Source organism: Protomyctophum parallelum (genome assembly GCF_964188405.1).
Source record: "Protomyctophum parallelum genome assembly, chromosome: 18".
In the NCBI taxonomy this organism is placed as follows: Eukaryota; Metazoa; Chordata; class Actinopteri; order Myctophiformes; family Myctophidae; genus Protomyctophum; species Protomyctophum parallelum.
This window is the reverse complement of record NC_139716.1, coordinates 30,024,010-30,149,350: the sequence shown is the minus strand read 5'-3', so window position 1 is coordinate 30,149,350 and position 125,341 is coordinate 30,024,010. Positions and strand designations below refer to the sequence as shown.

The 125,341-nt window shown below is 43.8% G+C and overlaps 6 protein-coding genes across 7 annotated transcripts in view; 2 read left to right on the top strand and 4 right to left on the bottom strand.

Moving 5' to 3' along the window:
- svep1 (sushi, von Willebrand factor type A, EGF and pentraxin domain containing 1) overlaps positions 1-32,575 on the bottom strand; it is a 182,161-nt gene extending 149,586 nt beyond the window's left edge. Inside the window, exon 1 of the mRNA XM_083789323.1 lies at positions 31,217-32,575. Within this exon, the coding sequence (XP_083645449.1) occupies positions 31,217-31,807 (591 nt within the window). The 5' untranslated portion in view covers positions 31,808-32,575. The remainder of the gene's footprint in view (positions 1-31,216) is intronic.
- Positions 32,576-46,620: 14,045 nt separating this feature from the next.
- LOC310876081 (ubiquitin carboxyl-terminal hydrolase 9X-like) lies at positions 46,621-53,790 on the bottom strand (the record flags this gene model as incomplete). The annotated part of the gene is made up of 1 exon (XM_083789528.1): positions 46,621-53,790. One exon carries the CDS (start codon positions 53,788-53,790, stop codon positions 46,621-46,623), a length of 7,170 nt encoding a protein of 2,389 aa, XP_083645654.1.
- An 8,812-nt stretch (positions 53,791-62,602) lies between these two features.
- LOC310875505 (dihydrolipoyllysine-residue acetyltransferase component of pyruvate dehydrogenase complex, mitochondrial-like) lies at positions 62,603-65,892 on the bottom strand. The gene has a single exon (XM_083788766.1). It carries the CDS (start codon positions 64,639-64,641, stop codon positions 62,737-62,739), a length of 1,905 nt encoding a protein of 634 aa, XP_083644892.1. The 5' UTR covers positions 64,642-65,892; the 3' UTR covers positions 62,603-62,736.
- Positions 65,893-75,204: 9,312 nt separating this feature from the next.
- slc7a8a (solute carrier family 7 member 8a) lies at positions 75,205-113,236 on the top strand. The gene is made up of 11 exons (XM_083788598.1): positions 75,205-76,119; positions 86,845-87,049; positions 91,421-91,572; positions 100,136-100,261; positions 103,402-103,555; positions 104,713-104,836; positions 105,771-105,874; positions 107,325-107,421; positions 107,988-108,137; positions 108,781-108,958; positions 110,424-113,236. Exons 1-11 carry the CDS (start codon positions 75,975-75,977, stop codon positions 110,576-110,578), a joined length of 1,590 nt encoding a protein of 529 aa, XP_083644724.1. The 5' UTR covers positions 75,205-75,974; the 3' UTR covers positions 110,579-113,236.
- A 412-nt stretch (positions 113,237-113,648) lies between these two features.
- Positions 113,649-116,778, bottom strand: nedd8 (NEDD8 ubiquitin like modifier). Its single transcript, XM_083788574.1, has 4 exons — positions 116,588-116,778; positions 116,031-116,078; positions 115,858-115,940; positions 113,649-114,664 (listed from the first exon to the last, which is right to left on the bottom strand). The coding sequence occupies exons 1-4, from the start codon at positions 116,603-116,605 to the stop codon at positions 114,535-114,537; spliced, it is 279 nt and encodes a 92-aa protein (XP_083644700.1). The 5' UTR covers positions 116,606-116,778; the 3' UTR covers positions 113,649-114,534.
- A 405-nt stretch (positions 116,779-117,183) lies between these two features.
- gmpr2 (guanosine monophosphate reductase 2) lies at positions 117,184-122,899 on the top strand. 2 transcript variants are annotated; one of them, XM_083788441.1, is made up of 10 exons: positions 117,184-117,211; positions 117,982-118,103; positions 118,358-118,477; positions 118,968-119,051; positions 119,204-119,377; positions 119,603-119,684; positions 119,792-119,898; positions 121,465-121,507; positions 121,648-121,807; positions 122,407-122,899. In XM_083788441.1, exons 2-10 carry the CDS (start codon positions 118,017-118,019, stop codon positions 122,594-122,596), a joined length of 1,047 nt encoding a protein of 348 aa, XP_083644567.1. In that variant the 5' UTR covers positions 117,184-117,211; positions 117,982-118,016; the 3' UTR covers positions 122,597-122,899. The 2 variants fall into 2 exon arrangements, with proteins under 2 accessions (XP_083644567.1, XP_083644568.1); XM_083788442.1 differs by having other exon boundaries at positions 117,185-117,218; positions 118,013-118,103.
- Positions 122,900-125,341: the final 2,442 nt, after the last annotated feature.

Genomic DNA, 125,341 nt, shown 5'->3' with positions numbered 1-125,341 from the left:
TTTGATCCACGTGTGGTATAGAGAAAATCACTTTTGCCCCACGACAGATGCTGGCATGATTCAAACTTCAAACGCGATGTTGCCTCGTTTTATTGGGGCAAAGTGTGCCAAGGAGCATTTCCTCATACCTTGAGGGGCTCTCGTCTGAGGTGCAAAGGTACCCCAGCTGTTAATCAAAGGCCTCTATGCGCCTGCCAGTGATCCTGAATACTAAATTAGAACCCCACTGGCTTCTCCGACAGCTCAACGAGCTTTGATTCAAGTCCGAGCGCACCTGGCAAAGTGTGTGTGGTATATATAGGAGTGAGTCGGAGACATGCATCGATGAACCATAACTTGAATAAAACCAGTTTAAAACCCGTTTAGACGCGAGGACGATTCTACAAATGTCTTCTAAATCCTGACAGTTTTCTGAAATACCTATATTTCTATATCAGTGGTGCTCAATATTTCACGACAAGGACCTCCATAGACTATATGTAATTGGACACCGACCCCCAGAAGCAAAGATTTGAGACAATATATTCAAAGATTTGCGCCCACATTTTCACGATTTTTCAAAAATAGCAAAAGTATAACAGTGCTTCAAACATGAGATATGTCCCAAAGCAAACTGTAAATGTTGCAAAAAATTATAATTGTTATAAAACCGTAATGTTTGTGTCATTATACGGCTTTATACGCTATTCAGTTATCGGAGCAGACGTTTACCTCGTTCATTTGATTGACACGTTTTTGTATCTTTCTTTTACATGTCGGTCGACATTCTGTCTTTCAGTGGGGGGATGAAAACAAACAACACTGTGGAATATTATGGAAAGGGTCCGTGTCGTGTCATGTTCGGCACCCCCACAGGGTCTTGCTGGTGCCATCTTGTTCATTCACCAACTACTGTTTAGTAAAGACAAATTAGTTTAGACAGTTTTTGGTTTAGACTAGTCATTTGGTTAGACCAGTCATTAGTCCTACAACTACAACCTATCTCAAACCCTCACCCTAACCCTAACCTCCCACGGGGCAGCACACCTAAACCTAACCTTAACCCATGTCTAACCAATGACTAGTCTAAACTAAGTATGCACCCCCATTCAGCAACTACTGTTTAGTAAAGACAAAATGCTGCTATGGGTCACTCAGGGAGTATAGAGGAACCAAATCGGTGAATGAGAAAGACAAGGAAGTCTTCCCAATCATACTCTCGCTGATGTTTTGTTTTCCTTCTTTTTTTCTCTTTTTTTTTTCTTCTTGGCTTCCTGCAAAATCTATCCCAAAAGGAAGAATCTCATTTGCAGGCATTCCAACGGCGGATAAAAAATGCAAGTGGACTGCATCCGCTCGGAAAGCTTCTCTCCCCCATGGTCGGAAGTGTGAGCGCTTGTTTTGACATGCTATCTGTTCCTTGGCTCGAGTGGTAAGAATAACAACAACAACTCTGCAGGACCCAACGGAACAGAACTCTCCCTCTCTCTCTCTCTCTCTCTCCCTCACACACACACACACACACGCACACATGCACGCACACGCACGCACACACACAAAAATTATCTGGAGGACACCAGACTCAACTTTGCCACCATTGTGCAACATCCTCAACCATCAACACTGCATGTTTTGTTATATTTTAGAGACACCGTACCTGTACGCCTACTGTACTGTATGTTAGAAATTAGAATTCAAGACCACACTGTTTATATTGTCTATGTCATCTTTGACTTTTTCATGCGCCTTATATTTGGGTGGTCTCCTTTAGAGAGGCTCCCCAAGGTATTTAGACCTCAAATTCAACTGTAGCTGCAGATCCCATTCAAAAGGCAAAACAAATCTGGAAAGCCCAGACTGCGTAATATTGAAAGGTTTTGAACCCTGCGTAAACATAGCAGAGCACATGCACAGAAATGCACTGAGGCATGGCCGATCTTATTAGGGTCTTTCTACTCTCACAAAGCACTGGGCCAATCTCACGTCTTGTGCACACTGTCACTATAGGCTACCGTAGAACCCCACACATTCTATCATTCTTTGGAAATATTTAATATTTATTTACTCATTCATTCACTTTATGGACTTGGATTGTCCAAATTTGGGCAGATGATATCATGAGCTATATAGACTCTTTCGGAGCCAAACCGTCTGTCTATAAGTGGCTATAACTACAATGGCGGTCGTATCGGGTCGATAGCTCCCAAACATGGATTCATACATTATAGACATTATAGATCCACGTGCAGCCATGCCGTTACTGGGCCCAGTTGTTGGTCGCAACAAAGGAAATCGTGCATTTCCTGTCAGTTGTGTTGTGCAGTCGACGCGCTGTGATTGACAGCCTAAACCTAACCCTATAACCCTAACCTTAACCTCAGTAAAACTATACCTAAACCTAAACCTAACCATAACCTCAGTAAACTTAACTTGCCCGGGGGGCGTGGTTATAAGCACAACCCGAGTAGGAATTAGTATGTAGCGGTCACGCCCAGTTAACTATGATATGAAATCGTGCATGTGCCGTCAGTTTCCAAATTCCATATATGGTCATGCCTTGTGACGTCACGTGATGATGTCGTCAATATTAAGCCCATATATGGAGATCCCTGATGTCATCATTATTGGCCAGCAACTCTACATCTCACCTCAAACCCTTAAATCTCCATAATATGGAGCAGACCTGTTCTGAAATTCCATATGTCGATCCTTCCCCATCCATCCTTCCTCTTCGATGTCTCCCTTTTGACTGATACCGGTCCATTTAAACTCTAGACGGGCCCGCCCCAAAGTTATTAGTGCAGCCGCGCCCGGCAGCCGGCGAAAACTACAGTTCTCAACAGGCCCGGAAATTAAGGGACGGCCCTATACCTGGGCCCTCATCAAACCCTGCACACTCAAGACACTGCCCCCGCTGCACACCCTTAGATCTCCATATATGGAGCTGACCTGTTTTGACATTCCATTATGTTGATCTGACCTCGTCAAACCCGCTACACTCAAGACACGCTCCATAAATGGCCAGTACAGAATCCATACACCAGGGTTTGTCTGCATGTCACCTCAGACGTGGACCCAATGACATACCGTTATACATGTGTGATGTCATGCAATGGAACCGCCTCTGGCCTTGAAAGTCTGCATTGTGAAGAAATGTTTGTTGTTGGTGACATATTCATAGTGGTTATGACATGTCCAAATTAACACGTTGAGTGCCACCTGGTGGACGAAAGTGGTGGTGCTTTTGGGTGCCACCGGATCAGTTGATCGTCAATTTGTTCAAAATCAAAACCATAGTTTCCGACAAAAGAGCGTGTGCAAAGGCCACGGCTAACACAGAAGCTATGACATTTTGGCAAAGCTTTACGTTGTCCTGTAGATAAAGTGTGACAATGAACAGCCAATGGAGGCACCTCAGAATGTACAGTAGCCTACTGTACATGCACCTCTATGTCTTAAAGGAGAATTCCATACTAGAAGGCTTTCTTACCTTTATTTGTAGTTGTTACGTCCCCACCAAAGAGGTCCAGGTGTTATTTTGTGCAAAACCTCCTTATTGGCCATTTCCCCTACCATAAGCTCTAAATGAATTGAATGGGAATTGAACGGGGCTATGGGGTGTTGTGCTAATTCGCTTATTTCCATCACTCATATATATATATATATATCCTCTCTTCATAATGTAAATAATATCCCAAGCGGAAATAAGCGAATTAGCACAACACCCCATTCAATAGCCCCATTCAATTCAATGCAATTCATTGAGGGCTTATGGTAGGGGAAATAGCCAATAAGGAGTTTTTGCACAAAAAAAACACCTGGACCTCTTTGGTGAGCACGTATAACAACTACAACGAAAGGTAAGAAAGGTAAGAAAGCCTTCTAGCATGGAATTCTCCTTTAAGGCACTTTGACTTAAAGGGTCCTCCAAACCATACTTTCCACAGCTGAATTACTTTTCTAAACCGCATCAGTATAAAGTCACAAAAACATGTTTTCTACTCCCAAAAATGACCCGCTTGTTTTCCCCCGTCGCAGTATATGGTCGTACTCGCTCGTTCCGTCTCGTGTTTTAACGACAGACGCGGCCAATAAAGCCACGTCCGTCTCACTAAATGGACCGTGTCACTGTGACACTCTGCAGAGACAAACAAACCCTCTGTTAGTCTATATGGTACTGGGCTCTGTCTGCAATGCCCCCCCGTCTGTCAGGAGCTGAACTGGAACCGTATAACAACGCATTACGTCTCATCACAGCAAGAGACACAGCAAAGTATGTTAAGAGTCTACAACAGACTCTACAACCCTGCCTCAGGTGAATTAAATTAACAACTACTGTGTGTGGGGGTTATTATGATAGCGTTATGAGCTGCAGTGGCCCAGCTGGTATAGACTCAGGGTTCCCCAATTAATTTTCCTCAAGGGCCATATTTTGACTATAGCGTTTTTGAATTCTTCCAGGGGGGGCGCTCCGCGGGCCGCAAATGGCCCGCAGGCCACCTATTGGGGAACCCTGTGGTAGAGAGTGTCTCATTTCCATCCCCCGCTCCTCCATGGCTGCATGTCAAAGTGTCCTCGAGATAAAAACACTGAACCCCTCCCCAACTGTTCCTCCTGGTGAGTTTAAAACACTGAACCCCTCCCTAACTGTTCCTCCTGGTGAGTTTAAAACACTGAACCCCTCCCCAACTGTTCCTCCTGGTGAGTTTAAAACACTGAACCCCTCCTCAACTGTTCCTCCTGGTGAGTTTAAAACACCGAACCCCTCCCTAACTGTTCCTCCTGGTGAGTTTAAAACACTGAACCCCTCCTCAACTGTTCCTCCTGGTGAGTTTAAAACACTGAACCCCTCCCCAACGGTTCCTCCTGGTGAGTTTAAAACACTGAACCCCTCCTCAACTGTTCCTCCTGGTGAGTTTAAAACACTGAACCCCTCCTCAACTGTTCCTCCTGGTGAGTTTAAAACACTGAACCCCTCCCCAACGGTTCCTCCTGGTGAGTTTAAAACACTGAACCCCTCCCTAACTGTTCCTCCTGGTGAGTTTAAAACACTGAACCCCTCCCTAACTGTTCCTCCTGGTGAGTTTAAAACACTGAACCCCTCCCTAACTGTTCCTCCTGGTGAGTTTAAAACACTGAACCCCTCCCTAACTGTTCCTCCTGGTGAGTTTAAAACACTGAACCCCTCCCTAACTGTTCCTCCTGGTGAGTTTAAAACACTGAACCCCTCCCCAACGGTTCCTCCTGGTGAGTTTAAAACACTGAACCCCTCCCTAACTGTTCCTCCTGGTGAGTTTAAAACACTGAACCCCTCCCTAACTGTTCCTCCTGGTGAGTTTAAAACACTGAACCCCTCCTTAACTGTTCCTCCTGGTGAGTTTGCGGCAGGCCGGGAATCAAACCGCGGGGACTCGCTGTGAGGCATTAGAGCTCTAACAACCTCTTTTTGATCTGCCAGGTGATCAGATCGGGCTATTGAGGTGATAACATTTTACAAATGTGCCCAAAATAACGACTCCGGGGTCAATGTGGTTATAACTTAGCATATCCAGTATATTGTGATCTCATAGCCTATACATATCAGACAATCTAAATTTCCCAAATCATGTATTTAATTTTAATTCAGTCGCACCAGAAGCAGGGATATAAAACCCACTCGTAATACAGTATGACACCATTGTATCTCTCCCATTAAGTCATACCCTGCATGTGGCAGAATAGCCACAACTTTGTTTATTTTATTTTATATGGCCAATCCTTCATGACGTTAAATAAAATAACATAAAATATGTACACTGTAAGCACACTGTTTAAATAGTAGACACTGTAACTATACTGCATGCAACTTTGTTTGCACTATACTCAAAAGACATTGCACGATATTCATAGATGTTTCCACTGGTTTCATTTCTAATGTGGAATCAAACGAGCCCAGCCCAACTCAGTTCAGTAGAGACCCAGTTCAGTTCAATTTGGCCGAGCAAAGAAGTGTAATTACAACCATAAAGTTTTGGAGAAGAGAGAGCGGACAGCTACTTAATTGCCAGACACAGTGGGCTGAAGGGCTTTCTGTGTAAGCTCTCCGGCTCCTGTCACAACACCATTCATCACAACGCAACCAATAGAGACAAACAGAGACAAGAGAACACCAGAGAGACTGCAGAGAGAGAGGGCAAGGAAAGAGAGGAAGGGTGAAACGGCTCATTCTACAATGGAGCACCACCAGGGAAGAGGGCTATCTTGGCTGGCAAATGAGAAAGTCCTCCACTGATTTCCCCCCTGGCCTCAGCTGCAAACACTTGGAGCCGTTATACCCGCGCTCCAATCTATATGTGCCACTCACTGTAATTGGACAAGGAAGGCTGGCTTGATTGGGAGGGGAGGGTGAATAATGAGCTGCAGAAACGCGGGCACGATGCCAACAGACAAACACCAGCTTGGCACTTTATACCTACATGAGGCCAGATGAGGTCACATTGCCACAATACTGTCTGTCCAAAAGGACATCTAGTTGTTATTGTTGAACCACTTAAAACGTACTTCAGTTGACCGGAGCCCCACAGGGGTCTATTACTTCATGGTCCCGTCCTTATTCCCTCTACACCAAATGTCTTAACCGGAAAATAGAAGAAAGTATTTATTTAAAGACCTTTAAGCCTCGGACAAAGCCAACTCTGCAAATCATGACAATAAACAAAGATGTGGGGAGCCGAACAAATAATTACAAAGAAGAAAACAAGAATTGATTACATCGTGTGTGAATGAATCAATGTAAAGTCCACTGTATGCGGTTCTGTGGCAAACATTTGGCTAAACGTGCCAATACGCAAGCTCACAATTAACTTGTTGCAACGTGGCGCGTTGTGAGATTGTGGATCGGCTTGTGGATTGACAAAGACATTTTGGTATCGTCAGAAAAGTCAGCGGACCAATAGGAACCCTAGGGGACCGTATGGGTTCATGTGGTTAAAAGACGGCGGTCAGGCTAGCGTGATTTTCCGAACATTCACAAGGGGTCAATAACTCGCTGGCTGTTCCCATAGCGCACAAACAATACGATTATCCCTCGAAGGGACACAATCACAAACAAAAGACAAACAATGTGGTCAAGCAACTTGAAGCGAGCCACTGTCGTTATTGGCTCCAGATTGAGGGTGTTAATTGGCTTGAAGCCAGAGAGAGTTGTTCTGGCTATAGCAAAGCTATATAGCTCTCAGCGGATCAATGACACTTTGATTTATAGCATCCGGCCATGACTCGAGACCACAGCACAGAGCTAGACAAAGTACTTTCTTTTGTTATGCTGATTGTGGTAGTTGTACAATTCTCTCTGTCTCTCTCTCTCTCTCGCTTGCATATACTGTACTGTACTGTACTGTAGCTTCTGTAGGTCATTCATTATATTCATACTTCTCTCTCTCTCACTTCACTTTCTTGAGAACTTTATTTCTCTTGGCGTCAGTTGCAATCTCCTCTCTCTTCCCCGCACGGAATTGAAAGAGGAATCAGCGATTTACGGTACAGATAAATGAATTATCCCACAACGGTTTGATTCCTGCGATTTCTTTCTGGTTTCAGTTGTCGACGACGTGACGAAAGATTTTATTGGTCATAAGATAACATCAGAAAGGAGATCCGGAGCCTTTTCCACACGGCGACCAGACGGACCGTGTGAAGTCGGACAGAGTTTTTTGGATGTAGCCTGGAAATGTTCCATCTACAGCGGTGTGAAAAACGTTGGCCTGCCGTTGCATGGACTTGGCCTTCAGAGCCTGTGGGCGGGCTAGTTGCACTAGACCTCATCATGAATCAATACGAAACCTGGAACACAGACACAAGTTTCCCTAACGTTACTGATCCATGCGTGCGTTCTCGCCTCCAAATAAAAAGTGAAATAACAATACAAAAATTATGTTGCCCCGGTAACAGCCGCATTTCATGTTTTGTTACCTTGGATCCAAATTGATTATAATTTTGCGTTTTTTTTTGTTTTCCCTCAAAAGTCGTCGAGTGCTTGGGGGTATCATTCCCCAAGGGAGCTGTCCCGTTGCCAACACACTTCATTACTTCATTACAAAGACCTGTTGCGATTACTGTGAAAAGAGTGTGCATTGGACTCTATATATGGGTGCTGCTTGGAACAGTCTGTTTGGGGCTGAGAGCACAACTGATTGCCCCCCCGAGACTGAAATATTACACAATCAGACCTGGATGGAGGATGCTGAGGAGAGATCCTCCTACAGCAACAAAAACACAGAAACAAACGGACCATGTCACGTACGCAACTATGCACACGTTGTGGTTTTGCATGTACACACTAGCCATATAAATATACAGTATATGATCCACATCATGTGTGCAATTGTGTAATGTTGTGTCTTCCTCTGTAATGTATTTTTGTTGTCATTGATGTTTTATGTGTGGCTGTAACTGGGGTGAAAGCCCAAGACAAATTTCCCTTGTGGACAATAAAGTTTACCTTGACCGTGACCTTGATATACTGTATATGTATATATATATATATATATATATATAGAGAGAGAGAGAGAGAGAGAGAGAGAGAGAGAGACAGAGACAGAGAGACAGACAGACAGACAGACCACACGCCACCTACTGTATACACACACACACACACACACACACACACAGAGGTTCACAGACACGCATACACAAATACACACAGATGTGCGCACACATCTAGGGGGTGGCGGGGGGGGGGGGGGGGGGGGAGACAAGCCAATGGAATCTGGCATTCTGAAAGCCCCCCCGACCTCAACATAGCAAGTGGTTTACTAATAGAGCTACACATGCCTCTCTTCATAAAAAAAACATGTTATTCAAGCTTGCCACCGCTGGGCTCTTTGAAATACTTTTGGTTTCTTCAGGTGCCAAATGTAAAACACTTTTGGTAAACCCCTCGTCTGACGGCGCCAAAATAAACCCCCCCCGCTCTTTTAATCTTTGTTTTATTTATTATGCCTCTAAATGTTGCGCTGATCCGAACACCGTTACACAGTGTGTCGACACAGCAGCCCTAATGTTTAGTAAGTCATTAATCCATTTTGTGCGGGAACCCATTTTGGTGTTAGCATCATGTCGTGCTTTAGCTATTGAAAAATAGCAGATCTACAAGCTCATAGCGCGCCACCGAGTGGCGCGCTACGAGCTTGTAGGTCTGCTATTTTTGAAAAATCGAAGAACGACTGACATGTAGAAGACAAGATTTTTAGGATCTGATCTCAGGTCAGAATGGAAAACTGTCAGGATGTAGAAAACATTTTTAGAATCTGATCTCAGGTCAGAACAGGTTAATGGCAGACCTCAGGCTGCTCAAAAGCACAACGTTTACATACTGTATATACTGTAGCGTTACAAGAAAGCTACACAATCTTCTACTCTACATGCAAAACATGTATCATTTTACCTGAAGTTTTCAAGCCGTCAACCAGAAAGAAAAAACGACCACACCCTCCGATAATCTTTTACTGTAATTGTTTTAACGTGGACTAAAACCTCTCAACCACATGAATGAACCCTAGTGTCAATTTTCTGGGTATACGTATGTCAGAACAGCTGATCATTCGGCAGGAATAGGTGAATATCTGACGGAAATAGCAGATGTACAAGCTCAGAATGTGCCGCAATGTGATGTGTTGTATACGCTTGTGGTAGATTGGTATAGAGGGATAAAAGTTAGGGGGCCAAAAATATATAGAGCCCTGGAGGAAACCAGGTCAAACTGAAGAATAGAGCTTAAGTGATTTCTGAAATGGATTGCACTGCCCTATGCATTGCACACAGTAAAGTACATCACCTTCTATCAACACAAAATGTGTTTATTGAACATGTACCCAGAGTGTATGAACATACAGTACCCTTAAACACTCACTGATATCACTGTGATAGAGAGTGCAGAAACCACCCCTCCAAAGACCAATAATGCTGCTGACAGATGGTTCCTTTCCTCAGTGGACACCTCCCTGACCTTTGACACTGCATCAGTCTTAACAAAATCCGTCCGTCCCCGTCCCCCCAACGCCCAGGAGTGTAAGTGCCCTCCAAACCTCATCTCATTTATCTCACACGCACGGTCGCACGCACACACAATCACGTTGCCCCTCTGTCTGCACAGCACACATAAGGCTGTTGTCAGCAGCACCTCTGAAGTGGAAGTTGCTCTGTGGTGTTTTAAGTAAGACCGAGCAGGCGCGTCAACTCCGGGGGTGCGTGGTAGCTTGTGCACCCACTGGCAAAATAATAAGCCAATATGCACCCACTGAAATGAAGACTGAATATCGCCTCCACCTAGTCACGTAGTCACACACCTTTAGGGGGGTGGGGGGCACTTGAGCCAAGAGGTGTTGGGCGAACACGTATTCATTCAAATGCTAATAAGGTGGCTTTTGTTCTGCTGCCAGGTAGAGAGTATAAATGTTGCATACAGTACAGTACAGGGCACTGCCCTGTACTGTACTGTACAGACAAGAGTGGCATTTAATGGAAGTAAAGCCTGCCCTGAGGGCAGGCTTTACTTCCATTTGACTACTATGATGAAGCCACCTCAAGCCAAGAAGAGATTTGTCCAGTCAATGCTACAATTCGCTGCCGCCGGCTAAAACACACCCTAGTAACTAGTCCTTAATATCTACAGAAAACCCACCAATAAGCCCTTATCCAACACAAATTAACACATTTTTCTCAAGCCGCACAATTTCACTGGAGCGCAGCGCTTATATGCACGCAGACAGCACATGATACAGGCCTACATGTCCCGTCCCAAACACTGAGGACAGTGTGGAGGTAAAGTAAACTTGTTTATAATGTGGCAAGAAAAATAGATTCCAATTACTTTTCGGTGCACTCACCATGAATCCAAGCAGAGGTCCTCACAAGTATAGGTAAAACACCGCCGCCACAGTCCCAATGGCCCTTCGCGCAAAAAGTTGATATCTAACTTGTGCTATAATCAGCCAAATCTCAACCGATTGGTATAATTCCAAATGGTATACACTCAATGAAATTTATATTTTCCATTTTTCATGGGCGTATAAGTATAAGTATAAATAATGAGCCAGAGAAAGGAGAGATATGGTAGGGGAAGCACTAAGCCCTGTTAGCCATGCAGCCTATATGTTTCATGAGCTGTGGTGGCTTGCACTCTCTCAATTAGGGATTTTCCCAGTGGTTAATTTCACTGATGTGTAGTACAACCTTTATTCAAATAGTTGCAAATGTATTAATTGAAAAAACTGAGCATGTATGTTTGATATAAGGCCAAACCTCATTTTAAAGAATATATTCAGAGTATACTCTTCATCGTTTTTTCCCCGCTGGGGGGGGGGGGGGTGGGGGCGTGGGGGGGCACTCACTGACGTTATAAGAAGATAACGCCCCTGAGACCGAGTCTGTGTGTGAGAGCTATAGTCTCTGTGGATTTTTTTTTTAGTCTATGAGTGTGTGTTGTGTGTGTGTGTGTGTGTGTGGGTTGAACCTTTATTTAACCAGGAGAGCCTCTTTAAAGATTAAAAAATCCTGGTCCTGGTTTGTGTCCGAGTTAGTTGGTGTGATTAATGTCAATTAATAATATCAATGTTGAAATATCCACAATTACTGTACATGTATATTATATTTTTTGGAAGTTGAGCTGCTGGAGACTCTCTCCCCATCTTTCTCTCTGAATCTGCCAAAAAAAAGCAATTAAAACCTTAACCCGTTTTGGGGCGGGAACCCCTTTTGGTGTTTTAAACATTATGTTATAATTTAGCTATTGTAGATCCGCTATTTTTTGAAAAACCGTGAAAATATTTTATTTCAGAAAACTGGAGGATTTAGAAGATTTTTTTTAAATGTTGAGCTCAGGCCTAAAAAACGCATCTCAGGGCCATCAGTGAACCATAATAATAAGAGAAACAAACGTTGCAAAAGTCCTACGGCGCTGACAACGGGCCAACTGAAATGACATTGGTGCCTCCTGACGAGGGAGGGGGCGTTTTCAAAGTTCTGCGTCGCCGCTTGTGTTTCATTGGCCCCCGGGTTAAGTTAAAGATCGCCCACCCGGTCTCTCTCCTACGCTATGCTGAGCTCATTTCGACTGCCCAGTTCTTAAAGAGGCAAAAGAAAAAAAAGGAAAAAAAAAGATTGTGGAGAGGATAATTGCAACTTTGGGGAGTTTAAAGTAGCAAGTGAATAATTGCTTTTGGGCCCAGTTTGAAGGCTAAGCAGAGTGCAGTAATTTCCCCCCTCGGGCAAAAAAAAGTATAATGTTTTTGGGGGCATGCTTTTTTTTTTAACGTTTCTTTAAAGTATACTACGTATATAGGGCACATGCAACGACTTGAGACGAGAATAACCGTCCCAAATGGCTTGAAGACAGACAGAAATATTGATGAAATGACACACAGGTTATCACTTTCTATCCCCTGTTCTTCTCCTCTCTCGCTAGTCTTCACTCACACTCACGCACGCGCACACACACACACACACACACACACACACACACACACACACACACACACACACACACACACACACACACACACACACACACACACACACACACACACACACACACACACACACACACACACACACACACACACACACACACACACACACACACACACACCTCATCAAGCTTCCATTTATAGGGGGGGACACAACACCGAAAGACGTCAGAGATTGGTAATGATAAGCATCTGTGGCCGACCGGAGCACCACAGTTGATACCACAGATAAGCGTTTTGGGCTGAGACCGGACTGGACCCGCCGCCTTGGCTGTGGGTTCTGGGTGTGTTTTTCAACGTCCCGGCCGAGACAAAAATAACACTGTTGTTTCCACTCACCACTCCACTCGCAAAAACTCGCATGCCTTCTTCTGACACGCAGTGAGTCACGTACGCAATGCGAGGACACACGTGTCGTGCACACACACTCAGTGTGTACCAGTTGTTGTTTTTGACAGCACATTTAGATTTTAGTCATAGTCTCTTGAATAGCTTTAACCCGTTTTGACCTGAGATCAGATTCTAAAAATGTCTTCTACGTGACAGTTTTCTGAAAAAGCTATGTTTCTGTGTCGGTGGTTCTTCGATTTTTCAAAAATAGCAGACCTACAAGCTCGTAGGTCTGCTATTTTTCAATAGCTAAAGCATAGCATAATGCTAACACCAAAAGGGGTTAATTTAGTTTTAATCACATTTTAGTGACCCCTGAATGTTTAGTCTAGTTTTAGTCGACTAAATATCATAAGGTTTTAGTCGACTAAATATACAGTTTATTTAGTCTACTAAAATGTATTTTGGCAATGCCTTGTTGCCGTCGAAATGACAGATTTTACACAAATAGCCGATCTACAAGCTCACAACGCATCGCACTGTAGATCAGTGTCTTTTACTTATACTGGATCACTTGTCCACTAGTCCCTTCCTAACATTTTAGTCTATAGTTTTTATTTGTTGATGAAATTGTCAATAATATTTACCCACACCATCAGGTACATCAGGTACACAAACATGTACATGTGCACACGCTGCCACACACACACACACACAAACACTCTGCCGTTTCCATCGGCCTGTCTGTATTTTCTTTTTCTTATTCTCTGTAAATGGAGCGAGCCATTGGTAATGGCAGGAGGAGAGCGGAGCTTCCCCCCCCCCCCCCCCCCGACCACAGCGGCCCTTAGCCAGGGCCCAAACGGGACGGCATCGACAGCTCCCAAGTTAAGTCTGTTTTACACTTTGTCAAACAACGGCGTCACATGGTGGAAATAGCCGATCTTACAAGCTCACATTTCACAGTAAATTAAGCTTACGGGACTGTGTTATTTTTGAGAATTTTCACCTATTGTAAAACCCCACGCATGTAAGCGTGGGGTGCGTGGGGTGCCTTCACAAACGCAAGTTCAGCAGTGTTGTTGCTGATGCCGACGACACAACTTTACTTCGCATCCTTTTGTTCTGACTTTCCCGTGTCGGAACGGGTTGTGAAGCACAAGCTGTTGGCGCCGTTAAATGGGGGTGATGGGAGGATATATACGGATACTGTTGACAGACAAAGAAAGCAAAGTCCTTAAAAGTTCCATAAAAATATGACATGGCTTCCATGTGATGCCATATTATGCGCTCTCCGCTCTGTAGTCCCATTATTATTGCCAGTCTAGACGACTTTGCTGAAAAGGCTTCAATTTAGTTATTGCCAATAACTTATTGGGCGTGCCTTAGTGGTGCGCAATGGGCTGGGCTTGGTAATAACTGTATTCTACACATCTAACTCGTCTCTCCCCCCGAATCTGACTCACTCTTTCTAAAGAGTCTGCTCTGGCATTCCGTTGCATTCCACTGTCTCTTCTCTTTACTAGAATACCTGAGGCTCTGCCAGTTTGTCTCCGTCTCGTCCTGAATGTCTGCTTTTGTCTTTTGGTTTTGTTTCCTTAGTATTCATTTATCTGTCTTTTCGCTTTGATATGTACAGTAATGTCTACCCATGTCAGACGCTCCAGGGTGACTCGTTTTCCAGCACAACAAAACAAAAAAAAAAGTGTTATTTACCACAGAGAATCAAGATAAAATGTCTGTTTTTGTACATGAACACTGAGGGTGTCAGTATAATACTACGCGGTATACGTGTGTTAAGTAGTTCATACCGACCCCTTGGGACACGGAACGAGTGGATATAGGCAACATGAAACAGCAATCAACGCGCAAAGCATTAACCGCAAACCGGATGGCGTCGACATCCAAGTCAAAGAGAGGCTCAAAGATGAGCTGTGTGTGTGTTTGTGTGTTTTTTTGTCTTGGCATGCGGCGATGGATATGCAGTCTGTGAGGCTTGTGAGTTCTGCTGCGTCAGTTATAGTGCTGGGACTCGCGTCTTCATGTTCCATTCCTCGTATTATAAAACCTGAAGGGAGGGAGGAGGTTGGGAAGAGAGGGTTAAAAGGAAAGGTGATGAAAGTTGCGGGCTGAAGAAGACGAGCTGCGGTCTCGACGCTGTAAATCCCATCGCTGCTGAGTGGTGTGTGTGTGTGTGTGTAGGGGGGGGGGGGGTGACGCCTGTCTCACAACAAGCCTCTCTGTCTGTATATAGCCGGGTTGGGAGTTCCCATGTGCGACAAATAAGGACTGCGTCAGACCCGGAGAGATGAGACGACACAGCACAGAGATGGCAGAGTATGCGGTGAGACACACACACTCCCATAAGCACCGCCACAGCCACCACCACCACCACCACCACCACCACCACCACCGCCCTTTGGGACTACTATATTTCCAAAAGGAATCTTTGTGTGAACCTCCAGGGTCTGTACTAGTCTGACATGTTACGGGGGTGTTTTAAGGACTCTCTCCGGGGCGCTCTCCTGTATACCGCAGCCAGAAGCTCCAACCGCTGGCCGTGACCGCTGGCGCTGACCTTAATTAAACCATTCTGACCTGAGATCAGATTCATACGAGGTTTCCACTGGACACACACTGGTCTGATTAACCCATTCTGACCCGAGATCAGATTCTAAAAATGTCAGTCGTTCTTCGATTTTTCAAAAATAGCAGACCTACAAGCTCGTAGCGCGCCACTCGGTGGCGCGCTATGAGCTTGTAAATCTGCTATTTTTCAATAGCTAAAGCATAACATGATGCCAACACCAAAATGGGTTCTCGTTCAGAATGGGTTAATTAGGTTATCAATTCATCACAGACCATCGGTGACTATAGAGAAATGTCATTAATCGGTGTGTCCTCGCGGGATATACGACCTAACTCTGTGAACATTTCAGCCGAATATATGCTAAAAGTGTTTGCATAACCCATTTTGGGCGGTTATACCCTTTTTGGTGTTAGCATTATGTTACGCTTTAGCTATTGAAAAATAGCAGATCTACAAGCTCATAGCGCGTCACCAAGTGGCGCGCTACGAGCTTGTAGGTCTGCTATTTCTGAAAAATCGAAGAACGACTGACATATAGAAACATAGCATTTTCAGAAAACTGTCAGGATGTAGAAGACATTTTTTGAATCTCAGGTCAAAATGGGATAAGGTTGTTGTGAGTTAGTGTCAAGTGTTTCGTCATCGTGTGATCATGGTCATCTGGTCTTAATCAGTAGTAGGAGAAAGCTGACATGGAGACAGCATGTGGAAGAGCACAGGAGAGGAGAGGAGAGCAGGCATATGAAAGGGATTGGCGATCCCAGACCCGGCTGTAGCAGGGATACTGGTGCAAAAACCACAGAATTTAATCACTACACCATCCTCCCCTCTCTTTCCTTCTCTTTTCCTTTCTCTCCCTCGTCTGTCTCTCCATTATATCACTTGTTCCACTCAGGTCACTATGCAGACCAGGTCTGCAATGTGTACTGTAGCTTTGTCTACTCTGAACTGTGTGAACTCACTCTCTCTCTGTGTGTGTGTGTGTGTGTGTGTGTGTGTGTGTGTGTGTGTGTGTGTGTGTGTGTGTGTGTGTGTGTGTGTGTGTGTGTGTGTGTGTGTGTGTGTGTGTGTGTGTGTGTACCTGGAATAAGCCACACTCTTGAGGCAAATTCAGGACGTCAAACCAAAATAGCCTGGTAGTATGCCACGTTTGGGAAGGGCAAGTTTAATCGGGGACAAAGATTGGTGTCCATTGATGTTCAATTCAGTTTCCTAAGGTCAGGGTAAGGGATATAGGGTTAGTTAATTTGGTTACACATTAAGGTTCACATTAAGGGGTGTTTGTGTGTGTGTGTGTGTGTGTGTGTGTGTGTGTGTGTGTGTGTGTGTGTGTGCTCGCGTGCGTGCACTGACACGTCAACTGTGTGAGATAGACTGGTGAATGAGGAGGCCCCAGGGTGCTGCTTGGGCTTAAGAGGTTGGAAAATAGATCCCCGTTTCTGGAAAATGTTTGGTATCCATTTCAAAAAGGAGTGCTAGGACAAGCAGAGGAAAAGGACAACGGATCAGAGGGCATGTTAAACATGCTACGACGGTAAAATGTGCATGTGTGTGTGTGTGTGGGGGGGGGGGGGGGGGGGGGGGGGATGCTTTTAACTCATTATTTCCCTGACCAGAGTACTCCAGGAGTCCATACTGGGGTGCATATACGCTGGTTAGACATACTAACAGTCCGACAGTGCATTAATCCCAACATGCGTGGCCGGTTACAGCTAAACCCGTGGCCGGTTTTTAAAACTCACCCGTGGCTCTCTCGACATGCATGGCAGGTTAAAACTAACCCATGGCAGGTTAAAAGGGTTTACGGTTTGGGTCGGACTGTTAGTACATCGGACCAAACACATGCACCCGTCTATACTAGGCCCCGTTCCCTCTACACAAAATATACTGTATTTGCCAAAGACGCTGGTCTACAACTCACAATCCTTGGCGTCCCCCATTTTGGTCATCGTTATACAGTAGGTGATATGTTTTAAAAAGATTTGATCTCAATTGACTAAAATCTCCAAAATTGTTGTTACCCCACTGTCAAGTGTCCCGCGACCCCAACTTGGGGAGCCCCTGGCTTGTTCACAAAATAGCATAACTAATAAGTATAAGCTCACAGCGAGTCACAGCTTGTACATACAGTATTATAAATATGCCTATTTTATTTTACATTTCTGCAAAATCTTGAAAGTGTGAGAAGAACTACTGATTTAGAAGGCATTCGTAGAATCGGCCTCAGGTCTAAATGTGTCAAACACTATTCTTAGGGAAACGAACCTGAGCAGCAGACCATGTGTACTTGGTGTACCAAGTGTACTTGGTCGGCTGCCGTTTGTCGTTTCCTTCAACACAGAATCTCTTCGCCGGGAAATAGTCGATCTACAAGCTCACGTCACGTCAGTGGTTAAAGGGTATATTCAGTGATTTCACTCAAAAAACCTTAGGTTTCGTTTTTGGCTAGGTGGCAAAGCCTTTCATCCAATCAGGATAGAGAGCCATTAACGAAAACTCCTTATATGGTCAGCACACTCTATAGTAGAGAGGATTATCACAACAAAACAAAAAAATAAGTGATATTTGAATTAAGTGAAATCACTGAATATACCTTTAAGTAGAAAGATTTACAAAATAAATGACACGAGAGGATCAATTAAACCAGCCAGTAAAGGAGACTGTTGATTTAATAAAAAAAATGCTTTGATGTCCTGTGAAATTCCGAACACCAGAAGAGTGTAATAGAAATATTTTTTGAGCATGCCAAACAGACACAAGATTGCTTGGGCGCAATCCAGGTCTATAGTTGCCCCGTAGAGGCGTGTATGTGTACGAAACGAGCATGCGCGCGACAACTTCACGGGACCACGCCCGTGAAAGTACGCTTGCGTAATCGCACCTCGACTTTCTCTCCGCGGCACACATCAGTTGTCCCCGTCTGAAAAGGCCTTTTCTCTGTAATAAAAGGCATTTTCTCTGTAATAATAATAATAACCATTAACCTTCTATGCTCGTTCGCCCTCTCTTTATTCCCCTCTTTAAGCCACATATCATCTGCAACACACAAAAAATGCCCCAAAATTGTGCACTCGTAAGAACGTCTATTTTCATAGAATGTTCGACTATTATACAGACATGCCCAGAAGAGGGACGCCAGGGTGCATTTGGTTAAAGAGAAGAGGAGAGAGAGGAGAGGAGAACATGTCTGCCTGTGAGATTCATGACTCACCTCACCGGTACTTCTGAAGAAGCCAGAGGGTGAGAACCTGAGACTAATGCATGTGTCGTCGTCGTCCCCCCCCCCGTTTATTTGACACACACACACACACACACACACACACACACACGCACGCACACACACACAGTCCTGTTGAGTCTATCATGTCAATCACCGTGTCGGTGCCTAGACAAGTTTCCAAATACGCCCCGAGTCATATAATGGCTCTGAAAACGGTGTGTGTGTCCTCATACTACTACTAGGCATAGGGTATATTATGAGTCACCTGGCGTCCAGAAGGCCAAGCAGAAACAGAAAAGCGATTCAAACTACAAGGCTGGTGGACGCACGAGGCGAAAAGAGTTGTTCGTGTGTGTGTATAGCTTTTTGGGAGCGGGGGGAAAGGAAAATAACAAAAACATCATGAGAAACACGGAAACGATATGCGTAATTTGGAGAAACGAATTAGGAGGCAAATGCAAATAAACAAGGCAGCGTGTGTGCATGTGTGTGTGTGTGTGTGTGTGTGTGTGTGTGTGTGTGCGCGCATAAGGAAACAATATGCGTAATTGGAGAAACGAATTAGGAGGCAAATGCAAATAAACAAGGCAGCGTGTGTGCATGTGCGTGTGCGTGTGTGTGCGCGCGTGCATGCGTGTGCGTGTGTACTTCTGCGGTGATAACAGCACAGCGCTGTCTGTGATATCCTCACCGCTGGCTCTCCCTGTATTACCAATAACAAAAATAGTAGTGATGCACCGAATATTCGTCCACAGAAAATATTCGGCAGAAAATGGCAAAAAAAATAAATTCGCCCGATTATCACTGAATAGTGTATATGCAATCAATGCATTCAAATCACTGAATAAATGTTTTATGGACCCATAATAGTGATTATTATTAAAGTTAAGTTTTTCCATAACCATTTCTTTTGCCATAAATCAGGTAGCTTTAAGGTACGGCCATGACAGCAATGGTAGGAAAAAATATATATATTTCATATTCGGATATTCGGTATTCGGTTTTCGGCCAACTGTTTCCTATATTCGGTATTCGGTTTCGGCCAAAAATTTCCCTTTCGGTGCATCCCTAAAATAGCCAATCCACATGCTCACTGTGATCTTGTATTTTCACTATCCTACTATAAATGCGCAGAATCTCTGCATACACACAGCATGCGCATGTGTCACCAGCATTATCTCCAGAACTGCCCAACCGATTAACTTCAATTTGATGCTTGGGACTTGTTCCCCACCAGCATTGGCCTACTCCCTATAGTCTGTCTATAAATGTCCAAAATCTTTGCATGCATGCGTCTGTCTGTCCCGCGCATATCTTGAGAACTTTCTGTCTGATTTACTGACTGATGGACTTCAAACTTGGCGTGTGCATCGCCGAGGACTCGAGGGAACGATGTTCCTACGAGTAGTAAGTCGTATCGGCTGGTTGTCCAACAAAACAACACGATAATTCGTTCCAAAACAAAAGGTTGTTCCAATCTTTATTGGTTGTGACTCGTGAGTAAATATCCCCTTTTTCAATAACATCGACAACATTTGAAATGGATAACTATGAAATTGAAGGTGATAAATGGATGTACTCTCTACTGTTTGTTTGATGTTTTACAAATCAAACCCTGCACGTGTGCGCAGAACCACCTCTCTAACTCAGTGGTTCTCAAAGTGGGCTCCATCCATGGACACTCAGGGTTCCTTGAGGATGTTCCAAATGGACCCTTACAAGTCTGTAACACTGAGGCCCCTTTTCCAGCGATAAGGAACCGGTTCAGTTCTTTTTGGTTCTTAGTCCATGAGCCAGACCTCCAAAATTGGAACGTCAATTATGAATTGAGTGTGCAAAACCATACCTATATTAAATTGTTATCACCATGAAACTTCCCCAGTTAATTACTTACACAAAGACCATGATTTAGTATTACAAATCTTAATTTTTTAAATATGCAAATTAGGCATCATAAATTATAGGAAAATATGCAAAAAGAATATGAAAAAGCTACTATACTGTGGAAGGGTTATCATATATTAATTTACATATATTGATCCTACTGTATAAACAATTTAATATAGGTATGGTTTTGCCCACTCAATTCATAATTAACGTTCCAACTTTGGAGGTCTGGCTCATGGACTAAAAACTGGTTCTGAACTGAACCGGTTCCCAACCAGTGGAAAAGGGGTCTGAGAGTGTACAAATGGAACCAATTGAACACTCTCAGAGTCCTTGAAATAAAATGTTAAAAATAAGTTGTAGAAGCACTGCTCTAAGTGCATTCCTGCCTTAGTAAATACCTGGCCCCCCCAGAGTCTTATCTGGTCGTGGCCACAGTGTGCAGAGCAGCCTGCTGCCTCTGCACCATCGTTATGCCTCATCAATCCCAGCTGCTACTGGAGCCCTGTGATGCCCGGCTGGGGGATAGGTGGTGAATGAGGGTGCAATGAAGTCAAAGTGGCAGTTAGACAGGAAACAGAGTCATTCCTTATCTCGGCTGGTTCCAACCCGTGGGTGGGGGGACCGGATCAAAGAGACACACCTTGCTTGCATTTACTATGGAAACTTTGAGCAGAACTCCACTCCGGTCTTTGCTTTCTGCCGTTAACCTTCTCATGCTCTCTCCGTGTTTTCTTTTCAACGTAAAGCTCTCCACATCACAGAACTAACATACTCTCACTCCCTCTGTTAACCACATAAAGCCCTATAGACTAGAGCGTCGCAGCCCCGCCCCCTCGAGAGACCCGGACAATAAATCCCCGTTCATTTTCCTCATAGGCTTTTCAGAAAGGATTTATTTAAAGACGTTTACGCCGCGGGCAAAGCCAACAAACAAATCATGACAACAAACAGAATTTTCCGGGCCAAACAAAGAATTAGAAAGTAGAGAAAAACGGCAGGTTAGAACACTTTTTGGGTTGTTTTTCTTCTTTGTAATTATTTGTTTGGTCCAAAATATTGTGTGTGTTGTCATGATTTGTCACGACTCCAGTTGGCTTCGTACGATCTTTAAATAAATACGTTTTGAAAAGTCTATGGGAAAAATGCATTGGGATTCATATCCTGGGCCTGGCGTCGTCATGAAAGAATGTCATAATAGGTGAACAGAGTCAGCAAAGATAACAGATCTCGATGCGAAATGCGATTGCATTGTGCATCACAAAACCTCTTGCAAAATAAAAAAATATTGTGACCAAATAATGTAACCATGGTGATTTCAACTCACATTATTCCAAAAAATACAGTCCCCTTAAGACATACGGTGACACAAGGTTGCATATAATCACTTTCCATCCGGGTGACCAACCGTTTCCATCTGTTTGCCTTAACGCTGATTACTAGGGGAATCAGGCAAAAAGGCACATGCTCGGCTTGCACACAAACAAAGTCACGTGTGTGTGTCTGTCTGTCTGTCTGTCTGTCTGTCTGTGTGTGTGTGTGTGTGTGTGTGTGTGTGTGTGTGTGTGTGTGTGTGTGTGTGTGTGTGTGTGTGTGTGTGTGTGTGTGTGTGTGTGTGTGTGTGTGTGTGTGTGTGTGTGTGTCGGTGCACATACGAATGAGAACATGTCAACAACAGTGGCGCACACACACACACAACCCACAGGTCCCATACGTATATGTGACTTAAACAAGCCTCCCCTAGCTAGCTCCCTGTTCCGTGCCCCGCTAAATGGACGACAGTTTAAAAAACAACCTGACACATTTTGACTGGAATACGTCAAGGCCTATATGGTGACAGGCCGGGTGTTATATGTGCCCCCCCCCCCCCCCCCCCGCCCCCCCCATCCATATAAACAGCATTGTGGATGCCATGTGGTTCTGAGAAAAAGAACTGGAATTTTCTATCTGGCAGATGGAGTTAACTCATTTTGGGCGAGAACCCCTTTTGGTGTTAGCATGATGCTATGATTTAGCTATTGAAAAATAGCAGATCTACAAGCTCATAGCACGCCACCGAGTGGCGCGCTACGAGCTTGTAGGTCTGCTATTTTTGAAAAATCGAAGAACGACTGACACAGAAACATAGCTTTTTCAGAAAACTGTCAGGATGCGGAAGACATTTTTAGAATCTGATCTCCGGTCAGATGGAGTTAACAGGAAGGGCCTCTGTGTGTTGTGAATATACCCTGTGAGTCCTGACACAAACACATTAAGCATGCGCCGCATGCGAGTGCATGCACTGACAGGCGCACATTCGCACTGCAGATGCGCGTGTGTGCAATTGAAGTGGAAAGTCTGTAACAACACATGATCCATCTGACTTGAGGCCTGACGTGAGCCATGTAAGGACATGCAGCTGGTTTATACAGCAAATGTGTGCGTGCGTGTGCGTGTGTGCCTGTGTGCGTGTGTGTGTGTGCGTGTGTGTGTGTGTGTGTGTGTGTGTGTGTGTGCGAGCACACAAAGAGGTAATCAATGTAGGAATTTTCGGAACATTTAACAGCCGAGGCGAGGGGAAAAATGACACACCTGCTAGTCCAATTCATATAGACTTTAAGTCCCATACACACACACACACACACACACACACACACACATACACACCACCTGGCCGAATATAAGGTTCCCTTTATTGAGTGGGTAACGCCCGTAAATTACTCAAGTGTCTATTTGACCCAGATTCAAAGCAAGCGGTGCCCTGCTCACCGACCAGGCAGGTAAAAACATTACTGTGAATGAACCGACATTCTTTTACCCTCTGCAACTTTGCAATAAGTAGAATTTCTTAATTCTTTCTCTCGTTTTCAACCAATCCCCCCCCCCCCCCCATTCTCTCGGCCTCTCTCGTATAGTCCCTATTTCTTTACTTTATGCTCTCGTTCTGCCTTCCCACGTCTCTCTCCAACTCTCTCTCTCTTGTTCACCCCTCTTACGCAACCTCTGAAACAGTGGGCCGCCAAGTCCATTTTATTATGATCTTTCTTTTTTTCGCTGCCAGCACAGGGTGACTGCCTGTGTGTGTGTGTGTGTGTGTGTGTGTGTGTGGGGGGGGGGGGGGTTCTGAGTTCTACCTGCCAGCACAAGGAAAAAACTTTCTGGATGGAGTCGACGACGGCAACAAAACAAACAAAATGTACTGAATAATGGAACGGATGCCATGCAGAGATTTAATTGGATGTTGCCGTCAATGCATTCCGTCGCTCTCTCCTTTTATCTCGAGGAAAACACAGGAGTCAGGGGGGAAGTGATGCCACTCGCGAGCCAAATTGAGAACATTGTGCAAAAGTGTGACGGGCGTTTGCAGAGTCACTTTCTTTTTTTTTCTTTTTTAAAGGACAACTTTAGTTTTTTTCAACCAAGGTTCATGTTTTAGGTTGTTATTAGAGAAACTAAAAGGTGAGTGTTAATTTTCTTTCATTTGCTGCTTTCTTTCGTTTTGGGGATTTTAGCAGTTTTTGACAGGGGGGCGGGGGCATTCGAGCATGGGGCTAAATATGTATTTTTTTACCAAATTTGATGGTGATTTATTTATTTATTATTTACTATAGTCCTAATAAACCCCAGGAAATTTCATCTGGTCACAGAAGATCACATGATCTACTGAATGTGAAGGTAGCCTACTGGGGGAAGGCTTATACTGTGTGTATAGGCTCAATATGTCAGTTTGTCATATTCAATAGATCCTGTGATCTTTTGTGGCCAGATGTAATTTCTTGGGGTTTATTAGGACTATAATAATTAATAATAAATAAATCGCCATAATATTTTGTAAAAGAATACATATTTAGACCCCTGTCAAAAACTGCTAAAATCCCCAAAACGAAAGAAAGCAGCAAATGAAAGAAAATGAACACTCACCTTTTAGTTTCTCTAATAACAACCTAAAACATGAACCTTGGTTGAAAAAAACTAAAGTTGTCCTTTAAGATATTTTTTTGCGGCTTACGCCTTTTATTGATTTTTGAAGGGACAGACAGTAGGCTGACAGGAAACGGGAGAGAGATGGGGGGATGACATGCAGTAAAGGCCGTGTCGGGCTCGGGAGTCGAACCCGCGGCACACTGCGACTGGATTACCAGTCAGGTGCCCAGACCGTTACGCCACGCCCTGGGCCAGAGTCACTTTATTAACGAATAACAATGACACCACGCACGCAGCGTCCTTTACTTCTTTAGCCTAATTTGTGCGCCGTGGCACGACATTGTCGCGTAACCGCCACAGTGGGGTCAGCTATTTTCAGCATGCGATGCGACGCCGGCTTGGGCCAAAGAATGAATCATCTATATTAACATCAAACACAGAGGAGAGAGAGAGAGAGAGAGAATGGTATAAAAAGGTAGTCATTCCCATGGATGTCAGACTGTCTGTGTCAGTCATCTTGCATAATTCACTACAATTTAAGAAGAAAAATAAATGGCATGGAGGCACTTCTGTGGCCTAATGGCAGCAGGCACGAGACATGTGATGCTGATCGATGCAGTGTTCAGTGAGATGTTCTCCCAACACACACAGTCACACACACACACACACACACACACACACACACACACACACACACACACAGACAGTCAGACCAGTCTTCCAGACGGCTCACCTCCTACAGAGCCACAGCATAAAAAAGCGAAAGAGAGAGAGAGGATCGTTAAGAGATAGACTAAATGAAAGACAGACAGACAGACAGACAGACAGACGGACGGACGGACGGACGGACGGACGGACGGACGGACGGACGGACGGACGAGTGCTGGAGCGGAGCCCTGTCTCTACATGCACGGCCCGGTGGAAAAATGTCTCTTTTAATGGATCCCAGGCTTTCTACAGCACTTAGAGCAGCAGCCAAAGACCAGGCCAAGAGAGTAAAATATGGCATCACTATTTATCCTGCAATTATCAATTACTCCCTCTCTCTCTCTCTCACTCTCCCTTTGTCTCTCTGCCTCTCTCTATCCATCTTCCCCTCTTTGTCTCTCCCCCCCCCCCCCCCCCCCCACGCACGCACGCACGCACCCCCCCCCCCCCCACACACACACACACACAAACACATACACACACACAGCACACACACACACTGTCCTGCTGGGACCACGGCTGCAGCCAAGTCAGTACATGACATTCGAGCGGATATAGGTAGATCTCCATTAAGAGACCCATTCTTTATGTTCTTAATGGAAGGAAATGCCAAAATGTTTCCTTTTTTTGGCTTTCTTTCCAAAGAGGATTAGCAGACTATATAGAGAGAGAGCAGATAAGGACAGGGAGACGTAAATAATGTGCAGGTGGGCCTGGGGTTTGGATTTATATAGGCCTGACCTCGAAATTTTATCCTCCAGTTTTCTGAAATAAATATTTTCACGATTCTTCAAAAATAGCAGACCTACAAGCTCGTAGCGCGCCACTCGGTGGCGCACTATGAGCTTGTAGATCTGCTATTTTTCAATAGATAAATTATAACACAATGTTTAAAACACCAAAAGGGGTTCCCACCCAAAATGGGTTAAAGGGACATGATCATGTTTTGATTTTCACATTTCAGTTAAATTGCAGATATCATAGTCTGATCTATGGGAACAACATTATTTACAATACAGTCCATACGGACAAAGAAATGTCCTCCCTTCTCTGTTTCTTGAGTACGGTACGATGCTTGCCATGATGCATTTCGCAGGCATACGATTTACGGCTGCCAGAGATTTATTTCGTGAAATCGAGATGGTTATTTTGCCGCAAAAACACAGTGGCCACCTACGAGGGTGGAAGCTAAGTACCAGAAGAGTTGGGAGTTTTCACCTTCATACAGTAGAGTAGATGTTACCCCAGCTATCTCACTGGAGTAATCCTGGTCTCTAAAACTACATCCCCCTGGCCAGCCGGGGCGCCTGATGGAGAGGAAAGGAACTGGACGGAATAACGTGTTCCTTCCACGCACTACGTCCGGCCGGGGAAATTCCCCCTGTCAGGTGAAAAGAAGCAGCTTGGACTCCTCATGCATAGAAGGAGGCATGAGGTCAGTCCGCTGCCCCCCAAGGTTGGCAGAGGAAGTGTAGCGCCCAGGATTACATTAGATAATTGGCACTGGGTGAAAAAAACTGGGTTGCAAAATCGTGAAAAAAAAATGAAAAAAGAAAGCTATCTCACTGGAGTAAACGGTAATATAGCGATGCAACAAATATAGAGATAATGTTGAAAATGGTGATAACGTCCATTTTAAAACATGTGGACAGACACATGTGAACGTGGGGCTGATTCTGTTCACGTGTGCTTCCTGGAGGCCAGGACAGGTCTACCGGTCCCTACAGGTCTTTAGGACAGGTCTACCGGTCCCTACAGGTCTTTAGGAGGCCAGGACAGGTCTACCGGTCCCTACAGGTCTTTAGGAGGCCAGGACAGGTCTACCGGTCCCTACAGGTCTTTAGGAGGCCAGGACAGGTCTACCGGTCCCTACAGGTCTTTAGGTTCTGTATCTCTGCTAGCCTCATCCATCTCTCCTGCCGTACAGTAGGCCGCACGTATCTTTGGCATTACTCACACGCAGTTCAAAGGAGCGCGTGAGCACACACACTGGAACACACTATGGAACACAGTGACACTATGGAAAAATATGAAGTTGATATACTGTATGCATTGCTATACATCTACACTGTGGATTGAAGATACTAAATGGTGCATTTATATATAGCGCCTTTATCCAAGGCGTTTTACATAGATTTTGTGCATTACGATTCACCCATTCACACACACATTAATACACCGATTGCGGTGGAAGCCATGCAAGGTACCAACCAGCACATCGGGAGCAATTTGGGGTTCAGTGTCTTGCCCAAGGACACTTCGACATGTAGACAGGAGGAGGAGCCGGGATTCGAACCGCCGACCCATGGATCATTGGACGACCTGCTCTATACCTCCTGAGCCACAGTCGCCCTTGTCACGGTTCGAGACACTAGATACTACAAAATAAAAGGTAAAAGTACACAAAACAAGGAACATAGGGAAACACATCAGGGTGACAGAACAGGTCACGGATCATGACAGCCCTACTAGAAACCTAATGCAACAGCAGTCTACACTACAGTATGATAAGCAAATATATATAGGTAAAGTAGTACAGTAGGCTACAGTATTAGTATATTTAACCACTTAAATCCTATACAGTACATTTCGTTATCTAGGGGACCACACATCGTACCTGCCCTCCTGTTCCCCCTCTACGACAAATCTACGACAAATCTACAAACTGACAATGCGCTGTGTAGAGAATATCATGTCTGCGACAAAGACTATGACATTCTCAGAGTAGGGATGCTAAGTTAACAGAGCCTGTAGCCAGGAATTCAATCAAGCCAAATGAAAAAGAATCAGACCCGTCTGAAGTGAGTGGTGCTTTACTGTATTGTACTCCTCCCTGGCCTGTGTGTGTGTTACTACTGGCCACTTTAGGTGTTGCAGCCACACACACACACACACACACACACACACACACACACACACACACACACACACACACACACACACACACACACACACACACACACACACACTCACACACACACTAGCAACAGACCATGTCCTGCTATGCTTTATAAATCACCCAAAACAACCCCAGTGTTTCGTGAGCAATGATAAAGCACCCAAAGTCCCCCGAAAGCTTTTTCTTGGCGTTGTTGTGGTCTGTAGTAGCCAGCCAGTCGCATTCTTATCAGCATTTAACGGGGGGCGGGCGATGTAGTAAAACTGTCCTGAGGGCAAATCTCTCACTGCTAAACTATATAGGCTACGGTCCAAGGCTTGGCTCGTGCGAGTAAAGCGCAGCGCAACAGCGCTATGGTATGGCACTGAACACAATGCTAAAGCAATGAGTTTAGCAAGGCTGTCATGATAAGATCCGTTCTAAAGCCTTTGAGTGGAGCCATTAGTGAGGTTTTCATGTGATTCCATTTGTGTCAGTGAGATTCCGTAATGACCAGTGTTGTTTTTGGCAGCAAATTTCTATTTTAGTTTAGTCATAGTCTTTGGACTGAAACTTAATTTAGTTTTAGTCAAATTTTAGTCACCTGGAATGTCTTAGTGTTAGTCTAGTTTTAGTCGACTAAATGTCATATGATTTTAGTCGACTAAAACTACAGTTGATTTAGTCGACTAAAATGTGTTTTGACAGGCCTTGATGTCGTTGTAATGACATATTTTACACTTTGGTTGCATGCTGAAAATAGCAGATATACAATCGTATATCGTATATTGTATATCTGCTATTTTCAGCATGCAACCCAGCATAAAACTGGATCTCTTGTCCACCAGTCCCTTCCTAACATTATAGTCTAGTTTTTATTTATTGTCAGTATATTTAGTCTTAGTTTTAGTCATCATAGATTCGTTTTTATTTAGTTTTTTAGTCAGTCGACGAACATTTTTCGTCTTAGTTTTAGTCGACGAAAACAACACTGGTATGGAAGAGTGTGGCGTTTGCCATACCCTATAGGCCAACCAGTGGTAAAAGTATTTTATTAGGCCAAAAGCAAAAGAGTGTACTCCTCAATACTCATTTTGTTTCACGGCAAAAATGAAATACTTTGTGGTGGTCGGATCATGAAAAATAATTATAATCACAAAAATCATAAAAGTGTTGTCTATGGACTCTCATCTAAATTAAAAGATACTCAGCAGAGCCTGACAGATTTTTTGGTTGCAATGTTTGTTACCGTGTCATTTTTGGTGGCAATGTTTGTTACCGTGTCATTTTAGCCATGTTGACTCTTTCATAAATAATATAAATATCAACATTAAATGTCAAGAATGGATAAACCCCAGAGAGCCAACGTGTATACAGGTAGGTTAACCACTCGAAACCAAGCATTGCGAGTTTGTAGATCTGCTTTTTTCCGCCAATTGACCGCTTATTATCACATACACGGAAAAGGTCACTAAACTAGTAGAATACCCCTCAGAGAATGTGTTTAAAAGAGGGTTATAATACTGAACTGCTCTGTGGCATATTCATTCACCAGTCCACTGTTTGTTTATAGAGGACCACCAACATACCACCAACACAGGCAAGCTTAAAACAGTGCATGGCTGCCTCTGTTCAAATCAACAAACCATAAACCAACTACTACTTTGACCCCTCGTGACCAGTCTCTTGTCTCTCTCCGTCTCTGGGGCATCTAATCCAGTTCTACTAGCAGTGCATATAGTACGACAACAAACGTTATGGGCACCCGGTTTAAATGCGGGGGTTAATAAGGTACACCTGCACCTGTCAGCGGAGAGCGTTGAGTGGGTGGGAGCGGCTCCTCACTGGAAGGTGACCCATTTTGACCCGGGAACAATCTATGAATTTCTTCTGAATCCTGACAGTTTTCATGACATGTTTCTATATGTCAGACGTTCTTTTCGATAAAAAAAAAGCAGATCTACAAGCTCATAGCGCGCCACTTGGTGGCGCGCTATGAGCTTGTAGATCTGCTATTTTTTCAATAGCTGAAGCATAACACAATGCTTACACCCAAAAGGGGTTCCTGCGCAAAATGGGTTGAGCCAGTAAGGCAATGCAATGGAAAGCAGCGGGGATATGTTAACTGACATATAAACGACTAATAAAACAGGTGCAATGGCATCATGACTGACTGCTTAAATGGGTACCGAAATCCGTCTCTGACGTGCTTTCATTTACAGCATGAATGCATCATCACACACACACGAAAAACTGCAAATTATTTTGCCTTTGCCTTGTGCATGCGTCTGCGTGCCTGACTGCCTTGTATGTATGCGTGCTCAGCCTTTGCAGTGGGTTTTTTTATTACTGGAAAGTCCGACGTTTTTCCCTGCACAATTAGTCTGCAAACAGTTTCCCTCTCGCTGTCTCTGGTGTGTCATTTTAGAGGAAGACCCAGCAAGCAGCGGCTAGTGAGAGGCCACACACACATGGTCTCATTAACATCAACCTCACCCCCGCCACAATCACACCCTGCGTTCACACTCGCTACACGCCACATACACACTGGGGATACACGGGCGCGCTCGCTCACACACGTGCTCACACACACACACACACACACGCAACACAAAAGCAAGCAGCAAACAAACATGTGCCAAGTACATGCACATAGACACAGTATACCTCCGGCGAGAACAAAGGCACGCACGCACGCACCATAGACTTCTAATGTATGTATTACTTCTACAGACAGAGTACATTACTGGTGGACCCCCAGTCGTCCTCGAGGGGTTCCAGGCTATAAATGATTGATTTTTGGGAACCTAATGGACTATATATACGCTGAGGATCGTACAATGGCGTATTTGGGGCGTCCCAGAGATTTAAAAAAATCTTATCAAACGGACCGGGGGGGGGGGGGGGGGGTCCTTGAAATTAATCCATTCTGGGCGGTGACCCCTTTTGGTGTTAGCATCATGTTATGCTTTAGCTATTGAAAAATAGTCAGATCTACAAGCTCATAGCGCGCCACCGAGTGGCGCGCTACGAGATTGTAGGTCTGCTATTTTTGAAAAATCGAAGAACGACTGACATAGAAACATGGATTTTTCAGAAAACTGTCAGGATGTAGAAGACATTTTTAGAATCTGATCTCAGGTCAAAATGGCTTAAAAAAAGCTACATGTGTCATACAGATACAGCACACATGCATCCATCCATCCCATCCGACTCACCGCCGCCCTCTGGAAGGCCCCCTTGGTGTAGGTGCCCCCGCCCCGGTAGGTGATGGCCGGGATCTCCTGGTTGAACAGGGAGCACTTGTGCTGGTGGGAGGACCGGGTGGGCGACGCCGAGCCCGACACGTGGTCCACGCGCGTCACCACGTGCGTCTTGGACGAGAAGGTGACCAGGGCCACGCGCGTGGCCTCCGCCGCCACGGGGAAGTCCGACAGGAGCTTGCGCACGAAGCGCAGCTCGCTGCGGAAGTTGCCGGCGCCCACGCTCGACGACTCGTCCACCAGGAAGACCAGGTCGAGCCGCCGGGACTTCTCGCGGAGCTCGCGGACGTTCCTCCGGAACGCCAGGCCCAGCCGCTCCACTTTGCTCTCGGCGCTCTCCTCCTCCGACAGGTTGGTCCCGGCCGTCATGGCCGCCAGGGAAGGGGGCGCGGCGTGCCTGTGGGGCCGAGGCGGAGACCGGACTGGAGACCGCGTCTGGTGGAGAGCGGGCCAGGCCTCCGAGCCGGTCCACGCGTCCAGTAGGCATAGCAACAGGAGGCAAGTCCACGGCGGTGGCACCATGCGGTGCCTTAATAGAAACGTCATTCTGAGGTGTGTATATTTTTAGTCCAGTCAGCAGCAACACTGGCTCTGCAACGGCTCTGCAACTCTTCCCCAAACTGAACAAGAAGAAGGGTCCGGAATAGGGGAAAACCTTAAAATTGTGACAGTGATGACAACAAGTACCGTTCTACGCTTCTTCCTCCAGCGGTGTCCAGACACATAGCACACACGCGCGACCAATCGGATGAGAGTTCCTCAAAAGCATAGCTTTAGGTGAAGATGATGCTCCCGTTCTCCCCTCTTCTCCACAAACGGGTCTGTTGTGTGTGTCTCTTGGGGTGTCTTCTCGTTTGCTTTGCTTCCCGTTCCCGGCCGTCAGGTAAAATAAAAACCCAAGAAACTGTCCACGACCGAGCTCACAGGGGTGCACTGTCTGTCTGTCTGCCTGTTTGTCTGTCTGTCCGTCCTTGACACTATACACACAAGCCTGGATTAGATCGTTCTATCTATCTATCTGTCGGGTCTATACCTTGCCTTCCCCTTTTTTCAGTCTGTGAAACGGCTTCGTCTGACGGCTCGGGGGGATCTGTCTATCTGTCTTCTTTATAGTCAAGCTGTCGGTCAGTTAAGGGTGTCAGTTTCACAAGCTGAAATGAAAAAGCTACATAGCCCTCTAAACGTCTCTTCTCTTCTCTTCTAGAGCTCTCTCTCTACCCTTCAGGATTGTGCGTGTGTGTGTGTGTGTGTGTGTGTGTGTGTGTGTGTGTGTGTGTGTGTGTGTGTGTGTGTGTGTGCGTGCGTGCGTGCGTGCGTGTGCATGTGCGTGTGTGCGTTTGTGGTGTATGCTGTGGTGTGGTGTGGTGTATGTGTGTGTGCGTGTGGCGCTCCTGCCTGCACCATCAGCCAAGCTCCAAATGTCTCTTCCTCTCTCTTCTCTCCAGATCATTTAAAAAAAAAGGGAAAAGAAGGAGGGAGGGAAAAAGTTCTGACAGAGAGAGAGAGAGAGAGAGAGGAGAGCGAGAGAGAGGGAGAGAGAGCGCGCAAGAGAGAGGGGGGAGAGAGAGAGAGAGAGAAATGGGCTGGGTGAGGGAGAGTGAGGACGAGTACAAGAGGAGATAATGAGAGAGACCGGGGAGAGGGAGAGAGAGAGGGAGAGCAAGGGGGAAAAGGGGGCAGTCACAGTCGTCTTGCCTTTCTCTCTCTCTCTCTCTCTCTCTCTCTCTCTCTCTCTCTCTCTCTCTCTCTCTCTCTCTCCCTCTCCCTCTCTTTCTCTGCTGTCTTGCATGGAGTGAGTTTCTGTGTCAGTAGAGAGCTCCTCAGCCTGTCAGCCTGTCAACATTCCCAAAGAAAACATCAGCACCAAAACACTGTGATCAACTCCATATGTCGGACGCACACACAGACACACACACACACACACACACACACACACACACACAGATGGAAGACAGTGACAGTAGAGTGAGAGAGGAGTGTGCATGTTACATAGAATCATAGATGCAGTAAAATAGGTGACAGAGTATGACCGACGACAGACACGATCCAAAACACACTACAGTTATACTGTGGGAAAAGCACTGATTGAAGACACGTCATCGTCAAATCACCACTCTCTTAGTAACTATCACTTTCTCTCTCTCTTAATGCACATTCCCCTCTCTCTCTCTCTGGGTTTTTCTCCTCCCCACTCCTCTTTCTTTCTGTTTCCTCCCTCTGTCTGGTCTCTCCAGCCCCCCCCCCCCCCCCCTCCTGGAGTGTTTTCCTTCCACAGATTTGTATCTGTTACCAAAACAAAGGCAGCCCCGCATTACAGAGGCGCACAGTGTGCCTATAAACTCCGCAATGCTGGGATTTACGGTCGAGCGGCGGCGGCTTCACACGCTCGCTAGCCATGAGTGCAACTGGAAATGACCGTAAAAAGAAGAAAGAGCTACGATCCCCCGTGACAGAATGACAGAGAGAGAGAGAGAGAGAGAGAGAGAGAAATAGAGGTGAGGAGGGGGGCAATAATGAGTACATGAGAGAAGCAGAACTGGACGACGTGAATCCCTGTGATAAAAGAGACAGACAGACAGACAGACAGACAGACAGACAGACAGACAGACAGACAAGCCAGTGAGAGAGAGGTAAGAACGACGACCAGATCACAAAGAGTGCAAGAAGGAAAAAGCAAATTGTGCGTGTGCGTGTGCATGTGCATGTGCATGTGCGTGTGCGTGTGCGTGTGCGTGTGCGTGTGCGTGTGTGTGTGCTAGGGCAAAGCTTTCCACCAGGGTTAGCGGAGAGCAGTGCAGTCAGACTTATACTATTAGCCACAATGACACGCAGCTCAGGCACACATAGTGTTTATTAGGCTATATAAACCCAGGGCCCTCTCTCTCTCTCCTCTCCCTCTCCCTCTCCCCTCTCTCTCTCTCTCATCTCTCTCTCTCTCTCTCTCTCTCTCTCTCTCTCTCTCTCTCTCTCTCTCTCTCTCTCTCTCTCTCTCTCTCTCCTCTCTCTCTCCCTCTCTCTCTCTCTCCCTCTCTCCCTCTCTCTCTCTCTCTCTCTCTCTCTCCCTCTCTCTCCCTCTCTCTCTCTCTCTCTCTCTCTCTCTCTTCTCTCTCTCTCTCTCTCTCTCTCTCCCTCTCTCCTCCCTCTGTCTCTCTCTCTCTCTCTCTCCAGCACTGGAAACTTCTGCTCTGAGAGGTGGGAATAGAAAGTAGCGTCACGCCAGCCAGAGAGCTGGACGGGAATGAGACTCAGAAACACAGACGGACGCACGCTAAAAGGCACGCACACACACAAAGACAAACAAAGAGCCACACATGTGTGGGTCGGTCACCCCCGCCAATCTCAAGCACACACGCACAAGCACACACACACACACACACAGGCAGGGTGATGAGCACAGCTGTGACTGACTTCCTGCTTTTTGGCACCGCAAACTGCTCACCAGCCCCCTATATATCAGGGGGTTCTCAATGTTTTTGGCTCAGGGGGGGACCCCCGGAAATGCTTTGGACCATGTCTCGTGACCCACTCCCCGCCCCCCTCCCCACCCACCCTCAATACAAATTGACTGCTACAATACCTTAATAATAGAGAAAATACATCATAAATAAATACTGAAACCAGATATAGGAAAGCTTATGCATGTACTATGAAAACATTCAGTTAAAAAATAAAAGTTTTTAAAAATATATATAATCTGGGGACCGCCCAAAATAATTTGGCGACCCCCCCCCCCCACCCCCCCGAGGGGTTGTGGAAGTGGAAGTGGATCAGTGGAAGTTGAGAACCACATGCCCTATATGGCCTACCTTATGGGTCCTCTGGAGGTTACCAGTATGTGAAGCAGAAGCGTATAGCGTCGCAGGCCCAGTCAATTGAGATCTTTCCCAGTCTAGCTTCTGAAATACTGGGGTGAAAAAACAAGAAAAACAACAAAAGATTGCCTACGTTACAATTTACAATGTAGGCATTTAGCAGACGCTCTTAATCCAGAGCGACTTACATTAAGCAATAACAAAAGCATGGCATACATCACATATATAAAAAGTAGTTATCATGAATCATGTATAAACTAAGCACATAACAGTGGAATCTATGTAAACTATACATACTATACTATATTATATACGGTATTATACATGTGTACTATAAAGTGCTATGACTAAATGCAATTCTAGTGCTGTCTACGTAACAAGCTATAAGTCTGTTTAAAATACTATCTAAGTCTACATAAAGTACTATCTAAGCCAAGGGGCTAGGCTAGGGCAAGTGCTACGGGCCATGGTGGAGTCTGAAGAGGTGGGTTTTCAGACTACGGCGGAAGATTGGGAGTGAGGCTGCAGTTCTGACTGTGATGGGAAGTGCATTCCATAGTTTTGGAGCCAGAAGGGAGAAAAGTTTGGGACGTGTACATTGGCAGTAACCAGTAACCAGTAACTGGCGTCACCAGACTTTCTACCTCACCTCGGAGTGACATCGGCAGCCCCTCACCCTGTGCATGCACATTTCTGTCGTAGCCAACGTGTATGGAGCCATTTCAGGGCCAAAAGTTTTGATCATTTATTAAAAACAGTTGACGAAAAAACATTTAAATTGAAGTGGAAAAATAAGAATTGAAACCGAAAGTCTCACATTTGTATCTTGAACTTTGAAAAATAAAAAAACGTATTCAAAAGTTTTTTTCAGTTCAAATGTATTTCTGATTTGAATCAAAATATATTTAGATTTTTTTTTTTTTAAGATTTTTTTTTTTGCGGCTTACGCCTTTTATTGATTTTTGAAGGGACAGACAGTAGGCTGACAGGAAACGGGAGAGAGATGGGGGGATGACATGCAGTAAAGGCCGTGTCGGGCTCGGGAGTCGAACCCGCGGCACACTGCGACTGGATTACCAGTCAGGTGCCCAGACCGTTACGCCACGGCCTGGGCTATATTTAGATTTTTGAGTAAAATTATTTTTTTCAGTTTCAGATTTTTACGGATTCAAATCTTATTTTTACGGATTCAAATCTTATTTTTACGGCTTCAGATTCTTTTTTCTCTTTCGCCTCTAACTTTTTTCACTTTCAGGTCGAAAACTTTTACGTCTTGTTTTGGCCCTGAAGTCAACCGTTTTTAATAAATTATCAAAACTTTTGGCCCTGAAATGGCTCCATAAACGTGTCCAAAATCACACCAACCACAGCGAGCCGCCTCTGTTTTAAATGGTCCCCCATTAGCAAGTCGGCAAAACCGGTCGGGGGTTGCGGGCGGCCATTGCGCGTCCACGGCGTAGCATCGGGACACATTGTGAGTGTTGATCTGCCATTTTCAAATGGCCAAAAGGTATAGGGTTTTAAGTGGTTAATGTACTGTATGTTTTCTGATATAAATTAAAATCTCCACTAAAGTTTTCAAATAATTGTAGTGGAGAAAAAAGTTATACATTTTGGCTCTGAGGTGTATAGTGGAAGTAGAAGTAAAAAAGTATTGGCAATTGGAAATACTGCAAGTAAAGGACAAAAACCTCAAAAGTATACTTAAGTATAGTACTTGAGTAAATGTACTTTACACCACGGGTTACCGATACGGCACGTCCCTCCGTACTCATCTAACCATCAGACCTTTTGAGAGCCTCACAGTCTACCGAGGCATATGAGTCATAACCCATGTTATGTACAGTACACACTGGCTCATATACTATGCATGCATTCATTCACACACACACACACTTGTGCAAACATGCAAAGTGTATACGCATACAGAGAAACAAGCACACACTCAGTCCCCCAAAGGCCTGGTCCAAGGCAGGGTCCTGAGAATTGCTGTTTTTGTGGTTAAGCGCTCCCCGAGGGTGGTCCTTTGCATCTGCACATTGTGCGTGTGCATGTGTGTGTGCGTGTGTGTGTGTGTGTGTGTGTGTGTGTGTGTGTGTGTGTGTGTGTGTGTGTGTGTGTGTGTGTGTCTGCGTGCGCTGAAATAAATTTTGACTGGCCATAACCGTTTTTAAAACTGTGCTTCTCTAAGAGCATAATACATTTGACATTTTTTATTAGCTAACAAATGACAATCAAAGACCGTCAAGAGTCAAGACATCAAGCGTACCTAAGTCAAGCTGCACTTGACATTTCAACATACTGTTAAAAGTTGCATTTGGCTATTTCAGGCAAACCATGCTGAACGTGGTACCATAGGAGAGATAAATAACAATTCTTCTACATTCTCAAATTGAGTGAACTTCATGTAAATTAAGTAATGTATGTAATGTATTAAGACGTTTCATTTTACCCTCTCTGGTTACCAACTCTCCATCGTTTAAGTTTAACTGGGGACCACCTGGAACCCCCTCAAGGACCACTGGTGGTCCCCAGGCCACTGGTTGAGAACCACTGAGACAAACAGTGGTTAGATTATAGTAGGCTAACCTTTTAACAGGTGAATTTTTTGAGTTTGATACTTTTATAGGGCTTGCTCTACTAGTATTTGGGAAATGATGGATACAGTTTCAGCCATTAAAATGCTAAACATATAGCCTATAGAAACTGATTTCCTGACTCTGTATGATTGCATGCACTGCCCCGGGGGCCCTCCCCCAGAAACTTTAGTAGAGGTAATTAAGTTCCTGTGTTCTGGTGAATCTTGGGGGACAATGCAGGAGTCCTGCAGGACTTGTGGTTGAAATGCAGAAGACACCTGCCAGGTTCCAGGGGTGTTGGCAGCCCTGACCTATGGCCCTGACACAGTGCACACATGTATGTGGCCGCCTCACCTGTCTCAGTCATCATCTCTTGCGGCAGGCCAAGGGCGAGCAGCAGCAGGACAGAGGTAGGTAAAGGTTATAGCCTCGGAAAACCAGACGTTTTTATTTACAGGGACGTCCGCTTCGCGTTGTGCTGTTCAAAGGATGAAATTCCGTGTAAAACAAACCTGTTGTCTGTTGTGTGGCCTGTTTCTTACAACGACCAATAAATACCCTGCGGATATTATATAATTTATGGACACACAATTTACAAACTCTCACCTGTGGCATAGTAGCCCTGTCACATCACGGCTTCATGTCATTGTTTGTGGCCAAAGAAGAGCCTCCCTTGAGAGCATGTTGGCAGTTTACACATTTTACTAGTTGTAACCTTTAGGTGCGAGGGTGATTCATATTATAACAATTAACTGCCACGGTGCCACCCGACGCACAGAGAATCAACGAACCATTAAAACTTTACCTAAATCAACGGTGTGTTGATTTTAACAGATTAATCACTGAACAAAGGCGTGCTACTTAATAAGGCTAATAATACACACATGCATATGCCACTGAAATGTAAAGAGTTCGCCTTCTCCCTCGTTCAGCTCATTCGTTAGTTTTCCCCCTTCCTTTTTTGTTGTTGTCAAAAGATAAAACAGCAGAAGAGATTGTGTTACAGGCTATTGCCCTCTGCTGGCTGCAGTTTGCTAGTACACAGAGAGAGTCGATTCTGTCCATAAGGGCAGTAGTCTTTGATTGATTGAAATATTTATTAACAGTTTGTAGAATTTACAGTACATTTTAAGCACAAACTCAATACAAAGACTGTCAACTGTGAGTGGACGACCCAATTAAGCATTACACTTGTTTACAACAGGGTCCACATTGTTCAATTCATCAAAACATGTAAAGACATACAGACATTTAGAGACATACAAATAGACATTTCTATGTAGCTAAAGTACAGAACAGGAATTCATCATATGGGAAGCAAAAAAGGGAAAAGATACAATATACAGTGAGGGAAAATGGGGGGGGGGGGGGGGGGGATTCAGATTTTACAGAGGCCAGTTTCGAATTGCAGCCATCCGTAGGTGCCCTTTGAGAGCGGTTTTGAAGGAGTCAAGGGATTCACATGTCTTAATGACTGTTGGTAGGGCGTTCCACATTTTGGTGGCATAGGAGCGAAAATAATTTAGTCCCTTGTTTGTGCCGAATCTGGGTTGTACATGGTTTGTTGCACTCCCTCTGGTGTTGTGGGTGTGGACTTCGTTTACATTAAGGAAGTATTTAGACAGGTACATGGGTATCTTGGTGGTGTATCGAATCTTGTGGACCAGACCCATTGCAAGATGCTGTACTCTGTCGTCGACCCTAAGCCATCCCAGCCTGTCAAAGTGGGCAGGGGTGAAGTGGGTTCGGGGGGTGAGGCCAAGTAGGAGCCTGACCAGTTTGTTTTGGGAGGTCTGGAGCCTTGTTTTAAGGGCCTTTGAGGTGCTGTGGTACCAAGAGGTGGATGCATAGTCAAAGAAACCTTGTACGAGGGCTCCTGTTAAGGTCTTCAAGGTGTTTTTGCTGACCAGTGAGGAGATCCTGTAAAGGAATCTTGTTCTTTGATTGACTTTTTTGATTACGTTGGTGGCCATTTTATCACCGGAAAGATTGGCCTCCAGGATGGAACCTAGGTAGGTAATTTCATCTTTTCGTGTGATAATATTGTCACCCACTCTAACCAAGAAGCCATCTGCCTTGCTGAGTTTACTATTTGATCCGAAGAGGATGGATTCAGTTTTTCCCAGGTGTAAGGATAGTTTGTTATCAGCGAGCCAGGTGCAGATTCTACCGAGTTCAGAGCTGAGGGTCTTTTCAACCTGCAGTTTGTTCCTGTCCGAGACCAGCAGTGCTGAGTCATCTGCGAACAGGAACAAGTTGCAGTCACAAGCTGAAGTCATGTCGTTAACATAAATTAGGAACAGTAAAGGCCCTAGTATGCTTCCTTGTGGGACGCCACAGCTCACTGGGAGGGGAGGGGACAGTGTTCCGTTCACCTCCACCATCTGTTCTCTCCCCTCCAGGTAGGATTGCATCCAGCTCACTGATGTGCTATCAAAACCAATAGCTTTAAGCTTGTTAACCAGTATGGAGTGGTTCACGGTGTCAAAAGCCTTTTGGAGGTCCAGCATGACCATGCCGCAGTATTTTCCAGCATCCACCTCGTGTTTGATGTGATCGCTCAAATAGAGGAGGCATGTGTCAGTGGAGTGGGATGTTCTGAAACCAGATTCCACTTGCGACAATGTGAACCCAAGCATGTTGAGTACACCAAGGTTTTGTGTTAGACATATTGAGTATGGGTCCCCATGCAGCATGTAGAAACTGCCAGATGCTAACTTGCATATATTGAGCAATTTTCATAATTGTGCAATGTGACTCATGACCATGCCATTAACCTTGAGGCGAAAGAAATGTCATCATGCTTTATTAAAGTAGCACTAGAGAGGTGCCCGTGGGGCCTCTACTACGGCGGTGCCCGTTGGGCACTGGCCTACTTGGAATTATGTCTGTGTCCCTTTTATGCCCCACGTCAGAATTATGTCAGATTTCTGTATGTGTCTCTCTGTGTCCCTTTATTCCTATATATGGAGTTCTGTGTCCGCCATGCCCAAATATGGAGTGCTGGTATGTCAGAACAGGCCAGCTTATGGAGTTCTGTGTCAGGCATGACCAAATATGGAATGATGTGAGGTCAGGCTAGCTCCATATATGGACCCTGGGCATGGGGGCCCTGTTCCAGGGCACTGCACCACCCTGTGGTGGTGTGGAACACGTGTGATGAATTTGAAGTCGGTGTGGCTAACGGGTTACGTGAATTACAGACGTACACACGTACACACGTACCCACAGAGACTTGGTGCATTTTTAGATGTGATGTGTCAAACTAGGGGGTTTTCATGATACTGAATCCCCAAGCAATAGTTTTGCTGTTTTGCACAAAAACGCTCCTTGGGCTAAAAACAGCCATATAGCCGTCATCACAAATGTGATCATGTCAGCACATTTGGGCAAGTGGCCGTTATTAGCCCAAGGAGTGTTTTTTTTGTGTGTGCAAAACTAATGCTGCATTCACATGAGATCAGGCAAGCGATAGACGGAAAACCGGAAGTCATTTTAGTGGACGGTAAACAGAACAGGACGTCCAGCAGGTTTTGCCATTTTGCCGTTTACCGCTCGCCTGATTCCATGTGAATGCAGCATAATGCTTGGAATGGATTCAGCATGAAAACCCCCTAGAATGACACGTCACATGCTGGATAAAGCATGATGACATTTTGATTTTCTTTTGGCCTTCTATAGGTTGTTAATGGTATGGTCACACATATGCCAATTATGAAAATTGCTCAACATATGCAAGTTAGCATCCGGCAGTTTCTACATGCCATGGGGACCAATAATAAACATTTCTAACATAAAACCTTGGTGTTCACAATGGGGCTCTATGGGCTGACAAGTAGATTATATGGGGAGATTATTCTTCCGACTTTGTTCAATAAAATCAACACATCAAATTGTGAAATACATTAATTATAATAATAACAACACATGTGAAAATAATTAATTCAATTATGAAATGGCAGAACAAATATACATACATTTATAATGAATCTGCAGCCAGTCAACTTCTGCATAGCCTACAGAATATTTGGTACACATGTTTAGGACACAAAACATTGGCAGACCCCCCTGCCAGTGCCACAAAGAGATATACCTACCAGACAGTAGGATACAAAGAGATATACCTGCCAGACAGTAGGATACAAAGAGATATACCTGCCAGACAGTAGGATACAAAGAGATATACCTGCCAGACAGTAGGATACAAAGGCTGAAAGGCATGCATTTACATTCCAATGGGTCCTCTACCGCAACGGCCAATCAGCTGTCCACCAATAGTTCTCAGGTCTTGTTTTTGCCCTCTCTTTTTTCTCATTGTATGGATTTTGGCCAGGCAGAAAATGGATTTGGATAGGCGGACACCTGCCCTCGCCTTATTGTAGATACGCCTCTGCCCCCTGCAGTAACCCCGGGTCCTATGTTCTCCATATTTATGACACATAATGGGAGCATAACGAAAGCATGACAAATGGTCTCATGTTCCCAGGATGAGGATCTACATACAGTACTGTCAAGATTGACAGTATGTAGAGCAGTACTGTATATAGAGCACCTGTAAGCATTAATTGTCACCAAACGCTTACAGGTGTAAAAGAGTGCTTCCACAAATTACAGAAACAAATGGATAATCATATAAAAGACAGTTAACAAAAATACAACGATACAAATATAAATATAAAACAATACTGGCATAGCTCCAATGTGGATCTCCAACTTTAAGTGGTCAGTCTATGTATGACATCCGTCATGATGTATGACTCCAAATCTCTGCAGGATTCCGGGCAGAATGAAGACCCAATGACTTCCATTATAAAGTTCGATATTTAAAAAAAATTAAAACATGGGGTGGAAAAAGAAAATGAGGGGCGCTCTTATCAATCATATGATTATATCAATGGCCTTCAATGTTTGGAGATAGCTGGACATAGGAGGGCCCTCAAAAATGGTCAAAAGATTTAACCCCAGAGTCTGTAAATGCTATTTTCTTTCTTTCTCACCTTACTCGGACTACAGTTGAGGGCAAACCCTCATTTTCAACGTAGCCGAGGTTACAATACATAATAATAGTCACAAAACAATAAATCAAACAACATTATAAATCAAGGTAAATTACAAAGGAACTTTATACAGAACAACCATCAGTAAAATAAATCAATTGAAGCAGGAGCAATCACGGTGAAAAATATACTGGAGCATTCCTTTGAACTGAACGAAGGATTTCAGGGAGCTCAGTTTGAAGGAGTTTTGGAGTTTGTTCCATGAAGTTGGGCCATTGACAGAAAAAGCTGTCTTGCCCAACTCTGTCTGGGCCTGAGGAACCTTGAGCCTTAAGAAATCACTAGAGCGGGTCTGATAGGTGCTATTGTTCAGTTCCATCATGGAACAGATATAGTCAGGGAGCATCCCAGCAATGGCTTTATATAACAATAGGTGCCAATGCTTATCTCGCCTCTCAGTCAGAGAGGATAAACCATAAAGTGCACAGTGGTGGGTACCATAACTATCACTAGTAGTCCACCTTAAGGCGGAGTGGTAGACAGTGTCTAGCCGGCCGCTTTAAAAGTGAAGGAGCAGCTATTGGGGTGGGAATGGAGTAAATCCACATTTCACAACCCAAATGAGTATCTCAGGTATCTCGGGAACAGAGGTGGGGGGTATAGGAGAAACAGTTGGTGGGCGGGTGTGGGAGACATTATGTTATCACGTCCAACATGCAGCAGCAACACAGGGCTGTCAAACACGCAGTGAGCCAGCCTGTTCTGTCTCTCTTTTTGCCCACCACATACATAGTGGGAGCCCCACTATACATAGAGCCGGGGGGTGGGCCGCCCTGCCAGCCAGACTGTGGTTGATGATAGGGGCCCACCACGGGACTAGCCTGGTACTGGTAGTTAGGGTAGGCTGGCTGTGGCTGTCCCATGTTCACAGGGAAGCCTTGGGGAGACCCCGTTGTAGGGTAACCCTGGGATGGGTAACCCTGGGCTGGGTAAACTGGAGCGGTTGGTCCTGGCATCGGGAAGGCTGGAGCATTTGGTCCTGGGACCGGATAGGGAGGGGGGTAAGGAGGGGCCTGATCGGAATTCATCGTGTGTTGGCAAGGCACCGGTCGGCTGTCTTATAAATCTTTAATTTATACTGCTTAGTGTTTATTGTTTCACTGCAGAGTGTCTTTAAAAAGCCCAGTGCGTATCTATCTTATGCCGTATCTATCTTATGATGTATCAATGATGTGTGACGTATCTATGACATAGTGTATCTATGACGTAAAGTGTATCTATGATTTATGACTCCAAATTCGGGCAAGGTTTCAGCTCAATCCGACCAGTGCTCGGGATCCGACCCCGTTGACTTCCATTGTGAGATTAAAGTTCAGTAAAGGAGCAAGCCATGGGCATCATCACCCCTTCTTCACCGTGGCTCCGATCAGACCACATCTCTGTTATCCACATGCATATTATTATAGACCTCAGATGAAACGTGTAAAACAGATCTGGCCAGAAGGGAGCGCCTCAGCCCTACAGAGAGACATCTACTGTATGCCCACAACCACTAGCCTGGCTGATTCGGTCTGGCTTGTTAGCCAGGCTACACAACCACTGCATGTACCTACAGGAGTATACATCTAGACTGTAATGGATTATAGGCTACTACATCAACAATATTGTATATTGCATGCAACAATCAGACACAGCAGGGGAGGTCTCGCTCCCTGTTAACCCATTTAGGCCTAAAAAAAACGTTCGCTCTGAAAGAATATAATTATATTCAAAGATTTGTGCCGCATTTTTACGATTTTTCAAAAATAGCAGATCTACAAGCTCGTAGCGCTCCACTCTGCGCGCTATGAGCTTGTAGATCTGCTATTTTTCAATAGCTAAAGTATAACATAATGCTTAGTTAAAACACCAAAAGGGGTTCCCGTTCAGAATGGGTTTTAAAGACTCAAGATGCAGCCAGCCTTCAGGGCAGTTCACCCGAAAACTCTGAAGACTACATAGGACCACAATGGAAACAGGCCATCGAGGCCTTTCTGTGTTATCATTTTAGCATTGCTTGTAAAATTGTACTTGCTGTACCGTTAACGTATTCCACCACTCAATACAAGGAACGATCAATCATGTCATTGAACCAAGCATCAAAAGGTTGTGCGAAACTCCCACATTTTGACAAAACGGCCACATTCCAACAGGCATTCTTTGGACTGGCCTGGGATACTGGCATATGTATATATGTATATATATATATATATATATATATATATATACACACACACACTTTGTTTTTTTAACAGGTTCTCTTTTTAAGGGGCGTTGGCCACTTCTATGAACAGCTTTTGTCCCCACGTCTCTATTTGCCATTTACAATGAACGGAGAAATTACGTCAGAATTCCTCTAAATATGACGTCGTAAATTAGACATTGAAGGGAAGTTTTACGTCATATGCAAACGAGCAAATCAGCTAAACCAATCACAGGCAACAGGCATTCTGATTGGCCAGTATGAGATGATCCATGATGATGATAAGAGCTGATAATTCGGCTAAATATGACGTAAATTAAACATCAAAACATTAAACGCCATTGACATTGAAGGGAAAACTTACATCATATGTAAACGAGCAAATCGGCTAACCAATCATGTTGGTGGGAGTGCAGCTTGGCCAATAAGGGAACACCTTATGTAGACTATCTTATGTAGCAATGTCAAATGTCCACTAACATAAATTGATGTACAATGACAAGAGCGCCCCTCATTCCACACGGGTGTGATACGACTTCTCTTTTTTTTTAAATAATTATTATGGTATTAATTTTGTGTTGTTTTTCATCAGATCTCGCAGCAGCAAACGAGACAGTAATGGACCAGATCATTTTGAACAGTTATAGTAGAGACATTAACATACTATGTACACATTAACATCATGTAGAATAGATAAAGGCATCAGCATCATCAGATCTGGTTACGATTTGAACAGTGTGTTTAATTGTCAAATGGGTCTGTCTATGTGTCTGAGGGGTCCAGGGTGGGTTAAGGAAGCACATCCACGTTTCTTTTTTGAGGGGCCCAGTTTTGTGTGTTTGTGTGAATAATAGCAGATAGATGTGATTGGCTGAGCACGGAACTGAGCTGATTTTATTGGCCGAAAAGTGAAGACGCAAATTGTGATTGGCCGGCGTGATGCTATATGATGATGAAGAGCGCCTCTCGCTTCACACGGGTGTGATCTTTTTTCCTTTTTTGAGCGGTGCTAACCGCTCCAACTTGTGGCGTTGTGTGTTTGTGTGTCTATATGCAATATTATTCCGTCCCCAATTCCCATTCAAGCCAGTTGCAAAATAAATTACTATGACTTGATGTTGGCATCATCATCAGACATCATCATAACAAGTAAGACGCGCAAACGCGGGAAGCGAACGCAGCTCGTGTGTGTGTGTGGTTGTGTGTGTGTGTGTGTGTGTGTGTGTGTGTGTGTTACAGCTGCGCCCTGTGTGTGTGTGTGTGTGTGTGCTACAGCTGCGCCCTCTGGTGGCGGGCGGGTGGTGTAACAGCGGGACACACACACACACACACACACACACACAGACATTCAGCCCTTGCTGTCATAGTAAGTGGCTCACTGCGTTCGCAATAAAAGGCACCACTCACTTCACACAAGTGTGATTTTTTTTTTTACTTTAATTTTGTAATGGAGGGCTGAAATCTCGCCCAAATATGGAGGCATACGTTATACATACATCATAGATGACTGATGGCATAGACCAGCCACATGCCATCCAAGTGGGAGCCACAGCGTTATTAGACCACGTCTTGTTCTCATTTGTTCTTTTCGCAGTTATCTTGTTCTCGTAAGCCTGATTATCAGACTGACGCTGTGTCCTGCGTGGAGCAAGCGATGCTCTCTCTATCGGCTGGATCCGGGCTATACCGTGGAATAGGAGTGGGGCCAGGGCCTGGCGTCCGGGTCTGATTACGGCCTGGCACTTGAACAGAGGCAGGGCCATTTCGCCTCTAGGGGATGTTCTGGGCATAAGGTATGTGGAGAGAGGTGTCCTTCCGTGATCCCATCCTGATGGTGGTTATTATTGGTTATCATCTCAGGACAGAGCTTGCGAGCCATGTCCAATGTCAATGTCCAATTCTCCTGGTAGTAAGTGGTGGAGAGGCTCTTATCCTCTAGGTGCTCTAGGTGCTCCACCACTGCAATCCATCTGTCTCTCAGGTCACTGTTACTCTGTAGGAGCTGGAGGGCCACAGGAAGGTTTTGGAAGAGATACACCATACACCTGATGCACCGTAAAGCCCGTCTTAGATCTAGGTCTAGGCAGTGCTTGATGATTTCGAGTAGCCCTTTTTTGTCATCATTGATCACATACTCAACCCTGAATGTCTGCAGGGAGTCCTTTATGTGCAGGATCCGTTCCAGCAGTTTCCGGTAATTTGGAGTGGTGCAGTCTGCAACCCGCAAGAGCAGCTCGCTGAGAAGGGTGCGGGAGAACTGTGTGTTCTCCCAGCAGCAGAAGCACAGCAGAGTCTCATGGACTGACTCTGACTGAGGGTTATTGCAGTCCTCAATGATCTTCTTGACATAGCTGGTATTTGCAAACAGTTCCTCTGCCACCGGCTGCTGAATAGTCATCAACACGACATCGACGTATGGATTAGGAAGAGGGCAGTTCCCGCTGTTGGAGGTCTGCATGGATGAAACATCACAGCAGCGCACCAGCAGGGAGACCACAGTGTAGAGATTGTCCAGCTTGGCATCCTGGTTCTTAATGGGAGGATAATTTCCCTTGCCTAAAGCCACCCACATGAACGTGGTGGGAACCTTCAGCTTTAAAAGCTGCTTCTTTTCTTCCGGGCCCAGATTGGCATAAGTGACAAAGAAACCAAAGTACTGCTGCAGGCGATGGCAGTGCTCTGACACGTCTTCCCTGAGCAGGTTGAGCACAGCTGTCAACAGGTGGTCACTCATGCTTAGCTTATCGCAGGCCTGAGCCAAGGGTCCGGGGGAGGCAGTGAGGAATCGACAGGGGCCATCGTTCGGGAAGGAGTGCTTGATGAAGACGATGAGGTCTGCAAATACTTTCCGGACCTCAGCATTAGGGCACTCCAGCAGGTACTCGGAAAAGCGGTTCCTGTGGTTAAACAGGACGTTGCATGCAAACCAATCACGTGCACGTTTACTGTGTTTCAGCAGGTTGGAGAGGGCTTCATACCATTCACTGGCAGGACCACGCACTACTTTACTGGTGTGAAAGCCTGTGTTGAAGAGGAACCTATCAGCCAGCTGAACACTTGTCATGGCTATCTCCTCTGCTATATCCTCCTGTAAATAGACATTGTTACAGATCAGGAGATTCTTAATGAACTGGAAATATTCCAGGCTATATTGCAATCGGTTCTGCATGAACTTTATGTTCTGCGTGCGCACGCTGCACTCGAGGGAGCTGGGCATCTTCACTTGTTGCAACTTGCTGGAGATGGTCAGCTTCTTAATGTGCTTGATCATCTCGATGTCCAGCGAGTCAATGCGCTCATAGAATAGGATGTAAGCATTCCACAAGGGCTTCATCATGTGGTCGAACACGTCGCTGTACTGGTTGTCAAAGATATCGTACTGGCCGCCAAAAATCTCATCCATGTACTGGCCACCAAAGCACTGGTTCTTCATCTCCTCATTATCCATATTGCACTCCGTCACGTCACCATCATCAAACTTATACCAGCGGTTGCGTTCACCGTCACCACCACTGTTGCGCTGGATGATGTATGAGTAGTAGTGGCCACCGCTGGCTTGGCCCGAGTGCACCAGCACACCCACCAGTCGGTATTTGGTACTACTGGGCGACGTAAGCTCTGATGGCTCATTCTGCTGAATCACATGATTCTCTGGATGTATGTTGTCACCCTCCAATCTGGCCACACCGGCCACTGTGTATGGTGCCATGTCAAGCTCACGTGGGAACTCAAAGTAGTCATTGAACTTGATGGCGCACTCGTGCTCCCAGTCGTAGTCGAATCGCTTGAGCTGAATGACTAGCAAAGGTGGAAGCTTCTTGATCAGCAGACGCTTCACTGTGTCCACCTTCTTGTTGCACTTCTCACAGTAGTAAGCGTTGGCTCCCTCCAGCAAGTCTCCTTTAACATATTGCTCCATAGAGTCCAGCAGGTTCCGATGGTTTCTGATGTCTACGTTCAGAGTCGTGAATGACTCCTCACACTCATACCTGTGGGGGCAACCTTGACAGATCTTCTGGTCAGCAAAGGAGCCACCCAGCACCTTCCTGAGCATAGTGGGGTGGCCAAGGGCTTTCAGAGCCTCGTCCAGACTGTCCACCAGAGAGTTGAAGAACTCCAGGGCATCGTGCTGCTCCCTCAGGTTCATTGGCTCACCCCATAACTTGAACTGATTCCAGAATCCTTTTGGGGTGTAGTACTGCATCCTAGAGGCAGCCAGGTGGCCAAAGATTACCTGTAGTTCGCGCAGCACGCCAATGTTGTACTCCATTCTGTCCCCTGACTTGCCAGAGGGCATGATCTCGATGGACAGGATGCCATTACGAATGGCAGGGATCATGTACAGCTGCTGGATGACCGAGTTCATGTAGCATGTAGCTCCCGCGTTCTTCAGACCTACAAAGCCCTTGCTGGGCCGCAGCCCCACTGCAGGCAAGTACTCCCAACCAATACGAATTGGTTCGGCAGCTTTCGTCGGGCAGCTTCTGTAGTACATGTCCGTGAGGGCGTCAACGATCTGCCTGAGGTTATGGATGCAGCGTACGGCCAGGGCCACCAGCAGTTCGAACCCGGCATTGATAGAGGCAGGGCTGCTGCACACCGGTATCACCTCCTGCCCACTACTCTTCATGCTAGATGCCGGGAAAATGAAGTCATCTATCAGCTTCTTGATAAGGTCAATTCCTCCCTTCTCACAGCCGATGTAATACTTCTTCTCTGGGGTCTGGAAGGCCAGCAGCTCAGTGGTGACGCCGATATGGCCCTCCACAACGGTGTCCTCAACACCCGTCTCCCCTGTCCTCTTCACTTCATCCCGGAGTCCTTTGAGCCAGCTGATCTCGTCGTTGAGCCAAACGTCTACGTTAGGCAAGTTGATTTTGTTGTTGAAGGCGTACTTCAGCAGGTGTCGGAGCAAGGTGAAGTGGTCCTCTGCATACTTGGTATGCTCCTTGGTCATGGTGAAGAGGAGATCAATGAAGAACGGGAGAGATTGAGGGTCCATACAACACCTGGTGACCATGAGGAAGAACTGTTCTTGGGCCGTCTGACGCACAGATTTGCTGTGGCAGTACATCAGCAGGTCTATGATGAAGGTCTGCCAGACCTCTTCTTTGATAAGTCTGTCCAGAGCTGTGGGTATGAGGGCGAAACACAAAGTCATCACCTCCAGAGCTTCACGGCACACCTGCTCATCCTCCTCATCTGGATGCTTAGCTGCATTCATCTTATAGATCTGGCTGATTTCTTCATTAGAGCTGAAAACAAGTTTTAATATACCACAACCTGATGCCCACACAATCTTCTGTAGAGCCCACATAGCGCTGTCTGGGATGTAACTATGTGCATGGAAGAAGTTCTCGTCAGAGATCTGCTGGGCTAGGCGGATGAATACATTTTGCAGCATGTGTATCAAGGCAGGGCTGGCGATGTTCTTCAGGACAAAATGCAGGACCTGCACAGCCTGGTTATAAGTGCCCATGTTAATCTGCGAGACAGGGAAGTTGCCGTTGCCCTCACGACTGCGTCGACAGGCCTCATCCACGGCATAACATTGACCTGAGCCAATGGCGATGAGAAGAAGCTTGGTGATCTTCAGCACGTTGAGGTAGGCCTTGCGCCTGGTCTCCATGTCTGCAGATGGCAGGAAGTTGTTCCTGGTGAGCATGCTCAGCACCAGGGGTAAGCCACCACTCTTCAGGAAATTATACTGCAAGTCACTGGTCTCCTTGCCCATTGTGTAGCTACTGGCTGGCATCAGCAAGCCATACAGAATCTCAATGCGGTAGAGCACCTGTGAGGGTGAGGGACCAAAGAAGTAGGAGTCCAGCGTGGAGCTGTAACCCAGGTTGGAATGGTCCATACACACTGAACGCAGTTCCTCCACTGTATTATTATCGGGGGGCATAAGCTTCATCAGTACCCGTGCTCCGTCTCTGAGCGGAGTCATGTTGAGTTTACAGCCCAAGTCAGCCAACTGCCACAAGAAATAGATGTAGGGCGGGTGCCGGGACATGATCACACCGGGAAGGCAGTTCTCAGCCTCAGGGTTGGGTCCATCACTGTAGTGTAGTGGAATGGAAGGCATGTTGGCACTGCTCTCCGGGGTCACCTTGACTTCGATTGGTTTATCCTCCACATTAAACTCTCCAATCAGCTTCCTGTCATCCTCTGGCTTGACCACCTCCCCTTGAATGGAGAGCTCTATCTCAGAGTTGACTTTGATCGGCATGATCTGCGTGATGTGGCGGCGCAAATAGCCCATGGTGTCGTTGGTGTGAGAAGCGAGCTCATGACGTGCGCCCGGGGAATAAATGAACAGCCTGATGGGTTTCCCCCGGAAAGCCATGGACAAGGGCAGTATAGCCCTCTCCTCGTGGTAGTTGCTGTCACACTTCTCAATGTACTCCTTCAGCACGGTGAGAATTCGGACCATGCGGATGGCCTGATGGTATATGCAGCTGATTCTGTCCTTGTCCCCATCCGGGATGATACAGTCGTAGGATTCCTTCAGACGATCAAAACATGACTGGATGAAATCCTTGTGGATTTTAACCTGATTGACTTGTAGTTTTGGTCCAAGGTTGGTGTAGATCTCTTTCATCAAATCTATGGCTTGGCTGGCTATTTCATCACATCCTTGAATTACCACCTTCCAGAGGTAGTCGAAACCTATTAATTCCAGGTCATTCATCATGTATTTAGACACCAGCTTGCCCTCCCTGCAGTTGACAGCTTTGAAGAACATTTCAAAGCACTTCATTCCATTCTCTGTCAGCAAAGACGGGTCTAACTGCAGAATGTTGTTCTCAAAGAAGTCCTTGTTGATGACTGGATCAAGGTCCAGCTCATCACCCATCAGCTCAGAGAACCATTTAAAGCAGGTCTCACGGTCACAGAGATACACTGCATTCTCAGCCAGACACTTCCAAACCTTTTTGGCCTGTTGGGCACATAGACACAGCTGACCATCCTTCAGTAGAAACCTCAGGAAGTTTAGGCGTTCCTGTACTTCCTGCACATGGCTGTAGCGGCTCCCAGCCCGCACAGTCTGAGGGTCAAACCCCACCTGTATCCCTTTGGAGAACTGCCTCATGGTTTCCATGTAGTCAGAGAGGTCTGTAGCCACCAAGGTTACCAGAGAGTGGTTATGTTGAATTTGGTTAATCAGGTCATGACGGTAGAAGAGACTTCTTTGGCCAAAGTTCAGTGGCGTTTTTCCAAACAGGCTGCAGAGCTGTCTGATCTGCTTGAGAGCAGGGATCGCCCACTTGGCATTTGTACGCAACTCCTGTATGAAACAATCTATCCAATGGATCTTTTGAATGTCTCTGTCCTGTGAGAAGCTGTTTTCCAGAATCTTGATGTGTGCGCTAAGAGCCTGGTCCATGATGTCTACAGACACATGGTCACTTTGTGCCAGGTCCCAGAGCAGGTTGAGGACCTTGTGGGCCATCGTGCCAACCTTATCGTCCTCAGCTAGAAGCCGTATTAGCTCCAGTAGTTTTTCACGCTGTTTTTTACTGGCGTTGGTCCAGCTTGCCTTGAAGCAGTTAAAGAGGTGGTCAAGTTGCTGAGGAGCAAAATCCCAAGCCACCTTTGCCAAGAGGTTGTGGACATTCTTCACAATTGCCTCATGTTTGCCATCCTGTGCAGCCCAGATGTTGTTAAGGTCCTGCATTTCAAGAGCTTTCTCTTTGATGACAAAGCGAAGAATGTTCTCCAGTTTCTCAACATACTGTGGCTGGTGCAGGCTGTCCCTCAGCACGATGGACAATATGTGCTTCTGTTGGATCCATTCCACCATGCGTTGTCTTGGGTTATGGTGAGGAGGGTTGGTTATACTAGCAATCTCCTTGTTTACTTCATTTAGTGCATTCATTTTGCTGTTAAAAGAGGACATTTTCAATAACCTGAGAATAATTTGTAACCTGCAATTCTTCACCTCCTGTGCCCCCTGGACTTGTGAAGCCATTTTTTCCAGAGACTCGAGTATTATGGACAGTGTGTTGTTTTTGCCTTCATTCCTGGACTCTTTCTTCAGTTGCTCATCTGTGAGGTTCTCCAGAAACTGGGGGACCATCTTAATGACTGGGAGGAAGTACGTCTGTACTGTGTGCAATGTGAGGAACTGGTAACACTGGCCAAAAGGCTTGATGAGTGCAGCAATGATCTGGACGTTCAGTGCTTGTCCACTCATGAAGCGATCATGCAGCATTTGAAACCCTTTAGACTTGCCAAACTTGTTTATTATGTCGACCAAACAGCCATATCCTCCAGTATTGTAACCGTGGAATTCTTGCATGGGGGGCCGGCGGGCGAAGAGCTCATCGGCAGGCAGCTGGCCCCCGGTGAGGAAGTGCCCTCGAGGTTCACGATATCTGTTATTGACGTGGAAATTGCAGTAGGGGTTGGTGGCCATGGCTAAGAGCTCCAGCAGAGGTAAACAGTCCTGAGAGAGCTTGGCCACACACAGCTCCACCAGCCGGTAGATGTTGCTGATACAATCAATGCTACTGCCTTTGGCTCTGGAACCCTCGTCTGTCAGCAGCAGCTTAGTGAAGGAGACGGTCAGACCGTCCCGGAAAAACCTCTGGCACGCCTCACTTTTGACGTCCAGTTGTTTATTAGTGAGATCTATAGCAGCTTCGAGGAGGACTTCCAGCTCTCCGTTTTTTTTTATTATATTCTTCCAGCTGGGACTGTTGATCGTGTGGTCGAGCGTGGCCAGGGCGTTATGGGGGAAGTGTGGACCATCCAACCAGCAGTCCCCATCCTCATCTGGGCTGCCTGGAGACTTGATGGACAAGTTGGGAACTGAGGTCTGGTGGTTCTGTGGCATATCCAGACGCATCTGGACATTGGGCTGGCCCTGGCAGTCGTCGGACCCCACCGGAGTCATGGTCGCCACAGGGCCGATCTTATCAATACTACTAGCCATGAGAGAAATCACTGCTGCCTCAACCACAGAGCATGGGAAAGAGTGTCCGAACAAGAGAGCGAGGAACAAGAGGGCGAGGAACAAAATAAATTGGGGATCTAGGCCTACAATGAATTTGAAAGGACTACCCCGCTCTCTTAAAGGCTTACGGTCCAGCCTTGAGCAATTATGGTTGTCGTAAGCAAGATAAAATGATTCCCTCTGGGTGTCGTTCCTGTGTCACCTGTACGCTATACCATGGAAGGTCCCGAAACCGTATCCTGTGAGATCTCCGGGTTGAGAGTGAGTCACAATCGCAAACTGCGTGACCTGTCACAGTATATATCTACATCATGATGTATGACCATATGTCACTAAAGCTTTTGTGCGATGTCATGAATTTGCCACTTGATCGTGGGGGAATTTAGGGTTGAATTGGATGTTTCCACTCCTGCCTAGCATCTTATGATGTTTGGGCACCGCTGACCTCAATAGAGATGCTAGAGGTCATGTATGCTGACTGAAACTGACGCCTGGGGTGTGACTAGTCTATAGGTTGCTGTTTTGACAGGCTGACAAGAAACGGTGAGCTCACACATGCACACCTGAGACATGCAAATCTCTCACAAATCTTGTCTCATTCTGACGTCCTCTTATTACGGTGTGGCTGCATAGGAGACTATTGAAATATGGACATCAAAGGGGCAGCAGGGGCTCTGATCGGGTGAAACCTTATACAGATTTGGGGACATAGGCTACACCATAGATGTATGTAGATTGTAATGTAGATGACTGACTTCATAGATGATTCACTGGCTGGCCACATGAAATCCGAGATCCACATAGGTTCAAGTCCAAGATCTGCATTGAAGGCATTTTTGAGGGGCGCTAGCCCCCTCCTATGCCCAGCTCTGTGTTTGTGTAAATCATAGCAATGATTTGATTGGCTGATCACCCCATAGCGATGATTTGATTGCCTGAGCAAAGTACATACATTGAAGATAAAAATCACACCTGTGTGAAGTGAGGGGCGCTAATATATTAAAGTCTACTCATGTTGATTAGGTGATGTAATGGTGATGTAGAACAAACGGTGTCAAAACAAACATTAAATTATCTTTATTGTTAATGACATTTAATGTTTGTATTGTAAAACATTGAACTAAAAACAAACATTAAACATGTATAAGTGAGGGCAGAAAAGTGAAGATGCAAATTGCGATTGGCCGGAATGTGATGATGTATGATGAATCTGATGTATGATGACAAGAGCGCCCCTCACTTCACACTGGCGTGATTCTTTTCTTTCTCTAGCCTATCTGTTTGGTTAGCTTTGCTCAGGTATTGACTCCAATCGGCAATTTTGGCAGTAAGCCAAGATGTCAATCCCTTGATATTGTTCACATTTTGTGATTTCATAATGTCAGATCCACTGTCCCACCAATTCACTCCACTAGACCTGTACGTGCCCGTCGCAGTCGCCCACCGGCCTACTTGGGAACGATGCAACTTGGGAACCTAATGGTATACGTTTCCATAGCACCCGTTTTAACTGTCAGCCGGTGTCCCACATGGAGATCTGTGTATGTGCCTGTGTGTGAAGACTGCAAACTGAAAAGTGTACATGGCAATCAATTCGGCCCACTGGCAGAGCCTGATTGGTTGAGCCTCAATTGGCTGAGGCAGAGGCTGGAAATTGCACAGGTGAAAGGAGTTGGTCTCATTAGGCCCACTGGCAGAGCCTGTACCAGGTGAAAGGAGTTGGCCTCATTAGGCCCACTGGCAGAGCCTGTAACAGGTGAAAGGAGTTGGCCTCATTAGGCCCACTGGCAGAGCCTGTACCAGGTGAAAGGAGTTGGCCTCATTAGGCCCACTGGCAGAGCCTGTACCAGGTGAAAGGAGTTGGCCTCATTAGGCCCACTGGCAGAGCCTGTACCAGGTGAAAGGAGTTGGCCTCATTAGGCCCACTGGCAGAGCCTGACCAGAGCCTTTTGTGGTGGTTCTGGAGAACGTGGGTCCGAACGACTCGATACCTGGCACTGCACTCCCTGTGGGGATGAGGTGGGTCAAACCGTTCTCGAGTTACGTGTATTACAACCGTATACGCACGCACGCATGCACGTGGCGCATATATATATTATCATCAATATGATATGATGATTCACTGGGAAGCCAAATCGTGGCCCTATCTTGTTTCTGTGTCTCGAGCTCATCTGTTGGACTGGCTTTGGTCAGTTGTGGGGCATTCATTGTTGTGTGGAGATTGGAGAACGATGGTTAGAAGTTAGAACCGGCCATGTACACAAATATATCAGGGTTTTACTGGTACGATCCTTCCAAAAACCAGCCCCTCGTGTCTTTGTGGGCCTTATAAGTCATTAAATTAAAACAAAACGAATGCATAGAACTGTTAACACAGTTGACCATCCTTGAACTAATTAAAATAGCAACCTGTAAACCTCTATAGTTTGGAATTAGTAGAGGCACCAGGAGGGGTCCATGGTCCATGCGCACCCCTCTTATCTTATTACTTTTTTTTTTAGTTTGAATTTTTGGCATCCATAGGACCTCTAATATATAGGCTAACAGATTTTGATGTTTGTTATTTTGTTTTTTCAATGTTTCATTACACCTGTGAGAACTGCGGAATTGCTGTCTGGAACACTGGAGAGACTGTCTTTCAGAGACTGTAGCACGCGTACGCTCAAATTTAGACCATGTGTAGACCAATCTAGTTCATCAGTAGACTACTGTACTATATCTATAGACAACTAGCATCTGTAGACCACACTACCTCTGCCTCTGCCTGGTCTTCTGTAGAGGTCCCATGGATGCCAAAAATGCCAAAAGTCACACCTGTGTGGCTGTGTGAAGTGAGGGACGCTAATATATTAAAGTCTATGTTGATTAGGTGATGTAATGGTGATGTAAAACAAACGGTGCCAACACAAACATTAATTCTCTTTATTGTTAATGGCATTTAATGTTTGTGTTAGGGACAAGATGACGTAAATGTTCCCTTCATTGTCCATGGCGTTTTTAAAACAAACATTGAACTAAAAACAAACATTAAACCTGTATAGCGCCCCTCAAAAAACTAGGGTGGGTCCAGAACTTCTAGACCTCTACACGCACGCACACATACAAAGGGACACACATTGCTGTTCAATGGAATGGTTGCACCACTCAAAAATAAGGGGGCTTAGGGGGGTACATGTGGACTTCTCCTAGGGCCTCTACTAGATGGGGACAAAGTAACGTTCTCCTCTGTGTTCTGTTATGAGTTTTGAGAAACCACATCATCTGCCAGTGATCACCAGTGAAACCGACTGATCATCCTCAATGCGATGTATAGGTGTGAGGGCCGTGTACGAATAGTGGCCATGCAGAACTGGCTCTGGTCCATAGCCTTATAAGGACTTCTCCTTAAGGCCTGCGCCGCATGACATGCAGCATAGCCTCTCGACTTCTGCTAAAATAAAAACAATTTTGGTGATGAAGAAAGCCTATACTTTCCCCAGTGGACGCACTTTGAGCCCCCGCCATACATATAACATGCAGAACCAGAAGAAAAAAAATAAGTTTAGTCAGTTTATAAATTTAGCAGAGATGCTAATTTCCATCTGTAGTCCCCGGAAATTGAACACTAAACAAAACTTGACATAACAAGACATGAGAGGACAGCATACAAAAACATGCACACAAGCATACAAACAATGCATTTCAAACACAGTAAAAAGAGAAAAATAAGAAAAGATTCAAACTATTGCTAGGGTGCAATTGTCCTTTAAACGCTGTGAAAGTGGGGATCTCCCTCATTTTGACAGGGAGCTCACAACAGTATTGACAACCACTTGAAGGAGAGAATTTGTTTTTCTTTTGTCTTGAAAGGGCATGTTTTGCGCAAACAACATAGTCTTTTCATTATGCCTGCTCTATGATCTTTGAGATTTATATGTGTGTTTACCTCTGAGTCACTGATACTTAAGAGCGGTCTAACCTATTCCTGTAAGAAATGTCTTTTCTAAGAACCGCCGTGACTTGATGACATTCATACTTGCCCTTGGGCTTCTGTTATGAAACCTAAATAAAAAGATTTTGAAGAGAAAGAAAGAACATTTTGACTGAAGGTAGACTTTCTGCCATATACCAGACAGTTTTTAAGTCGCTCAAATCAGTAATTAGATATTTGATATTCATTTTAGTTGCCCCGCCCCTTCCTATACAAACCCATTCTAACTTCAAACTCTATTTTAACCATGATAGATTCATCGAAAATATCCGTCTTTTTTTCAGTAATTGTTTTAATTTATTTTTAATAATTAATTTAGATTTATTTTTTGCCTCCTCCTGGACTCCTGGAGGCGGTTCTTTTCCAAAAAATATATTAAAAATGGCTATGGACCAGAGCTATAGGTCAGAACTGCAGTACATAAATCATACTGAATCATACTGACATGAAAGGTGACCTGACCTGACCTAAGCATCGGATAATTATGGGTTGAGTGTGTGTAGTGAAGTAAAAGTACAATATTTTATTTTGGATCCGAGATGTAGTGGAGTAGAAGTAAAAGTATTGGAAATTTGAATTACTCTGCACCACTGCCCGGTGCCCATAGGTGTCAGTGTATTCAACTGTATTTGATATGTTCTGTTTAATAGCACTTTCACTGGTGGTGCAAGACTAAACGGTAACATCTATAACACGTGCGTGCGTGCGTGCGTGCGTGCGTGCGTGCGTGCGTGTGTAAAGTGTCAAGCTGTGCTTAATGGTACACCTCAGCTATAGTTGTCTATAAGGGAAGTAAGACAGAGTGCATCTGTTAAACCCTTGTTAAGTAAGATTAGTTGTCTCTCGATCTGCATGCCTGTGACCTTTGTCTGTGGAGACTGTGGCCCTCTGTAGGTATTTGGCATTAAAACAGAAACAGACTTTTGTGGAAGCGAGGGAGAGAGAGAGCGAGAGAGAGAGCGATACTGTATGAGACTGTGTGTGACTTGTTTTATGTTTAGCTGTGTCTATATATAACCCAGGGCTCCAGTCGCACGTATGGATCATCAATATTGCATGAGCCCCACCAGCTTATAAGAAAGCAGTCATGTCCTTGAAGTATATAGAACAACACTGACAGTGGCCTGTTATAGAGCCAGCAGGCAGATTTATAGCAAAACATATCTTTTCTATTACCCTTCAATGGTACCCTACAGATTTTGTACAAACATCACGCCAATTGGTACACATGATCGTTTTGGTCTTATATGATCAAGACTTAATCTGTCCAATGTTTATATTCCATCTTGATTGGCTAAGATTGGCTTCCAAAGTTTGCAGGAGTGGCCTGTTTTGAACAAAATACCTCAAATTATGAATATGAATGCAGTGTCCCATTGCCATGAAACATTACTGGCCCGGTAATGTTTTGAGTTCCTCACAGCCATATAAAGCTTCTTGAGTGGTGCAGCCACAGCAATGTTCTGCCTGTGTCCCTATGTGTACTATGTATGTTTAGGGTACCAACAGGGGGCGCTGTTTCACCAATCACTTCAGACAGGACTGATTTTACTTACCGTATCTTATCATTATCATACTATAATTCTAACAATGTCTGAATGTCAGAAACAAACACTTATCTCCTCATTGCCTGCACCAATCGCTCCCACTTTTCACAGAGGCATTGACCATATGAATATGGAGGTCTTAACGGAGCCCTTTTTTCGATTTGACACATTAATTATTAATAATGAATTTATTAGTGAATTGGGCGCAGTACCCCCCGCGGCCAAATATCTCACAACGGGTAAGGGCTAGTATAATAAATACATATAGTATATATATATATATATATGAACAATATATATATATATATATATATATACGCACACACACACATCACACACACACATCTCTTGAAAATCTAGAGCGTTTGAATCATAGATTGTTCGAATCCTAAAGGCCTGCAGGCCAATGTATAGTTTGATTAAACAGAATATGTAAAGATTAGTCTATATAGGCCCACTCATAACTTTCCTTACGAAATGTCAAAGACATCTCCATGTTACCTGCAGTATCACATGCTATTTATACAAGGTTCCGCTACCACCTGAAATTGCCCTGTGGCAAGTAATCTATCATTCAAACTTCAAACAAAGCTATTATAATATGCTAATGTTAAATTAATTGCATTGTCGTGTAGGCAAAAATAAATGGGTTAGGATAATGTGTATACAGTCTATGAATAAATATGTACAGCCTATCAAATATTTCCCACTTATCAATACATTATACTGTATATATGTACAGTTATTATATTTACAATCTATCAATAATTATATGTACAGTCTATCAACACACAGTATCAATGCATCAATGGATATATATGCCTGTGTGCATACGGACATATACAAGCATGGGTGGACATACAGTACAAGCATGCATGCACTCACACACAGATTGAAAGGGGATTCTAAGGTGAATTGTGGGAAGGCATCATCGTGGGAAATGTTCACAATGGAGAGCAGTGTCACATTCTACACCTTCACTAGAGTTATAGATCATAGTGAAGGCACGCGTGCACACACACACACACACACAGTGTCACACACACACATGCACACACACACACACACACACACGCACGCACACGCACGCACGCATGCATGCATATGAAGGTGCACTTAAAATCAAAAACATATGTTCATGCTGGCAGTCAATATTGCTAGAACATGTAATAAATTAATTTGCTTTCAATGAATGCCTACACTGACTGTGTGAAGTACTTGTGTCATTCTCATTGTGTAGTGTAGTATCACACAGAGACACACACACACACACACACACACACACACACACACACACACACACGCACGCACAAACTCATGTTGGTTTGCCGATTGGACAAAATCTCAGCAGAGTGCTAAAGTCACTTGATGACCGTCTGGATAGATCTACACGGCTTGGGAAGCCGTGCATATACACGGCTTGGGAAGCCGTGGATCTACATGGTTTCAGAAGCCGTGGAGATACACTTGGGATATCCGTGGATATCCACGGCTTGGCAAGCCGTGGATCTACAAGCTCCAAGTGTTGCGTACACATGCAGCGCGTTGTGAGCTTGCAGATCGTCGGTGTGACATGCTGACAGACAATGAAAGAAACATATACTTCCACTCACAATTTAGGTGCCTTTTAAAAGTACTTATTCCTTACTTATGTACTCCTTCATAAGTACTTCATTCAAAAAATATGATTGGCCTCTAGTCTAGATTAGAACAAAAGCCAAATCAAATAGCCTACGTATGCCCTATGATGTCAAATATTGAGTAAAAAACAAACTGAATCATTAAGTAGTCATTCAGTTGTGAAAACAGACACTGAAATGTCTGAAATGAATATAGGCTATTTCTTGATTGATTGATTGATTGATTGATTGATTGATTGAATACTTTATTAACAGGTGTCGGGCCAAGCCCCTATAGGGCCTATACTATAGGCTTGTTTCCATTGTGGTCCTCTGTAAAATATCGGAATCGGTCAGAATCGGTATTGGCCGATATGACCCTGCAAATAACGGAAGATCGGATATCGGTTATCATTTCAAAATCGTGCACCCCCCTAGGAGCAAGTATAGACCTCTGGGGGACCCTGGTCAACTGAATTATGTGGCTCGATCGTGTGGTTAAGAAATCTGTCTGTGAGGAGGTGAGTGGAAAGGGAAAGAGGGGGGGGGGGGTGCTGGTATAGAGGCGGACGGGGAGGCCCTGAGTTGAGGCAGTGTGAACTGGATTCAGCCAGACTTGAGGAAAAAAAACAGCATTGAAAACCACCAGCCAACCATGTGGGGGAAGGACATAAATGAGGAAACTGCATTGCATTGCATTTTACGTGCACTGCACGCTCTCAATCCCCACCCCGCCCAGCCGCATGCACTTTTCTCATATATCTATGATCTATGACGTAGGCCTATATAGGCTACATTTCAACCACAGACAGATTTCAACCTACATACTCCTCCTGTGATACATGAGACATTCCTCGTCTCAAAGCAGATACATACAGTTGTTGGCCTATCATATAAAGTGGTGGGCAGCAACAAAGTACATCTACTTTGTGTTAAGTATCTGTACTTGAGTATTTGTATTTTTATGATCATTATCATTTCACTCCACTACTCCATTTGATTTGAAAGACACATATTGTAACTCCACTACAGTTCTATAGGAATGGATCCCCTGGACACAAACTTATTATTTTTAAGAGAAATTAATGTTTAATAAAGAATCCAAATAATCCTATACAGTCCATCACCAGGTTTACTTTTATTCATCAAATGACAATGATACATCCAGCACCACCTCTCTGTGCATCCCAGTTTATGGTTAAAAAGTAAAAATGTTCTAATATACAAATTGCCATAGCAGAGATGATAGGCAGAAAGTGCTTCCCTAAAGAGAGTGCTATTATACACTAAAGGCCTGGATAAATATTAAATACAATTCTCTTATTTTTACTTTTCTTGTCTTTTATTTAGCCAATAGCACATTTGCTATAGCTGCTTGAAACAATTTAGCCATCATATTGTCTTAGGCAGCTACAGGTCCTACTATGACACAGCATTGCATCGTCCAACGTGTGTGTGTGTGTGTGTGTGTGTGTGTGTGTGTGTGTGTGTGTGTGTGTGTGTGTGTGTGTGTGTGTGTGTGTGTGTGTGTGTGTGTGTGTGTGTGTGTGTGTGTGTGTGTGTGTGTGTGTGTGTGTGTGTGTGTGTGTGTGTGTGTGTGTGTGTGTGTGGTGGACATGGTGGAGGTTAGAGTGCTGCCATTTCCCCTTTTAGGGAGAGTGGGAGTGTCTTTGTAATAGGCCAGCCTCACATGTGGATCAAGAGAGGTCCCGGCCTCTATATATATATATTATTTGACAGTACTGTCCCATCAGAGCATGGTGACTGGTTTCTCTAAGACCTTGCGGAACTCTGCGAGCCACTGGGCGCCGACTGCCCCGTCAACCACCCGGTGGTCACAGCTCAGAGTGACGGACATGACGCTAGCGACGTCAAACCCTCTCTTGTTGTCGGCGGGAATCAGTCGCTTCTCTGAACCTCCGACAGCGAGGATGCAAGCCTGGGGGGGGTTGATGATCGCCGAGAAGTTCCTGATGCCAAACATCCCCAAGTTTGAAATTGTGAACGTGCCGCCCTGGAACTCGTGTGGCTGCAGTTTCCCCTCTCTGGCCTTGGCTGCGAGCGAGGCCACGTCAGAGCAGATGGCGGCCAGTCCTTTGGTGTGAGCGTTGAACACTATGGGTGTAATCAGACCATTGGCCGTGCTCACCGCTACGCTCACATCCACCACGTGGTTCTGGCGTATGACCGTATCCAGCCAGGATGAGTTGGCCTCAGGGACCTTGAGGCAGGACAGTGCACTGGCTCTGATGATGAAATCATTCACACTCAGCTTGATGTTCTGGGCTTTGACCTCGTTGTTTAGTTCCTTCCTGAGTTCCATGACTTGGTCCATGTTGACGTCTACGGACAGGTAGTAGTGTGGGACGGTCTGTTTCGACTGCGTCAATCTCTGAGCAATAACCCTGCGGACGTTGCTGACGGGGATGTCCGTGAAGGTGCCAGCTGGAGCTACAGGTGGAACGGCTCCCACAGGGGCAGCCTTGGGTGGGACAAAACTCTCAATGTCTTTCCTGTTCACTCGCCCATCGGGACCAGTGGCGCTAACCTGAGCCAGGTCAATGCCTTTCTCGGCAGCCAGTTTCTTGGCAAGGGGGCTGGCAAACACACGCCCTTTCCTAGGAGCTGCTGGGGCTCCTACGGCTGGAGCAGCAGGGGTTGGCGGCGTTGCTACAGGCGGAGCTGGTGCAGCAGCCGGTGCCGGGGCTGGTGCGGGGCTGACGTCAGCCACTCCTCCGGTCTCCACGTAGTCTTTGAATGCCGCGATGTCGCTCTCCCTCTCTACGATAATGCACAGTGGAGTCCCCAGGGGAATGTCTCGGGTACCCTCCTCTATCATGATCTTCGCCAAGTATCCTTCCTCCTGCACCTCAAGGCCAACGGTTGCCTTGTCCGTCTCGATCTCAGCCAGCAGATCTCCCTCGCTCAACTTCTCCCCGACCTTCTTCTCCCAGTGGTGCACTGTGCCCGTCGTCATGGTGGGAGACAGGGCGGGCAGATTGATCTTCAGGTGCGAGGGGTAGGAGCTGCCCGGGGCCGCGGCGGGAGCAGCACTGGTCGCGGGAGGAGGTGGAGGAGCGGCGGAGGCTGCCGACGAAGGCTCAGCGCCGGCGGCTTTCAGCGAGTCCAACGTGACATCCTTGAAGGCCGCCACGAGGTCAGGACTGTCGACGGTAATGCAGATCACTGATCCTATGGCGACGTCCCTGGTGCCCTCTGGAACCAAGATCTTGGCCAGATAACACTCCTCCATCGTCTCGAAGCCTACCGTGGCCTTGTCCGTCTCCACCTCCGCTATCAGTTCTCCCTCGCCGATTCTCTCGCCCTCCTTCTTCTCCCAGCGAGCGATGGTTCCCGTCTGCATGGTGGGAGATAGAGCGGGAAGCGCCACCCTCTGGTGAGGCGGGAGGCTGTAGAAGCGCTGGCCGAGGCCGCCGCTGGCAGGGTGATCATCGCACCGCAGCAGAGGCATTCTGTAGGGGCTGAGGACATTGCACACAACAACGCCCCTCGATGTGGAACCACCATGGAACCTTGGAGGAGGACTGGAGTAGGAGCGGACAAGCCCATAAGGCCCCGTAGAGGCGGAGAGGACACGGGAGCATGAGGGGCCGCCGCGGGTCGGTCTGAGCCGCAGGATTATTAAACGGAGCATCTCGTGGCGGTGGCGGCGGGCTCTTTTAGACGAATCTCTTAAATGATGTAAGCGTTTAGACCGGCGTTAAGCTTGAGGCGGCACTGTGTCTCCCCCCAGAACCGCTCTGTGTTCCTCACAAGCCCGACACAAACGTATTTAAGAACATTATGAATTAACCACTTAAGCCCTATTTATAAAACTAGAGGTTCAGGCCGATGCGTAGTCCTCAACGTAGCCCATACTGACTGATATACCCATATATGGGGATCTCTGTATCCGTCAGTCCTTGTCCCTGTTATGGCCACATATACGGATGTCTCGCCATCAGTATATTCCCATATATAGGCATGCTGATATGCTCATATATGGAGATCTCTGCGTCTGCCCTTTAGATTAGACAACCACCCGATGTACTATGAATCTTCCCCATCCCATATTTGGGCGTAGCTGCATGGGGAACTCTTTATATGGTTATGGCTAAGTCATGGTGATTATGAGTGTGACGTCAGAGGTCGGCCAACCAGCCGGTTAAGCCCATTTTAAATTTTTCAGCAATGCATTGACATTAAAAAGAAAATTTATGTTATGTTGTAATTTGTACTCAAGTATTTTTAAAAGCATGTATTTGGAATATTTAAGTATTAAGCAAGTATTCCAGCCCTCACACTCAAATACAAAGCTTTTTTATTTTTTTTAAACAGAATTTATAGCATCTATACTAGTAGTAAATGGTGCATTTATATAGAGCCTTTATCCAAGGCACTTTACATAGATTGTGCATTACATTCACCCATGGACACACACATTCATACACCGATGCCGGGGGAAACCATGCGAGGTACCAACCTGCACATTGGGAGCAATTAGGGGTTCAGTGTCTTGCTCAAGGACACTTCGACACTAACGCTGTGGGAGCCCGGGTTCGAACTGGGAACCTTTCGGTTTCCATCCGGTCACTCTACCCCTGAGCCACTGCCGCCCCCGTAGTGGGGTTGAGTGCTTAAATTGTCTTGTCCACCACAGATCATACATGTGCTTCGCTCAATCATAGATTAAACATACATGTGAGTGTACTAAACACTTGGGCAGGGCTGGTCAGCAGTGTTATATACAGTGTGCACATTTTAGGCAAAGCTAAAGATTAAGTGACCTGGAAAACAACGCCTCTAGTTTTAAGTCCACCTAACTCTAATTTATCTTTACTATTTAACTTGTAGTTTCTGTGTACTGTACATCATCATGTATGTGTTGAGTTTGAGTTCCATGGCTCATTCCCAAACTGTAGTATAAATAAATGATAATCTGAAAACCTCATGTGTGTATCTTTGTTATTTTCCTTGATAACATGATATCTAATGATATGCTTGCGCTAGTAGGCGGATACAGGGTGTCACCTTTCAGCAACAGCCTGTATTGTTCTACCATGAGAGGTGTATCTGACTCTTGTAATAGCTGTGTTTCAAAAAAGGTCAACAGTGCTATGGTTCTAGGTAAACAATAAGCCGGATGAGAAACGCGTGCCAACTGCCAACCCCCGGGACAGCTCGGAAGCACAGCTCCTCTATAAGGCGAGTGATGAAAGGGAGGGAAGACAAGCACAGAGTGCAGACAAGCAGGACGTCCCGCAGACAGAAATCAAAAGATCCTGAACATGGTAGCTAGCCTAACACCCAGGTTGACTCAGAGCACGTTCTCATGTAATCTCAGCAATGATAGCAAACGTTGGTGAATGAACATATATTGACACACCCATAAACACATTAATGTCACAATCAAGTCACTTGACTTGATCTCACATGAGCATAGGTGTGGCTTCAGCTGTAGGCCTAGATGTAAGTTACAGAATCGTCAGCATTATCAATGTAGGTGCAGAGGAGCAGTGTGTAGACACACAGACCTGTGTCCCATATCACCTTCACCTACTCCTCCATGATAGACTCCAGACAGGCACAGGCAATGACCCACATCTGCACCAGGTAACAAGATGTGCATCCATAGTTCACACAGCAGAAAGACATCCAAAGAAAGACGGTCATCTTCCATTTAATTGTCTCACTGTGGCAAGTCATATAGCCTATACCAGCAAATTGGTGAATGGACGAGGGCTGACCATTGTTTATCGATTGACACACAATTAAATCCCATTATGGGACTTTTAAAGCATAGCAAAAAATAAAGATTTATGACAACTTTTGCTCAGATCCTGATTTATTGAATTATGAAGTATAGGGGAGATTTGTTTGTTTGCTTGTTTGTTTATTAAATGTGTTGTTCATGACTGTCTTAACGGCTGTGGACTTTTGCTGGCATTGGTGGGCTTGTTTGGGCTGCGAACATTTTGAACACGTTGTCCCCGGAACACATGTTTCTGGAGGCATGGTAAACACGGGGGTCAAATTACCATCTACACTCCCACATACTGTACACGGACGCCCCCTCTCCCACCCACCATGCCCCCCCCCCCCTATCCCTCCACCCCTTCTGTCCTCCTCCTATCCCACCTTCCCTCATTCTTGTTTTCAGTTTTCTCTCTCTTTCTTTCTCCCATTCCTCTTTAAATATTTCTTCGCCCACCTTAATTCACTTGTTACTCCCCATATCTCACTGTTTCGGCTGTGACACACACACACACGCACACGAACACGCACACATACACATACACACACACATACTTAAACTATATAGAAGTGTCTATTTGTACGTCTCTAAATGTGTTGATGAATTGAACATGGTGGACCCTGTTGTAAACAAGTGTAATGCTTAATTGGGTCGTCCACTCACAATTAACAGTCTTTGTATTGAGTTTGTGCTTGAAATGCACTGTAATTCTGCAAACTGTTAATAAATATTTAAATCAATCAAAAAACAAACCCCTTGCATCTGCTCCTCTGTGTACGTGTCAATAATAATTATAACTCAGAGTGTAAAAATGGATCAATGTGCGTACACACTACTCAGATGTCCCATAAATGACTCATGCAACATGCCGTCCAAGCTACCCCTCTTGTGTTTCTGTATAAGTATTTATACATGCAGCGTTAATATCTAACTGCACATCACACAAACCCCACATGGGGTTAATGTGTTGTCCAGCTGGGCTTCTGCAAGATTTCTAGGAAAATTGCCGGCGATATCTCACTCACACATCAACATCCTTTCTCCTGTTTCCTGTGTGGTGTTGTTTAGATAAAAACATACAATGCAATAAAAACACAAAACCAGACATCCATTATGATGCTAAAAAACACACACAAAAACTTATTTCTGTTTAGCAACTTTATTTGATTCAATCAGGACCAGCTGATTGCTCCCATCGATGCATTCATGGAGTTCTGTCCATTTTCAGAAAGAGTTCATTGTGTTCATCCATGGAAAAGAATCTGTGCATGTGACATAATTACAGATACGCCTCCTCTTCCTCCTCCCTGCCTCCTCTCCTCCTCATCCTCTCGACCCCATGTGTCGGGGTGTTGAGTCCTGTTTGGAATCGACTCCCAGTCACGGTTAGTCAGCAAATACCTATAGGCCTATGCTTTACTGAGGAAGACGCCATAAGCCTGCATGCCTTTGCTCGCAGTCTCTTAACCATTATGTTGAAAATAGCCGATCTTCAAGCTGCGCGAGCTTGTAGATTGGCAGTTTTCAGCAAAGATTTTAGAGTGCAGGAGGGGACCACTGCTTACTTACTGCTTATTTTACTGGTAAGCTAATAGGGATTAAGACTTTTTAACTTAAGTGATCACATCTAACCTAATAGAACTGTGAATCAGACAATATGTGTTTTTGGGCCTTCCAATCTTTTAGTTTTCTTCCCTTATTGAGAATAATGGAAAGCAAATTGGGGGGTGGACGTTAATGACAATTGTCTCACGGTCTCTCACCAGGTCACCATATTATAGTCGTTCCAAATGACACCTTGTACTTGTCCTTGTCACAGCCAACCATCTATGCATGCCATGTAGTTGTCTACCAATTCTCTCCTCACATTGAAGAGTTTCACCGCCAGGACAGGACAAGGCCAGATCCCCTCCAGGCTAAACAGGCACTGAAAACAAACAGCAGGGGTCGCTAGTGCAGCAACAGGAATATGCCACCATGTCGGCTTCCCATGCTCAAAACACTACAATCGGCTATGCTGCCAACTTCCACAGGTGGTGTTCCCATTTCCGCTTCAGTTTCTTGGATTACTTGATTTTTATAGCTGATTGGTGATTATCCATCCATATAATAGACCAAGACCATGATCAAAGACATGCAGGAGGTTCGATCTATAAATGACAGTCAACTAAAAAAACTTGATTATGCCCCCCCACCCCCCCCCCCCCCCCCATGCCAGTAGAACAGGGTGTTCCTCCATCCATCCATAACAGATCCAGCCCTGTGATTCCATTAAAAAGGACAACAGTCTAACAATAGACCTGACCTTTTCATCAGCCACAATGACAGTGATGACATGAACTTCCTTGATGCTGATAGTGATGATGATGGTGATGATGATGATGATAATGATGATGATGATGATGATGATGATGATGATGATGATGATGATGATCATGGTGATGATGATGATGATGATGATGATGATGATGATGATGATGAAAGACGGAAGTAATTAGCAATTGGGATATCCTGCTCATCAAGATCAAACAAAGGAATTGCTACTGATCTCATTTATTTGAATGGTCACGTCGTTCATCCAACATGACCGTTAGATCGGGACCATGTGACGTATACGTTGAAACATTCACACTCAAGCCTAATTCATAATTCTGTAATACGATGGTATATCGCCTTTACTGTTCTTGTCAGCAAGCGACAATGACAAATAGACATTATATGACACTGCCACTGGCGATGTGATCCAACCAGTAAGATGAGAGGCAGTACAGTTTAGGTGTGGATCAGTTCTTCCTATTAGGTCCTGTCATGGCGGTTCTGGACCAACTTCAGCTCCCTGAGTCTTTGTGCTTTCGTTTGAAATGGTCCCGTTCTACATATTGTGAATGACATTTTTCAATCAATCGATCAAAGTTCCGATGGCATGCAGAACATGTCATTCAGTGGTGCATTTTGACCTCCGTCAATATGGCCTGGATGGGGGTTGCTCATCCATTCGTCCTTTCCGATCCGATCCGTCCGCCTGTCTGACTTGTAACAAATTAACTTGAGAACAGCAAGACAGATGTTTGTGAATGGTCAGTAGGCCTATATAGGCTGCCCCACAGAGCGGATGAAATTTTGTGTCGAAAAGGTCAAAGGTCAAGGTCCTAATAATCATCTAAATTGAGAACAGATGGGTTGGATTTTCATTCAACTTTGTGGGAATAATAATTAGTAGCGTACGTGTTCTCGAAATATGTGCGTATAGGAAATCATCAGGCTCTGAGTTTCTAAGTTGTAAGATGATTCTTGATTCTTTGCAAGACCTTGGAGCAAGCGGAATACTCTGCCTCCTACAGTAAATCATCTGAGAACATTTTTTAAATCATGCCTCTTAGCTGATAATCGATTTTTATCAATTCTTGTTTCATTGTTTGTAAAGCACTTTAGTATACGACACTCAAAAGCACTATCCGAACGAAGGCTGTTGCATAAAGCCATCTGTAATACAGTCTGTATAATTAAGGTTGTTAAACCACCCATTAAGGCCTACTGGCAGGCCCTGGGTTGAAGACCTCTCAATGTCTATGGTCCGACTGGCTGGCCCCATAGCCATTACCTCTGTGTTTGCATGTTATTGTTCCAATTTTCCCAACCACTGAGCAGCAAACCAACCTCAAACACCATGTTATTCATTAACAGAACTAAGAGAATCACTGCATGTATACCCACTCTGTCACTCGCCAAGGAGGCAGAGGATGAGTGAGAGTATGTGTAGTTGTGTACAGTACTATGCACATGTCGTGTGTTCAATTATTCCACCTGTCCATACTGCATGTGTCTTGCGTGTGTGCATGTGACAGTACAGGGCAGGCCAGGACAGGTTTACACAAGTGATAAGGTCCCAGTAACAGCTGACTCAGGTTCACACTCATATCAGGACCTTGTTAAATCAGAGTGCAGACACTTATCTCTCTTTTCCTTTTCCAACAATTCTCTCCTTTTATTCACAGCTTTTGGGCTTTTTGCTCTGTTTGACTTGTTAGAATCTCCTAGTTCTTCTTTTGGACCTTTGAAAATATCCTAAAGTTCATAAATGCTAAATAAATCACTTTGTCACACTTGACATTTGTGTTCCCTTTCCTCTATGATCCATCCATCCATCCATCCATCCATCACACACACACACACACACACACACACACACACACACCCTCACACACACACACACACACACACACACACACACACACACACACACACACACACACACACACACACACACACACACACACACACACACCTAACCTTAACCCATGTCTAACCAATGACTAGTCTAAACTAAGTATGCACCCCATTTTACCATGTTCTAAGTCGTGTGTAAGAACTTAAGAAGCGCATGCTTAAATTACGCTTTGAAACAGTCTAATCAACGAAACAGTGGCAGCTAATAGCTATTCAGATTCAATCAGTGAATGTGAATAGCTATAAGCCATGGCTTTCCTGAAATGCCTGCAATTCTGGTTTCTCATCAACATCACCTAAATGAATGAATAGTTGTTCACTTCAGTAGTTCTGTTTAATTGAGAAAACAAATATATACTTTTGTACGATCATAACTGATGCTGAAGACAGGCAAGACAGAACTAGGAATACGTACAAAAAACATGATGTAAAATACAGTATAAACTAGAACACAAAGTACAGAGAAAGCTTAAGAGCGATTAGGTATAGTTGTGTAGAATGTGTTCATTTCATTCACAAAGTGTGAGCTTGTGGATCTGCTATTTCCGTATAAATCAGGCATTTCAATGCCATCACGGCACCGCCAAAATACATTTTTGTAGAATAAATCAACTGTGATTTAGTTGATTTAGCTACACACCTCACGCTACAGAAACAGGAGATAGGCTCCTGCCCTATGGGGCTCGGCAAGGCTTACTTTTTACTTTTTCAAAATTAGCTGTCAAAATCAACACTGTTGTAGATCATGTTATGCACAGATACTGGGATGTGAGTCAAGCCTTGGGCATATTACAACAACAAGGTCTATTAACACAAATAATCAGTGTAAAATGGGCCACTGGCATATTGAAGACATCTCATCTGTAGTATTCAGATAAGACGTTGTGACATGTAGATGGCAACACTATGCTTGGGTGGCCAGTGGCCAGACCAGTGTAATTACTCCTTACCAAAACGTCAGAGTTTGATGTTGTCAGGGTCATTTTTCCCATGCCCGAACCATACTGAACTAACATACTGAACCAGGAAGGACTGTTTCAATAGGAATAATGTGGGTCAACGCAGTAACGTAAGGGTAATGATGGGTAGTGTGAACACTACCAGTTATAGCTGTTATAAAAGGAACATACTGGTGAGGTGGTCTGGCACATTTAGAGCATTAACATTTAGCTCATTAACTGTGATCAACTGTGGTACGGTACGGTACCGGGTACGGTACGAATTTCCATACCGTACCGTACCTTACCGTACAAATGAAAATCAACTTGTTAGACATAATGTAGGAAATCCAACACGTTTCAGCATCATAATTTTTGTAAATGTTACATTGTCACATATTAAAGCATTTTAAAGTGCATGTTGATATGTCTATAGCCGAAAGTGACCCTGGAGAAAATATGTATGAAACTTCTATGACGTATTGATGTTTCTCAAAATATTTTACTTAAAATATTTTTACGTAAAATGTAAAACCTATGTTTTTTTTTATATTATACAAAAACACTGACAGGGCAGGATATAACATATATTATATAACATATATCAGAAGCCATTATAAAAACAGTACGTTAAAGTATATGGGCAAAAGCTGTGTTTGATTGATTGATTGATTGATTGATTGATTGATTCATTGATTCATTCAAAAGGATACAGACACAAGAAAGCCTGCAGGCTTGTTTCCATTATTGTGTTCCTTTAATAGACAAAGAAAGATGTTGGGATGGTGGTAGTGTATTGTCCTTTTAACCATTTTAGCCCTATACTTTGACCTATGACAAATAGCAAAAATAGCCAATCTACAAGCTCACAACGTACGTATCATATAATGAACATTTTGAAAAAAGTTTTCTTTTAAACAAATATAATAATCTTCGCATGCCCAAAATAGGGACGCCAAGTTGAACGTGGTTAAGGTGACTTTGTGATTCTGTTCACTCAACAGAGTGCTGGTGCTGAGTAGCACTGTTTGTAGATCAACAGGAGAGATTATTATTAGAAGGAAAAAAGGTTATATAACTCTTGCTTTTTGTTCTGGACAGATTATCAGTTGTTCAGGAAAGGCCAGCCTCCGCTGGACAAATCTGCATTTATTTTTTTACCTGTATGTTTATGATTTTATAGAAGAAAATGTATGACTATAATATAAACCTTATTCATATAATGACAGACAGCAAACCACAATAAATCTATGAATCCAAAACATTTAACAATGTCCCATTAGAAAAACTACAGCAGACGTGTGCTCCTTGACCAGTTTTGAACAGAGAAAGCCTTGAGGCTCTGAAGCAACAAGCTGCAGGCACCTGTTCCCAAATATTACACAGGATTTTAGGATTGTTTTGGCCACAAAAACCTTTCAGCTTTGTTATACCATGTCATTTGTCATGTCATGTTTCAACTAATTTGCATCTATGATTAGACTGGCTATACTGCAACAAGTCTAATATTTCACTGATTGTACGCTAGCATAAAATCCTACCACTCGTCGCTCTATTTCCACCCTGAATCAGACACACGTTTGAATTTGGTGACACATGATCTGTCTGTAAGTTAATGCCATGTTAAGCTGTGTTGTGAACAAACAATAAAGTTAGTACCGGTAAGTGACCCACCCTTATATCTTGTTACAGCATCAACAACGCAGAGCAGTTTGCCCCATAGGGCAAAACAGTCAGAGGGTTATGTCCTGGGTCAAATGTCTCTTTATTGTCTCATACTTTCTTCATATTTTTACTTTTACTTACTTGTTAATTGTAATATGTATGATTATTGCAGAGTTGTAAATGTGGGCCAGACCTTCAAATAAAGGTCATGATTTGTAAAGATGGAGCATAAATAGTGATTGTCATGAATTATGACCTTTATCTGCTTGACCTATGCAGTACACACACGTGTGGTTAAGCGCTCATCCCTCCATCTACGTATAGTCTAAGCATAATTGATAGCCGTGATACGATGCCCATCAACACTGCTCATGCTTATCAGAGAGACTGACGTCTGTGCACAATGATACGAGATGCACACACACGCACACGCACACATGCACGCACACATGCACGCACACACACACACACACACACAAACACACACACAAACACACACACACGCACACACACACACACACACACACACACACACACACACACACACACACACACACACACACACACACACACACACACACACACACACACACACACACACACACAATGATGGATGAGTGATCATCAATGATTCAGGTATAGTAGCCATATCCCAGAGTGTTGATCAGCAGTGTGTGAAGACATTGGTATTCAGATGGGGCCTCAGAACAACAAGGTCATCATAGTGTATATAGCCTCTCTCACAAACCTACGTGGCATCTTAAGTGATGATAAAAGCAGGGCTTTTGCCTGTGTAAACTAAGGCTCTAGTCTAGTTTATCACACAACTGTTGTATGACAAATATTACAATTTGTTATAATCCAATGGATTAAAAACAAACAAATACCGGTATACACACATTGAAAAACAAAGTGAATTCATTCATTCATTAATAATCCAAATACTATTCCATGTGCGTTAAGAAGATAAGGGTTATGTTTTGCCCTCGTTTACATAAATGTGTGATAGGAGGAGGAATGTGGCCGGACAAGAAGACGCCATGCAGCAGCTGGACAGACGGTTAACTTTATGGCCTGTCAGTGTCACTGTGCAGGATATCACAGCCTCCCCGCAGTGTAGTAGCGCACTCACTTGTACTTTGTAGTTAAAAGGGCTGCATTTAGAATGAGGCTGCCACATAGAATAAATTAATGAGAGAGAGAGAGAGAGAGAGAGAGAGAGAGAGAGAGACAGACAGACAGACAGACAGACAGACAGACAGACAGACAGACAGACAGACAGACAGACAGACAGACAGACAGACAGACAGACAGACAGACAGACAGACAGACAGACAGACAGACAGACACACACAAGGAGAAGGTGAAAAAGGTAGTCATGTGGGGTTTTTCCTTAGAAGCACATGAGTGGTTATATTTGAGTGGGAGGGAGGGGGGAAACCTGCTGGTTTTGAATAACAGCTGAGAAGATATATTATAGATGGGAGGGTCGTTCTGAAGGAGATAAACAAGCCTTGAGTTGAAGGCATGGAAAGGGGCGTGGTAGACGGCATAAAGGGGGCGGCACTGTACTGTATTCATACTTTATATTTAGGCTACTCAAATACTTTTCCTCTCCAAGTATAGTAGAGGCTACAACAACACTGCTCGGATGTTTACAACTCTGTTCTGAGCGACCCTAAAGAGCATTTTTTTTGTTTTTCTTTTCGTCATTTGCCATTTGAGGCTATAACTTCATTCGGAAGCAGCTTTTTGTTTTGAGCTAGGATGCTCTTTTTTCTCGAACTCATACCTGGAACAAGGAACCAGCTGTGAAAGCGTTTTGGCTCATGTTAGCCTATATCCGAAGAAAAAAGGAAATAATTCCTGCCTATAATAGCCCTAGCATTGCAGAATACCATTGGACTATATGTGACTTTGGCTCATATTGACGAAAGGTTTGGCCACCTGTGAGTGTGTGAGAATTAATCTGGTTATTTATATCGCCTGCACTTTCTGTACCACATCCAATATACAGTCGGGTCTTGTTCACTTTTGACTGACTGATATCCTTTTGTGCATAACAAACCAGCGTGAAACGTTTTTTTACAACACGCACTGCGTATTTTTTTTTGTTTTGTTTTGTTTTTTATAGCAGCCTACATGTTTTCGTCGATTTCTATCATTTTTTTTATTGATTGGCGACCTTTTGAAGGCTATTTTTAGACGGGTGCGAAAACCTATATATAGGCAAAGACACTATAAGACCAAAAAAGACAATTGATCAGTGAGTCGCGTTTGAACACGCGTGTACGCGCGCTGTGGCAGCACATTGAGACATCGTGATCAGTTGACTGACTTCAAGACAGACAGCATCAAGTGCTGAAGTGAAACAGCCAGCCGCTCTTTGCTGAAGCAGCAAACATGACGGACGGTCCGAGGCAACGAGGGAGCGCGTCGGGCTCTGCTGCCGGGGACACCGGCAAGGAGTCTGGGGGAGATGATGGAGGTGGTGGAGTGGCCCTGAAAAAAGAAATTGGTCTTGTGAGCGCCTGTGGTATTATTGTTGGTAAGTACGTGTCTCCTCTCTACAACATTTCTGGCATAGCCTTTATAGGCTACTATACCGTCTTGCATTATTTATTATAGTGTGTGTGTGTGTGTGTGTGTGTGTGTGTGTGTGTGTGTGTGTGTGTGTGTGTGTGTGCGTGTGTGGAGAGATGCACAATCTTTTGGTTTTGTGAGCTATGGTTTTAAACTTTAGGCTACATATTTGATGTGATAGCTCTGTTTACACATTTATTTATTCTATTTCATTACAAACATACCTGTGTTAGTTTGAGTTGTTTTCGTTTATTTATTTATAATGTTCACACTTATTGCGTGCGTGTGAGAGAGACAGAGTGACAGACACTCAGACAGACAGACAGACAGACAGACAGAGCACAGGTTCAGTTGAGTTGTCCATTGTGTTGTGAACTTGTGATGGTGCCATTTGCAGGGCATTCAATTTCAGGGGAACTGTTGGGAACTTGGGAATTGGGATCACATTTCTGGTCTGGTTCAGGTGCAACACAACTGATAAGATACAGTGCAGACATTTATTGAGATTCAGTACGTTTGTAATGAGAGGGTGACTGTGTTGGTCTGTGTTAAAATATACCTGTTGCACCTTCATCAAACTGCAGTTGAACTGGAAATAGTTGATAACTGTGCTTTGCATGGTGAATAAATAAAATACAGTAGCTTTTCTTTTTTTTACAGTTGATTTCCTGTGAGCTCTCTTCAAATAAAAAAAAATAATGGGTTTGGCCCTTTCTTTCTCCACTCCCTGTAGCCATTAATCAGTAAACCTTTGATCACGTCTTTGTATCTGCATGAGCCAAAATGCCACCATAGACAGTCATCCTGCTAACAGGATTAGCTTGGTCTCAATGACATTATAATAACCTGGTTTGATGTAGAGCACTGGTTCTCAAAGCAGGGTCCGGGGACCCCCAAGGGATCCTTTGGGGGTTCCAGGGGGTCCCGGTCCCCTATATATGCGGCAGAATGAGAACACTTGAGCCCAATCTAAACGTTTGGCTATATTTTCTTTTCACATATAGTTTTGACAAATGTTGACATTTGACAACTCTCCTCTTAGGTATATATAACTAGAGAGAGACAGTTATTGATCGTTCAGTTGCCGATGACAGTATACAGCAGTAAACACAAGGCAAGATATACAGGTATAGCAACAAAATACTAATAACTGTGAGTAGACAACAGGTTATACCATACTAGGACTACTGTATATATGTACACAGTAAGAACAGTATATCAATACAGTATAAGTAGTATAGTAAAAATCCAGTATCCATACAGTAACACTGGACATTATAGGACAACAATGAATTGAGACAACTATACTTTTGGGGGTCCCTGCCTGGCACAAAATCCTTTCAAATAATGAATAATGAATTGCATTTTTATAGTGGCGAACAGTCGACGCCAGCGTCCTCACTTCCCACATTCACACACCAATGGTGGCGAGCTCACACCAACCAACTCATTGGAGGCAATGTAGGGTTCAGTGTCTTGCCCAAGGACACTTCGAAAAATGGGGCCTGTGGCAAAATACATTTGATGTGAAAATGCAAACCACTGATGAAGGGACATTGATATGGGAAACTGGCACTGGCAGCACAGTCAGTTCTCTATCAGTGTAATCATCCCGCCCATTTTTACACCCTCCCAGTTAAATTGTTACTCAGACTCATATAGTGCATAGGCAGACAAAACCCTACCTATACCTATTGTTCCGGTACAGACAAATTACAACCTCTTTTTCTATTATTATATTCCTTATAAACACGGGGAAGAACTACTTGGATTAGTGATGGCTGTATAGTGTTATAGTAGAAGTTATATAATTCATTCAATGTACTTGGACAACTTTATGGTATAGTGGCTGGCTACTGGCTATAGACCGGGCATTCTCCACGACCAATTACAAGCTATTAGCTGCAGAGATTAAAACCTCATGTTCCACTTCCCATTAGTTTATATAGGAAATGGTGTCATTGCAATGCAATCAGAATGGAGGTTCAGTCATGGACAGCAAAAGCCTTTGAATAGATCAACACTCAACAGCCTATTCATATCGTCTTTAAAGTCACACTGTGTAGCCTTTTCAATTAAACAAAAGTTATTTGTGATATAATCTTTCACCTGTAAATTCATCCACAATATTCATTCCACATACTGTACATAGTTTAATGTAACAACTTCTCTAAACACAATTTGAGTATCTTCCCCTTGACAGTTGTGACACACACGCCGAAATATAATGAACAATTACAGTTTCAGAGAAGCTGTTGCATTCCAAAATAACATTGGTGCTATAAAGACCATGTTGCAGCATTCGTTGTGGAACGGCACTGTACTGTCAATGGGGTTGTTTCCAACTGAATCCTGGGAACAGCGCCGTAACAGATAACAGAGCTACCAGAGGTGTTAAAAACACATCAGAATGGATGTTACACAGTGGGCTTTTAAGATGTTAAATATGATGCGAAGCATATTGATCACACACACACACACACATGCACACGCACGCACACACCCCCCACACACACAAACACACACACACACACAGATGAGGTACTGTATAGTGTAGGTGGGTTGTCCAGGTAGGTCCCTCAACTGTGTGGTCTCATTGTTTGACCTTGGCCGCATGGAATCGGGTGCGGTGACTCACTCTTGTGTTTCCACGGTAACGGGCGCGAGGGGAAGATCGAAGTTTTTCCCAAGGGTTTTGGTGTAAGAGGGTAAGTGTGTGTGTGAGAGAGAGAGAGAGAGAGAGAGAGAGGCACAGAGAGAAGGACAAGTGAGAGGAAAAACAGCAAGGAAAAGGATGAGGGAGGTGTGAGAGAGGAAGGAGAATGAGAAAGAGAGAGTGAACAGGAATAGTGTTACCTCCGTGATATGTTAAGGTTATAGAAAAAGTCCATACTATATAGAAAGTAGGCTATAGGGGCCTTAATTTTCGGGCCTGCAGCCGCGGCTGCACAAATAACTTTGGGGCAGGCCCGTCTAGAGTTTAAATCAGTCAAAAGGTAGACATCGAAGAGGAAGGATGGATGGGGAAGGATCAACATATATGGATTGTCAGAACTGGTTCTGATACATATACTAATATTGATGACATCAGGGATCTCCATACAGTATTATGGGCTTAATTGCAACAGCAGGTCGCATTTACTATGATATGATCACTGATTTACTATCATCCCTGATGATGTCATAGCGATGTCACAAGACCTATGTCATAGTGATGTGACGAGACCTGGGCACAATATATGGGGGCTTTCCCCCATATATTGTATGGGGATTTTGAGTGACAAGCTTTCCCCATGTATGGGGATTCTGAGTGACAAAAAACGGTCATGAAGGTTTCATAGTTAAATGCGACCTTTTTGGTCGCAATTAAAAGTGAATTTCACTTTTCAAAGTCTAAATTGAGTGCATAAGTATCTATGTTAGCAACACTGGTAAAAACCCCCACAAAATATCATCCTTTATTAACTGCAATTCAACACATGTAATATACATGCTCAAATCTCCATGTGGACTAGCATATATATAGGCCAAACTAAAAGACAATTAAAATTGTGAATTGGAGAACATAAAACCGCCATTCGAACCCAAAACCTTGAATATGCTATGGCCAGGCATTATAAAGCTGCTAATCATGGGTCCCCAGCCACCCTCACATTTTGGGGAATAGAAAGAAATCACAGCCCCGACCATGGGGAGGTGATATAATTAACAAATTGCTCCGCAGAGAAACACTGTGGATACACACACTTGACACTTTAAAGAACCTAATGGCCTGAATGAAGAACTGAGCCTTTCATGTGTTCTATAGTCATGCCCCTTTTTAGACGGTCCCCGAGGTCTTAATTTCTTGCTTTGAGAGTGTTTCATTGTAATGTTCTTGTTGTGCCCCTGCATTTTCCCTTTTCTATATATTTGGCCACAAGGCCCTTAATTATGTACGAGCACTGTTGTTCCTAAATGTTTTTAAGGCTTTTTATGTTTTGATGGCTTTTATATGGTCGAATACTCGAATCACTGTTTCACTTCATTTATTTAACTGTTTAACAGCGTTTTTTTCCATAGCCACACTCTTAACTGTTAACAGACTGCTGGTAGTAACTGGTTATTGCATGTAACATGGCCTCTTGTCATTGGCTCATTGATAGCCCCAGCCTGTATAAAGACATGCCCAAATGCTGCCATGCACTCTATGACTCTGAGGAAGACCGCAAGGTCGAAGCGTTAGTCGTTCTGTATACTTAGCACCTAATAAAAGGCTCTAAATGTCCTCCGTGCTGCTCCAGTGCAGTCCTCTCCTCCTTCTGCAGGCTTGAGGCGCGTTGGTATCTTGTATCTATGTTAGTATATATGAACAATTTGGCAAACAATTAATCGCTTAACCCATTTCGGGAACCGATGTTGGTGTTTTAAGCATTATGTAATACTTTAGCTATTGAAAAATAGCAGATCTACAAGCTACGAGCTTGTAGATCTGCTATTTTTTTGAAAAGTCGTGAAAATGTGGCGCAAATCTTTGAATATATATTTCGGAGCGAACATTCTTTTACTAAAATATTGGCTTCTGGGGGGTGCCTGGAACTACATATTTTGAGATGAGGGTCCGTGTGGCCCAATAGAGATAATTCTGGGGGTCCTTGACATGGTCCTTGAGCACCACTGACATAGAAACATGGGTTTTTCAGAAAAATGTTAGGATTTTGAAGCCTTTTTTTTTTTATTGACCTCAGTCCAAAATGGGTTAATTGATGCACTGATGTTAATTCGAATAACTAGAAGCTCTCTCCTTCATAAGGCTGTGTGTGTGTCTGTATGGCTTTCATTGGATTCTTTGGCCATCCTGAGTCTTTGAGACGTGATTCCTTCGGCCACATTCGGCTCACGTTGAATGCACGAGAAGCGATGGGGGATCAGGTGACTTGTCTCAATCACTCAACTGAGGCTTTGTTCTGTGAGCGGCCCGCTGAAGTTCCTTGAAGTGGGCTAACAAGTACAATATAAAAAAAAAAAAAAGGTTTTATGGGGCTATGGTACAGCACAGGCACTCAGGCAGTCACGTATCCACAATCGACATACACAGGGACATGCACACACACACACACACACACACACACACACACACACACACACACACACACACACACACGTGCGCACACGCACGCGCACACACACGTACAGTAAGTGAACTTTTGACCACTTGGAATAGATTCCCTGATAATGCTGTTTTATTAGCTGCTCCGGCTTTAGCCATGCGGCTGAACTAAGCTCTGTTCCTTTTCACAGACGTCATTTTGAATTAACTTGATTCAGAGAGAGCTCCAAATCATCTATTTAACTAACCGATTTTCTTTTTCACAAATGAAAGCTTGTAGATATAGGCTATATGCTTTGGTGCAACACAATTGTACGATGAAGTATGAAATAAGGCTCAACTATAGTCATTCAGACTAATCGAATTGGGTTGATTAAAAAAAATCCATTCAGATTTATTTTGGTAGATTTTGTTGATCTAAAAAGTGTGCTTCTCGATTCATTTGATTAATCCAAAGAGGGATCAATAACATTGATATTAATATAAAAGAAAGATAATCGACAGTCGCAGCCCTATAAATCTGCACTGACATTTAAACGGTAACATTGTGAGATCTTTGGACAGCCATGAAAGAAGGGAAAAGAGAAGGTCATTCAGTTCACGAAGCAATCTCATCACATCAACAAACCCAATCTCCTTGGGTGAGCTTATGTCATTTTCTATGTCTGCTGCTTGTTTGAACCCATTACGGCCCAGCCTGTCTCCGTACAGTACACTGTACTGTACAGTGTACACTGCCGGGCTGCTGAGGTGATACACCAGAGGGTTCTGGCTGCAGGCCCAGATCGCAGGTCATCCCATGGCTTTAGGAATTTGGAAGGGAGCGGTATCACGCTGATTAGGGTATTAACCCATTTTGGGCGAGAACCCCATTTGGTGATAATTTAGCTATTGAAAAATAGCAGATTTACAAGCTCATAGCGCGCCACTCGGTGGCGCTATGAGCTTGTAGATCTGCTATTTTTGAAAAGTCGTGAAAATGTGGTGCAAATCTTTGAACGTATATTTCAGAGCAGAACATTTTTAACTGAAATATTTGCCTCTGGGGGGGGGGGGTCCCTGGAAACGACATATTTTGAGATGGGGGGGTCCGTGGCCCAATAGAGATAATTCTGGGGGTCCTTGACGTGAAAAAGTTTGAGCTCAAATGACATAGAAACATGGGGTTTTTCAGAAAACTATTAGGAATTAGAAGACTTTTTTTTATCGACATCAGTCCAAAATGGGTTAACATGTAATTATAAGTCCACGGCTGTTAATGGAATATCTTTGTTCAGTTCAGGAGGGCTGATCCAAAGCATTAAACCCATTTGTCTAATGTGGCATCAGTCTCGGTAAGCTTCAGCTAAAACCTCCTGCCATAGTGTGTGTGCAGTCAGTGCACTGCTAATAAACCGCAAGGTGAAGGGGAACAGAAATCTGCTCCGAACGCCGTTTTTAAAACCAAAGCGTCACATGAGGTCCCGTGTAAAAAATGGCTATATACAATAACGTTCACTATACAACATACATGTCGGGCAACTGGCGGTCCGGGGGCCACATGCGGCCCCCACCGTCACTTAATGTGGCCCGCAGGTTAATGTCACAATATTGATATATTGTTGATTTCAGCTGTTTACAATTCCAAACATGCACACATGACCCGCTTTAATTACTTCAGTCTATATATGTAGCTTAAAGGACCACTACACCACTTTTCAACCACACTGCGACACGTTTTGAGCTCGTAGATCAGCTATTTTTGCTACAACAGAAATATGCAATGTGGAAATATAGTGGCCCTCTCCATCGTCAAAGTTTCCCACCCCTGCTCTATAAGATATACAAATATCCTACTGTAGTTTTCTGCAGAGGCCTACAGTAGTGAGAGTACAGGAGAAGAAAGAGTTCCTCTCAGGTGACAGAGGTGACAACGAAACGACATGGAAAAGTATGACACTTTTTTCCATGGCCTCAAACGAGTTTCTGTGCATTTATATGTCAAGGTCAGCAAAAGAGAGGCCTCTGCTCTGACAATAAAGGTCGCATGGATCCCTCGTTGAGGGGGACAATTTGGCAGAAGTGAGTTTTAGAAAGGGGTCACGTTCACTCCTCGTCTGGTCCCAGCTAGGGAAGTAAAGGGACGAACAGGAAACATGGGAGTTCCACCGTAGTCAGCATGTGAAACACACGAACCACACACACACTTGTACGCGTATACTCGGACACACTTAAGAGGCACACTTACACAAACAAAAGGATGCAGACGCACGCATGTTCGTGTACATACAGACACACGCGCACGCATGCGCACACACACACACACACACACACATACAGACAGACACAAGCAAAAATGCATTCATTACACAAACACCCGACTGCAGACACACAAGTCTAAATACTGCAGACTGACTCAAACCAGTCCAAACCAGTGCCTTTGCTGTAGTCGTACAACTTTTTTTCCTGTTGCTTAAGCACAGGGAATCAGACGCAACAGAGGAAAAGTGCTGAGTCCAAAGCACAGCCATGCATCTTTTTCATAGACGTCAAAGGTCAGACACCAAGGACCACCACTGCCACAATAAAGATGTCAACGCAGTGACAAAATGTCCAGTTTGTTTATCACCCCTTCACCTTTTACCTACAAACGGAGTTACATAAGTGAAAGCAGCTATAACCTCACACACTGTAAAAACGTCATGCATATGGAACTTTTTAAGATTGGGTGATTTTGCAATGTCCTGTTCTCCTGTTCTTTCTAGGAACTACTGGCTGTGTGCCATGTAAGGAAAGACGTTGCAGCGTTTTTTTGTCTGTCTTTCAAAATTAACAGGAGGACCTTTTTTTCCCAGAGTAAGCTATTCTTTGATGTTTTCTTTGAGGCATTGTCTGTTGTTATGGTACACAGTAAAATCCAGAGTGTTTTAAACAATTAAACCATGAAATTGTTAAACTCGACTCACATGTGTCAATTTATAAAATGTCAGAGTTGAGAGTTAAATTATCAATGCAGATTTTGCTGTGTATATTATGCACATCTCAATCGAGGAACAATGAAGTCGGTAGGGAAGTATATGCTTTAGTCGGGTGGCATAATGTAGATTAGCACCACACTGCTATACAATTAACAGCACATGTGCACGTGTGCATGCACGCACGCACACACACACACACACACACACACACACACCTCATGATGTGACATTATCATCTTTAACCTTTGTACAGTACCTTTGTACATCTAATCACGCCGTTACGATACAAAGACACGCAGACCTTTGACCCCGACACCTTATTGTTGTCCGTTTTATGCACACGCAGTCACCTCACTTACACTCATGCATCTGATTGGATCGGCTTCTGACCTCTGACTCTCTGTCGCTGTCCTTGTTTGGTTTAGAATGAATGAACCTGTCATTTGAATCCGTCTTGAGCCTGTATAGTATAGGCGGCATCTTTCATGTCAAACCTGAATCCTCTCTCTCACGCACGCACACACACACACACACACACACACACACACACACACACACACACACACACACACACACACACACACACACACACACACACACACACACACACACACTTTTGGATCCTATGTAAACTGCCTTACACTCTGATGATTATTGAGCTTGTCGGGGCATAATTTGCCTCCCTCCCCTCTCCTCTTATCCCAACACCCTTGCACTCTGTCACCTCGCTCTCTCTCTCTCTCTCTCTCTCTCTCTCTCCCCCTCGATCTCCCTGTCTCTCCCTCTCTCTCTCTTAATCTCTCTCTTTCTCTCCCTCTCCCCGTTTCTCAATTCAATTCAATTCAATTCAAAGGAGCTTTATTCGCCTGAGAAAACATACGTTTACATTGCCGAAGCAATGGTGGAACAAATCAATCGAGATAAAACAATAAAATAAACGTGTAAATAGAGCTGTGTTACATTAACACTTTGAGTAATATACTATCTTGTGAAACTATTAAAAAAAGGATTGTGCATTTTCTACCAGAGATAGTAATACATCCATATAGGAGACACTTTATACTTTTGAAAGTTGACAGCAGTATTTCAATGTTTTAAACATTTGGTGGTTTTCAACCTCTCCTTGGGTGATTGTAATCCGTGGGAAGTACATGTCTCTGATATCTTGGTACAGTGGACATAGTATGTGTCTCTGATGTCTTGGTACAGTGGACAGTATGTGTCTCTGATGTCTTGGTACAGTGGACAGTATGTGTCTCTGATGTCTTGGTACAGTGGACAGTATGTGTCTCTGATGTCTCGGTACAGTGGACATAGTATGTGTCTCTGATGTCTTGGTACAGTGGGCATAGTATGTGTCTCTGATGTCTTGGTACAGTGGACAGTATGTGTCTCTGATGTCTTGGTACAGTGGACAGTATGTGTCTCTGATATCTTGGTACAGTGGACAGTATGTGTCTCTGATGTCTTGGTACAGTGGACAGTATGTGTCTCTGATGTCTTGGTACAGTGGACAGTATGTGTCTCTGATGTCTTGGTACAGTGGACAGTATGTGTCTCTGATGTCTCGGTACAGTGGACATAGTATGTGTCTCTGATGTCTTGGTACAGTGGACAGTATGTGTCTCTGATGTCTTGGTACAGTGGACAGTATGTGTCTCTGATGTCTTGGTACAGTGGACAGTATGTGTCTCTGATGTCTTGGTACAGTGGACATAGTATGTGTCTCTGATGTCTTGGTACAGTGGACAGATGGCTTGGAAGTGTAGCTCAGCCTCTACCTCGTTTTGTGTGCAGTGGGTGCATAGTCTGTCTTTTCTTGGGAGCCAGATCTGCCTATGGCGGAATTTCTCCATCGTAAGACTGTGTTCGCTGAGTCTATATAGGGTTTCTAATCCATTTTGGAATTATATTCCACTGGTAGTTTTGGACTGGAACCAGTTGGTGTAAAGCTCACTGAGCTGAGCATGTTTCTTTCTCTCTCTCTCTCTCTCTTTCTCTCTCTCTCTCTCTCTCTCTGTCTTCCTCCCTCTCCCTCCATATTCTCGTACTCTGTGCTGAGTCAGCAAATTCGCTTCCACTTTATCCACTTATCTGTTTGTTTTCATGCTGTACTTGCATTATTTACCAGTTTATGCTCACACACACACACACACACACACACACACACACACACACACACACACACACACACACACACACACACACACACACACACACACACACACACACACACACACACACACTGTAGCCAATCACTGCCCATCTCCATCAAACTCACTCCCCCTACCCCTTTCCAATGTTCTGGTAATTTTCGTTTAACCATTTTGTTAATTTTTGCTTCATTTACTCAAATGGTCAGATCATAACATATCTTTCTCATTCTGAGCCAGTTAAACTGTTTACTGCTGGTGACTATCCACACTTTTCCTGGGCTGTATGTGCTCCAGTTCCTGTCGATTTGATCCAATGAAAGCCAATGAAACTGGTCAGATGACCAATGATATCGAATGAAATCAACAGGAACTGGAGCACACACAACCCAGGAAAAGTGTGGATAACAGTCAGTGGTGACTGTAACGTTGCAACCGGCGCGTGTCACGTTAATAACGGCCCTCCTCAAACATTGTCCCTCTCACATCAGGCAACATCATCGGTTCCGGCATCTTCGTCAGCCCAAAGGGAGTGTTGGAGAACGCCAGCTCGGTGGGCCTGGCTCTTATCGTGTGGATCGTCACCGGCATCATCACCGCCATCGGTGCGCTGTGCTACGCCGAGTTGGGCGTCACCATCCCAAAGTCTGGGGGCGACTACTCCTACGTCAAGGACATCTTCGGAGGATTGGCTGGGTAAGAGGACTGCACTATAGAGCACACACTGTAGGGGTAAAACGTGAATGAATGAACCGTGTTTCTGGTGACTCTCGAGTTTTCCGTTTTGCGATCCGATTCTAATCACTTAATCCAATATACTTTACTGCACCGGGGTCTCCCAGGGACCCTCCTTTATCCCCTCCATGCCAAATCTATTCTTCGAACATAGTGGTGCACATAGACATATAAAAGGCTAGATGGCGCAAGGCGGCGTCTCCGTTATCATTCCTGGCGGCCATCTTGCTACAGTGAACCTTTCTGGTATGGTATATAGCTGGTGATCAGCTCAAACTAAAATACTCTTAAGGATGGAGTGCCACGATTTTTTTCCACCCTAAAACATGATATCAGGTATTATTATATAATATAAGGAGAAAGAACTTTTTCCAAAAAGTGTACAGTATTTGTTAAAATCATGCTTTCATGTGGACACGCCCACCAGTTCATTAAGTATGCCTGGTTTGCCTGGTGGGTGGTGATGGGTGGTGATCCAACTGAACTGAAGCCGCACTCACAGCTGTAGTTGTATGATAAAAGGGGGAGGGGTTAGGGGAGGGGCTGATAGTGTGATGTCACTATTTTACTGTTTATTTCATTGGCACGTTTGACTGTCAAGGGTTCAGCCTCCAGGAAGAAACCCTAAATACAATGTCACTACACCATTGCACATGAAAACGAGGGTGTCTAATGAAGTACCTCATAGACAAAAAATGGAAAAATACAAAAATTAACTCGCGGAAATATGACAGATTTACAAACGGTTTGGTTAATTACAAACGTTATCAACGTGGCTATGATTCAGGATGCTTATCTGCTTAATGCTATTTTTATATGAAACTACGTGACGACGTCGCTCTCGATTGGCCCACAGTGTGGGCGAGCCATCTAGCCTCAGGTATACATGAGGACTGGTGAACCCTCTCAACAAACTTTTTTTCATATAACTACTGTCTGAAAACAACGCGCAACCATATGACCCAGTTTTGAAAAACGAGGGCCTCTCTCACAATTAGATTTAAAACGACAGGGATTTAGGCGAACATACCAACATGTCTCCTTTCATCCCCATGAATGAGAAAGCCTCACGATCTAGGTCAGACTGCAGCTAATCCTGAGCAGGGCGGTCTCGCTGTATCTCCTGGTCGAGTACAGTAGTGCTGATTTTAACCCATTTAGGCCTGACGTCGAAATAAAAAAAAGCCTTCTAAATCCTGACAGTTTTATGAATGTCAGTGGTTCTCAAACATTTTCATGGACCCCAAATATACATTGGCCGCCGACCCCCCATCTGAAAATAAGTTGTTCCAGGGACCCTCCCTGCAGTAGCAAAGATTTGAGTTAAAAACTCGCTCTGTAACCTATATATTCAAAGATTTAAGGCACATTTTTTTTAAAATTCAAAAATAGCAGACCTACAAGTTCATGCACCACCGAGTGGAGCTTGTAGATCTGCTATTTGTCAATAGCTAAAGTATAACAGAATGCTTGAAACACCAAAAAGGGGTTCCCGCCCAGAAGGGCTTAACGAAGCCCCAGGAAGGCTATCCAACGTTGAAGCTGCCACTACCTATTGGCCAAAAGTGGAACTGCAGCACGTTCATGGAGGTGGACGGACGGACGGACGGACGGACGTTCAGTGACGTCATGTGCGTAACGTTCCATACGCTCTTCCGCTCACTCGAGCCATTGAGTTATAATGGTACTTCCGGCAGTCTTCCGGGTGCTTCAAAATGCCCACCTTTATTCGTTCATTTAGTCGGGGAACAGTGTATATTGATGAACATTAAACATTAAAAATGCAGCGTAAATATACCAGATTTAGCAAAACATGCTAATTCCCATCTGCAGTCCCCAGACATCAAACATAATACAAACAGGACTGACATATAGGACATAGCATACAAATACCTAGTACATTTCAAATGTAATAAGATTAGTAAGAATACAAAATAAGCAACTTCTGAGCAACTTCTATTGAAATGATAGAGTCCTTTATAAGGACTCTATCATTATAAAGGATAGAGTCCATAAGGATAGAGTCCTTCCTCTATCCTTTATAACTCTATGATTTTAACATCCAAAATTAAGGAGGAAGTATACGTCGTTTTGTCTTGTCAGGCCGTGAATGGAAATGTTTAACCCATTTTGGGCGGGAACCCCTTTTGGTGTTTTAACTAAGCATTATGTTATACTTTAGCTATTGCTACGAGCTTGTAGGTCTGCTATTTTTTTTTAAATAGAAGAACGACTGACATAGAAACATAGCTTTTTTCAGAAAACTGTCAGGATGTAGAAGACATTTTTAGAATCTGATCTCAGGTGCTCTATACTGAATAAGGCCCATGGGAACCATCCTTGACCATAGGAATGCCTCCAGCGAAACATTGTCTTTTGTTCGATTGGATTTCATACAAGCTGTGCTTTTTTTTGTGTTGCCTGGACTATAAACATAGATTAGACGATTGTTTTCACAACTACAGCCATCTACTAGCTATCGGGGGGTATTTTGGGAAGGGAATTCAAGCAGACAAAACAGCCAATGATTGTTTTGTGTCCCTTTGTACTACCCCGAAATTCTTTGTAGTAGAGTCTCGTTTCAAATGCTCGGTTTGAAGTGTTGAGACCGTACAGTCTCCATGTATGTGCCCTCTCTGTAAAATAAATAAGCTTGGTTCAACACAAAGGCTTTTTTTTTCTTGAAGGGGGGGTGGGGGGGGGGGGGTCAATCCGCCTTGGCCGCTTCCGTTGTGCTTACAGTCTTATGGCGCTCATACAACACATTCCTATTAGACATAAATCCCATTAACGGAGGAGAACTCGGCGGAGTGTAACGAGAATATTCTGCTTGTATGTAAGCTTATGGACATGTGGTTGGAAAATGTGTTCTCGCTACTAGTCTGCCAAACGTCGGGCTCTCTGGGGTCACCACCACCATTGTTTTGGCACGAACACAATTGCATTAAAAAATTTACCGTAAGCACTCAAACCCTCAGTTGACCGGATTCCCAGGGGCTTTAACCCATTTTGGGCTGGAACCCCTTTTGGTGTTTTAAACATTATGTTATTGAAAAATAGCAGATCTACAAGCTCATAGCGCGGTGGCGCGCTACGAGCTTGTAGGTCTGCTATTTTTGAAAAATCGTGAAAATGTGGCGCAAATTTGGAATATATATATTTTTTCACGTTTTTAACTCAAATCTTTGCTTCTGGGGGGGTCCCTGGAACAACATATTTTTACATGGGGTTCAGCAGCCTCTTACATACATTTTTTGGGTTCCTTGACATGAAATATTGAGCACCACTGATATAGAAACATAGGTATTTCAGAAAACTGTCAGGATTTAGAAGTCATTGTTTTAATTTCGACGTCAGGCCTAAATGGCCCCCTTCCTGTCATGTTCCCCCCAGGATAGGGACACTAGGGTTCATGCGGCTAAAACTCAGCTGACCTCAATGTCCTCCATCTCACTCAGTCACAATTAATCTTTTAGTGGAGGCAGCTGTGAGCCCTCATGCCACCGTTGCCGCGTGCTCGAAGGGATACTCTGGCATCTACGAGTAGTATACGACAGCCAGCCGGTCACCTCCGTAAACAATGACGTTATACTTTAATGAAACAAGCAAAGTCGGTGTCCATAACGGCCCCAATTGAATGTTGGGGCTTGCTCATGTCCGTCCACCATGCCAAATAATTAAACATCATAACATATAGTATGGGGAGAGACAAGAGAAATGGTTATTATTAAGTGAGCAATTATTCTTGCAATTATAAGTCAAGCGAAGTGGATTTCGCTAGTGGTTAAAAATACCAAAACAAATGTTAATATTCGGCGTATGGACAATGCAACGCATGAAAACGCGTGGATTGTATGGGGGATCCACAACCACAAGAGTGGGAAGAGCATGCATGCCAGTATCCTGAACCCCCCCCCCCCTAATCTTTATTGTCCCGAAGGATATTTGTCTTCACAATCTGTTCAACACCCAGATCAAAAACAACACAGAGCACATAACACCAAGACAATACAACAAAAACACGAGGTCCCCACTCCACTGTGTACAGAACCATCCTATTGGCGGGGCAGTTTGTTTAATGCCGCGATGGCTGAGGGGACAAAGCTCCTACTAAAACTGACCTTTTTCCATGGCAAGGTTCTGTATCTTTGTCCAGATGGCATAGGGTTATAGGGTGAGGGTTTGAGATAGGTTGTAGTTGTAGGACTAATGACTGGTCTAAACTAAGTTCTGCACCCAGTTCATCACCATACCAGACGCCATATACATCTATGTGTAACTAAACAACTTATTTTCCCCTCCTTCCTTCCGTACGTTGTCGTCTCCCAAAAGGTTCCTGCGTCTGTGGATCGCCGTGCTGGTCATCTACCCCACCAACCAGGCCGTGATCGCTCTGACCTTCTCCAACTACGTGCTGCAGCCGCTGTTCCCCACCTGCTTTCCCCCGGAGAACGGCCTGCGCCTGCTGGCCGCCATCTGCCTGTGTGAGTAGTAGTGACAACAACAACTATACTAGACGTGAAAGTTACAGAATATTTTGTTGTCAAAACACCAATTGTTGCCATGGTGTATTGAAGTTGGTATAAGAGAGATAATAGGCTCAAAATAACAATTCTTCTATGTTCTCTAATTGTGTAGACTTCTTGTAAATTAAGTAATGCAATAATTTAACTCTTGAGAGGGTATACAATGAAACCAAATGGACCCATACGGGTCCAATTGGTTTCATTTTACGCTCTCAAGAGTTAAAGGGTCGGTTACAACAACTCTCCATCATTTAGCTGGGGGACCACCTGGAAGTTGGAACCCTCTCAAGGACCACTGGTGGTCCCCGGACCACTGGTTTGAAAACCACTACTGTAAAGTGAAGACAGTGTGCGCGATTCTCCTACTCTTCCAGTTCATTTATCCGACGCACCTTTTTCCTTCTGGTCCTTGATATGAAAACGTTTTGAGCACCACTGATATACTGTATAGCAACATACATTTTTCAAAAAAACATTTGACATTTGGCCTCAGGTCTTTAAACTCCAAGCTGCACCAATGCAACTTGTCGCAACTCCTTGCAACAAAACAGTTTTAAGGTCAACCGCACCAATGCAACTCCTTGCAAAGTGCCATTGGGGGAGAATGGTTACAAGTAGTCGCATGTTGCAAGGAGTCGCACGGCGAATCATTGGTGCGTTACGGACTTTACTACAGTACTTGGAGTAAATGTACAGTGTCACTTACACCCACGTGGCAGTCACTGCTTTGGTGTGTACAGGCCAAAACATTATAGTGAAACACATTCGTGGAATTCAGCCGGCCCCGTGCAACTTATATGCCTGTCAAAGAAATGTCACCTTCCTGCTTCTCTTTTTACATGTTTCTGTTAAGTCAGCAGAGGTCTTTCAAAACCTGTCACCCTGGTGGGGAACCGGTTGATCTCTGGCTTTTTTTCTCTGCCGCCGCGTAGCAGCAAACGCAATGTGCTTTCACAACATCTAGCTCAGGGGTGCCCTTTTTTGACTCCTTCCTTAAATGACCAGCTCGTCAAGATCTACCCACCATTGCTGAAAATAGTTGTATAAATTTGTACCCGAGGGTGCTTTGGAATAGCGGCGCTGGCATTACATATATAAGACAAATGCACTTGGAATGGGAAAATGAGGGGGAGAAATAGAATAGGTAGGGTTTTTTTATTTTTATATATAATGGTACCGCGCTGTTTGTGCAGCACAGCAACACTTTTGCATTGTGGATTTGAGCTGACAAGCCCTTTTTGATGTCACTCGATGTCACTTGAATTGAATTCAAGTGGCAGATGCCAAAAATGTTTTTTTATATATTTAATTGAAATATTCTTTTCACTGACTAAAACTAAATGGAAACTAACTAAATGAAAACTAAGCTACTGTATGATGACTAAAACTAAGACTAATAGTGACAATTTCATCAACAAATAAAAACTACACTAAAATGAGAGATCCAGTATCAGCTTTCCATTTGGTTGCATGCTGAAACACGCTGTGAGCTTGTAGATCGGCCATTTTCAGCAAGTGTAAAATCAACCATTACGACGGTATCAAGGCCAGCCAAAATAAAATAAAATCACTAAGTTAACTGTAGATTTAGTCGACTAAAATATTATATTTAGTCTACTAAAACAATACAACATTCCAGGTGACTAAGATGTGAAAAAAACTGTAAAACTAAATTCAAGATTTTCAAATAAAATCAATATTTGCTTTCAAAATCAACACTGCGGGCAAGAGAGGAAAAAGTGTGTGTGTGTGTGTGTGTGTGTGTGTGTGTGTGTGTGTGTGTGTGTGTGTGTGTGTGTGTGTGTGTGTGTGTGTGTGTGTGAGTGAGTGTGCGTGCGTGCGTGCATGTGCGTGTGTGTGAGAGAGAAAGATAGGAAGGGATATTTATTTAGGCAAAATAAAGGTACACGCATACAGGCCATACAGTGCACAGCAGTGTAGCAAACAACATGCCCTGCAGTCAACAGGTCAGATGCAAGAAAGGTTTAGGTCCCAGGTTCCACTCAAATGGAAGACGTGTGACAAATTCTAGAAGGAAATTCATAACAATGTATTGAAGCTTTTCAACTTCAGCATATTACATGACACGGTGTGAGCAGCTGGTAGATATAGAATGTATGTAATACCAGCTATTGTTCCTGAATGTTTGCCCCAGCAGAGACGCTATAGGGTTAATGTGGTTAAAAAGACGTTATACATCGCTATAAGATAAACACATCCCCACAACTTGTCTTTGTTTGTTTGTCTTACAAACAAACAAGCCTCGCCTACTGCAGTTTTCTCTCACACAAATTCAAACCATTTGAGAGCTAAGAGTTCAGTGCCACAGTGCACACCTGAACTCACTTCAACTAATGAACTAAAATGTTGATAAGAATTGACACGGCGGCCAAACAGTTCCAATCGCTATATTTAAGGGCATGATATAAGCAGGCTGAAGTGAACTGAATTTAATAACATCACATTCTTGCAGGTATAGTGACAGTAACAGTACTGTACTGTAGCCTACCTGTTAATATCTTTTGGGCAGCTGTTGTTGATGATGACTTTACCAGCGTGAGCCAGCATGAGACTTATACAATTAACTATACTCACCTAATGACGCAGAGAGGTTCCATGTTTCACAATACTTCCAAAGTGTGTACATTGTTTAAGTCACAGATACATGGTTTTCATATCGTAAATACATACAATACATATGAACTTTGGCTAAAAGCTTGTGTTTAATCACTGTGGTTCTTGCCCCGGCATCATAACAACTGTCATGGCAGTTTGGCTATACAACCGAAACAGACTTCCTCTTAGCTCTTCAAAATAAGAGGCATTTGGTCAACACTAGTTTTATTTCTAAGTCTACTTACAGGACGTAGATAGACATTTGTAGGACCCTGAGATAATGGTTTGAATGGGCCCCGCTGCCTGCTGTTCGCACCGAGAGGCATATGGCTCGCAAAGTGCAACCAAGTAAAGGTCTGTGACAGCTGGAAGGCCCGCCGGGCCCCTGGAATTCTGCGCTGGGGAAAGGCCGTACCCCGAAACTCCGGCCCCTGACGGATCGCCCCTGTCAGTTCTCTTTACTTCAGTGAGATGCAGATACAGGGGGAGGGCAGCTTAGTTTAGAAGTGCTTAGTTTTTCTGGTTTATACAAATGGCTGCTCTTTGGAAGGGGATCAAATAACGACAGTGACATTCTGCGGTAATTTTTTTTTGTGCAAATAGCAGATCTACATGCACAACACGTCGCATCCTGACTTGCTGTGAGCTTGTCGATATGCTGTCTAAATCTAACGTGTGGAGATAGAGCTCAAGATCCAAAAGAGAAATTTGTTTGTTTGCCTGCATGGACCCAAACTAGAGAAAAGAGCAGATCAGGATTTCCACTAAACTTTCTATTTATTATGGAAATAACTAGATTTTTTTTTTCATGAAATACTTTTGAAATAATATATCCTTGCTTTCGTGGAGGAACCATCAGTAACTTCATTTAGATTTTTTTGTTTGTTTTGCTATTGAACACCAAAACATATTGAATCAATAAATTATTAAAAGGTGCTTCAGACAAAACTTCTTAACGCCAAAGCAGCTGTAACTCCACCGCCTCTCTCCCTCTCATGCAAGTAATACTATAATATATATATAGTATATAAAGTCACAATACCAACTTTGATGAGGCGGTATTGTTTTGTTTTAAAAATGTAATGTTTTCTTAATTTCCTGAAAAAAAAATATATAATAATTTCCTGAAAAATGAAGATTTTGGAGTTAGGTGGTTTCTTAGCGACAGCAGAGATATATATTTTAAATGTAGGAAAAAGAGAAATTAGTTAGAACTTTCTCTTCTATCTACCTCTGTCTTTCTTTCTGATGCTCTTCTGTGACTTAACCTTTGGCCCGGTGTCATCTAAGGTACGGTTGAGAGAGAACGACGTAAGTGGCCTAGTGGAGGAGTGTGGCGGCGCATGAGAATGCGTCAAAACAAACAGATGACTTTGTTTCCGCCGCTGGGAACCTCGCACACACTGCTCAAATACCACGGGTTGTCATCAGGCAGTCAAAGCAGGCTAGGCAGGGACACAAAGTGCGTGTGTGTGCGTGCGTGCGTGTCCACGTGACGCGTTTGTGTATATATACGAGTGTTTATTCAATTCTGCATCACAGAAGAGAACATGCTAACGATAATGAGTCCACAGCGGTGGTCTTTCCATTGGTTTAACCGATAGTAACCTAAACCCCAGGCCATCGAAGAAATCACCTTTAAAAAAAAAAGTCTGGACTTCTATGATCCCTACCAATGAATAAACACAGCCTGGAGGAATTTGTGGTGTGTGCCACAATGTCTAAATACCATTTCCGTGGCCTTATCCGCCCCACAAATAATTAAAACTCTGGGGGGAACAGCTGAGGCACTTGTTGTTTTGAGGGACTATACCTTCAAACTACCAACAAAGTTGTTACAATTAAAAAAAAAAAAAATGTCTTGCTAAAACACGGAAAGAAACGGTTTCTTTGAAGATAGAAGTGTTTGTTTCCAATCCATGCCATTGTTTGAATTGATCCACGGGGGTTAGAATGCACCTGCAGCCAAAGTATCTGGTGACCAAGTGGTGGAAAGTAACTAAGTACATTTACTTAAGTACTGTACTTTTGGATCCAAATATTGTACTTTTACCCCACTACATTTATTTAAAAACTTTATTTCCTACTTACTTAGATTTAGATTATCGCTACAAAACATACATTAAACCTCGACCCTATATATATCTATATATATAATATACATTTCTGCCATTTGAATTTTCAAAAGATTTTTAATACATTTGAAAACGTGAAACATTTGAGCACTTTTTCCACCACTGCTTGTGACGTGGTGTTATTGGTCTTTGGTTGGCATGGCAGGCCTTCAGCCGTTTGCACACATATATGCACGCACGCACACGCATGCAGACAAATTGTTCATGTACTGTACCTGTCTTTTCCAAGTACTGTCGACTCTTTCCCACATAAACCCTACATACTTCAGTGGCAGGAGTCCCCCAGGTGTCAATACTACCCCCCCCCCCCCCCCCCCATCCTTTTTCCCTCTACACTAAATCTCTGTGGCAGACACAGCAGATCTACGAGCTCACACTGTGCCGGGGTTGCGTCACATTGTGAGCTTGTAGATCGGCTATTGAGCTTGTAACCTTGGTAGGTTGGCTGCTATATTTTCCCCTGAATAGGGGCATTATGGGATTACAGTGAAAACATTTGTTATGTCGACTTCTGTCAAGAACTGCCTGCTGAACCACTCTCATTGGTCAACTGTTGTTCAGGTATTCTGATTCAAGTTTTATGGAAGTGCCTGCAATGTAAGACATTTGGGTTCCTTTCTGGTGAATAGGACAGATGTTGTTTTCTGAGGTTACTCAGTAGGTATTTTGGTAGAACTCCACCTGTTTGTTGTTGATGGCGACAAGTGGGTGAGAGGTTATATTCCGGCTCCCTTCCAGCCTCATATTTGTTATCCATACGTGTTGTGTTGTGTTGTTTTGTGTTGTGTAACTCTTGTGTTGTGGTGGTGTCGTGGCGTGGCGTGCCGTGTGTGTGGTCGTGTGTGTGTGCACGGCACGCGTGCGTGCGTGTGTACGTGCGTGTGTGTGCTTGTACAGGATATCTGTTATTTCATAAGCCTTCCAATAACCTGAGGCTAGTGTATATGTCTCATAATTGCCATATACTTTTCTATGACCCAGCCACCACCTCCACTACCAGATTTAGTGACAGCCAGCTGACACCAGTTGTCCCACCAGTTATACAGAGACCAGGGTTATATAAAAGTATATGGTTTCACCAACACGTGAGATCGCCTGAGAGGTCTATACCTCTTCCTGCAGATGGTTGAAAGGGAGGGAGGTCAGGCTTTATTCCAGCGTATAGCTAACTCATCGTAATCGTAATACTGTACATACATACACAAGCAAAGAACACTCTGTGAGTGCTCCTCAGCTTACAGACAGCCGGGGCAGCAGCAGCCAGTTCCTGGCTTTCTCGGAACAGGTCCCCAGGCATTCATGACGGATCTGATTCAGCCTGTTCCACTTAAGATCAAGTGGGAGGCAGCAATGTTGTTTGTGACAGATCATATATATATAGTGTGTGTGTGTGTGTGTGTGTGTGTGTGTGTGTGTGTGTGTGTGTGTGTGTGTGTGTGTGTGTGTGTGTGTGTGTGTGTGTGTGTGTGTGTGTGTGTGTGTGTGTGTGTGTGTGTGTGTGTGTGTGTGTGTGTGTGTGTGTGTGTGTGTGTGAGTGACAGAGAGAGAGCGTGTATGTGCGCAAAACAAAATAGAGGAATTCGGATTTCAAGGAATTCAACGATTGCACACCACTGCACACCAATGGAATGACAGTTGCGTTATAAGAGGTTGAACCACATGGGTGGCAAATTTTCCCCAAAAATTGGAAGTAGCTAAAAATAGCGAATCTGGAAGCTCAAAATGAACTGTGAGATTGTAGATCGGCTACATTTGACGTACAACGACGAAAGAGTTTTAAGACATGTTCACTCATGGCTGATCTGCGGATTAACCTGTTGAATTTGACTGGCTGGCTGACTGCGGGCATGCGTGTGTGAGCATGTGCGTATGTGTGGCCGCCGTGTGCGTGACTGACTGTGTGTGTGTGTGTGTGTGTGTGTGTGTGTGTGTGTGTGTGTGTGTGTATATATTTATATCCTATTTAGGCCTGACGTCAAAATAAAAATAAAACGTTCCCTCTGAAAGAATATATATTCAAAGACTTGTGCCGCATTTTTACGATAAAAAAAAAATAGCAGACCTACAAGCTCGTAGCGCGCCACTCGGTGGCGCGCTATGAGCTTGTAGATCTGCTATTTTTCAATAGCTAAAGTATAACATAATGCTTAGTTAAAACACCAAACCCAGAATGGGTTAAATATAACACATGTACCCATATACAGTACACAATGTAACTTAGTTTTCATTTATTGCTATCGAGAGGGATATTGGTACAGCAGTACTGTAACCACCCCCCCCCATCTGCAGACACTGTTTTGTCTGCAGCAGACATGTGTGTACTGTTCCTGTTCCAGACTAGAGTCCCACAATGTCGTAAACCTTTCCACAATGGCCGTAAACAAGCACACCACACATGTCTTTCCTTCTGAGTGTTGTGTGTTTCTATTTGTTTTAGTATCGATGCAGTTCTACATCCAGTAAGCAAGGTTCCCGTGCAGACATTTTTACAGCTCTAGCAGTGATTTTCAACTATTTTCATTTCAAGGACCCCCCAGTTTGATATGCAACAGGCTACGGACTCCCATTTCTATCTCTGAGACCCCAATTCATATTGTATAATCAAAGTTAATTCAACTCTGAGTGTACACATGGAACCAAATGGACCCGTTACTCTCTACTCCATGTGCAGCCGTGCAGGTCTGTTCATGTGTCATCTAAAAAAAACAAGCTCTGGCTGTGCTATCTGCCTTTGTTCCCTGGCTGTGATAGCAGCTCAGCACATCTGCATTTGATGTAAAGACTTGTGTTCCCATGGAGTCAAACAAGAGTAGCCTATTATATGTGTCTTTCATCTGGGCTACTTTGCCTTATTTTCTTTACTATTTAAAAAAACATTTTTGAAAAGTTAAATTTGCCAATCTACAAGCTCACAATGTGTCGATGTAGATTGGCTATTTTAACTATTCTAAATTGTTTTTCTAAATAGTAAACAAGAACGAAAATTACTGATCTACAAGCTGTGTCACGATTATGAATTAGCTAGGCTTTAGCTAAAGAACATACAGTACAGTATAATGTAAGGCATATAAAAGATTAGGGGTGAAGTTCATTGTCATGATGCGATGGAACCAAAGGTCGCTGACTTTTATGACATGTCACATTTGCCACCTGTGGACTTCTAAAGGTCCCGTTGTTCACAGTTGCTGGATCAGCCATTTTCTGGTCGACCACTAGTCAGTAGTGAGAACGCCACCACAGCAATAAATTCACATTGCCATTTGTACATGATGTACAAAATGGCTCCAGTCATTCATTCATTCGTTCACTCACTCACTCACTCACTCACTCACTCACTCACTCACTCACTCACTCACTCGCTCACAAACTCACAAAAAAGAAAGAAAAGAAAATAATAATAATATTAATACCGGTAATAATAATAATCTGACCAAGACCAAGAAGTCAATGAATAAAATTGTGCAAAATTACACAGGAAAACAATTCTTCACGTATAGGACCTTAAAAATAAGAAAGGCATGTAATTTAACGTTATATATAAAAATACTTCAAATAATAACAATACAATAGCCTACTTCCAATTAACACCACGATGAATAGAAATGAAATGAAATATGGTGTATGCTAACTATGTTCTTTTGTTCTTTTCTCTCCCTGTGTGTGTGTGTGTGTGTGTGTGTGTGTGTGTGTGTGTGTGTGTGTGTGTGTGTGTGTGTGTGTGTGTGTGTGTGTGTGTGTGTGTACATGCCTGCGTGTGTGTGCATCTGTAGTGCTGCTGACGTGGGTGAACTGTGCCAGCGTGCGATGGGCCACCCGGGTTCAGGACTTGTTCACCGCTGGCAAGCTGCTGGCCCTGGCTCTCATCATCGTCATGGGTATCGTGCAGATCTGCAAGGGTAGGCTGGCTGACGCCTTCTGGGCTATGTGCGTGTGTGCGTGTGTGTGTGTGTGTGTGTGTGTGTGTGTGTGTGTGTGTGTGTGTGTGTGTGTGTGTGTGTGTGTGAGAGCCTGTGTGTGCTCGCATGAGTGTGTGCGTGCAAGCGCGCATGCGTACGTACGTGCGTGCGTACGTACGTACATGTGTGCTTGGTACAGTACAGTCCTGCGTATACGTGACGTGTGTCCAATGTTATATAATCAATTCCACTCCATCTGTGTCTGGTGGACTCACTGTGGTCTCACTTTCCAACGGTGAGAACCGTTAAACTGATTTGATTTTCGACATGTATCTGTATTACATTTGCTGTAGGGTGAAACGCCACCAACATTGTGCTGACATGGTTTACTCCAGTGATGTCAGTGTGGTCAAATCTGTGAATGTAAAAAGAAATAGCCTACTTGATTCTTTACTCACTATACCCTCTGTGGCTGTTGCATTGTCCTCGTTGGCTGTTGTTATGGCAAAATGGTATACTTGAATAATGAATCAGGTTCATGTCGGCGGTCATATAGATAGCATGCTTGCCCATGAAATGCATCTCAGGAATTAAAGGAACACAGAGATTGATTGATAATTGTTTTAACAGTGTGTAAATGGTGCATTTATATAGCGCCTTTATCCAAGGCGCTTTACAGAGACTTGCATTAAATTCACCCATTCACACACCGATGCCCGGAGGAAACCATGCAAGGCACCAACCTGCACATCGGGAGCAATTAGGGGTTCAGAGTCTTGCTCAGGGACACTTTGACACTAACTCTGGGGGAGCCCACAGGGTTTCGAACTGGGAACCTTGCGGTTGCCATCCGGTCACTCTACCCCCTGAGCCACTGCCACCCCACTGCCGCCCAGTTTGTAGAATGGGTACAGTTCAATGAAAGTACAGGTCAATACAAAATCTACCAAGAAGATGAAACCAGAAAAAAGCACTAAGACTTGTTTACATAAGGGTCCTCCATTTTAAAGACATTTATACAGATATACACACATACACACACATACACAAAAAAAATCATCACATACACGGTTAGGAAATAAGGGAAAACAAGTACAGTATAGAAAAATAGGGGGGGGACGGGGGGGGGGGGGGACTTTAACTTTTTTACAGGGGCTAGTTTCAAATTGCAGTGCTCTTTGAGAGCGGTGTTGAAGGAGTCAAATATGGTAAATATTGTAAATATTTGTAAATACAGACTGTTCTAGACTGTGACAACCATGACTTTTTCAATGGACTGCAAATCAAAAAAAGTTATGCAGTCCCTAGACTCCCTATACCCATTTTGGGCGGGAACCCCTTTTGGTGTTAGCATTATGTTATGCTTTAGCTATTGAAAAATAGCAGATCTACAAGCTCATAGGGCGCCACCGAGTGGCGCGCTACGAGCTTGTAGGTCTGCTATTTTTGAAAAATCGAAGAACGACTGACATAGAAACATAGCTTTTTCAGAAAACTGTCAGGATGTAGAAGACATTTTTAGAATCTGATCTCAGGTCAAAATGGGACAGCACAGTAACTGCACACAGACACAGACAGACAGACATGCACAAGCATAAGCACGTGCACACACGGTCACCGGGGACACATTCTCCACTGTACGGAGTCTCCCTACGAATGACCAGGGCCGGGGTCAGTGAGTTCCCTGGTCCGACGATGGGCCCCTCTCTGGTTAAAACTCACATCACTAATGTCGTTTTCATATCAGCCACGTCTCTGCGGGTTAGGGCATTCACAACACGGCAGGGGGCCAGCTTTCACAGCAGAGCCGCGGTGGCTATGGGGCTATACAGCTTGGGCTAATACTCTATGTACACAGGGGAGGATTTCTGTCTGAGCCCTTTGACGACAACGCAGAGCACAATGGGGTGATTTGCCTTCCCTCTGAGAGCAACGGGAGAATTCGGTTGTGAAAGAGTCACATAGCCGGCGACCCGTTTTCATGCAGAGGTGTCATTTCAGGGGAACTAGAAAACGGACCGTTAATTAAAGGACCACTTCACCACTTTTCAACCTATCTTCATATAATGACAGTAATGACAGTTTTCTGAAAAAGCTATGTTTCTATGTCAGTCGTTCTTAAAATTTTCAAAAATAGCAGACCTACAAGCTCGTAGCGCGCCACTCAGTGGCGCCCTATGAGCTTGTAGATCTGACTATTTTTCAATAGCTAAAGCATAACATAATACGACCCATTTTCATGCAGAGGGGTCATTTCAGGGGAACTAGAAAACGGACCGTTAAAGTCACTTCACCACTTTTCAACCTATCTTCATATAATAGGTCCTCACTAATAATCATGATAAAATGGCACGATTTTTTTCCTACTCAGTCTGTGTCTCATATAGGAGGGCTGTGGGGCAGTTCAGAAACCGTGACAGAAACCAGTGACATCATCATTAGGCAGATTTTTTTTTTAAACAAGATTTTTTTTACAAAAAATGTTTAGATTTTCATTATTAACGACGGCTTCCATTTTCGCATTGCAACTTTTCAAGACTAGAAAGCCTGCAGTTTTTCTTCCCCATCGATGATGTCACTGGGAGACGGTTTCTGAACTGCCCACACAGCCCTCCTATGAGACACAGACTGAGTAGAAAAAATTGCGCCATTTTTTCATGATTATTAGTGAGGACCTATTATAATAAGATAGCGGTGAAGTGGTCCTTTAAGGTATTTCAAATATAGCGAAAACAGACGATTTGACGGCTTACGGCGTGTCGTCGTAGCGTGTTGTGAGCTTGTTGTGAGCTGTAGAAATCTAGCACAGGTGTTCCTAATTTTGATCCCAAGCTTGATGACCACAGGCCTGTCCATTGCCTTTATTTGATTGATCGTGAAGTACAGACTGATACGTATAGTGATCCAATATCTGTTTCTTTTTTTTTTTACCAAAACTATGCCATATATAATGCAAAAAAATAAATCTGTGTATTGCTTTCTCTCTCCCACCTTTTTCTGTCTCCTCGTTTATATGCCGTGCCAATCTCTTCTCCTCTATTATTACATTTAAAGAAATGCACTAGATTTCTCATGCAGCAATTAAACCTCATGCCATTGATATCGTATATATTGACCTTGTCCCTTAACCCTTTCTACAGGAGAGTATTACTGGTTGGAACCGGCCAATGCCTTTGAGCCATTCCAGGAGTACGACGTGGGTCTGATCGCCTTGGCGTTCCTACAAGGCTCCTTCGCCTACGGAGGATGGAACTTCCTCAACTACGTCACGGAGGAGCTGGTCGACCCCTATGTGTAAGGACGACTCTCTTTGTGGTCGCTGGAAATGCCACCAGATTATATGCGTGATTTAGGCCACAGAGTTACGGACCTGTAAAGGGTCCATTTGTTTCCTAATCAATCATTTTCCTGGTGCCCCCCCTGGAACGACTCCAAGGACCCCTAGGGGTCCCCGGACCTCACTTTGAGAACCTCTGGTTCAAACAACACTGAAGAAACCCATTTTGGGGCGGGAACCCCTTTTGGTGTTAGCATTACGTTATGCTTTAGCTATTGAAAAATAGCAGATCTACAAGCTCTACGAGCTTGTAGGTCTGCTATTTTCTTTTATCGAAGAACCACTGACATAGAAACATAGCTTTTTTCAGAAAACTGTCAGGATGTAGAAGACATTTTTTTAATCTGATCTCAGGTCAGAATGGGTTAAAATATACATGGTGGCCACTTTTTAGGTCATTGTTGTTCCACATTGGGGACAAACTCTTGTCATTGTCTAGCCAGTGGTATAGTTAGTGGAGTTATCATCCACTTCCAAACAGACCTGGTCCACTTTCTTCGGTCATTCTGGGTTTAACTTCATTGAATTTCACTTAGCATGAGAGAAGATTCTTACTCGGAAAATAGTAATGCAATTTTGTAATTTTCATTTTTTTGTATAGATCATTGATTTATTTCCTCATTTCCTTTTGTTAATATATTTTTCTCCTGCCCCTTCTTAATAATATGATTGTCATGTCCTTTTGTTAACCTTAATATGCAATAATACCCCTCATCAAACCTTCCTCTCTTAATATCCTCTTTCAAAATATCTCTCTGTTCTTCGGTCACACACACGCACACACAAACACGCACGCACACGCTCTATCTTTTATCTTCCTTTCTTTTCTCATCCTTTCAAACCTCTCTCCTCCATTTCCTTCCTTCTCTCTTCCCCCACTTTGTTTCTCCACTAATATCTCTAATGTTTGCTGTAGTGTCCAGCCACTTGTATTGCATAGGGTACCAGGATGTTATACACAGGTGGGTATATGATTAAGTGGCGGTGATTACATGCAATGTGACTGTGATTTTGATTCAGTGTACCGAACGAGTAAAGACTACAAGGCAGCCCTGTGTCCGGTGTGTTTCAATACTTATATGTGAATCTACAACACTACATTTGCCTTCTCCAGGAACCTTCCTCGTGCCATATTCATCTCCATACCCCTGGTGACGTTCGTCTACGTCTTTGCCAACATCGCCTACGTCACGGCCATGAGCCCGGCGGAGTTGCTCGCCTCCAACGCTGTTGCCGTGGTGAGTAGCATGATGCAGCGGGTGGAGAAAGTATACTCAGGGTTTTTTTTTTTTACTTAAGTAAAAGTACCAATACTGCAATATGGAAGTACTCCGTTACGAGTACAAGTCCGGATTTCAAAATGTACTTGACTGAAAGTGCAAAAGTATCGACATCAAGATGTACTTGACGTACAAAAAGTAAACGTAGCCTACTCATTATGTGGAATCTCCCATTTCAAGATTTCAAATGTATAATATTCATTTGAAAATAGCTGATCTACAAGCTCACAATGCGACGCATTGTGAGCTTGTAGATCGGCTATTTTCAAATGCCCAACATGTGTACATATAGGGCTGAAGTGGTTAATGTAGGTTTTGTAATAATAATCAAAATCTATAAAGTAACTATAGTAACTAAAGTTGTCAAATAATTGTAGTGGAGTAAAAGTAAAAATATTTGTCTCTGAAATGTAATAGGGTAGAAGTAAAAAGACTGAAAATGTGACATACTCAAGTACAAATACCTCAACATTTTACTTAAGTAGGCTACAGTACTAAATGTACTTAGTTACTTTCCACCACTGGCGAGTAAGCCCCACCCAGGGCGGCTTTGGTGCAGAGTGGTCCTGTGATCTCAACCAAACACAGGCCTCGACTGTCGAAGGCCTCTTACGCCCTCTAGTGGCCTCACTGTGTCAAAGGCTCTGACTTTGCTGCATGCCATGAAATGTGGTTATACCCTACCTACCTTTTCTGGATCAGGGCCCCAAATATGATCTGCTATTTTTCAATAGCTAAAGCATAACATAACCAAAAGGGGTTCCCGCCCCAAAATGGGTAAAATAAGGGGTTGTTGTTGTTGTTTTGGCGTGGCTAACCATCACCGTGTCTGTCCCTTATACTCTCTCGCTCTCTCTCTCTCCTCTATCTAAACTCCACCCGTCCATCCCAGACGTTTGGTGAGAAGCTGCTCGGCGTCATGTCCTGGATCATGCCCATCTCCGTGGCCTTCTCCACCTTCGGAGGAGTCAACGGCTCCCTCTTCACCTCCTCACGGTTAGTTAGCTCATACATGGGCAACTTTAACTTTACTTCAGTGTTATGTAGCTTTAATGACTACTGTTAAAATGTTATTTTCTTTTTTATGTCCAATGTATTTGTATTTAGTTCATAAAGTTAACATACTGTGACTGTAACTAAATGCATTTGAAAAGAAAAATAAGGTTACTTTTCAGGATTCCAATTAAAAAATAGACAAAATTATTCAGGATTTCAATTCAAATATTAAATATAGCAAGCTCAAAACACGTCGCACTGCAACACGTTTTGAGCTCGTAGATCAGCTATTTTTGCTACGACAGAAATATGCAATGTGGAAATATAGTGGCCCTCTCCATCGTCAAAGTTTCCCACCCCTGCACATACAAATATCCTACTGTAGTTTTCTGCAGAGGCCTACAGTAGTGAGACGTACAGGAGAAGAAAGAGTTCCTCTCATGTGGCAGAGGTGACAACGAAACGACCATGGCCTCAAACGAGAGTTTCTGTGTATTTATTTGTCAAGGTCAGCATTGGGGGAAGGGGGGGGGGAGCAAAAGAGAGGCCTCTGCTCTGACAATAAAGATCGCATGGCTACCTCGTTGAGGGGGACAGTTTGGCAGAAGTGAGTTTTAGAAAGGGGTCACTATAACTAAATGCAATTGAAATGAAATAAAAAGGTTACTTAAAAAACAAACAAAAAAAAACATAGTTCAGGATTTCAATTAAAATATAGCAAATATAGCTGATCTACAATTATTTTTTTATTCAAATTTATTCTGGATGTTCTGGCTTTCATGGTATAGCCTCGATTCCTCGGTGGTTGTGAACGCAGCACCATCTGCCATCTACAGTATGTAGGCGGAATTGATTTTTGGGTACCATTCAGCTGAGCTTACAATTTCATACCTATAATCAACTCGTTTCTTAAATCTCCCGTTGTCCTTTTCTTCCTGCCAGGATCATTTAGATAATTTATACCGCAATTGAAATATCTCATGCATCCGACATGGCGACATCTCACTGGGCTGAACGTTTAAGCTAGTCTATTTGACGATATTATCACAGTGCAAGGGCAGGAGCAATTAGGACCCAATTGCAGACAGATAGGCAGGCAGATGAGCTTCAATGCAAGGGTTTTATTCCAAAAAACCAACACAAGGAATACAAGGAACTTGAAGTACATAAATCAGGGATACATGAGGAGCTGAACACTACTGACATTAAGTGACGAACTAGCAAGGGAAAAGAACAAACAGGGGAGTATAAATAGACACAGACTAACTAGCCACAGGTGAAACAAAACTAAAAATCAAGACAGGGATTGGCTGGGGGACTAAGAGGACACAAAACACAAAACAAAGACTAATCTTCACAATACAGGTTAGACAAGGCAGGTACACAAGTTAACACGTCACGAACCGTGACAGATAATAACCCCCCCCCCCCTCCCCTCTCTCTCTAACAGCTTGTTCTTTGCTGGCGCCAGGGAAGGCCACCTCCCGAGTCTGCTCGCTATGATTCATGTGAAGCGCTGCACCCCCATCCCTGCCTTGCTCTTCACTGTGAGTACCTTCTCTAAATCAATGCTTTTCGAACTTTTTTCCCCCATTATTTATTCTGCATTTGAGCCATGTACGGGCCACCATTTGATGACATTTTAGCCTCTCAGACCCCAAAACTATATAAAGAATATTTTGTTATCGTCGGATAATTTCCATGCTGTATGGACGTTGGTATACCATTAGGAGAGATAACAGGCGTTTAACAATAATTTAACTCTTGAGAGCGTCAAATGAAACCAAATGGAGCCGGAAGGGTCCATCATTTAGCCACTGGTTGAAAACCTACTGTTCTAAAATGAACTCTAACTCAAATGGGGCCACCAATGAAAAGTGTCTATGTGGCTATAATAAGTTCAAACCACTGTCCTGAATGAACTCTAACTTGTACAAATGGGGCCACCAATGCAAAGTGTCTATGTGGCTATAATAAGTTCAAACCACTGTCCTAAATTAACTCTAACTTGTACAAATGGGGCCACCAATGCAAAGTGTCTATGTGGCTATAATAAGTTGGGTCCCTTTATGCTGTCACCCACCACTGACTACTATTCTTGGTCTTCCTCCAGTGTCTGTCCACCCTGCTGATGCTGTGCACCAGTGACATGTACACCCTCATCAACTACGTGGGCTTCATCAACTACCTCTTCTACGGAGTCACTGTCGCCGGGCAGATTGTCCTGCGCATTAGGCAGCCCAATATGGTCCGACCAATTAAAGTGAGTGCTCATGGAGATGCATGGCACTGTGCCCCAGTAGTGCTCTCTATATATACGCTGCCGCCACTTTGTCTTCTTGACTCGACTAATGACGACATTAATCTTATTAGCCAAAAGTAGCGTGTTAGCAATGTGCTGTTTAAGTATAATGGCTCTGCTGTTAATGGAAAGGCAATCAGCTCTGCTCGATAAGGTGAACCTACTAGCAAGGCAGCATGTCAGTCAGGTGGAGATGACAGAATATACCATTCTTATTTTTAGTTTGTTTGCTATAATTTGCTTGGCGTGTGGCTTTTGCCACACAGAGCTATATGAGGCAAGCCAAACATTTATGCTTAAAGAATCACAATCTGAATAAACTTCACATCACAGGTGTACAGGTGTAAATTGGGTGAAATATAGTTTTTTGTGCAAGTTCCATCGTTCGTAGAGCGAGGAAGAGCAAGCAGAAAAAACACAGGAAGAAACTTTTCAAAAGAAACAGGCCAATGTGTATAATACATACTGTATAGAATATCCAATTAGCAGGTATACAGCCTCCAAACAGTTTAAAGATATACTGTCTAACCCTCGGCCTGATCAACATGGCTGTACAAATGAATGTTCTCTTCTCTCACTCCCTCTTTCCATTTCTCATCTATAGATCAGCCTAATCTGGCCAGTTATCTACCTGTTGTTCTGGGCCTTCCTGCTCATCTTCTCACTCTACTCCGAGCCCGTGGTGTGCGGCATCGGCCTGGCCATCATGCTGACCGGCGTTCCCGTGTACTTCCTGGGAGTCTACTGGGACAACAAGCCACAGTGCTTCGATGCCTTCGTCGGTAAGGTCAAACTTAACGGTCTCAGCTTTCGGGCAGATTTTTTGGGTTCTTTATTATTTGTCTCCCGAGGAAGAAATTTGTCTTAGACAAAGGGCCCTGCATGCAAGCGTAGCCCTTATGCCAATGTCGCTGCAGTGCAGCGCCAAATACATCTTTCTTGCATCAAAGAAAAAGAAAACAACGTAGCGGTCTCAGCTTTCGGGCACAATACGTAGGAGTTCAAATTAATGTTCGCTCGGGATACAATGTGAGCATTATCATAGCGAAGTGCATTGTGCAATGAATACAGTATTATGGAAAATCACACTTGTGTGAACTGAAGTGAGGGGTGCTCTTATCATCATACATCTGCCAGTCAAATCATCACATGCTACAGACACACCTACAGACAAAGCTGTGCATAGGAGGGGCTGGCGCCCCTCAAAAACATTGTCACGTGAATTTACAAACAGGAATGGTTGCCTTAAAGGACCATTCTGGTTTATAACATGTTTAGTCCTTTTTCTATTTTAGTATGTTGTAGGCACTTGGCACAGATGTAAAGTGTGCATCACATGTAGGCAATTGGCTAAACATGCCAAAACACAGGGATATTGTCATTCTGTAAGTACTATCATTTTGTGAAAAAAAATAATGTGCTTACCTGACATCATTTTACAAAACTACAGTAATATTGTTTTGTACTGTAAATCATTTTGGGAGATTATGTGTGACATATTTTGATTGATTTCATAACAATACTCCAATGGTCCAATGTGTCTTCCTTTAGCTTCCCGATTGTGACAGTCCTAAAACTCCTATTTACTTTACTTTATTTGTTTATTTGGACAGGACAATGCATATTAATGGACGTCACATGGACGTAAATACACCGGATATAGCACAGTTGCTAATTTTCACCCACAGTCCTCACAGGAAACACAAAACGGAAAAACAGACAGGCAAACAGTGGAATACATTTACATGACATTACATGGGGAACACAGCATGAAAAAGAAATACACCTAAAATAATCATAAATGGTTGCAGCTTTGGTTTTCAAGCAACCATTTTTTCAGATTGTATTTAAAAGAGGGAAATGGGCCCAGGCCGTGGCGTAACGGTCTGGGCACCTGACTGGTAATCCAGTCGCAGTGTGCCGCGGGTTCGACTCCCGAGCCCGACACGGCCTTTACTGCATGTCATCCCCCCATCTCTCTCCCGTTTCCTGTCAGCCTACTGTCTGTCCCTTCAAAAATCAATAAAAGGCGTAAGCCGCAAAAAAATATCTTAAAAAAAAAAAAAAAGAGGGAAATGTAGCACAGTCCCTTATACGCATAGGAAGGCCATTCAATGCTACACAACCCTGTACTGAGAGGACATTTTGGCCGAATATTCGCAGTCTCCTCGAGTTGTTGCTCTGGTACTCCCTATCGGGCTTTCGTTTAATGAAATTTGTATTGTCTGTCTCTCTGTCCTCCTCCAGACAAGATGACGTACCTGGGCCAGAAGCTGTGTGTGGTGGTGTACCCAGCGGAAACCAGAGCGGTCAACGCAGATGAGGGCGAGGAGATGAAGGAGGCCCGTTCTCCTCTGTCCAGGGAGGAGGACAGAGAAACGCAAAAGTGTGGGGACTGTTAAAAAACACACACCGTTTTGTCTTTTGCCAGCAACCTGCCCCCCCCAAAGAACCACACGTCATGCTGTCAAATGCATGCGCAACCGTGCATACATGCACAAAGACACACGTGCACATCACCCTGGTGACTTAGTAGCTATGTCGATTCTCTGGTAAACACTTGTGCCTCATAAGCGTTTGCGTTTGTTTTCGGCATTCTCTCGAACCGCAACGCACTGTGCCAAATATCATGAGATATTTTGGAGGACTTTTGAACTCCCAACCAACTTCTCTTGCTATAATTTGGGGTGTTTTAATGGAAGCTTCATGGAAGCTAGTCATTCTTTTATAACATGGCCCCTCCACCCCACCTGCCGCTGGCACATACATCCCCACTGTCGATATCTTCATCCTCTCCTCTTCTTCACTTTTTCTCCCCCACACACCTCCTGTACACTCCTACTGTAAGAGCGTTTTCTTTTTTTTTCTTTTCGTTTTTTAAAGACTCTTACTCTAACGTGGTGGATACGCCTTTTGTGCATTTTCTTTGTCATGCATTCAAAATGTCAAAGCTGTATTTTCGATTGTCGAAACATCCGATTCAGATCAAGTTATTTCACATTGTCAAGTACACTAAATGCTGTATGTTATTTTTTTAAACGACTGTGATTCCAAAATGTTTTTGTAATTGTCATAATTGTTTATATCATTTGTTTTTATTATTATTATTGTAGTTTTAATATGTTATAGTTTTGTTTTTTCCAATAACATTTGGGATCTTTTTTTTTACTCTCGCAACTGCAGAGGTATTAACCTAAAAACTGATGTTTGATCTGGTTTGTACCTGTCAATTAGTGGTGGATTCTGCAAAATCAGTTATTTTTAATTGCCTTAATTATGATATATATATATTCTGTACGTACTGTAGGTATGAGTGCAGTATTGCTGTCATTGGTGTAGAGAGATGATTTATACTGATTTGTTTTTGTTTTAATAGATCTTTATGTCAAAAGGAAACAAAAATAGAAAGTATCCGTTTTTGAAAATCTCACGTTGACTCAGCGGGTTTCTTTTGAACTGGACACTACTGAATTAATCTACCCATAGAAACAGACAATCAAACATGGGCAAGGACTGCAAAGAAGATTACATTAAAGCACAGAACGGACACGTTCTGCTTCACAAATGGTGTTAGCCTTCTCAAGACAAACCATAGTCTATAGACTAGCAGGCAGAATATATTAGTGGTATTGTTAATGTCGTGCACCCCACTGCAGCAAATACCACCACCGACACATGAATGCTTGTGACGAAAATAGTTGTAGGGGCTCATTGTCTTTCGTGTGGAAGTCAAGTCTGTGGAGTTTAAGCCTATTTTATACTTCTTATGAATTAGGCTTTTAGTGTTGTTAATGAAGATGTCTTTGTGAATCAGTACATGTGTTTTGTAACTTATATATCTGATCTGTGTTTAAATATCAGAGGACGCTGGTAGGGCTTTATTTAGGGGTCCAGTCAACTATTTTATTGTACATTATCACTAGAAATGTGAGTGCAATATTATCAAACTGCCTTGGCAATGGTTGAAATGTCACCCCTAAATAAATCTGTTCCATCTATATTGTCTAATGAGTTACATATACAGCATATAAGTATAGGTATAGGTTGTTGAATAGAATCACAATGGACCTACATACATGCAAGTGTATGTAGTGAGAGAGAGAGACATTCCTGTATATACCGACTGGAATTCTCAGAGCATTCAAACTGCCTTTTTAAACACCCTCACTGCCAATTTGTTTTAAGCTTTGACGGATCGCCACTCTGTCAGTCTTAAAATCTTTAACCTGTGGCATTAGAAATGAATTGCTCAGGGGACAACTTTAATCCCATACATTATAAAACATTTATAAATCACCACCTCTAGATAACAGTAGGCAATGTCATCATCTTGGTCAGAGATGCACATAACATGGAGAATAAAGAATCAATTTGGGCCATTATTGCTTAGCTTGATGGAAGGATTAGCAGGGTTTCTTCATCTTTGATGTGATTTGTGTATGTACTACTGTATGGTTCATATTTCCATAAACAGATATCATGATCAGGTCAGGACATTATGTCTCTCTAAATAACCAGTAGAGTAGACACAAGTTGTTATTTTCACCTCAGAATGTGGTGGCATCCATTTCAACTTTTGCAAAGATCATATACACCAGGAGTTATGACTTACCCCCCATTCAATAGCTTAGCTAGCTCTAACTAGTGACAATAGCTGCTAGTTTGTCCAGTATATTTCCATTGTGCTGCTGCCCAGTTCTAAGCTGCAAGTCAGGTTGCCAGTTCTTGCTTTAATACAGACCAAAACAAGCCTCTGGTGTCTGTAAGAAGGAAGCTCTTTTATTGTCTCCTCAAGGCCGGAAAGTAATTTCTATCAATACCGATTATATTTTCAAGTCCCAGCAATATGTCATCAGATACAAGTGCTACTTTGTGAACGTATTATATGCTGGTTGATGTCAGATGATTTATTCTATTGTAGGTTGTCTTTTGCTCTCTGCAGCCTACCACTGTATAGGCACATTCCACGTAACATGTCAACATTAATACTATTTTTGTTTAAAAGTAAATGTACATAATGGTGACGAGAATAAATATATACTTACTGTAAGTGAGTTACATACATTTCGCATTATTGTGTTGAAAACTGTTGCCTTTATGCAAAGAGTGGGTAGGAGTGGTTACAAAAACATCATGGCACATATTTCATTTGAATAGCTCCATACGTTTATGGACAAAAATATTCACATTGACATTGGAAATGAACAGTAAACTTAATCTCAAAATCCCCTTCAGTTTGTTGTTCTGGGAGTGGGAGAAATATGAAGTCACATAACAATTGTGTCCTGATGATGCGAACACATAGGTTGTATTCCTAGCCAACTTGTTACACCATTGGCAAATGGCAATACCTCTTGCAAGTGTATTCATATCATTTGAGCCGGTAACATTCATCTTTCATGCTCAGTACCAACACAGTCATGGTTGACAAGCAGGGGGCTGTATTTAAATGAAAAGCAGACCATCCATTCTAAACACAGTCATGGTTGACAAGCAGGGGCCTGCATTTATATGAAAAGCAGGGGGCTGTATGTAAATGAAAAGCAGGGGCCTGTATTTAAATGAAAAGCAGAGGGCTGTATTTAAATGAAAAGCAGGGGCCTGTATTTAAATGAAAGCAGAGAGCAGACCATCCATTCTACTTGAGAAGCCACTCTAAAGAAAACATCATCATGAAATTCCAAAATGATGTGTACGAACAACTAGCTAAATACCGGCATACAACTTCAGACAAATTGGTTGTTAGTTAGTTACCGGTACTTACATACTTTGTTATCTTCCTATATCTCCTTATTAATCATTCACAGATCCGATGAAACTATGTGGAATGACTTGTGTGCTGATATATCCAATAGTCTGAAGATATGTAAAAGAGAGCAAGGAAGATGCTCCAGTGGGAAGTATCGTTTCAATGGTGGACTTTTACAAGAACCGTAACGCTGCTGTTTTTTCCAGGATACCTCTTCAAAAAGAGTTAGAGAGAAAAAAGAAAAGAAAAACGTGGGAGAATCTTTCTTTTAATTTGATTCAATAGGACAAGACTAACCCAACTAAGACCCAGGCCTGGAGCCATGGATGAACAAGAGTTTGGGCATTTAAGGCAGCCACTTAAACCTTGCTCAATGGCCATTAAGTTTGGATTTCCTGTCTGGTTTTCATTAAAATTGACTGTCGGCTGTCATGTACAGGCAGAAACATTTTGTCCATTAGCACAGCATAGCAAAACTCTTATCAGTGGCACTGTTTGACCGCCGATGCATCAACACAGTAGGTGCTACTCAGCAACCCATAACAATACCATCCTCAATGTCTCCAACCACTACTAAGACAGAGGCTAAGACAGGTTTGGTAGCGATAGCTACAACGCAGGCATGGAGTAGAAACTTCTGACAGAGTGGAGGACCTCCTCTCCTCCTCTGAGTGCAAGGACCAGATGGAGAACAGAGCCACCTTGGATCTTGTAGTCTGCTGCTGTTTTCTCGTCGTTCCTGAGAAGAAGAGGTGACAAGACAGGATGAGGTCCTTCCGAATGTACAGTATGTGGGGTGTGGTGGTGGACTTTGCATGTTCGCCGACCTTAATGCATGTTCGGACTAACGGGACTTCGGATCTATGGGCGGTCCCCTTAGCTTACAATGCAAATGTGTGTGCCAGGCCCACCACGCATAGCCTAGCCATAGCCCATGTGGATTACGTAACTGGATTTAAACTTTTGGTTTGATATTTTTGGTTTTGAATTTTCAATCAATGTTAGCAGTTATCTACTTCCATTGACATATCCTGTCCAATGTATAGGCCTACTTTACTAATTTACACACTGCACGATATTTGCTCCGATTCTGGTTTTGCTCGCGGTGTGTGAAAGGCTCTGCGAGAAGATATAGTGCCGATAAAAGCGCCGACTAGACATCATACAGTATAAACTGGGTTGCGACCTGACACTGTCTGTCAGTCTGTCTGTCGACTGTATCGATAGATGATCAGATGATAATTTATATAACCTTTATTCCTTGGGTAAATCCCTGTGTCGTACATATTGGTAGCGATATTAGCCAAATGTTGCTGTTAAATATAGTCTATAAAACCAACGCAGTTCACTTGAATAATATTTATAAAACCGCATCGGAATCAACAGTGCAGAGCAAACTTTTGGTCCACACACACACACACACACACACACACACACACACACACACACACACACACACAGAGAGAGAGACAGAGTTACTTAATGAAAATCAAGATTTAACGTCCTGTCTCGCTATAGCGCATGTAGGCTATACGCTATCACAAACATTTCGCCATGTGTAGCCTGGCTATTCCTGTGTGTGTGGCAGAGAGAGTGAGAGAGAGAAAGAGAGGTGTCCTGTGTCAGTCTCGCGCTTGTATCACGGCATCCTGCAGTGCCTGCACGTGCGTGAGATGTCAAAATGAATTGGAATAAAAAACAAATGATGTAGCCTATATGTATCAGGTCTGGATCGCATCTTGGTGAACTCTTGTAGTGTGATGCCTAGTCGGCTATCAATCGAATCGTTTAGTGTGAAAGTCGATTAAAAAAAAAGAAAAAGACTCCTGTAGTGTGAAATACATAACGATCTGATGACTCGCCGACAACTTTAAAACTCCTACAGTCTGTAGGGGCCATAACTCATCTACAACAATGGAATCTCAGCCTTACATCTGTTTGCCACTGTAAATCAGCCTCTGCTGCTGAGGAGGGATGCCTTCTTTTTCCTCGACCCGCTCTTTGATCCGCTCCACCTTAATAGAAATGAGAACACAAAGTCGTCAGAAACAAAGACAGATTGTTGATGAGCCTGGTTCCATTTAGGAAAAGAAACAATAGCATACCTTATCTGTGGGCTCAATGTCAATCTCGATTTCCTTGCCAGTAAGTGTCTGGAAGTGGAAAGAAAATAAAAAACACAGGGTCCTGATTAGCCCTAGAACGGCTCTGTTGTTATGATGTCGCTCTGACATCATAACCGTGACACATCTCAACACTATAAATATAGGTGCTTAAGCGAGTAATGACGGATTTAAGCTATAATTAAGAACCAAGATCGTGACATCGACCTAAGGACTTTATACCAGCTCGCCTCAAGAGACCCCATATCCATCCCTCACGACTAAGCTAAGGTTGGCATCTCTCGGCATTATCCCAGACCAGATCAGCCCTTGACTTAGGGCTCGGTTACAGTTGTTACAAAGTATTTGAACTGTATATACTGTATGAAACAACAGTTACAAGAGCCATTCTAGGGCTAGGTCCTGATTTATTTAGGCTATACCTGAATCGTGATTCGTACATTATAATGAATGTAGCCTACCCCTTTCGCCTGGCACGCATTAAAAAAAACAAATGTTATTTGCGATGACACAGCGATGATCACAGCATGTAGAATTACCTTCACTTTGATCAACATGACTTCTTTGTTCTCCAAAAATCTATTATATTGCTATTGCTATTAGTATGTGTCTGTGCGGTAGATTTGGGTCTATTTTGTATTCGTTTTCAAAGTTATAAATTGGTGTTGGTGAAGAAATTGTATTTCATGTCTTTCCTAAAATTGAAAATGTCACCAGCGTTTACGTCTTGTGTCCCACTCCTCAGGAATCCCACCAGATACTTGTGTGAATTAAGCTCAAGGGTTCCGAACTCCCGCAGTTTGATTTCGGGTTTATTATAATGGTTTTCCTGCTGAACTATTATTTAAACATACATTTGAAATATATTCAAACATACATTTAAATGTTATCCATATTATATGGTCCCACGGTAAGCAAATTAAGTGCCGTTTTAATGGTTAGCTCAGAGGGTTAAACCGGCTTTACGACACTAATATTACGCCTTCAGACAGGGCTGTAAAACGACACGATTGTAGTTCTCGCTGACTCTCCGTCTACGGGTGTATGGCCTACGGGAACTACAATATGTGTCAGTCAAGAGGTCCGCTCCCGTAAACATTCCCGCTTGGACATTGGTAGAGGAAGCATTGCGTGCAGGCTTTTGCCTCATAACCTTTATAAAGGTAAGTTGTTCCTCTTGCCGTGATCAAACATTATATACATATGTTTGACAGATTCCTGCTCTTAGTATTACGTACAGCGTGATAATACTGTTTTCCGGTATTTGATTTGGACCATATTGAGTGGTATTATATGATCTTGATGTTTGACGGGCCGACTAAACTCGTTCGTGCTGTCAGATGAGCAGCGCTCAGATGTGCTGCTATACTGCAGCATATTTGATTTGTTGTTAAGAAACAACTGGCATTTGTCATTTAAAAAACGACAATGGCATTGTTTTATGTACGCTACAGAGAAATATATCGTCATTAAACTTATTCTATGCTCTTATACATTTTATTTACACGTGACGTGAGAGAAAATCTAGAGTAGCCTATAGGCCAAATACTGACTGTCTTGTTTCTTGTCATTATATAAAACAAGAGATATAGATTTTTGAGTGACTGAATACTTTATTAACAGTCTGCAAATAGTGGTACGATAATCTACGATTAGATAATGGTGCTAAGGATAGCAAAACAAAAAAAGCCCTGAGGTCTTGTTTCCATTGTGGTCCTGACTCCCGCTGTCTTTTTGTGTATTCAATTCATCGAGAGAGAATGGTGGTGCTGTTCAATGTTGGTGGTGGAGGAGCAGGCGGACAGGGAAGAAATCATTTGTCTGGGTTTATGCTTCCACTATGCTGCTGCTAGGAGATTTGACTTAAAAAGTACATGTTGTACTCGAGTCGGGAGGCAAAGAGATGATCGGACATTTTTAATTCCTCCAACAGATATATACATTCCATTGTATCCTTTACACAGAAGAATGCCTCGCATTGAAAATGACATCAAACTGGACTTCAAGGATGTGCTCCTTCGGCCTAAGCGGAGCACACTCAAGTCTCGCAGTGAGGTACAGTATATGTCCGTCACAAATGTTGTGTTTCTATAGTGTTCCACTACACTACTATCCATTAATGACTGGTTTATTAATATATTATCCTCATGGACTGAGGTTTCAGCCAGGCTTGCCTTGTCGTGATAGCCTACCCGGTCAGAAGACCTTTGTCCTGCAAATGGTGTCAGTCACGTTAATTAGTGTCAGCCAGGTTAACCCATACATTCATATTGTCCTACAGTTCACATGGCTGTTTCTCCTCTTCCTAGGTTGATCTCCTGAGGAGCTACACCTTCAGGAACTCAAAGGGCAGCTACAGAGGTATCCCCATCATCGCTGCCAACATGGACACTGTGGGAACATTTGAGATGGCTCTAGCTTTGCACAAGGTAGTACCTAGCATATACATGGCAGTATAAAAACCTTTTTACAGAATGTATAGTCTTAAAGGCAGACATATTTCTAGAAAAGAACGTGTTAAAAACACCCCTTCAGGGCTCTCAAGAAGGAAGCCCAAATTTATTTTATAGATCTGTGTACATATGGCATTGTGCAGGATCTGTGCTCGACAAGTCATGTCGCTTATTTGCTCAAATAGAGCAAAACCCCATATCACTTTTGTAACACAGTTGTAGAATATGATAGCATTTTACGTGAAACAAATGAGCAGATTAGAGTTCAGATGAGTAGATTAGAAGTTCCTCAGGACATAATATAGGGACACAAAACTGTGACCTTTTCAATTACAGTACCACAACTCTTATTGTTATATCTCTCTCTCTCTCTCTCTCTCTCTCTCTCTCTCTCTCTCTCTCTCTCTCTCTCTCTCTCTCTCTCTCTCTCTCTCTCTCTCTCTCTCTCTCTCTCTCTCTCTACTAGTTCACTCTCTTCACCGCCATCCACAAGCATTACTCTGTGGATGACTGGAAGGAGTTTGCAGTAAAACATCCAGAGTGTGTCCAGGTAACTACCGTAATATGACATGTATTGGATGGAAATTCTCCCAGTATTTTCTAAATTCAATATTGTATAGTACTATAGTGACTCTCTCATTATCCTTCTATCTTTCTTTCTCCTTTAACCTGCCTCACCTTATGTCTCTCTTTGGCTGTCAGAGCGTAGCAGTCAGCACAGGAACCGGTGCTGGAGACTTTGAGAACATCTCAGCCATCATCGTGGCCGTGCCTCAGCTACAGTATATCTGCGTGGACGTGGCCAACGGCTACTCTGAACACTTTGTGCAGTTTGTCAAAGACGTCAGGCAAAAGTTCCCAACGCACACTATAATGGTCAGTGGCTGCACTGCATGCTGTAATAATAATAATAGTATGGTTGCAGTTCTGTTTGCCTATAAAGACAAGGATACAAACACTCGCAAACAATCATATTGGCTTTTTTACTCACTCAAACACTGACTCACTCTCCCATTAACACCCAGTCACTCACACTAATCACATACCGTTTCATCGTATCATATCACATGATCGTTTTGATATTTCTTTCCTCCCTTATAGGCAGGGAATGTGGTGACCGGAGAAATGGTGGAAGAGTTGATCCTGGCCGGTGCTGACATCATCAAAGTAGGCATCGGGCCAGGTGATCATAGCATGTCACTCACCAACACTTGTTGCTGCTCAGACCCTGGACCCCTGATCTGTAGATGAACCTCATGGACCTTCTGCTCCTTGTCTGTTTCTGTGCAGGCTCAGTGTGTACCACACGCAAGAAGACAGGGGTAGGGTACCCGCAGCTCAGCGCAGTGATCGAGTGTGCAGATGCCGCCCACGGCCTGAGTGGACACATCATCTCTGTGAGCATCTAAATCCCGATTTAATTATTTGTCATAGGACTGAAATAGACAATCTACAAGCTGTCACATACGCATTCTAGGCTTGTAGACCGGCTGTTTCCGGTGCGTGACACCATTGTATGATGGATCATTTCACTTGTCGGAGGAAACACACCATTGGGTAGTTTTAAGGGATTTATTGACGGTAAAGAAATTAAGGGATGAATGAATGAATAAATTAAATCGGTTGTGTAGGTTCCAGGGGGGGTCGCCGAACCTGAGGTCTTTGGGGAGGAGGTCGTATGGCGTTCGTCGTATGGTGTTCGTCGTATGGCGTTCGTCATATGGCGTTCGTCTTACGGCGCACATGGACGGTCAACCCCAGCAGGAACCTGAGAAGTGGGAGAGGGGGAGAAAGTAGGAGAGAAGAGAGTATTGTTTTAATCGTTTGTTCCACTTTGGCAAAGTGAATGTAGTATTTCTAGTGCCGATAAGCTCCTTTTGAGGGGAGCGGGGAAAGGAGCTACTATGGAGGTGAGGGGGTGGGGGTGGGAGTGGGATGCGAGAAGCCTGTAGGAAGGTGGCTAGTGTGCGACGCAGCGAGGCGGGCGAAACGTGGAGGATTCTGGGTGGTACTGGGCAGGTATAAATAGGGACAGGTAGATTGGCGTGGATGGCGGAGAGTGGTGTGGCGTGAAGGGCAGGGTCAATGTGTGTTTCTCCGCCTCCTGAACATCTGTTGTTCCAACTCCATAAAGTTTTAATTTAGTGTCATTGCCATACCTATAAGTTTAGGCTGTTGGACACTGCGTTAGTCACCAACCAAATGAAACGCTTATAAAGCTTGCAGGTGGTTAAATGCAAGTATGGTAATTGGTAATGATATGATAAGTAATGAATTCATTGTAGTTAAGGTTATCCAGACTGTTCATCGGCTGAACTAGCTGCCTCCTTAATAAGTTCTTCTAATATGCTGTATTGTTTTCTACATTATTATTATTGAGTCAATGATGGCTAAACATGAATGTTTTCAAATTAAAATGCACCTATGGCGTGATCTTGACAACATTATCACACACTGATATCTTTTGTGTTGCATTACATATTTTAAGAAAGTTTCAAGTTTGAAATGAATAGAATACAATGCTGCCTTCGAAAACTGAACACACCACGGTATTCATTGGAAAATGGTCGGCATAATGTGAAGTATACCATGAGTCATATTCAATGGGCTAAACATGCCTAGACCACTTTAAGCATAATCTTCTGTTACTCTAATTGCATAACAGTATCCTTTTATAAAAACTCTGTCAGGTGTGGTTTGTTATACCGGGGTGGTCTGGTCTATTGGCGCTCTGTCAGTGGGACTGTATCATGCAGACACTATTTCTGTTACAAATTAGCAATGACCCCAAGAATGTTCAACATTATGTTGTTCTTTGAGCTTCTATATTTGGATGGTTAGGTTTTAAATATACTAAAGTAAATGCATACTAATACTGAAAGAGTACACTTGTTCTTTCTCTCTCTCTCTCTCTCTCTCTCTCTCTCTCTCTCTCTCTCTCTCTCTCTCTCTCTTTCATGTAGGATGGAGGATGTACTTGTCCAGGAGATGTCTCAAAGGCTTTTGGTAGGATTAACACTTTCAAATGGCACTCCTAATGGAAAACACAAACATCCTTCCATACATAATATAACACGGCATATCATTAAAACATCCCCATCGTTTCACCATTAAATTGGCTTCACTGCCTGCCTTTTGACTCACAGGTGCGGGAGCGGACTTTGTGATGCTGGGTGGGATGCTGGCCGGCCACGAAGAAAGCGGGGGCGAAGTCGTCGAGAAGAATGGCAAGAAGTTCAAGCAGTTCTATGGCATGAGTTCTGACACGGCCATGAAGAAACACGCCGGAGGCGTGGCTGAGTACAGGTCAGACAAATACAGTTTTCTTTTTGTGGCTTTCGCCTTTATTTTATATGGAGGGACAGACAGTAGGCTGAAAGGAAATGAGGAGAGAGATGGGGGGAAGACATGCAGTAAAGGCCGTCGGGATAGGGAGTCGAACCCGCGGCACACTGCCTGACTGGATTACCAACCACGGTGCCTGGACCATTGAGCCATGGCCCAGGCTAGACAAATACAGTTTTTATGGTGGATTTAGTATTTATTCCTGCGAATGGGGTGTTGCATAATGAGTTTTCATTAGTGGAGTGGCCACCCTAGAAAGCATAATGTAATAAGTGTAGTTACGTTTGGAACACTGTTCGTATAATTAGGTCTGGCCTCCTTTAGCTGTGGTTAAGGTTAGGGTAAGGATCTGGGGCTTTAGAGTGCCATTGATCTATAGCGAGGCGTGGAATCAATAATTAACAGGTGCAAACAGACTGGCTAAAAGCCAGCACAAGGTATTCTTATGTAGAATAAGAAGCACCATGCTTTTTACTAAGAAAGTCAAACACTATTCAAGTTGTGTTAAACTTATGACACTGTTATTAGTTCTCATCCAGTTCTCCTTTTGTACCCACAAGAGCGTCTGAGGGGAAGACAGTGGAAGTTGATTACAAGGGCCCAGTTGGGGACACGATAAGAGACATCCTGGGTGGAGTGCGCTCCACCTGCACCTACGTGGGAGCTGGCAAGCTCAAGGAGCTGAGTCGTAGGACCACCTTCATCAGGGTCACCCAGCAGCTCAACACTGTGTTCGGTAACAATAGCTAAACCACTCCTCAGGGGATGTGTTTGCTTTTCTGCCTGGTCAGCATCTGACACGCAGAAATACTGTATTATTCACGCACGCGCGCGCACACACACACACACACACACACACACACACACACACACACACACTATTTCTTACCTAAATATAGCTTCATATAGCTTCTTGAATCTTGATCATCCACAACTGCCTTGGTTTTCAAGTTACTTCGTTTAAGTATGACTAGAAAATATTTTTGCTCCACTCCCAACCCCAAGTCTTAAGTTATTCCATGAATTGATACAGTATATGATTGATATATTATTTTACACACAAAGTGTTCAGTAATCTATGGTTCTTGTTATAGGGTTCTACAGTTCAAGTATGTTTCCATCTCATTTTTACATTTTTATCATTCCATGTGAGCTTTTAATCTTCCCTCAAATTATAATGCAAAATCCTTTGTGTTTTTATTTTTGCATCTCACTGCCAAGATATAAAACCATATGCCATAAACGGTTAACAGTACATACTGTCTGTGATTATGTGTGTGTACGTCATCCAGTATACATACACATATGGACTACCTCGGTATGCAATATGTACCAATGTGGCCAAAATCATGTCTTGAATGACTTTAGGTTAAATATGTATTCAGTATAGTAACCAGTGAGAGTGAAATGTGTTTATATTCTCAATTGTTCCCTTGAAAGTGTTGCACTTTATTGATTTGGAGTATGAAATGGTTTATTATAGTTACTCTCCCTTATTTTTTCATGAACATGCTGGAGCAATTAAACCAGCATATCCATGAGAAAATATCATTACTTACAATTATGCAGTGATACAGTCATCAATCATTCCAATCAACGTACTGTATGCATCCAGTGAAAATAAAACTGCCTTGACCATAAAGGTCCTTTCAAACGGGCAGTGATTTAACGCGCCTATAGTTCATTTAAAATGAGACCTGCATTGTTTTCTCGAGGGGCAACAACGCAAGCGTATTTATGTGGGCGCGGTCCCGTGAAATTGTCGGCCACATGCTCGTTTCGTGCACACGCTCGCGACTCACCAACCTGAATTCTGTTTAGCTATTTTTTTTACACTTGTGTTGTTGCACCCCTCATGAGCAGACCTGTAGCAGAGCTGTCGTTGATCCAGGCAACAATGTCTGCGTTCATCGCTGCCCATGTGAAAGAACCTTAACAGCAATGACTGAACGTAGAGATGCTGAGCACATCTCTGTTCTGTTGATGTTTCTGCTGCTGTATCCATGTGACAGTGGATATTCTAGATTGTAGCCTACTTCTGACCTTAATGTTTCAGTCACTGAAGGTATTTTAGAATAGGCTACCAGTATTTGACATAGTGCCATTTTAGTTACTATGGTCCAGTTTTGTTTAATTCAAAATGTAACATTTGGTTATTTGGCTCCATTTATGTAACTATTGCTTTATTGCATGTGAAATGTTACATCTGCTGTTTGGCAGAAACCTTGTATCTCCATATTTTTCTTTTGCCTGACCTTTTTCTTTTCTTCCTAAAGTTTTGAGTTCTGAGTTTTATAAATATTGAACCAATGAAAAGTTTTAACAGGATCTTTTGACTAAATAATAAATACAGTGGGTCCATCGGAACATTCCATTTATAACAGTACAGTTTGTAACAGTTTTTACAAGGTTTCAACCCAAAAGCGATGACATGCAATTCGGATGTCACATTTTGTCATTCAAAAATGTTCACTCAATAAAACATAATACCATACAACATCTTAGTTTTGTTATTTATGTATAAGTCACCCACAAAATCTGTACAACAGACACAAATAAATTATGTTACATTCAAGTGTATAGAGGGTATGCGCATACATAAAGTGAGCGGCAAAGTGCGTTAAATGTCGTTTAATGCAATCAGATAGGACTTTTCTGTTTGGATGTATGGGCTGTTAACTGTCAAGGCCAGAAAGGAGTTTTGTTATGCCACTCAAAACATTTGTACTAAACACGGTTCACTAAAAACAATCACAAAAACAAGGAACGTGTCTCCACATTCAGGAAAATGATAGTAGCATCCAAGGTAGATTTTAAAGGAAGCTATGGGCCTTGCTCAGGGCTTAAAGTTCTCAGTCCTGGGGACGGATTTCAGTCCTGAGGATTTCATCGGGGTCATTTAATGAGATCAGTGCAGATTTGCTAAAAATAATTTTCAGTCTTGGGACTTTTTTTGGCTTTAAGCCCCGGCCTTGCTGTTTGACCTTTAGTAGTTCACAAAGAACCTCTGATGGGTGGCTCACCAACAATTCAACCACATGAACCACACCTCTGCCAGATTGAGTCTGAATGACCAGAGTATATAGCGCTCAAACTTGTAACTGTTGTAATGGTTTTATTTTTCCACATTTAGCCTACTACTGTAAACACTTCCACACAGACGCAATACCATTGCTGTTGGGACTGTTCTGTCTGATCTAGTCTGCATTGCAACCTGGCTGAACCCGATATATTATAGCTATGATTGGGATTGCAACACCTGTTGAAAAATGATATGGACGGAGGAGGCATGTTCCAGAGCACTTCTACTTCTTGGGGTCGGGATGTTACATCACCTCCCTTTTCACACATACCTTTAATTAACAGATGAAACCTTGTATCCCCCCCAGGTCTGGCTTCTGAGTTCTGCAGGCGCCAGCAGTCATCTTCATTATTGCGACTGAAGGTCACAGTTAACTCTGGAATCGTGCGTTTTTGACACCTAACCCCCAATCC

Bases quoted from the DNA above. Each gene is read 5' to 3' on its own strand.
- LOC310875505 (XM_083788766.1), bottom strand. From the start codon at position 64,641: ATGCTCCGTTTAATAATCCTGCGGCTCAGACCGACCCGCGGCGGCCCC.
- slc7a8a (XM_083788598.1), top strand. From the start codon at position 75,975: ATGACGGACGGTCCGAGGCAACGAGGGAGCGCGTCGGGCTCTGCTGCC. The intron at 103,556-104,712 runs GTAAGGACGACT...TGCCTTCTCCAG, and splicing joins GAGCTGGTCGACCCCTATGT to GAACCTTCCTCGTGCCATAT. The intron at 108,959-110,423 runs GTAAGGTCAAAC...GTCCTCCTCCAG, and splicing joins GTGCTTCGATGCCTTCGTCG to ACAAGATGACGTACCTGGGC.
- nedd8 (XM_083788574.1), bottom strand. The intron at 115,941-116,030 runs GTATGCTATTGT...ATTTCTATTAAG, and splicing joins ACATTGAGCCCACAGATAAG to GTGGAGCGGATCAAAGAGCG. The intron at 114,665-115,857 runs GTAAGGCTGAGA...TCTTCTTCTCAG, and splicing joins ATTTACAGTGGCAAACAGAT to GAACGACGAGAAAACAGCAG.
- gmpr2 (XM_083788441.1), top strand. From the start codon at position 118,017: ATGCCTCGCATTGAAAATGACATCAAACTGGACTTCAAGGATGTGCTC. The intron at 118,104-118,357 runs GTACAGTATATG...TCCTCTTCCTAG, and splicing joins CACTCAAGTCTCGCAGTGAG to GTTGATCTCCTGAGGAGCTA. The intron at 119,378-119,602 runs GTCAGTGGCTGC...CCTCCCTTATAG, and splicing joins TCCCAACGCACACTATAATG to GCAGGGAATGTGGTGACCGG.